The sequence below is a fragment of the Mesoplodon densirostris genome, chromosome 3 (genome assembly GCF_025265405.1).
Source record: "Mesoplodon densirostris isolate mMesDen1 chromosome 3, mMesDen1 primary haplotype, whole genome shotgun sequence".
In the NCBI taxonomy this organism is placed as follows: domain Eukaryota; kingdom Metazoa; phylum Chordata; class Mammalia; order Artiodactyla; family Ziphiidae; genus Mesoplodon; species Mesoplodon densirostris.
The window spans coordinates 127,228,188-127,372,366 of record NC_082663.1 but is presented as its reverse complement, the minus strand read 5'-3'; the positions used below and the strand labels follow the sequence as shown (position 1 = coordinate 127,372,366).

General features: G+C 36.6%; 1 protein-coding gene across 1 annotated transcript; it reads right to left on the bottom strand.

Annotated features, from left to right (window-relative positions):
- Window positions 1-61,714: 61,714 nt before the first annotated feature.
- Window positions 61,715-124,753, bottom strand: LOC132486861 (serine protease inhibitor Kazal-type 5-like). Its single transcript, XM_060094433.1, has 24 exons — window positions 124,683-124,753; window positions 123,348-123,373; window positions 119,105-119,232; window positions 117,404-117,473; window positions 108,098-108,225; window positions 106,239-106,302; window positions 104,526-104,653; window positions 103,022-103,088; window positions 99,416-99,543; window positions 97,722-97,803; window positions 95,324-95,451; window positions 93,766-93,877; window positions 92,538-92,701; window positions 90,085-90,133; window positions 82,493-82,620; window positions 81,784-81,844; window positions 79,330-79,457; window positions 77,656-77,752; window positions 76,060-76,187; window positions 72,614-72,686; window positions 71,578-71,705; window positions 71,346-71,424; window positions 64,557-64,687; window positions 61,715-61,874 (listed from the first exon to the last, which is right to left on the bottom strand). The coding sequence occupies exons 1-24, from the start codon at window positions 124,735-124,737 to the stop codon at window positions 61,715-61,717; spliced, it is 2,442 nt and encodes an 813-aa protein (XP_059950416.1). The 5' UTR covers window positions 124,738-124,753.
- Window positions 124,754-144,179: the final 19,426 nt, after the last annotated feature.

Here is a 144,179-nt window from a genome sequence, read left to right as displayed (position 1 = left end):
GTCTCTACAGGTTCTAGGTAAATATTTTCACTATAAACTTCTTTTCTGTAAGCATCTTTGCCACAAGCATTTTTGCCACAAACACTTTCACTGATAGCTAGTTGACCGTAAGGCAATTTTGCTGTAAAAGATAAAATTACTAAAAATAAAAGAGGGACATTAATGAGGATATAATGAAATTTATTTTTCATAGCAAAATTAAAAAGACTTTATTGCAAAATACAGCATGTTTGAATTCATTTAAAATGTGTGCAAATTCAGGGCCATATTGCACAAATACCTAATTTAATTTTGTGGGTTGTACCTAAGCATTTGCCATCAACGTCTTTAGTTCATAGTATTATATCTTTCTTTGGTTGATTCGTCTCCTCGTTTGGCATCGCACTGTTTCTTTTTTGCTAAAATTTCTGCCTTTATTAACAGAGGTATTGTTTTCCAAATACTAGGATGCACATTTGTAACTAAGCTTTGAATTGCCTTGTAAAAGCTTCTACACTGTTGTTTGTTCCTGGTATATTGTCAAGTAAGTATTATCACCATGTTTTCTATCGAGCCCATATGTGTAGTTTTTATCATCCACTATTTTAAGACTGCCAGTGTGCCCCTCACCGTCTAGACTATTATGAGGGCTAAGATTTATGTAATATAAAAATTGGAGTACTGAATCAATGGATAAATGAAACCAAACTGTCTACCAGTGGAAACCGAATCCGATCAACCTGTTAGTTTATCTTTTACGGCAGAATTGCCTTACAGCTAATTAGTTACCCATGGCTAAAACACCCGGGGCAAAGATGTTTAAGGCAAAGACGCTTATGGGGAAGATACCGGAGGTGGCCTCTCAGGGCAGGTAAGGAAAAGAAAAAAAGAAAGTCTCTTACATGAAAGAGACGCCTCCTTAAGCCACCCTTCCCTGGCAGCCGGCCCTCTCATCTTGTGATGCAGCGCCTTTTGTCCTTTAGAAAGCAGATATGGAAGTGGCACTTGGGGAGGGTCTTCGCTTTGAGAATTTCTAGAACCCAGCTGCCTCCCCAAACCCACTTGCCACTTCCACTGCCCCGTGGGAATGAGACTAGGAAAAGCAAAGGATTTCAGTGAAAAACCTAACCAACCAAACGGTATATGAACAAACCTCCTTAACATAGATACAAACCTACATACCTGTAAATTGCAGTGGCCTTTCATGATCCCTGAAGTAAGCTCAGGAGTCATATTATAGACCTTGTTCTGCCATTTGCCATTGGCCAGTTGTGTTATCTTGGACAAAGTACTCAATATCTGCACCTCAATTTTCCTTTTTTTTTTTTTTTTTTTTTTTTTTTTTTGCGGTACGCGGGCCTCTCACTGTTGTGGCCTCTCCCGTTGCGGAGCACAGGCTCCGGACGCGCAGGCTCAGCGGCCATGGCCCACGGGCCCAGCCGCTCCACGGCATGTGGGATCTTCCCGGACTGGGGCACGAACCCGTGTCCCCTGCATCGGCAGGCGGACTCTCAACCACTGCGCCACCAGGGAAGCCCTGCGCCTCAATTTTCTTAACCAAAAAATTATAGAAAACCCCAAAACCAGAAAACACAGCTGCCATGTCTCATTCCCAGGGTTTTTATAAGGATCAAATGTGGTCACCTGAGAGCTGTAGAAAGTCAGTGTGGAATATTTGAAATAGTCCTGGAGGAGGAATGTAGAAAATAAGCTGCTCATTGTAGGCCTGCCCTAACTGTGTCTCTCATCACATTCTGAAAGGCTCTGTAACTCATAGCACATGCTAAGTACCGTCAGACTAGATAAACTCTAATGATGCTCCAGCTTTGATAACCCAAGATTTAGCTGTGACTTCTTCCGGTGGAGTAGCTTAAATAAAGCTGGGTCCTTAGTTCTGCAGTTGGGTGGGAGAACAGCAACTATTACCCAAATGCTTCCTCCTTTATGTCTAAAGGATCCACTTCACTCACTGTGTGAAAATTTTTAGCTTGGTGACTGGGGGCAGAAAAGGACCACTCTCTGAGAGCCCCAGAGGTTGGGGGAGGTTAAGAATGCCTTTGTAGAGCCAGCCAGAAATCCCTTTTGTGAGACAAAGAGTGAGGCAGAGGAATATCAGAGTTGAGACTAGAAAGAGCCCACATCTCTCAGAACCAAAAAGAAGTAGGCTGATTTTGGAGTGTTGTGTCATTCCTCTGCTTAAATTTTCTCTCTTCTTTTGTATTTTTATTTTAGACTCCTTTAAACGGAATCCAAGCAATTGGCTTCTCAGTCCAAATTGAAGCAGGTCTAGACAAAGGGTGACAATAGGGTTATCTTTTCTCCTTTAAAGTGTCCTCCATGAGGCATTTGGGAGACCTAGGAGAGCTGAAAGACAACCCCTACCCCCCCTACTTAAAATGTCCTAATACTCTGTAATTCTAGGGGATTATCCTGAAGATGGGATTAGACTAACCTATGTCTGAATTCTGTTTCTCCCACTTATTAGCTGCATTATTTTGTGCACTCAGTGTTCTGAGTTTAAATTTCTTCATCTTTAACAAGGGGCTGGTAATGCCTGTTTTCTAGGGTTGTTGTAATGATAAATCCTATGAAAACACTTTGTAAAGTGTCAAGTGTCATGTGTAAGATTACTGTTATAAGCACTAATAATGTAAATTGTATCACGTTCTAGAAATTTTGAGCCCAATATTTCTTACCCTACTTTACTTAGCTTAAAACAGTTTTTTGTTTGTTTGTTTTGGTTTTTTTTTTGCGGTACACGGGCCTCTCACTGTTGTGGCCTCTCCCGTTGCGGAGCACAGGCTCCGGACGTGCAGGCTCAGCGGCCATGGCCCACGGGCCCAGCCACTCCACGGCATGTGGGATCTTCCCGGACCGGGGCACAAACCCGCGCCCCCTGCATCGGCAGGCGGACTCTCAACCACTGCGCCACCAGGGAAGCCCTTAAAACAGTTTTTAAAAAATTTTAGATTGGTGTTGAATTTAACAAGTGCCTCCATTTATTTCCTTAGATGTCCAGCTTTCAGATACTACTTCCAGGCATTGGGTGCCAGTGTTTAGTATCAGCCTGACCTCTTATGGTTCTTCAAAGAACTGTGCCTTCTAAAATATTTTGGAATGCAGTGACATTTTTGTTACCCAAATTAGTCATCTTTGCTAACAGTGACTACAAAATCATTTAACTTGGGTGTGAAGTGAGTTTATATGGTCACTAAATCAACTAAAGAATCAGCATCATTGATATTTTAGTTTAATATTTTAATTCTACAAATAAAGCCAAAGAAAATTTGCAGACACACACACTTCCCTAGGATGTAGGACTTCATTTCTTCTTCCTTTTACTACCTATGTGGTTAAATCAATCCCTTTCTTTATTGTACCAGTTTTCCTAACCCCTCCCTGACTTGGCTTCTACTTTCCCAGTTTTCACGCTCCTTCCACACTACCAAAACTGGTCTAAAAAAATGACATCTTTCAGGGTACATCCATTGGCTATTTATAAAACGTTCATGATTTCTTTATATGTGCTACTCTTGACCACTCCCATCTTTTCAAAACTCTTTCCTGATTTCTGTATATGTCAGTACTCCAGTTCTTCAGCTATTTCTTCTCTATCCTTTTTATTGTCTTTTCTAGTTTCCTCCTGAGTATTCATGTTCATTTTCAAGAAAATTTTATACACTTGATTTTCTCTGAGAACATATGTTTTCCCAGATGATGCTAATGAGTCCTAGACTTTTTTTTCTTGAGTCTTCATCAAAATCTCTAACTCCAATTTCTGTTTGTCAGAAAGGTACAAGACACCTTTAGTCAACAATCTGATTCATACTTAATATTCATTTATGACCAAAATATAACTCTTTATTTTTCCCTCCAAACTAGTTTTACATTCTAATTTTTCCATTTTTCATAACAGCACCATTCTTCAGATTCCTCAGCCTACCCTCAGTTTAAAACATCACCATTTCTATCCCCTTGCAAGTGTTGTCTTTCATGTATTTCTTTATCTTAAGCATCTTCACTAATTCCAAATTTACTACCTATACCCATCCTCAACATTTCTGACCTGAGCCAATGCAGTCAATTCTGCTCTCTTTTCCTCCACTTCCTTCAAGTTTCAGAATTCCTTCAACATGTGGAGACAGGTTATCTTACTTGAAACTATTGGTTTAATTACTTTTTTGTTTAAGACATGAGGCTAGTGAACACTGTTGTGTATTTGTTAGACAATTATACTGCTCAAAGCACTTTCCTATGAACTGCACAATGGCTTTCTGTTGCTGGTTATAGGTAGCATGGAGCTGTGGAAGCTCACTCAGTATGGAGTCAGGGGTCCTGAGTTGTTGACTGCATAGCTTTACTGCTGTTGGTAAACTTGACTTAGCAAGGTCCTCTTTCTGAGGCTTCAGTTTTCCTCTGTAGTTAAGTTGTAGAGGCTGGTTAACATCTCCAAATTGTATTTAGGTATTCTGTCAGTATATTAATTATAAGTGAATTCAAGCTAATTAGGAAAAATGAACAGCCCCAAACATATTCTAGTCATGGAGCATTGTTTTACTATTAAAATTGACCATATATTTATCTTAAAATACAAATAAAACTGAACTTAGATATCCCCAAAATTATTGTAAAAGAAAATGGTTGCCAATTATTGTTTTTGAGAGGTTTGTTAATTCCAATCAAAAATATTCATTTAAACATCTCTTTAAGTATATGGTTCCCAAATACACAGCCTGATAGGGGAACTAAGAAAAATAAACATAGTGTAGTAAGTGATTCTAAAAACAAAATTTATCCAGGTTAAAGGACTATCCTTATTCTGAGATTATGACTTTCAAGCATTTGTTATTATACTACAATTTCTGTAATGAAGGGTGGTGATGGTAAATTGTAGTTTTTAAGTTATTTTTATTTTATTATTATTTTATGTTATTTAATGTTCCTACTTGGAGTTGTTAGCATATTAGTCATTTACATTTACAGGGAAATGACCATGAATTTGTAGGACCATGAATTTCAAAAGTCTCAGAACGTGCTTTTTGTTTAGCTCAAATAATATTTTTGAAAGAATGAGAAACTTTTACAAATCTCTAATTTAGACTGCTAGCTGTAATCTCCCATCAGATGCTTCGTAATGAAGAGACTTCTTGGCATGAAAAGATTGACTTGAGTGTTGGAAAAAATCATTCTTCCTTTTGTCTTGGCTGGATCAAACTTGTACAGGCATGCTTCTAAGTTTAGTTTCAACTTTTTCTGCCTGGCTTTGGGACTGTCACCCTCTTTCCAGGCACGCAGAAGAGAAGGGGTAGCCTTGATGTCATCCTAAAGGTGGTACCCTCTTTGCCCTTTATATTTGTGTATTTATTTATTTATTTTTGGCTGCGTTGGGTCTTCGTTGCTGCGCGCGGGCTTTCTCTAGTTGCGGCGAGCAGGGCTACTCTTTGTTGCGGTACGCGGGCTTATTATTGTGGTGGCTTCTCTTGTTGCAGAGCACGGGCTCTAGGCATGTGGGCTTCAGTAGTTGTGGCTTGTGGGCTATAGAGCGCATGCTCAGTAGTTGTGGCACACGGGCTTAGTTGCTCTGTGGCATGTGGGATCTTCCCGGACCAGGGCTCGAACCCATGTCCCCTACATTGGCAAGTGGATTCTTAACCACTGCGCCACCAGGCCTGCCCTTTATATTTGAATGGAAAAGAGAGCATTCTTTGCAAGGCATGCAGACTGATTCAGATACCTAAGCCAGAAGGGGCTTTAAAGATCATTAAATCCAACTCTTCATTTTAGAGATGTGGAAACAAAGGCAATGAGAAGGGAAAGAGACATCCTTCAAACTACACAGGCAGGAAGTTTTCAAATTGGAGCTCATCTATATAGTCTCCAACATACTTGAGCACTCCAAAGTCAGTGCATCCCAGCACTAGATTCTTAGAACGCAGATTCAAAACCTCCCACCTGGGATTATTATTCAGTAAGTCTGGCATGGTCCCTGAGGATCTACATATTAATATTTAGTAAGCATCCCCAGAGATCCTAAAGCAAGCAGATAGATTATTTTAAATGAACTTTAAGAACCACTTAAAATCTGGGAAACATTAACAATCTGGGAAATGAGAGCCCAAAGAAGGGAAGTGACTTGTGTGTTAATGAGAAAATCAGGATTAAATTCCATATTTTAAAAACCTATGTGTAATGGTCTTAATCATATTTTACTACCTAATGGGATATAAAATGTATTGGCTGGATCTCATGTCCTTTTCATGTTTCTTTGTTTGGATATTTAGCACAGGCTGTGCTACCATATGTATTTAAACATAAGAAATCAATTTAAAAATATACAATTATGTATACTAGTACAAACACACGTGTGCATGCATTAGACACACACAGGTGCATGCACACACACACTCACAGAGGCAATTAATTGTAAGATGTCTTTCATTGTAAGATACATTCCAATTTCTGAGATGCTAAAATTTGAAAAAAAAAGTCTTACGCAATGTAGTAGGTATATTAGGGTTGGAAAATATTTTTCAACTTCTTTGCCAACTCCAATTAGTTGGCAGTAGTGTCTGGAAACTTCTGATGCCAAGGTTTCTTGGGCACAGCAAGGCAAACAACAACCAGTGCCAAGTCAAATATTAATGTTCAGTATGGACATGGGATGCTATTGGCAGAGCAAATACCTCGTTTCTGTTGCCTTTTTGATAGAACAAGAAAACTGGAAAAATGTTGGTGGATTAATTTGGAAAAAATCAGCCAAACAATAAAGATAATTTGTGCCCATTCCAATTTTTAACCCAAGTTGTATTTAAGTTTGATTGATCAGTTTGTGTATACTCAGTACAAAGCACTAAAGAAGTTTTCTGTCAACTCTTGGTTGCCTTACTTCTAAAAAGAATATAATAACCTCTGTCCTAACTCTTTCAGAAGCTGTTAATTATTGATCAATAACTAATCCTTTCATAGTTTTTGTAACTATGCATAATTTATCAAATGCTCCCACATAGTTTATGTAATTTAAGTCCAATTCTATGAGGTAAATAATATCCCTTTTCTATAGCTATGGAAATTGTAGCTCAGAAAAGCTGAGTAACTTGCCTAGGATCACACAGTGAAATCAGTGAAAGAGCATGAATGTTACCACAAGTTCATTCTATTTTTATTTATATTCATTTTACTTTAACAAAATCTGGGAGTGGGTGTTTAGTTTCTTTTAAACTGAAAACAGTATTCGCATAAAGATATTGTAGTTAGAAAACTAAGTACTTCTGCTGTTTTTTTCATCTGGCCTGCTTGTCCATTTCTTTGCTCTTTTACCCATAGACAACCTCTTTGGTCAGGGAGTACCAGCCAAGAATCACTCAGGTCTGAAGGATAAATAAAATTATGTACTGACCTGAACTCCTTGACTGAAGACACCTGAAAAACATAAAATCCAAACACTGTAATTTCTGAATATGCAAAAAGTGGGATTTGCAAAATTAGGAAATCCCCAAGCCTAGGATGATACTTGTTCTTGGTTCTTGGACATCTCAACAAGTCATGGCTTGGTTATTTTCTTTTATACATGCTCTCCTCTTAGGGAACAGTAGAAACTTGGAAAGTGATATGTGGATGTGGACTGTGATGAGGTAATATTTCTTGGAGGTTGGGGTGGGGTGAGAGAAATAGTCTAAGGATCTGGAGATTCATGTTACCATCTTGGCCCAGTCACTAATTTACTGTGGGAATGATTTTATCATTTCTGGCATCACTTTGGAGAAGTTGGGTTGGAAAGTTTCCTCTAACTCTGCCATTCCAAATTTCAGTGCTTTTGGTCCCTCCCCAAAGACTTTGTCGCAGGCAGTTGAGGGAAGGGATTGGGTTTGATGTTTGTTCTTTGAGCCCTAAATTGTTCTTCTGCTTTCTATACTCAGCTTTAAAGACTTGGCCCAAATTTAGACTGGCAAGGACAAACTCATTTTCTTTGCTGTGACTCATTTTTCCTGCTACATCTCTCTAAATTCTCGAAACAGAAAAAGTCCATAAATACAGTCTTGCATATTTATAATTGTATGTGTGATTTTAGGTTGTGGCTAATTAGCACGGTAGTTTAAAATCCTGAAATAATAAAAGTCTTAGCTTCAATCCTGGTACCAGCTGCTGAATTTTGATAAGGATAAGGAGAGAACAAAGCTTTTAAATTTGAAAAAAACTTAATGCTCATCTACTGTAGTGATTACCAACCTTATTGCAATGGTGTGACTGATTATTAAAAATACAGATTCCGGGCTTCCCTGGTGGTGCAGTGGTTGAGAGTCCACCTGCCGATGCAGGGGACACGACGCGGGTTCATGCCCCGGTCTGGGAAGATCCCACATGCCGCAGAGCGGCTGGGCCTGTGAGCCATGGCCGCTGAGCCTGCGCGTCCGGAGCCTGTGCTCCGCAACGGGAGAGGCCACAACAGTGAGAGGCCCGCGTACCGTGCAAAAAAAAATACAGATTCCCAGGACAACCACTTGAAAAATTCCATTATGTAAGACCAAACACGGTCTGGAAGTCTATAGTTCTGTAACCACTCCAAGTGATTTTTATAACCAGGGAAGACTCATTGTTACAATATTCAGTCATTTCTCAGCTGTGCGGATCTTTGATCAGAAGAGGAGAGATTTTGCCCAACGTCTTATATGTATGAAATGTCAAAGTGGAAGCAAGCTTAAATAACAATGCCTGAGTCCAACTAGTACTCTTGTTATTAAAACTTAGTAATAGTAATATTAATAGACATTTTTTGAACACTTAATATGTTCCATCCACTATGTTAAGCACTTTACATGCATTTTCTCATTTACTTCCCTATTTAGGGCTAGTCCTTTTATATTCCCATTTTACAGATGAGGAAAATGAGACTCAGAAAGGTCACACAGCTATAAAATGGAAATGCCAGGACTGAAATTCATTTCTCTTGGTCTCAACATTAAGGCTCTTGGGCACTATGCATTCCCAAATGCCAACATGTCTATCAAGGGCCCTGTTTTAGTATTATTGATAGTATTTGTTTGTATTAGTCAAGCAGGTCCAATTAAATAGATCAATTAGCCTTTCTAAAGAGAAGCAATAAGAGGATTATCAGTTGATTTGTGAGTCAGTCTTTGCAAGTAGATTTTAATGTAGTCAAATCTGTTTTTATGTCATCTCAGCAGTTGACTGAGCCACTTACTCGAGTTACTTGGCTTTAGTAGTCAAACTTACTACATAATATCACAGAAATCGTTTATCCATTTTTTTCATATTTCTGAATGGATTTGTTTATGAAAATATGACCAGTTTCCCATGAACAATGACTTCTTCACCTGCTCAATCTCATTGAAAAATTGTTGTTTTTACGTGTTTGGGCATTTAAATTTCTGATAGCAGCAAAATTCAACTACTTTTGTCACAGAAAATGATACACCAGATCTGGAAGGTCCCAGGACTCAGTCTCATGTCTAGGATTCTAAAAATGAGAGAATCTCTCAGAGAGTTGAGCTGTTTCTCTAGTTGACACAGGATATTGGTAGATGAGATGGGCCTAGGTTTTGGGTCCAGAGACTCTAGTCTATATTTTGCCCACTACAATAGCATAGAGTAAATAATAAAGAAGGAAAGAAATAGATGCAATGGCCCTGTTCATTCACACAGATGATGATGTGATGAAAAACTTCAAACTGAAGTACAATTGTCCTTTGAACAATCTGAATTCATAGAATATATGACTGTTGCTCATTTAGCTGGCCAAAGATACTCCCCTACTTGAAGAATTGTTTAGTTCACCAATAGCATATATGTTTCTGAATTCTAAGGTTCAATAACTTTTTTCTGAAGGATTCTCCAATTGAGTTACCTGTTTTCTGCTTGTTTCAATTTCAGTTGAGTCCTAGTTAGAAGAATAATGAGAACTGGAAAGCTTTCCCTTGTCTTGGAAAGCCAAGCTAATATTTAAAATAAGTATCCATTCTCCATACTATTTCTATGGAACAGACATCATCTGTGATGTCTAAAGACCCGGATTCAAATTCCAAATTCTGCTTACTAGTTACGAGTCCTTGCAATTTTCTTAACTGTTTGTGCCACAATTTTCTTATATATGGAATTTGGATATGAATACCTTGCTATGTGTATTGGAGATAATGCATAAAAGCCCTGAGTACATGCCTAGAATATAGTATATGCTCAACAAATGAAAGTTATTTCTGTAATTATTACAATCACCATTTTCATTATCACAGTCATTATGATGATCTCTCAGAATTGGTCTTTTATATAAAAATTGTTAGGATTTTGAAATATGGTGGACAAATTCATTTGTCATTTCCAGTTTAGTATAAGTATTGGATTTTAATTTTAAGGAAAAAAAAAAACACACAACTCACCTGAATAAAAGCAGAAAAGAGCCAGAGAGAGGAGCAGAAGGACACCTGATATTTTCATGGTGCTGGTTAGCTCACTCAGATTAAGGCTGCTTTGTCCAGCTCAGGTTCTCTGTCAGGACACTCCCCAGAGCTCTAAAACACACACTCAGACATATATATAGACATGATGAAGGGAGCTGGGATCTCCACCTTCTTTATAAACTCACATTCTAAAACCATATGCAATACTACATAGGCATTTATTGGAACCTGTCACCAACTTAAAGAAATGCTTTATGCTTCCCATCAATCTTAAAAAATTAGGACAATTGTATGAGTCATACTTTAGATCTTATTATTTGAGGATGTCATTTTCTGCCACTAATCTGCGCTTTCCTAATAGCCAATACATCCTCCTTGCTCTTCCCTCTCAGGTTTTGCTGCATGAAATGAATGACTGACTCACTGGTGGAGTCCCACTTGGTGCTATGTCTCTTTCATACAGGTCCTACATGTCTGTGATCCAGATGAGTAGCCACAGGGGAATGGAATCTTGGGTGTAACTTGGATTTTCAGAGTCCACGTCATCTAAGGTGTACCTGGAAGAGGTAGGTAGTCTACACTGTCACCAGAACTGTATCAGCAAAATCATTTTCTGGGCAGAAATCTGATTGTTATGTTTTAAAATATTCAATTTTGAGTCAAAATGAACAAGGGAGTCAATGTATCTTTTTTTAATTTGTAAAAAATATTTTTAACAGTTACTGAACTGAGGAATATTTGAAATGCGGAATATTTAATATTTCCTCGTTTTCTGAAAAGTAAAAAAAATAGTCATAATAAAGCTCTTTATGTTTTGACTACTTGAAAATATACTTTTCATACAAAGTTGGATGAATCCTACTGTCATGGCCAATTTAATTGCTAGACAGGTCAAAGAGTGGGATGCCAAACCTTTCTTTAAGGGAACAACAACAAAAACCCCCACAATGGTTATAGTGATAAACTATGAGAAAGTCTGTCTCAAATCACAAACTGCTACTAAAAATATCATGAAGAAAAATATAACAATTTTGAGTATGGGAAGACTATGAAAAATGTGCCCAATTTAAACACAAGTGATTAATGCATTGTATAAATAACTAACTTAGAAGTTATATATCTAAATATTTGGTTTCCTTTTAAAACAGTCACTTTAAGAAAATATATAGAAAGTTCAGCTATTATTCCCTTTATTTCAGGATATTTGTTTTCCATTTGGAGGTTACATATTTTTAGGAATTTTACTTTGATTTATCTCAATATTTAGGATGAATTTTCTGTCTTTGAAAATGGTGACTATATTTCACTGAATTGATAATCAAATAAGATATTACTGTTTATTCAGAACTGAAGCATGACTGTGATAAAAATGAGAATTATTTTCTTTTCATTGCCTCCCTGACAATTTTTAAAGACTTGAACTTAAATGATAGAGGAGAGAGGAGTATAGATAGGATTGGGAAGGAAAAGTATGTGCCTGGCAAGTGTTAACCAAACCAGGTTTGGTTCACCCAATGCACAGCAAGCCAAATGCTGAGATGCTGAGGTTTGCAGCAGAGAAGGGGTTTATTCATGAGGCAGCCAAGCAAGAAGATGGGAGAACAGATCTCAGATCCACCTCCCTGAAGGCAGTGCTTGGAAACTTTGAAACATTGCAAAGGCTTGGTTTTAGGTATGGTGCTCCCTTCCTCTTCCCCATTCCACTCCCAACACTTGCGCTTTTGCCTTCTCCGTTTCTTTCTTCTTCTCTGTGATCAGAATATTTAGGGCCAGTCTAAGCATAACCTTGTGTTTCAAAATGAAAACAGTTCAAAAGAGTTAACAAAGAATGAAAAACAGTGGTAGTCAGTGATATTCCATCATAAAAATCTATGGTGTCCTTCCTAAGATATCTGCTTAAACTTCTCTCCCCCAAATTTCATTTATGGTAGTTGCTTCTGTACCTTGCTTTAAACTCTCAGAATCTCTGTTTACCTAAATGTTACTGTCTCTTCACCTTCCACTGTGTCCTTCCCTACCTCCCCCATCCTTCAAGAGCTTTCATTCAATAGGTGCTTTGGTAGAATGATTCTTAGGAAGAATGAATCTACCCTCTTTTTCTGAATGTTTTCAGTTCTGTTTCTTCATCATTTACCCTGTTCACCACAACAAAGCTTGGGAGCATGAAAGCACAAATTAAATTTTGACTCTGGGCAGGTGTTGGGGAGGGAATATTGTATCAGTGGTATATATAAATATTTTAAGATATGTCCAGTATCTTGAACAATAATTTTTGTTAGGTTTTTGAGCCCATGTGAAAGATTTATTTTCTTTTCATACAACTTAAAGGGAAAGGTAAGAAACATACTATGGGAATCACTAAATTAGCTCCTTTACTAAGAAGCTGAGATAATAGAAGTTTATAGAGAAATTAAAGAAGCTAAATGCTAAAGAAGCTGTGTATTTCTAGTCTTTTAGCTACAAGTAAATAGATGGGAGAAGTTTGTATTTTGTTTTCTGTAATACTCTGAAAGGAATACAGGAAATTATTTAAGGGTAAGTTTCAATGAGTTGAATCATGTACACACACACACAAAATAAATAAAAGGAGGTATGGGAGAAGGCAGTAAAAGTCATGGCTTTTATATAGACGTAGTAGAATGCAGTCCCAACATACATTCAGTTGACTTCCAAAAATTAGCTATGCACATTTTCTTTTATGTAATTAAGAGGAAAATCACTGTAAAATCACATTTTCTGTTACATAAGATGATACATTTACCCACAGGTATTACCATTCAGAGTAATATACACAAAATCATCTGTACACATTTAAAGAATTTTAAGGGTGATTTTGATTCTATAACTTTTGCTGCTTATTCTATAATATCACTTCATCTATTGAGGTGCAGCTTCATTGTTTTGAAAACGCTTAGGTCTGTGTCCAGGGACATACACATATTTGTGTTTGTATTTTTTGACATTTTATTTGTTAATATAAATTTTTCTTTCCCCAAGAGTCCTTAATATCAGATAGATAAAAAAGGAGTTGGAGGGGGTAGAGAAATAAGCAGGGAACACAGGGACCATGGGAGCCATGTGACATTTTGCAGCAGTTCATGGGGGGATTGAAGTCAATATCTAGGAACCAACTGGTAAGAAACACCTCACCAGAGGCCAGTGCAGATGAGACACTGTTCTGCAAGTGTCATGAAGCTTTTTTCCGGGTTTAGATGCTATCTTTGGGGAAAAGAAGAAGTGAGGAGAGCCAATGAGAAAGGGAACCAGAGACATGCCCATTTGGTAAAATGTGGGTCCTTAATGGGAGAAATGTTGTGGTATCCGCAGGACTTTTAAATATTCTTAGCAATTAATAGGCACTCAGAAAATATTTGTTAAATGACTGAGATTGAAATATCTTTGTTGAGACAAGTATTTTCTGCTGCTACTATGAAATGAAGAAAAGAACAATTAAAATAAGTTATAAACATTAGCTTATATAAAAATTGACCTACTCTACTCCGCATATTAGGTCCAAACTTCATTAATATTTTATCAGAAAATAATAAAACATAGACTTTTAAGTTTATTGTGACCTTAAAGAACACTTACTTCAATCTTCCACTCAATACAAAATACAATCTAAAGTTCTAAGAAATAGACATAGTACTTTTATATAGTTGGTGGTTCTGTGATGACTAAGAAAGACCATAGACTCTGATTCTAGATAGACCTGGAATGTGCATTCCACTACTGCCACAAATTCTGTGATTTAAGGGATGTTAATTAAACTTTCTGAGTCTTACCATTCTTAATAATAAAGATGGTTTTCTGGGTTATTTTCATGCATCTTATTTCTTTGACTTTCTTGGCTCAAAAACACCTTGACTGTTTTGTTGGAATTTTGCATTTAGTCTCTCAAAATTGTTTAGACTTGAGTATGTCATCACATTAGTGATCGCTCCCAACTTTGTATCAGCTATAAATCTAGTAAACGTCTTCTTGATCATGATCAATATCATTGAAAAATGTTGAACAAAAAAGGCTCGAAGATGTTTTACGGACTTATCTCCAAAGTTACTCTACTGAAATCAATGTTCATATTTTTTCTGGCATGCTACCAAGCTCTCACCCTTATGAAATACAGTAAAGTATATTTGGCATGACTGCTTTTAAAGAATCTCTGTAGAATGCTGATCATCCTCACCTTTTCCCCTAGGTGCTCATATTATCATATTTCCTGTTCCACATCATCATAGACTACACCTCTTCCAAAATAAGCTCTCCATAGTTTCTCGTTTACTTCCATCACATTCCTATTTCCCGGCCTTAACTCGTGGTGTTGTCTTTGCTTGGGATCTTCCTTTTTTTAATCACTACACATCTAAATTCTATATATAATACAATGGGAAGTCCAAATTACTGAGTTCTTCACAGAACATTTCTTAATCCTCTAAGGAATTTATCCTAAACTAGTACCATGAAGATCAGTTCTGGCTTGTTGATATATTTTATTTGACCCACGCAATGTTTTTTTAATTTTTAAAAAATAGTTCACGACTTTTACAGTTTGAATATTTAACAGGAAAAAAAAAAACACAAGTTTTTTTGGGGGGGGGTCCTTCATTGCCGTGGCAAATGTCAGCTAAAGTTTAGTGGTAACTGCCACATTCAAATGTATTCTTTACTTGCTAACCCCAGAAGGCATTTGAGTTTGAGAATCTTGCCGTTTGACACTAGTAATACTTACTTTTCATAGTTCTCATGACATGTATCTTTGCTTTTCTTGTGAAACTATTCTACTTTGTAAAATTATGCCCATCAGACATATCCTCTATTTGTCTAGATGTTTCTTGTGAACAGAATCTATATCTTATTAATCTTTTATCCAAATTTTTGTCTTGTATTTAGCAATTCCACACTTATTCAAAAGAACAAATATGATTTTTAAAAAATAACTTGCACTATGTGTTCACCACAGGTCATTAGTTATTATTCTAGCTAACATTTTCCAAAATCTGTCTTCTTCCTTGTTTTAAATATGTAGATATTTGCTTATGTCTAGTTTTCTACCATTCCTTTAATTTCTTTGATTTCCTGTAGCCACATTTCAACAGGACTGTAATCTCACTTATAAACCCCTCTATCCTTCCCTGCTTCCTAATGAGATAGAAGGAATAGGTTCTAATACTCACTGACTCTCATTCAGGAGCACATAGTTAATCACATCATTGGGAGTCAGATTTTGCAATTTGCACGTTGTTGAGTGGCAGCTCGCTCTCCCTCTCTTTTAATTCATGTAACCTGCACCATTGATCACCTGTGCCCCATCATCCACACTCCCTTCGTATCCTATTTCACTATGATCAAAGCTATCTACACTTATGTGTATTACTTTAGCCACAGTGGAAATCAATCTAAGTCATAAAGTATAGTTTTCTATATAAAACTTTTGGAAGTTAACTGATGTTATAACTCTTTTTTTGAATTTTATTATATTTTTAATACAGCAGGTTCTTATTAGTTATCTGTTTTATACATATTAGTGTATACATGTCAATCCCAATATCCCAATTTATCCCACCACCACCCACCCACCCACCCCCCTGCCGCTTTCCCCCCTTGGTGTCCATACGTTTGTTCTCTACATCTGTGCCTCTATTTCTGCCTTGCAAACCGGTTCATCTGTACCATTTTTCTAGATTCCACATATATGTGTTAATATACAATATGCTTTTCTCTTTCTGACTTCACTCTGTATGACAGTCTGTAGGTCCATCCATGTCTCTACAAATGACCCAATTTCGTTCCTTTTTATGGCTGAGTAATATTCCATTGTATATATGTACCACATCTTCTTTATCCATTCATCTGTTCATGGGCATTTATGTTGGCTTCCATGACCTGTCCATTGTAAATAGTGCTGCGGTGAACACTAGGGTGCCTGTGTCTTTTTGAATTATGGTTTTCTCTGGGTATATGCCCAGTAGTGGGATTGCTGGGTCATATGATAATTCTATATTTAGTTTTTAAAGGAACCTCCATACTGTTCTCTATAGTGGCTGTATCAATTTATGATGTTATCACTCTTAATATTGTCTTAAGAAAATTCATTCAGAGATTTCTCTCTTCTTGATTTTCTTTCTTTATTGTTTTTGTATACTTCTACTTGAATTCATTTTTAAGGTTGCATTTTGTATATGTGTTTTTGTATTAAGCTTCCTCAAATCTCTTATTTTTAAATTTAAGTGTTACAGCTTGGCATTAATTTGGGTGAGAGAGAAAAAGAGATTATTATAGTATAGGTTTAGGGACACTGTGGAAGGATGCCATTATCCTTAGGTGTCAAGAAAAATAGGTCAGAGTAATTTTGTTGTCTTCTTTGACATGGTAACTAGACTGGTATATCTAAGGTATATAGTAGACACATATATATTCAGTACCAGTTCAGGTTGGTACTGAATTGCTATGTTACATTATTTACTGATTGATTCTTGTTTGGTAGCTTTATCTACAATGTGAGATTATGAGATTATAATGATCCTGAGGGCAAGACAGGGTTTTATCTTACTTTTCTTCTAAATTTTCCTACTGATATTTTTGAATGAAAAAAATGCAAACTGTTTTCATATTTATTTACATTTTTTTACTCACTAATATTTTGGTTACCTTAGCTTAACTGCCTCCTAATTTTCTATACCATTCTTTGAGTGTTGAAGCTTTTGAATGGTTTCTGTAGGTTTATTTGGCTTTGCTTCTTCTAGCTTCTCATAGCAATTTGCACATCTTGAATTTAACACTTATAACATTGTGTTATTCTTGTACTCAAGGAGCTCACAATTTAGCAAGTCAGATATAGACAATACAATTCAAATATAATGTAATAACATTCTAGAAAATATATTTTTCAAGGTGCTGTGAGCGCATAAAGATCCAATTAATTTTTCTAAGATAGTATCATCTTATACATCTTTTCTAATGATAGTATCATCATAGAAGTTCTCATTAAAAAAATATACTTGCACAACTGTGAATCTTGAAAGAAAATAATAGTTCTGTAGCAAAAAAGACCAGATGATGAAGTAGAGGAAGAGGGCACACAGGTATAGATAAAATCAAGCTGAAATCTACGAGAATAGATATGAATGTGTGAAGACTACTGACTATATGAATACAAAATAGCTCAGTAAGCTGAAGCATAGGATACCTGGTAAAGATAGTTGAAAAGGAGATTGAAAATAGTCCAGCACCCAAAAGTTCGGAGTGTCGTGCTGTTTACAGAGTGTACAGTGGCCCAAGGTGATTCAGCTAGCTCTGAATCATATAGCATTAAAAATTTTTGCTGGCATACTGATTTTCTCTACCACCAAAATCGGAACCTTTATTCACCCTCTGGAAAATGTAATGGAAAGCAAGCTAGGGTAGATTGCATATTGGTAACAATAGGAAAACGGAAATAGTTTCAGCCCAACTTAATGTCTGACTTTGCCTGTTCCCTTTGAAGCTTAATTATAACCATCAGAGGAAGCCTCTTAAATGTTTGCTAATACATTCTACCATATGGGGGGAAGGTTTGCCAAAGTCTTTTAAAATCACAAGGAAGCAGTATTTCATAGGTCAAGTGATTTAGTTCGAACAAGGCATTATTAGGTTTGCCCTAAACTAGAGAAAAGCTTCTGCAAGAATTTTTATTTCTAAGTTCAACAATACCATTATTTCTGCTACACAGATTCTCTCCCATGTCTATCAGCTCTGGTCCAGACAAGTTACTCCAGGTAAACAGTAACTGGGAGTGCCTCCCCCATTGCTTACAAAGCTTAGCCAATAAAGTTAAAGAGATTTAGCTTGGGATTCAACGTTCTTCTGTGATCTTGCCTACCTTCTGTCTCAACTTCATCTCCTGGTTTCCTTTCCAAGCATCAGAGGCTCGTACCACTAGACTCCTGAGTAATCTGTATTTTCTCTTCTTGCACTTCTGTTCATTAATATTTTCTCTAAAACAATTGTTGCTACCCCTGCCTATCAGAATCTGATTCAACTTGCCTGAACAAGCTAAAATAAAGACTGTTCTGAAATGTTTTCCACAGTTGCCCAAGAAGGAATCAATCTCTCTCTTCTGACTTATAATAAAACATAACATTTTACCTTTCATGGCATATAGCATGTGTTATATTATGAATATATACCTAACTTATAGATGTTACTCGTTATTACTCTGTAGCCTTTGAGGGTAAAGAGTTATTTGTCATATGCCAGTATCCTTCCTAAACACTAGAAAAAATAGTAGAAGCTACCTATGTTGGGTGGGAGGATCAATGCTTATATGACTCAATTTACAAAAGCTAGATTTTATTCAGTTATGTTACATATAGAAGTCAATATGTATGACTTGGTCTTGTTGCCTGAGTATACGAAAAACTGAATCCATCCTGTATCTGTCAGATAGTACAACCCAATACCTCCCTTATCTCCATACTCTTGATGCAGGTAAATTTCACATCATACCTTTTATTACAAATTGTGGCCGTGCTTTGCGGCATGTGGGATCTTAGTTCCCTGACCAGGGATCAAACCCATACCCCCTGCAGTAGAGGCTCAGAGTCCAACCACTGGACCACCAGGGAATTCCCTAAAAATTGTTTTATGTAGGATAATCTCAGTTAATATAACAAATTACCCCAATGCATAATAACTTACACAGGAGGAGGTCTGTTTTTTCAATTGTTATCAAGTCCAGATGACTATCCCTGATTTACAGGCAGCTTTTCTCCAAGCTGTGATGAAGAGACCTAGTCCTCTTTCATTTCTGACTTCAACACATGGCTCGAATTTGCCATGCTCATTTGCATCAAGGTGATGGGAAGAATGTTATTGTGAAGGAGTCACACATGATTTTTTACCAACCTGGCTTAAAGTAAAACACAACACACTCATCATTGCTGAGAACTAGTCACATGATCACAGTTATATGCAATTTGGGGTAGAAAAATCAATTCCCTTGTTGGGCTTCCACTTCCCAGCAATAATTGTATATTCTAACAGTGGAGTATGAATTTTGTAGACAATTATCCCCTGTGACTACTAGATAACTTTGCACACCCTTTCCCCCACACTTAGGACATACTCACTCACTCCACTCCTCAAAGGAGACAGTATAAAGTGTTACCCAGTCACTGCAACCAGCAAAAAGTTTAGGATTACTGAAAGCAGCTCTTTATGGAGACCTATATATTATAAGGCATGTTGTCAGCCCCCATCATGTCCTCATACTCAGTATGTAATGGGGGAGCTTGAACAGGATCACCTTCTTGCTGTGTACCTTTTTAGAATGCAGCCATCATGCTGTAAGAAGCCCAAGTTACATGAGAGTGTCCCACATAAATGTTCCCGTCAAAAGTCCCAGCTGAACTCAGCCTGGTCAGATGTCAGAACCTCCAGATGATTTTACTTCCCAGTCATTCAGGTCATCTCAACCATTTGAATCTTCTGGAACTGAAGTTCCATGTCATGGACCAGAGAGAAATTATATTGCCTGTTGTCTGTTCCCTGCCCTGATAGAATCCATGAATACTATCAAATGGTTGTTATTCTATACCACTGATTTAAAGTTGGTTTATAATGTAGCACTAATAAGTATAACCAAATTTGGTATCTGGAAGTTGTGTGTGGAAATAACAAATACATATAACAAACATCTAAACGTGGCACTGGCTTTGGGACTGAGTGGTAGGCAGAAGCTAGAAGGGCCTAGAAGAAACTATTAGCAGAAGGCTGATGAGCCTCAAGGAGGCCATTGGAGAGGGCTTAAATAAAAATGACAAAAATGTTACAAGAAGCTGGAGGAAAGGAGGCTTTTTAAAAAATTCAGTGATGAAAAGTTTAGCAAACATGGAAAATAGGAAAAATGTCATCTAATAAACTGATAAATCTGGCTAAGGAGATTTCTAGGTTAAATGTTGAAAATATCAACTGATTTCATCAAGAGGCACAGAAAAAAGAGAGCTGAGCTGAAGAAGGAATTGCTCAGTTTTCAAGCAGAATCTAGAGGGGATATAAAAACCTAGGGCTTTCTGGATTTTAAACAATAATTGTCTCTCATCCCTAGTCTCTTTCAGAAAGAGACTCGGGACAAAAATAAAAGCCTGGTTGCTTCCAGTAAAACGTCTCAAGGTGTATACAAGTGTGAGACTATCAAACCCTCTTAAACCTCAGATAGTTTTCAGATAATCCTTCATAAGCCCCTTGTACTAGTTAGTCAGGACCTTCTAAGGACCTTAAGGATATATCTCATCAACTGTCTGTGAAACAATAGAACACCTACTTGGCCTTGTCTGACAGTAACCATACAGGGACCAAAGGTTGAGAAGGACTTCTCTCGAATAGATTTGAAATGTGCCTTTTGTCCAGTAAAGTGTAATGCAAAATGGTATCTGCAGAACCCAAAACATTTCTGAAGAAACTAAGCAAGCCTAGGCTGAAAGGGGCAGACAGTAAAAAATGAAGAAGCCATGTTTTTTGAAATGTGATACAAAATATTTTTGGGCAGAAAGTAGGTTAAGAAAATTACTTAGCTGTAAACATAAGCCATTTTTTATGGGGGAGGGGGTTCTCCAGGGGAGGGGAGGTGATTCAGAGGGAATAACCAAGGGACCAGAGGACAAAATAAAAAACAACAGAGAATAGCTCCCAGGTAGGAGTATGGGGCCTTCATCAAAGAACTAACCTGGTTATTAGAGATTTATGATGAAGGAAGTGGCATGATAAAAATTCTATTTAGACAGAATTATTCTGGCTGAATGTGTTATGTTGATGTACAATGTTGAATGCATACTGAAAGAGAGGAAGCAAGGATGGTATTTCGAAGATTATTGTAATAGTTCAAGTGAAACAAGACAGTGGCTGCACTGAGGCTTAGCAATGGAGGTGATGAAGAGTGGTTAGCTTTAGGGCATATTTTGAAGATAGAGCCAAAAGAATTTGCTGATGGGTCACATGTTGGGTGTGAGAAAAAGAGTGTAGTCAAGGATTTGGCTTAGCAACTGGAAAAACTGGAGTTGCCGTTTCATGAGTTGGGGAGCAGTAAGAAAGAAACAATTGTAGGGGGAAAAATGTTAGGAGCTCAGTTTGGGACAGAATAAGTTAGAGATTCTCATCAGACATTCAAAATAAAAATGAGAGTTGGGCTGCTGTGTACAAGAATCTAGATTTTGGAAAAGAAGTATGGATTGGAGAAAGAAATCTAGATAGAGACTAGAGATCACTAAGAGAATAACTATAAGTAAAATCCAGAATCAGTCCAAAGGCTGAAACACTGCAGCATTCCGGTGTTTTGTGATCAGCTGATGAATAGGAACTTGCAGAGACAGAGATGGAGTGTCCAAGAGGAAGTTATCTGGGAAGCCTAATAGGGGAGAAAACATGTTTTACAGAGGAAGAAGTATTTTCTTGTGTGAAATGCTGTTGATATGTAAAATGAAATGAGGGTTAAGACCATTGGCTTTTGCAACATGGATGCATCTCTGGTCTTGATGATAACAGTTTTGCTGTTGTCATGGATAGAACTTGATTAGAGTAGACTTTAGGGAAAATAGAAGGGAATAAACTGGAGTCAGTGTATGTAGCCTGCCCGTTAGAGGTATTTTGGTCTAATAGGAAGAAGTTAATAAAGGAAAATCAAAGAAGATGTGGAATCCGGAATTATTTATTTTCTTTTATACATGGGCTATATATATATATATAATTTTTTTTAATGGGAGAAATAGCAGGAAGTATATAAGCTACTGGGAGCAGTCCAGAAGAAAGAGTACATTGAAAATCCAGCACATTGATATAATTGCTGAAACAACGTCTTTGAGAAAACAACAGTAGAGGAGACAGTGTGCATAGATGAAGGGGTTGGTGTTTTACTTTTTAACAAAAATTGTATTTAATGTATACAACATTATGATTTGATATACATATATAGAGAGCAAAATGAATTACTATAGTCAAGCTAATTAACACAATTAATTAGCACATAGTTAACATTTTTTTTAAATGAGAACACCTGAAATCTATTCTCTTAGCAAATTTCCAGTATTCAGTATGGTATTATTAACTATAGACATCATGCTGTACTTAGATCTCTGGACTTACTCATCCTATGTAATTGCAATGTTGTACACTTTGACCAGCATCTTTCCATTTTCCTCACCTCCCTACCCCTGGTAAGTACCTTTTTACTCTCAGCTTCTTTGTATTTGACTTCTTTAGATTTCACATATAAGTGGGATCATACAGTATCTGTCTTTCTGTGTTGGGTTATTTCACTTAACATAAGGTCCTCCAGGTTCATTCATGTGGTTGCAAATGACAGGATTTTCTTCTTTTTTTTTAAGGCTGAATGATATTCCATTGTATATATATATTCCACAATTTCTTTATCCACTCATCTGTCAGTGGACACATAGATGGTTTCCGTATATTGACCACTCTGAATAATGCTGCAGTGAATATGGTAGGTGCCGATATCTCTGAGGTACTGATTTCATTTCCTTTGGGTATACATTCAGAAGAGGGACTGATGGGTCATATGGTAGTTCTATTTTTGGTTTTTGAGGAACTTCAGTACATTTTTCAACAATGGCTGTACCAATTTACATTCCCACCAACAGTGTACAAGGGTTCCCATGTCTCCATATCTTCACCAACACTTGTTATCATTTTTTATAATAGCCATCATAACATGATGAATAGGTATAAGTTTATATCTCATTGTGTTTTTGATTTGCATGATGAGAATAGGTGGTCTTTTAATTATTTTCTTTAATGTTTTATTGAGGTAAAATTGACCAGTAATAAACCACACACATTTAAAGTGTGCAATTTGATATTTTGACATTTGTATACACTCATAAAATCAAGCATCAAGATAATAAACATGGGGGCTTCCCTGGTGGTGCAGTGGTTAAGAATCTGCCTGCCAATGCAGGGGACATGGGTTCAAGCCCTGGTCCAGGAAGATCCCACATCCCGCAGAACAACTAAGCCCGTGTGCCACAACTACTGAGCCTGTGCTCTAGAGCCCGCGAACCACAACTACTGAAGCCCACAGGCCACAACTACTGAAGCCCATGCGCCTAGAGCCTGTGCTCCACAACAAGCCCCCGCAATGAGAAGCCCACACACCACAATGAAGAGTAGCCCCCGCTTGCCACAACTAGAGAAAGCCTGCACGCAGCAACGAAAACCCAATGTGGCAAAAAAAAAAAAGATAATAAACATATTCAACATCATCCCCAAAGTTTCTTCATGTCTCACCAACCCCAGATAACCACTGATATTCTTTCTGTGGCTATAGGTTAGTTTGCAATTTAAAAATTTATTTTATTTAATTTATTTTTTTAAGATTTGTTTTTTTGATGTGGACCATTTCTAAAGTCTTTATTGAATTTGTTACAATATTGCTTCTGTTTTATGTTTTGGATTTTTGGCCGCGAGGCATGTGAGATCTTAGCTCCCTGACCAGGGATTGAACCTGCACCCCCTGCGTTGGAAAGTAAAGTCTTAACCACTGGACCACCAGGGAATTCCCCTGCAATTTTTTAAAAGAATTGATATAAATGGAATCATACAGGATGTACTCTTTTTTTGTCTGGCTTCTTTCACATATCATAATGTTTTAGATCCATCCCTTTGATTTCCAAATATATGTTTTTGGTTGGCTTATTTACCATCCATATATATGCTTTAATATGTCCATTCAGATCTTCTGCACATTTATATTTCATTGTTAGTTTTCTTTTTATTAAGTTTTGATAGTTTTATATGAGCTAAATTCCATTCTTTCATCAGATTTGTGCTTTGTAAAGACTGATACTTTCTCTAGTTTGTCTCATCTTTCTTCCTTAAGTGTTTTTAAAAAGAAGATTTTAATTTTGATGAAGTCTATGTTACAAATAGTTATTTTATAGATAATGCTTTTGGTGTCGTATCTTAGACTTTTGGCCAACCTAAGGTCACAAAATATTTTCTTCTAAACTTTTTATAGTTTTATATTTTACTTCTAGGATCCATTTTGAATTAGCGTTTGTATGTGATGTAAGCTGTGGATTGAAGTTCATTGTTTCTGCTTAAATACATCCAATCATTCTAGCACCATTGTTGAAGATTAACATTTTCCACTGAACTGTCTTTGCATCTTTGTAAAAATTAGTTATCTATAACTGTATGGCTCTATTTCTGGATTCTCTATTCTTTTCCTTTTATCTATTTGTCTATTCTGACTCTAATACCACACTGTCTTGATAATTATAACTTTATAATAATTCTTAAAACCAGTTAGCTTTCAAACTTTGCTCTTTACAATGTTGTTTTGACTTTTCTGGGACTTTTATATTTATCTCAGCAAATTATTTTTTCAATGTACAGGACATGCACAACTTTCATCACATATTTCCTAATAGTTTGTATTTTTGATGCTGTTAGAAGTAGTATTATTTTTCATTTAAGTTGATGATTATACCCTCTTAGTAACTAGGAATAGAATTTATTTTGTATTTTGTTCTTACACCCTCCACCCTTGCTAAACTTACTAGTTCTAATAGGTTGTTTTGTAGATTCCATCATACTTCCTATATAGATGATCACGTAGTCTGCAAATAAAGCCAATTTTATTAATTACTTTCCTATCTGGATGCTTTTTCTCTTCTTTCCCTTTTTTGGGCTGTTTCTTGCCTTATTGTACTGACTAGAACCTCCAATACAATATTGAGTAGAAGTGTTGAGAGCCGAAACCCCTGTTTTCTTTCTGTTTTTAGGGGGAAAACATTAGGTGTCTCATAATTAAGTATAATGGTGGATCCAGATTTTTCACAGATGCCCTCTATCTGGTTAAGGAAATTCCATTCCATATCTAGTTGGCAGAGGGTTTTTGTTTTGATTTTGTTTTATCCAGAAATACATATTGCTAAATTTGATTTGCTAATATTTTATGGAAAATTTCTATATATTGATTTTTTTCTTATCTTTGACTTTGATGTCTGGGTAATGCTGGCCTCATAAAATGAGCTAGAAAGTGGTCCGTCCTCTTCTGTTTTGTGGAAGAGAGTGTGTAGATTTGGATTAAATCTTCATTAAATTGTAGTAGAATTTACCTTTGATCCATTTGGCCCTGGAAGTGTCTTTATTGAAAAAATTTTTAACTCAATAGAACTGTTCACATTATTTATTTCTCCTTGAGTGAGTTTAATAATTTGTGACTTTTAATACATTGTCTATTTCATCTAAGCACTTCAATTCATGTGCATGGAGTGCATTCATCATATTTTCTTATTATCCAACTAGTATCTGTGAGTTTCCTCCACTATTTCTGATACTGGTTATTTTTACTCCCTTCCTGCCCCAGCCCCCCTTTTTGGCAACCATTTTAAAATAAATGGCTTTTTGTTTCACTGATTTTTATCTGTGTTTTTCCTTCTTTCAATTTCACTGATTTCTGCCCTTATCTTTGTTATTTCCTTCCTTCTACTTGCTTTAGATTGTATTTACTTTTCTGTTTCCTGTTTCTTTAAATGGAAAACTTAGATTACCGATTAATACATTTCTTTACTTACACCATTAAATGCTATGCATTTCCCTCTAAGGACTACTTTAGATGCAACCCACAAATTTTGATAGATTGTGTTCATATTTCATTCTGTTAAAAACTGCTTGAATGTTTCTCTATAACTCATGGGTTATTTAGAAACCATGTGTTAACTTTCAAATAATTGGGGATTTTTGAGATATTTTTCAGTTGTAGACTTCTAATTTAATTTCTTCTAGAGAACATACATTGTGTGATTTCTATTCTGTGAAGTTTTTAAGATTAGTTTTATATCATGATATGGTCTATCTTGGTGAATGTTTATGTGCAATTGAAAAAAATTATGTAATCTGCTGTTGTTTGGTGAAGTGCTCTATGCATATCAATTACAACAATTTGTCTGGTTGTGTTGTTCAGGTCTTCTATACTCTTAATGATTTTCCATCCACTTGTTCTATCAATGACAGAGAAGTGTTGACATCTCCAATTATACTTGTTAATTTTTAAAATTCTTTCTTAGAATCTTATTGATTTTTGCTTAATATATTTTGATAATCTGATTTTAGATGAACACACATCTAGGATTGTTATTAGGTGAACACACATCTATAATTGCCCCCTTTATCATTATGTAATGTTCCTGTTTCTCCCTGGTAATATTTCTTATTCTGAAGTCTGCTTTGTCTGCCATGTGGTTCTTCTACCTGTCACTAAGATTAAGGAAGGGAAAAGTAAACTAAAAGAATTGCCCATTTTTCAAGAAGAGTGTAGATGAAAAGCTCAGGGTTCAGGAAAGTCTCTCCAGCCAGAAAAAAATATGTTAAAATTGAATTAATATTATTTATGGCAGAGAAGCTGAATAGAACAGATGCTCCCAGGTGATGGTTATGGCTGAGCTCCATGATATCAGGCGGTACCAACTGCAGCTTTGTGAATGAGGTTATTTTGAAGCTTCCAGCCACACCAGTACTCCAGCTGACCCCACGTGAAGCAGGATTAATTGGTCAGTCCGCCAAATTGTGAAAATAACAAAATGTTGTTATTGTTTTAAGTCACTCAGTTTGGGAGTATTTGCTATCCAGCAATTGATAACCAAAGCACAGTGGCAGAGTGAAATCAGGTCATAGAATTGACTTCTTCTAGATTTAAACAAATGAACCACAAAAATGAAAAGTGTGTCAAAATTTTCCATCAGCATCCAAAAAAAATACATGGAGACCAGGTTGTAAAGTACATTGCAAAATTTGAAAATAAGGAAAGAAAAAGATGTCTGGTGTGTCAAAGCTTAACTCCTAACCTGAAATTTAACCTCAGATGCAGAAATAATGAGATTACAAAATTCTGCAAATTTTTCACAGATAAGACTTTTTGAAGATTTGGAAAAGGGCAGTTTTATTGTTTTCCTCTTCTGATAGGTTGGATAGGTGAGGGAAAGAATGAAGAGAGACACCATGAAATAAAGGTTGAAAGAAATGAATTTAAAAATTAGATTTAGTCATCTCTGATGGAAAGTTAAACTCCAAAATTCCGCACCAAAATGAGGGAATAAATGAATCACTAAGCTTCCTGTGTGCTTAAGATATATTACTGCTCATGTGAATTTAAAAAAAGGAAAGAAAGCAGAGGGAGCCTAATTCTTCCAGCAGTGAGTGTATTCTTTCTAGCTGACCTCTCTATTTAATCTTAAAACTTAGACACCACATAGTTCTAATATGAGCCACTTGTTGGATATATGTATTGGAAACATTTTCTCCTGGTTGGTGGTTTACCTTTTACTCTACTAATGGTGTATTTTGATGAATTGACATTCTTAATTTTAATACTGCATGGTTCACCATATTTTTAGTTAGACTTAGTGCTTTTTTTTGCCAGTTTAAATAATATTTGCCTACACTAAGTTCATGAAGACATATTTCCCTTCAAAAGATTTTTCGAATTGGTTTTTTAAGTATCAATTCAAATTAAGATGAGTCAGTATTCATTTTCTCCAACGTGTATATCCCATGGGTATATGAAAGGGTGTTCTCTTTCATAATTTTGCAGTGTCTTTTGTCGTTAATCAAATGATCATATATGTATGAGTCTGTTTCTGGACTCTAAATTCCATCCCAATGGTCTCTTTGTCTATCTTTGCACCAATATATTTTCTTTGTTATTACTGCTTGAGAATAAGTCTTGTTGTCTGGTATTGTAAGACCTTCATCTTTGTTTTTCTTCAAGATTATATTGTCTGCTCTTTATTCCTATTACATTTTCATATAAATTTGAAAATCAAATTGTTATTCTCAAAAAAAAACCTGCTACCTATTTGAGTAAGATTGTATTGAATCTACAAAACAATTTAGAGTGAATGTACCTGTTTATAATATTGAATTGTTTAATTGGTGAATGGGTATATACTTCCATTTATTTAGAGTTTAAAACAAAATATTTCATGAAAGTTTTGTAATATTCGGAGTAGATATGATACACGCTTTTTATTAGAGTTTTTCCTTATACATTTGTTATTTTTTATTTTCTGGGAAATATCTTTTAAATGTTTCATCTTCTATTTATTACACACATTTAAATTATAATTTCTTCTTTTTATAAATTTATTTATTTATTTATTTTTGGCTGCATTGGGTCTTTGTTGCTGTGCACGGGCTTTCTCTAGTTGCGGCGAGCGGGGGCTACTCCTCGTTGCGGTGTGTGGGCTTCTCATTGAGGTGGCTTCTCTTGTTGCGGAGCACAGGCTCTAGGTGTACAGGCTTCAGTAGTTGTGGCTCACGGGCTCAGCAGTTGTGGCTCGTGGGCGCTAGAGCGCACACTCAGTAGTTGTGGCACATGGGCTTAGTTGCTCCATGGCATGTGGGTTCTTCTTGGATCAGGGATCGAACTGTGTTCCCTGCATTGGCAGGCAGATTCTTAACAACTGCACTACTAGGGAAGTCCCTGATTTCTTTTTCTTTTTGCATATGGACCTTGTATTCAGCAAATTCTCATTTCAAAAGTAGCATGTTCCTGTTTTTATGATATCACTTCCATTGCACTGAATCTATATACTTAGTCATTAAGAGAGAAAGAAAAAAAGGAAGAGTTCAGGAAAGATTTTCATCTAATATTAATGACAGTGTGTCTTAGTTTTAATGTTTTGCTTTATTTTATTTTATTTTTTTCATGTTATAAGCCTTTTCATTATGCCAAGTTACAAATGTTAGAGCTTGGTTAATTTTATTTTTTAATTAAAATTTAATTTTCTGTATTTTTAAATTCTTCTTGAAGAATATATATTATTATTTCAAAGCAAAATTACAGTAAAATACAGATTTAAAATTTAAATTGAAGAAAACTAACTGCAGTGTAGGTTGTCTTATTTTTTGCATGCTGTCTCAATAACAATGAACCTCTTTGGCTGCCTACACAGACCCACACTCCAACTAACTCCTAATTTTTGTTTGGAAAATATATGGTTAACAGTTTACTCAATTCTGACTCTTCGAATTGATTTTCTTCGGGTAAAAAGGATCTAGTCAGTAGGGAAAAAAAATAAGCCCATAGAATTGTAAGAAAAATGTTTTGTTCATTAGTTAGAAACATTTCTCAACTCTCATCTAATGTGAAACCCGAATAAGAGCTCAGCATGGACTATTTTAGGAGCTCTCACCATCCTGGGAAGAAGAAAAAAGAAAAGTAACATCATAAATTGCTGACATCTCTCTCCATCTCAAGCTTTCTCCCTTAACTGGGTTCAGAAATGGGCATTAATAAGTAGGCAATGAAAGAGGGGCCCTCTTGCTTCTACCTAAGATTTTGCCCCCATTTGTTACTCACCTGGACATCTATTTAAACTATTTAACCTTTTAAAGTTTAAACCTATTTAAACTTTTTGGACCTTCATTTCTCCTCAAAATCCAGTATGTGCTATTATTATCACCATTTTATTTTATTTTTAATTTTATTGAATTATAGTTGATTTACAGTGTTGTGTTAATTTCTGCTGTACAGCAAAATGATTCAGTTATACATATATATTTCTTTTTCATATTCTTTACCATTATGGATTATCCCAAGATATTGAATATAGTTGCCTGTGCAGTACAGTCGGGCCTTGTTGTTTATCCATCCTATAGATAGTAATTTGCATCTGCTAATCCCCAAATCCCAATCCATCCTCCCACCATTGCCCCCCTTCCTCCTTGGCAACCACAGGTCTGTTCTCTGTGTCTGAGTCTGTTTTTGTATCATAGATATGTTCATTTGTATTGTATTTTAGATTCCACATATAAGTAATATCATATGGTACTTGTTTTTCTCTTTCTGACTTCTCTTAGTATGATAATGTCTAGGTCCATCCATGTTGCTGCAAATGGCCTTATTTCATTCTTTTTTTATGGCTAATATTCCAGTGTGTGTGTGTGTATGTGTGTGTGTGCACACACAGACATATATATACACCACATCTTTATCCATTCATCTGTTGATGGACATTTAGGTTGTTTGCATGTCTTGGCTATTGCTATTGTAAACAGTGCTGCTGTGAACATAGGGGTTCATGTATCTTTTTGAATTATAGTTTTGTCTGGGTATATGCCCAGGAGTAGGATTGCTGGATCATACGATAACTCTAGTTTTTTGAGGAACCTCCATACTGTTTTCCATAGTGGCTGCACCAGTGTACATTCCCACCAACAGTGTAGGAGGGTGCCCTTTTCTCCATACCCTCTCCAACATTTATTATTTGTAGACTTTTTAATGATGGCCATTCTGACCTGTGTGAGGTGGTACCTTATTGTAGTTTGGATTTGCATTTCTCTAAGAATTAGCAATGTTGAGCATCTTTTCAAGTGCCTATTGCCATCTGTGTGTCTTCTTTGGAGAAATGTCTATTTAGGTCTTCTGCCCATTTTTTGACTGGGTTGTTTGTTTTTTGTTATTGAGTTGTATGAGCTGTTTGTATATTTTGGAAATTAATCCCTTGTCAGTTGCATCATTTGCAAGTATTTTCCCCCTGTCCATAGGTTGTGTTTTCGTTTTGTTTATGGTTTCCTTTGCTGTGCAAAATCTTATAAGTTTGATTACATCCCATTTGTTTATTTTTGTTTTCTATTGCCTTGGGAGACTGGCCTAAGAACAGATTGCTATGATTTATGTCAGAGAATGTTTTGCATATGTTCTCTTCTAGGAGTTTTATGGTGTCATGTCTTACATTTAGGTCTTTAAACTATTTTGAGGTTATTTTTGTGTGGGGGGTGAGGGAGTGTTCTAATTTCATTGATTTACATGTGGCTGTACAACTTTCCCAACACCACTTGCTGAAGAGACTGTCTTTTTCCCACTGTATATTCTTGCTTCCTTTGTTGAAGATTGTTCATAGGTGTGTGGGTTTATTTCTGGACTTTCTATTCTGTTCCATTGATCCATATGTCTGTTTTTCTGCCATTACCATGCTGTTTTGATTACTGGAGCTTTGTATTATTGTCTGAAGTCTGGGAAGGTTATTCCTCCTACTTTGTTTTTTTTCTAAAAATTGCTTTGGAAATTCTGGGTCTTTTATGGTTCTGTATAAACTTTAGGATTATTTGTTCTAGTTCTGTGAAAAATGCCATGGATAATTTGATAGGGATCACATTAAACCTGTTGATTGTTTTGGGTAGCATGGGCATTTTATAATTTAATTCTTTCAATCCAAGAGCATGGCATATCTTTCCATTTCTTTGAGTCATCTTCAGTGTACTTTATTAATGTTTTGTAGTTCTCAGCATATAAATCTTTTACCTCCTTGGTGAAGTTTATTCCTAAATATTTTATTTTTTTGGATGCGATTTTAAAAGGGATTGTTTACATTTATTTTCTGATATTTCACTGTTAGTGTAAAGAAATGCAACCAATTTCTGTATATTAATCTTGTATCCTGCTTCTTTGCTGAATTTGTTTATCAGTTCTAATCGTTTTTGTGTAGAGTATTTAGGGTTTTCTATATATAGTATCATGTCATCTGCATATAGTGACAGTTTTACCTCTTCCCTACCAATTTGAATACCTTTTATTTCTTTTTCTTGTCTGGTTGCTGTGGCTAGGACTTCCAGTACAGTGCTGAAGAGAAGTGGCGAGAGTGGACATTCTTGTCTTTTTTCAGAGTTTAGCAGGAAGGCTTTCAGCTTTTCACTGTTGAGTATTATATTGACTGTGGGTTTGTCATAGCTTTTATTATGTGGAGATATGTTCCCTCGGTACCCACTTTGTTAAGAGTTTTTATCATGAATGGATGTTGAATTTTATCAAATGATTTTTCTGCATCTATTGAGATGAGCATGTGGTTTTTGTCTTTTCTTTTGTTGATGTGGTTTATCACATTGATTGATTTGTGTATGTTGAACCAGCCTTATGACCCTGGGATGAATCCTACTTGGTTGTGGTGTATGATCTTTTTAATTTGTTGTTGGATTCAATCTGCTAATATTTTGTTGAGAACTTTTGCATCTATATTCATCAAAGATATTGGTCTATAATTTTCTTTTTTGGCAGTGTCTTTGTCTGGTTTTGGTATCAGGGTGATGGGGGCTTCATAGAATGTCTTTGGGAGTGTTCCTTCCTCTTCAGTCTTTTGGAAGAGTTTAAGAAGGATTGGTATAAGTTATTCTTTATATGTTTGGTAGAATTTGCCTGTGAAGCCATCTGGCCCTGGACTTTTGTTTGTAGGGATTCTTATTTTTGTTTTTTATTACAGATTCTTTTTTGCTTCTAGTGATTGGTCTGTTCTAGTTATCTGTTTCTTCTTGATTCAGTTTGGTGGACTGTGTGTTTCTAGAAAGTTGTCCATTTCTTCCAGGTTGTTGGCACATAATTGTTTATAGTATTTTTTTTTTGGTATTTCTGCAGTATCTGTTGTGATTTCTCTTCTTTCATTTCTTATTTTGTTTATTTGGGTCTTCTGTTTTCTTCCTGGTGAGCCTGGCTAGAGGTTTGTCAATTTTGTTTACCCTTTAAAAGAACCAGCTATTGGTTTTATTGATTTTTTTTCTATTTTTTTAAATCTTTATTTATTTTCTTTCTGACCTTTATTATCTCCTTCCTTTTGCTGACTTTAGGTTTTGTTTGTTGTTCTTTTTCTAATTCTTTTAGGTGGTAGGTTAGGTTGTTTATTTGAAGTTTTTCTTGTTTCTTAAAGAAGGCCTGTATCGCTGTGAACTTCCCTCTAAGAACTGCTTTTTCCTACATCCTGTATGGCTTGTGGGATCTTAGTTCCCTGACCAGGGATTGAACCTGGGCCATGGCAGTGAAAGTGCTGAGTCCTAACCACTAGACCACCGAGGAATTCCCCAGAGATTTTGTGTGGTTGTGTTTTCATTGTCATTTGCCTCAAGGTATTTTTTAATTTCTTCTTTGATTTCCTCATTGACCCATTGGTTTTTTTAGAAGCATATCATTTATTCTCCATGTAATTGTTTATGATTTCTTTTTCTGTGGCTGATTTCTAGTTTCATGCCATTTTGGTTGGAAAAGATGCTTGAAATAATTTCTATACTCTTAAATTTGTTGAGGTTTGTTTTGTGCCCTAGTATGTGGTCAGTCCTAGAGAATGTTCCATGTGCACTTGAAAAGAATGTGTGTTTTGCTTTTTTGGGGTGTAATGTCCTGAAAATATCAATTAAGTCTAACTCTTCTATTGTATCATTTAGAATCTCTGTTGCCTTATTGATTTTCTGTCTCCAAGATCTGTCCATTGATGTGAGTGGGAGGGTTAAAGTCTCCTACTATTATTGTATTCCCATCAGTTTCTCCCTTTATGTCTGTTAGTATTTGTTTTATGTATTTGGGTGCATAAGTGGTGATGAGTGTTATATCCTCTCCTTGTATTGATCCTTTTATCATTATATAGTGTCCTTCTTTATCTTTCTTTGTTTTAAAGTTTGTTTTAAAGCCTTTGTTTTAAAGTCTATTTTGTCTGATATGAGTATTGTGACCCTGCTTTCCTCTCATTTCTGTTTGTACGAAATATCTTTTTCCATGCCCTTACTTTCAGTCTATGTGTTTCCTTTGCCCTAAAGTGAGTCTCTTGTAGGCAGCATATTGTAAGATCTTGGTTTTGTTTTGTTTTTTAATCCAGTATGCTAGTCTGTGTCTTTTGATTGGAGCATTTAATCCATTGACATTTAAGGTAATTATTAATAGACATGTATTTATTGCCATTTTTAAACCTTATTTTCCCATTGATTTTATATTTTTTTCTTTGTCCCTTTTTCTTTTTGTTTTTTCTTTTGTGGTTTGATGATTTTCTTTTGTATTATGCTTGTGTTCTTTTCGGTTTTTGTGAATCTATTGTATGTTTTTGATTTGTGATTACCCTGTCTTTCAAATATATCAATCTCTTCCTATGTCTGCTTGCTTTAGACTGGTAGTTATATAGCCTCAAACATATTCTGGGGGGAAAAAATCTACATTTTCTTACTCTCTTCCCCACATTTTATGATTTTGCTGTCCTCTTTTATATCTTGATGTTCATCCTTTTGCTGTTCATTGTGGTTATCATCACTTCCATAGAAATTTTTTTATTTAAAAAAAATCTGTGTTCTAGATTATTTGAGTGATATACCTTCCAATTATGATTTTGTCTGTCCTATAGATTCTTACTTCTTTTCTATTTTGAGAAGACCTTTCAATATTTCCTTTAGGATAGGTTTAGTATTGCTGTATTCTTTTAGGTTTTGCTTGTTTGGGAAATTCTTTATCTCTCTTTCTCTTCTAAATAATAATCTTCCTGGGGAGAGTATCCTAGGTTGTGGATTTTTCCCTTTCAGGACCCTGAATATTCCTTGCCACTCCCTTCTGGCCTGCAACGTTTCTGTAGAGAAATCAGCTGATAGTCCTCTGGGGGTTTCCTTTAATTAGCTCTTTGTTTTTCTCCTGTTGCCTTCAGAATCCTCTCTTTGTTAGCTTTTGCCATTGTTATTATAGTATTTCTTGGTGTAGTGCTGTTTGGGTTTATCTTGTTTGAGACTCTCTGTGCTTCCTGTACCTGGATATCTGTTTCCTTCTTTAGGTTTGGGAAGTTTTCAGCCATAATTTCCTCAAATACATTTTCAATCCCCTTTTCTCTTCTCCTTCTGGGATCCCTAGTATGTGTAGATTGGCATGCTTTATATTATCCCATAGGTCTCTTCTATTGCTTTCATTTTTTTTCATTTGGCTTTCTGTCTGCTATTCTGATTGGGTGATTTCCATTGTTCTATCTTGCAGGTCATTTATTTGTTCTTCAGCATTATTCAGTCTGGTATTCATTGCCTTTAGCTCAGCTTTCATCTCTGCAAATGAGTTCTCTAATTTTTCTTGGTTCCTTTTTATAGTTTCTAGTTCCTTTTTATAGTAATCTGCATTTCTATCAATAGTCCTTCTTAATTCCTTCAGTATTTTCATTATGTCCTGTTTGACTTCGGTGTCTGTTAGACTAAAGTGGTCTGTTTCATTGATTGTTCTTTCAGGGGAATTCTCTTGATTCTTTAATTGGGAGTGGTTCCTCTGCTTCTTCATTTTACTTATATTTCTCTGGCTGTATGAGCTTGGGAGAAACCATTATCTACTGTGATCTTGGAGGGCTATTTTTATGTGGGAACATTCCTGTTTAGCCTGTGTGGATTTAATATATTTTGTTGCGAGGGCTATTTTTAGTGTGGATGCCTGTTGCCTCTTTTCTCAGTATATGCTGGATGTTATTTCCCTGGATGGGAGGTGTGACTGGTGTTGTGGTGACCAGAGCCTGCACTGGATATTTTTTTTTTTTTTTTTTTTAGATTTATTTTTTTTATTTTTTATTTTTTAGCATTTTTAAATTTTATTTTACAAATTTAATCAGTTATACATATACATATGTTCCCATATCCCCTCCCTTTTGCGTCTCCCTCCCACCCTCCCTATCCCACCCCTCCAGGGGGTCACAAAGAACCGAGCTGATCTCCCTGCCTGCACTGGATATTGATCAGGACCTCCTCTTTGCACTGTGGTTGTCACTGCCCTGTCAGGGGCTGGGTCTGTTCCCTTGTTGTTGTAGTAGAGGGCCCCAGATCCATTTCTGAGCTGCATTTTTGAGCTGTGTTGGGAGGTAAGTGGGATTGGGGTGCTCCCACTGGGAAAGGAGCTACTGAGTATTCCTCTGCCAGAGCTGTTCACCAGTGAGTGTGTTCTGTGTTTTCACCTGTCACCCAATGTGCAAGCTCACAAAATACACTGTTGTTGGCACTGCCCTTGGCCCTGCCTCAACCGTGGGAATGTCGGCATTCAGCCCTGGTGTCCCCCAGGCATTGTTTTCACAAGGCCACCAGCACAGATCCATTGAAGTCAGGTCCCAAGACTGCTATAGTCATGCACCTGGACCCGCTGTGGCCGACAGCTGCTAAGGCCAGGTCCATCTTGGCCACAGGAGCACCCATTGTCCACTCGGATGTCTTGCAGGTGCTGAATTTAGAAAGCCAGTGGTGGAGGTGTAACTCTGAGGCTTGCGCAGCAGCGGGGAGACATTTTAGTCTTGCTTCCTAAGTTGTGCAGCCCCTGGGGCTTAGTTCTGCTTTCAGCCCTGCCTCTGCATGTGGGCAACCCATTGGCAATTGTTCCTGGAGCCCACCAAGGTGGCAGTTGGGGTGCAAGAGCCCGCTGAGGTGGCAGCTGGGGAGCGGAGTCTGCTGAGGGGGGAAACCCTAAGACAGTGGCTGGGGCATGCTCTCCTGGAGCCTTTGGAGGTTGGGGCTGGCGTGTGGATAAAGAGGCTGCTAAGGTGACCCCACCCCCTCCTTTTGCATGCCACTTTGCAATGGCACTTTGCTTCTATGGCAGGCCTGGGCTTCCGCAAAGACTCCCAGATGAGACCATATCACACTCCAGCCCCTTCAGGCTGTCTTTGTGCAGCCAACCGCAGTCCTCTCACTGGGTCTGTCCTCTAAACCCCAAGTTTCAGCACCCAGTCCCAACCCATACCAGCAGACACATGTCTCAGGCTGGGGCACACAGGGTGGTGGCATGACCATCTGTATAGGTCTCTCTCTGTTCTGCCTGCCACAGACTGTTTATTGTGTTCTTCTCTGAGCCTCTGAAGCTCTCTTTCTGTCCCAGCTGATCTCCCCACAGGTGAGGGAGTTTCCCAGGGTGTGGGAACCTTTCCTCTTTTTCAGCTCCCTCCCAGGGGTGCAGGTCTTGTCCTGCTTCCTCTTTTTTTCCATTCATCCTACTTGGTTACATGGAGATCTTTCTTGTCCTTTCAGGTGTTTGAGGTCTGCTAGTATTCAGTAGGTGTTTTGTGAGAATTGTTCCATTTGTAGAAGTATTTTTTGATGTGTTTGTGGGAGGAAGTGAGTTCCACGTCCTTCTACTCCGCCATCTTGATTGGAGCCGTGTATTATCACCATTTTAAGTGGTGAGAAATATGTAGCTCATTGAGCATTAGCAACTTGCCTCAAAATCATATTATTGGTATGTTATGAGTTGCTCATAGGTCTAGTCAAAGTTACTGATTTAAATGGCAGTGCTTTACTGCCACCTTATGGGTAAATGGGGTTTGTTAAAGGTCTTTCAAGAGTTATTATGGTTAAAGTTGGGCATAGAGTGCCTGTAGCAGATGAAAAACGTATCTTATGAGTCATACTAAGATGTTTGTATTATAACACAAAAAATAGTGCCCTAAGCTCTGTATGGTAGAGACTGCATATTGTGCCAGTTCAGATGGCATCCTTCCCTTGGCGCCTCTGTAACAGATACCCAAAGTGCCAGTGGGAGAAGTCTATTGGCTTCTTTCTAATAAGATGCTGAGATAATTTTAAGATGACCCTGGAGCCATGTGTCACCCCATGTAATCAGCATGGTAGTTAAGGTCAAAGAGCCAACAGAACATATAAACAATCTGACAACAGTCTTATAGGATATTCAGAGTCAAAAGAGATATTCTTTCCCAGGCCAGTAGGGAGCAAGCTGCTGAGGAAAAGAGAACATGTTAGTTTTATGTTAGTCTTCTTTCCATATAAAGTATGTGTGTGTGTATATGTGTGTGTGTGTGTGTGTGTGTGTACATATATATATATATATATATATATATATGAAAGAGAGAGAGAGAGAGAATATAACCCAAAGAGGAACATGTCCCTATATGTTTTCAAAGGTTAAAATGTGTCAAGAGTGTCAAGAGAACTTAAGAAAAAAAACAATGATCAGGGGCTTCCCTGGTGGCACAGTGGTTGAGAGTCTGCCTGCCAATGCAGGGGACATGGGTTCGTGCCCCGGTCCGGGAAGATCCCACATGCCGTGGAGCGGCTGAGCCTGTGAGCCATGGCCGCTGAGCCTGTGCGTCCGGAGCCTGTGCTCCGCAACAGGAGAGACCAAAACAGTGAGAGGCCCGTGTACCGCAAAAAACAAACAAAAACACAAAAAAACCAATAATCAATGGGACATTCATGAATACCCTTAATGTAGACCTCTTCTACGGAGAAAATGAGGGCTGGTGAAAATGTAGGGCCCTGCTGATCCAAGCCAGACATGCATAAATGCCTCTGCTTAAAGGCTGAGTCTGAAAGTGAGATTGTTTAATGTGGAAAGTGGGAAACGGGAATGGCCAGGAAGAGCACAACACTCCACATTTCCTATTTATTTTTTTATTTTTTTTTATACAGCAGGTTCTTATTAGTCATCAGTTTTATACACATCAGTGTATACATGTCAATCCCAGTTGCCCAATTCATCACGCCACCCCCACCCCCCAGCCACTTCCCCAACTTGGTGTCCATACGTTTGTTCTCTACTTCTGTGTCTCAGTTTCTGCCGTACAAACCGGTTCATCTGTACCATTTTTCTAGGTTCCACATATATGCATTAATATACGATATTTGTTTTTCTCTTTCTGACTTACTTTACTCTGTATGACTGTCTCTAGATCCATCCACGTCTCCACAAATGACCCAATTTTGTTCCTTTTTATGGCTGAGTAATATTCCATTGTATATATGTACCACATCTTCTTTATCCATTCATCTGTTGATGGGCATTTAGGTTGCTTCCATGACCTGGCTATTGTAAATAGTGCTGCAATGAACATTGGGGTGCATGTGTCTTTTTGAATTATGGTTTTCTCTGGGTATATGGCCAGTAGTGGGATTGCTGGATCACATGGTAATTCTATTTTTAGTTCTTTAAGTAACCTCCATACTGTTCTCCATAGTAGCTGTGTCTATTTGCATTCCCACCAACAGTGCAAGAGGGTTCCCTTTTCTCCACACCCTCTCCAGCATTTGTTGTTTGTAGATTTTCTGATGATGCCCATTCTAACTGGTGTGAGGTGATGCCTCATTGTAGTTTTGATTTGCATTTCTCTAATAATTAGTGATGTTGAGCAGCTTTTCATGTGCTTCTTGGCCATCTGTATGTCTTCTTCGGAGAAATGTCTATATAGGTCTTCTGCCCATTTTTGGATTGGGTTGTTTGTTTTTTTAATATTGAGCTGCGTGAGGTGTTTATATATTTTGGAGATTAATCCTTTGTCCGTTGATTCGTTTGCAAATAGTTTCACCCATTCTGAGGGTTGTCTTTTCGTCTTGTTTATGGTTTCCTTTGCTGTGCAAAAGCTTTGAAGTTTCATTAGGTCCATTTGTTTATTTTTGTTTTTACTTCCATTACTCTAGGAGGTGGATCAAAAAAGATCTTGCTGTGATTTATGTCAAAGAGTGTTCTTCCTATGTTTTCCTCTAAGAGTTTTATAGTGTCTGGTCTTACATTTAGGTCTCGAATCCATTTTGAGTTTATTTTTGTGTATGGTGTTAGGGAGTGTTCTAATTTCATTCATTGTAATTTCATTTTACATGTAGCTGTCCAGTTCTCCTAGCACCACTTATTGAAGAGACTGTCTTTTCTCCATTGTATATCCTTGCCTCCTTTGTCATAGATTAGTTGACCATAGGTGCGTGGGTTTATCTCTGGGCTTTCTATCTTGTTCCATTGATCTATGTTTCTGCTTTTGTGCCAATACCATATTGTCTTGATTACTGCAACTATGTAGTATAGTCTGAAGTCAGGGAGTCTGATTCCTCCAGCTCTGTTTTTTTCCCTCAAGACTGCTTTGGCTATTCGGGGTCTTTTGTGTCTCTATACAAATTTTAAGATTTTTTGTTCTAGTTCTGTAAAAAATGCCATTGGTAATTTGATAGGGATTGCATTGAATCTGTAGATTGCTTTGGGTAGTATAGTCATTTTCACAATATTGATTCTTCCAATCCAGGAACATGGTATATCTCTCTATCTGTTGGTATCATCTTTAATTTCTTTCATCAGTGTCTTATAGTTTTCTGCATACAGGTCTTTTGTCTTCCTAGGTAGGTTTATTCCTAGGTATTTTATTCTTTTTGTTGCAATGGTAAATAGGAGTGTTTCCTTAATTTCTCTTTCATATTTTTCATCATTAGTGTATAGAAATGCAAGAGATTTCTGTGCATTAGTTTTGTATCCTGCAACTTTACCAAATTCATTGACTAGCTCTAGTAGTTTTCTGGTGGCACCTTTAGGATTCTCTATGTATAGTATCATGTCATCCGCAAACAGTCACAGTTCTACTTTTTCCTTTCCAATTTGGATTCCTTTTATTTCTTTTTCTTCTCTGATTGCTGTGGCTAGGACTTCCAAAACTATATTGAATAATAGTGGTGAGAGTGGACATCCTTGCCTTGTTCCTGATCTTAGTGGAAATGCTTTCAGTTTTTCACCATTGAGAATGATTTTTGCTGTGGATTTGTTGTATATGGCCTTTATTATGTTGAGGAAAATTCCCTCTATGCCCACTTTCTGGAGAGTTTTTATCATAAATGGGTGTTGAATTTTGTCAAAAGCTTTTTCTGCACCTATTGAGATGATCATATGGTTTTTCTTCTTCAATTTGTTAATATGGTGTATCACATTGATTGATTTGTGTATATTGAAGAATCCTTGCATCCCTGGGATAAATCCCACTTGATCATGGTGTATGATCCTTTTAATGTGTTGTTGGATTCTGTTTGCTAGTATTTTGTTGAGGATTTTTGCATCTATATTCATCAGTGATATTGGTCTGTAATTTTCTCTTTTTGTAGAATCTTTGGTTTTGGTATCAGGGTGATGTTGGCCTCATAGAATGAGTTTGGGAGTGTTCCTTCCTCTGCAATTTTTGGAAGAGTTTGAGAAGGATGGGTGTTAGCTCTTCTCTAAATGTTTGATAGAATTCACCTGTGAAGCCATCTGGTCCTGGACTTTTGTTTGTTGGAAGATTTTTAATCACAGTTTCAATTTCAGTGCTTGTGATTGGTCTGTTCATATTTTCTATTTCTTCCTGGTTCAGTCCTGGAAGGTTATACCTTTCTACGAATTTGTCCATTTCTTCCAGGTTGTCCATTTTATTGGGATAGAGTTGCTTGTAGTAGTCTCTTAGCATGCTTTGTATTTCTGCGGTGTCTGTTGTAACTTCTCCTTTTTCATTTCTAATTTTATTGATTTGAGTCCTCTCCCTCTTTTTCTTGATGAGTCTGGCTAGTGGTTTATCAATTTTGTTTATCTTCTCAACGGACCAGCTTTTAGGGCTTCCCTGGTAGCGCAGTGGTTGAGAGTCTGCCTGCCGATGCAGGGGACACGGGTTCGTGCCCTGGTCTGGGAAGATCCCACATGCTGCAGAGCGGCTGGGCCCGTGAGCCATGGCCACTGAGCCTGCACGTCCGGAGCCTGTGCTCCGCAACGGGAGAGGCCACAACAGTGAGGGGCCTGTGTACCGCAAAAAAAAAAAAAAAAAAGTAACCAGCTTTTAGTTGTATTGATCTTTGCTATTGTTTTCTTTGTTTCTATTTCATTTATTTCTGCTTTGGCCTTTATGATTTCTTTCCTTCTGCTAACTTTAGGTTTTGTTTGTTCTTCTTTCTCTAGTCCTTTAGGTGTAAAGTTAGATTGTTTACTTGAGATTTTTCTTGTTTCTTGAGGTAGGCTTATATAGCTATAAACTTCCCTCTTAGAACTGCTTTTGCTGCATCCCATAGGTTTTGGATCATCGTGTTTTTTTTTTTTTTTTTTTTTGCGGTATGCGGGCCCCTCACTGCCGTGGCCTCCCCCGTTGCGGAGCACAGGCTCTGGACGCGCAGGCTCCGGACGCGCAGGCTCAGCGGCCATGGCTCACGGGCCCAGCCGCTCCGCGGCACATGGGATCCTCCCAGACCGGGGCACGAACCCGCATCCCCTGCATCGGCAGGCGGACCCTCAACCACTTGCGCCACCAGGGAGGCCCTGGATCATCGTGTTTTAATTGCCATTTGTCTCTAGGTATTTTTTGATTTCTTCTTTGATTTCTTCAGTGATCTCTTGGTTATTTAGTAACGTATTGTTTAGCCTACATGTGTTTGTGTTTTTTACATTTTTTTCCCTGTAATTCATTTCTAATCTCATAGCGTTGTGGTCAGAAAAGAAGCTTGATATGATTTCAATTTTCTTAAATTTACTGAGGCTTGATTTGTGACCCAAGATGTGATGTATCTTGGAGAATGTTCCATGTGCACTTGAGAAGAAAGTGTAATCTGTTTTTGGATGAAGTGTCCTATAAATATCAATTAAATCTATCTGGTCAATTGTGTCATTTAAAGCTTGTGTTTCCTTATTTATTTTCATTTTGTATTATCTGTCCATTTGTGTAAGTGAGGTGTTAAAGTGCCCCACTATTATTGTGTTACTGTTGATTTCCTCTTTTATAGCTGTTAGCAGTTGCCTTATGTATTGAGGTGCTCCTATGTTGGGTGCATATATGTTTATAATTGTTGTGTATGTTCCTCTTGGATTGATCCCTTGATCATTATGTAGTGTCCTTCATTGTCTCTAATAACATCCTTTATTTTAAAGTCTATTTTATCTGCTATGAGTATTGCTACTCCAGCTTTCTTTTGATTTCCATTTGCATGGAATATCTTTTTCCATCCCCTCACTTTCAGTCTGTATGTGTCCCTAGGTCTGACGTGGGTCCCTTATAGACAGCATATATATGGGTCTTGTTTTTGTATCCATTCAGGAAGCCTGTGTCTTTTGGTTGGAGCATTTAATCCATTCATGTTTAAGGTAATTATCGATATGTATGTTCCTGTGACCAGTTTCTTAATTGTTTTGGGTTTGTTTTTGTAGGTCCTTTTCTTCTCTTGTGTTTCCCACTTAGAGAAGTTCCTTTAGCATTTGTTGTAGAGCTGGTTTTGTGGTGCTGAATTCTCTTAGCTTTTGCTTGTCTGTAAAGCTTTTGATTTCTCCATCAAATCTGACTGAGATTCTTGCCGGGTAGAGTAATCTTGGTTGTAGGTTCTTCCCCTTCATCACTTTAAGTATATCATGCCACTCCCTTCTGGCTTGTAGAGTTTCTGCTGAGAAATCAGCTGTTAACCTTATGGGAGTTCCCTTGTGTTATTTTTCGTTTTTCCCTTGCTGCTTTCAGTAATTTTTCTTTGTCTTTGATTTTTTCCAATTTGATTACTGTGTGTCTCAGCGTATCTCTCCTTGGGTTTATCCTGTATGGGACCCGCTGTGCTTCCTGGACTTGGGTGGCTATTTCCTTTCCTATGTTAGGGAAGTTTTGGACTATAATGTCTTCAAATATTTTGTCGGGTTCTTTCTTCTCCTTCTGGGACCCCTGTAATGCGAATGTTGTTGCATTTAATGTTGTCCCAGAGGTCTCTTAGGCTGTCTTCATTTCTTTTCATTCTTTTTTCTTTAGTCTGTTCCGCAGCAGTGAATTCTACCATTCTGTCTTCCAGGTCACTTCTGTTCTTCTGCCTCAGCTATTCTGCTGTTGATTCCTTCTAGTGTAGTTTTCATTTCATTTATTGTATTGTTCATCTCTGTTTGTTTGTTGTTGAATTCTTTTAAGTCTTTGTTAAACATTTCTTGCATCTTCTCGATCTTTGCCTCCATTCTTTTTTCCAAGGTCCTGGATCATCTTCACTATCATTATTCTGAATTCTCTTTCTGGAAGGTTGCCTATCTCTACTTCATTTAGTTGTTTTTCTAAGGTTTTATCTTGTTCCTTCATCTGGTACATAGCCCTCTGCTTTTTCATCTTGTCTGTCTTTCTGTGGATGTGGTTTTTGTTCCATGGACTGCAAGACTGTAGTTCTTCTTGCTTCTGCTGTCTTCCCTCTGGCGGATGAGGCTATCTAAGAGGCTTGATGGGAGGGACTGGTGGTGGGTAGAGCTGACTGTTGCTCTGGTGGGCAAAGCTCAGTAAAACTTTAATCGGTTTGACTGCTGATGGGTGGGGCTGGGTACCCTCACTGTTGGTTGTTTGCCCTGAGGCAACCCAACACTGGAGCCTACCTGGGCTCTTTGGTGGGGCTAATGGCAGACTCTGGGAGGGCTCACATGAAGGAGTACTTCCCAGAATTTCTACTGCCAGTTTCCTTGTCCCCACGGTGAGCCACAGCCACCCCTGCCTCTGCAGGAGACCCACCAACACTAGCAGGTAGGTCTGGTTCAGTCTTCTGTGAGGTCACTGCTCCTTCCCCTGGGTCCTGATGTGTGCACTACTTTGTGTGTGCCCTCAAAGAGTGGAGTCTCTGTTTCCCCCAGTCCTGTCGAAGTCCTGCAATGAAATCCCACTACCCTTCAAAGTGTGATTCTCTAGGAACTCCTCCTCCCGTTGCTGGACCCCCAGGTTGGGAAGGCTGATGTGGGACTCAGAACCTTCACTCCAGTGGGTGGACTTCTGTGGTATAAGTGTTTTCCAGTCCGTGAGTCACCCACCCAGCAGTTATGGGATTTGATTTTACTGTGATTGCACCCCTCCTACCGTCTCATTGTGGCTTCTCCTTTGTCTTTGGATGTGGGGTATCTTTTTTGGTGAGTTCCAGTGTCTTCCTGTCGATGATTGTCCAGCAGCTAGTTGTGATTCTGGTGTTCTCACAAGAGGGAGTGAGAGCACATCCTTCTACTCCGCCATCTTGGTTCAGGCAAGACTGGTAGTTTTGAGAATGCTCTTATACCTTCATTTAATTTCTAGATAGCAGTTTCCTCTCAGACAAGAGCTGTGAAAGCTTAGAGCACTCTCCCAGGGTGTACTTTTTCTATACCAAGTCTGTTTTAGACAAACTAGAGCTGGTGGATGGATGACTACTCTGGTTACAGCTGCGAGGGGAAGCTCAGCTGGTTATTTTAGGCACGTTTCCTATTAATTGGGTTTTTTTTTTAATTCTAAAGGATTATGGAAGAAATTTCTGTTGTGTTCCTTGGGAGACAACCAGGAGCCTTTACATATTGATAGATTATTCCACAGTTTACAGTATCAGAGACCTGATTAAGCCCCGTGTTTGTCTCTGACGTTTGGCTCAAATGTTCATTTTGCTTTACTTCTGAGGCTTGAGGCACAGATCTGAGACCCATGTTAAATGAGACTTTCAGAAAAGTTTATTTATTAGGGAGAATATGGAAGGCAGCAAATCAGTGAGGGGAGAGGTCTACAAGCTCACTAGGGGTAGCTCTCTGTCACTAAGAACACATCCAAGGAGGGGTGAGTTGCAAGAGAAGGATTTTCTCAATGGAAAGATAAAAAAAGGTACTTCTTTCATGTCTGAGTCCACTCAGCATTTTCCATCACGCAGAAATCTAATTTTTCCCTGAGATTTCCTGAAGGAAGAATCAGAATAAATATTTCATTAATAGAATGTCAGAGCTACAAAAATACTTGTAAAATTATCTATCACCCTTATTTTATATTTGAGGAAACTAAGAGCATAAAGGACATTGATTACAGACAAAAGCCAGGTTACTGGATTTCCTACCCTGTTATCCTTCCATGATTCTAAGATGCCACTGAAGATACTATGACCTATATTATAAGCTCTTTGAAAATAAGTTACTTAATCAGCTTATGATATATGAGGCATATCAGTCCTCATCTTACTCTGTCAGTACTCTTACACTTTGGCTGAATTCCTCATTCGTGGGGGTGGCCTGAGGTTTACGCATTCCTGTCTCATTGCTCTTTGTGAAAATTACAAAATGATCATTGGGTAGAGGGCTCCAGTCTGGTGCCATGGGGAGAGTTTTTCTCCCTGTGAACTTCACTGTCTTATACAGAGATCAACCCTGAAGCCACAGTTTTGTGAGACTTAGTGTCTAATCACTGATAATTATGTCACATAAATCCAAAAACTAAACTAGCCAGAGGACCCAAACTTTATAGTCACCTATCCTAGCTCAGAGTTTCAGACACATATGAAGTTGAAGATATCTGAGAGAAGGCAAAAGTACAGTTTGTTTTAAAATCAAAGAATTTTAAGGACTCAAAGGGATATTTAAAGCTTCAAGTGAAAAAAAATCTATCAATTGGCATATGGGAATGCAAGGGCTGAGAGAAGAAAGGGCCTAGCAAACACTACTGAGTACAGAGAGTCTGCTTTCTACTCCAGTGGGCTTTGTATTGCCACATGTCCTCCTGAGCAGGGACTGATTATTATCTGAGCAAACTGGAGCAAATTCCTGGCTTCAAGCCTGTTGTACTTGGTAGAAGAGGTAATCACCTTGCACTAAGGTTTTTCATTGTTCTCTTCTTTTCTCCTAGTATTACTCACATGCTCTCAACACACAAGATGCAGGGGTTTTCATAGGTTATCAAATTGTTGCCACAGATGGGTTGATATAGACCAGGGCAGTGCTTCACTATTCCATTGAACTAACTCACTCTACTTTCTTGTATGGACATTTCACCTGAACTTGAGTTGAAAAGAATGATACACTTAGAATTACACTCACAGACACCCCTGGACTTTACTAGGGAAATCTAAACGTAGAACCATATCCTAGCCTGACAAAAGCTCTCTAGCTTCCCCCTCCACAAAGCAAGGGAACCAGAACCCAGGTATGTGCGCCAGCTACCAACATACGTGATGCCGTTGTTGTCAGGACCTCCTGACAGGAAGAGGCAACGGAGGCCTGCTGTGCTGTAGTGGGAAAAGGAAGAGTGCGTTAACAGCACAGATTTGGGAAATGTAGCTTCTCTCTCAATCTCCTTTATTCTCAGACTATTTGACCTGGAATCAGTCTTAGAGATTTTCCGTGGCAACTCAGCTAAGGAAACTGAAGCCCCATAATTGGAAAAGATGTTTCACTGAAATCTATATGCCTTGACTTAAAATATTGATCACATCTTATCTACTAAAAAAATCTCCAAGCTAACTCTTATCTTGAAGTTGTAAAACATGAGATCATTTAGAGTAACTCCCTGATTTTGTAGGGAAAACTGAAAACAAAGGAAGGGGCATGTCTCACTGGGACCAGAACCCATGTCTGCTTGCAATGTTGGTATCAGTGTTGGCTTGAGAGCAGTGACTCTGGGATGATTGAGCTTGACGATGATAGTCTCAGGGGCTCTATGATTACCATAAGACAGGTAGATAAAGTACCTCTAATACAAGGTGGGAAGGAGTTTGGGCCATTGAGAGAAAGAGGGATCATATTTGAGCTCTTCTCCCTTCTTCCCTTATCCAACACCACCACCATGGCCAGGCCACCATCATCTGTCTGTCACCCAACTAATCCCTCCACTTTCTCCTTTCCTCTGTAGCCTCTAATTTCTGTAATTTAAATGTCCATTGAATCATTTTATTCCTGTACTTATGCTCTTTTAATTGCATTTCGCTGCACATAAAAAAAATTCTTCTTAGTATAAGCTAAAAGACCCTATGTGATCTGTACCCTTCTGATTTTCCAACCTTGCCTTATACCACCTGGCTCTTTGCCATTTTCCATGTTTGTTTGTTTTTTTTGTCTTTTTTAAAATTTTGTTTTGTTTTTGCTTCAAATGCTCCATAGTCCCTCCATCTCAGTCTTGTGGTTTGTCCTGACCACGCCATCAAATGTGTTGTCTTTTTCTTGAACCTAAACTCATTCTACCTTCAGAGCTCAGGTTATGACCTACTTTCTCAGAGAGTTCCCAAAATACAATCCCAACTTTCCATTCCTTTTTAAGTACCTCTAATCAGTATGTAATGAAGCAGATACAATTATTTGACTAATTCCACACTCCAAAGAATTATAAGCCCATAAGGGTAAGGTCTGTTTCTGATTAGACTAACCTTTGTGTGTCCAGCACATATATTGGCACTTAGTCTTGCTCTATAAATATGTGCAAAATGAATAAGATTTAAAATAGTTCAAACTGAATGAATATAGTCAAATAATCTTCTCCTTCTGGAAATACTTATACGAAAAATTAATCTGGTCAACAAACTAACAAGACTGCATTTTCCTTTCACCATCTACTCAGTAACTAAGGATTTAAAACAGTACATAGAATTACCTGAAACTCAACATCATCACAATACATTGCCCAAATCAAAAAACCCTTCAACAAATCCACACCCATCTCTATTACCAGTTCCTTAACAGGCTCAAGGTTTTTTTTTTCAAAACTAATTGATTAGCTGTGATTCTGGGGCAGCCAGCCTTTAATGTGGACGTGCACTACACAGGAATTCCTAGCAATCCTCAACATGGATCCCACACAGAGTAGATGTCAGTTTTGATCAATAAGTGTAAATGTACAACATTATCTGTTTCTTTTTCTCTAAATAAAGTTATGTCTGACTCTGAGGTCTTCATTCTGCCTAGTTTTGGGGAGATTTGGTCTCATTCATGATTGGAGTTTATGAGGATCTGAGATGCTTAAGCAGTGCACAGAAAATGAGAACAGGCCCTATTATCTCTGAACAGTCATGGTTGCTGCCTGCATCTCAGCAGTGCAAGCCAGCCTTAAGTGGGTCCCCTCACTGAGGCTGCTCCATGATTCTGTGCCACCCATGAGACAGGGTGATTTTTGACTGAGATTGAGAACCCCATGAATCTAGGGTTCAGCAGATACTTTGTATAGTCATACACTCAGCAGTCTCTTCATCTTCAGGAAGCTGCCAGGCAGCAGTCTTGGTCAGTGTTAGTACTCCGTCCCTTTGATTTCTTTTGAAAATTTAATTCCTTCTGCTTTGGTTACTTTCTAAAGTATTCAAGCCATTAAGAGTAACTTTTTGCCCCTTCTTATGTTTTTGTCCAGTTTATTTCAAATATCCTGTAAAGTAAAAATACATACCTTTTTCTTCAAGCTTTGTGATAGAGAGTCAAGGAAAGATAAAAAGAAAACTAGTTAATAGCTTTTAACTACTGCATTAGTAGTTGATGCTGTGTTAATTACTTCTTGTTTGACATATTGACATTAAAATGACTATGTCAAAATTCCATTCATCTTTAGAAACCTACCTTGTGCTTCCAGATAAGTGCTAACCTGGGGGTAAACAGCTCCACCAGAAATTCTTCAGTGGGTACTTACAACTGGAGGTTCTCCAGCTACCTACACCTCTCCTGGGTGCCTGGGAACAGCCTCTGGGTGGAGACGGATGGGGCATTTCCTTCGTGAATCATCCATGTCTGTCTTGTGACCAGAGGCCAGGACCTAAACAAATATCCTTTGTGAACACAACTTGTCAAAGCTCATTTTTAGAGACCTTGGCAGTAGGAGTTCTGGCAGCTTTCTAACTTAAAATTTAAGGAGCAAAGTGGATCCAGAGATGAGAATATAATAGCTGGCAACTTTCCATTTTATTACTGCTCCCAGGACTTCTTTCGTGTTAAGTCAAGCCATTAGAATTCACTTTTCATTGCTGATCCCATTACTCTATGCTAAAAAATCTGCATGTGTACACTCTCCTGCCACATGATCCATAGATTTGGAAGTGAAGTATTCCACAAATTAACAGACGTGACTGTTTCTGTAGATAATGAACAGTTTTCTGGGATCATTTGATACAAAATCCACCCTTTTGTCTGAAAACATAATCAGATAGATAATTTTATTTACATGAAAAGCATGGAACTGTGGTTCATGAGGCCAGAGGGAGTGGTGTAAGGGACATGAGATTAAAAACCATTTACTTGAATTTGTATTTCTCCTTTGCACTCATCTGGGTAAGCTTAGAAAAATCACTTCCCCTCTTTTGGCTTCAGGATTCCCATATACTAAACATGCTGGATAAATCATCTCTAATTTTCCTCTAGCTCTGTCAACCTGGGAGTTTATCAATCTGAAATAAAATAACCTTTCCCTGATCGAGATTTTCTTTATCACTACATATCATATATGTAGCTGATAAAGAGCAAATTAATTAGTTGAAAGTTACAATAAGGCTAATTATAACAATACACTTCACAGCATATTTTTTTCTGGGCTCATACTGCTTTTGCATTCTTCTTTAGCTGCAGCTTTTTCTAATATTTCTGAGAAACATCTCATGAATCTAGCCTTCATCTGGGGAGGAGATACATTTTATAAGTTCATATTTTCAGGTAATTAGCTCGTTTCCAACCATCAGTGCCAGCAATTTTTAATTTGTACCAGGAAGGGAATGCAGAATCTCTAAGTTCTTTGAAAACAGAAGTCCTTGTAGGCTTTATGTCATTGACCATAACTGAGAGTGCCTGTTTTAAATTTTCTTTTAAGTCTCTTAAGGGTCTAGCTTTAGTCAACAACTTTTAATAAGCAACACTCCATGCTAGGTATTTTGCTAGGCACTGGAAATAAAAACAAGGACATTAAACCATCTCTTCTCTTAAAGAATTCACAGTCTAGTGAGAGAAATGCACTTGTAAATAAGCAACTAGGAAACAGTGACAGCTGGTAATATAGGTGTAAGGACAGGATGTTATGGGAGCATAAGAAAGGAATAACTAATTCACAGAAGGGAAAGAAGTCACGGAAGGCTTCTAGAAAAGCTACACCTTTAATGAGGTGAGAAAAAATTATTCCAGAGTTTGAAGGAATGAACCTTGTGAGATGGAAGGAAAAAGTGGGAGAATGGCCAGGGGTGGATAAAGAGGGTATGTTAAGAGGAGAGGACATAAAGGAACAAGTTTAAGGAAATTATTCTAGGGTAGAAGGGAAAGAGGACAGTGTAAGAGCTGAGCCTGAAGAGGTGGACAGAGGCCTTGCATGTCAGGAGGAGTTTGGTGTTCATCTTGGGAGCTAGAGAAGCCACTTAAAAGTTTCATGCATAATACTATCAAATTTGGATTTCAGATCATCACTCTGCAGTGGAGAATGCAATGGAAGGGAGAAGGCTGAAGCAGGGAGATCATGTATAAGGCTGTTTCGATCAATCATGAAAGATTGATGATGGCTTAAACCAAAGATTTAATAGATTTAGTGATTAACTGTACAGAGGATAAAAGGTATCTGGAAAGATAATGCCTGGGTTTCAGGTTTTTCTCATTTTACTGTGTTTTAGTGCAGTGTGGCTGCTTAGGAGTTTTCAAAAAAAATTAAAATGGGGAATTAAACAGATCTGTGTTTTGAAGAGGTCATTTGGAGATTAAAAAACAAGAAAGCTGTAAAGGATGAAGAGGTCATTTGGAGATTTAAAAAAAAGAAAGCTGTAAAGGATGGAGACAAGCAAGTCTGTTAGGCCATTGAAAAGTCCACTGAAATGAAAAGAGGATATAAAATTCATTAAAGAAAAAAATAAGGTAAAAAGTAAATGTCTTTAGGCTAGAAAGATATTTACAAGGACTGTAACAGATAAGGATAGAGTGCATAGAATAGCCTGGAGGAAGACAGCTCATCATCCCTCAAAGTAATCCGGAAGGGACTACTGTCAAGTGAAAAGTCCATCAAGGATGATGAATGTTTTATTAGATTTTTTTTCTTGGGACTGATTTTCAAATGACCAAGTCTTTCTTTCTGTTCTCCCTTCATGCTTGAAGAATGATTTATAGTCACATATTATTTATATTGAACTTTAATTTCAATACTGGAAAGAAAAAAGGGATTTGTGTGCCAGGATGGTATCAGGGAAAGAACAAGATGTCTTGTTATGCTTTTTACTATGAGGGAAACAAGTATTATCCATCATTGGTAAAGGCCACAGGGAGTGCTATTTGAGGGCACATTCCCTTCATTTACCGTAATCTAACTGTGCTATATATGAGACTGGCCTTGGTCGAGGTCAACCAGCAAGGCCACAAAGAGTATTGGATTGGAGTACAAATGTGCATTTTGAATGTGCTTTTCTCATTTTTAAGCACATATTAAATGTTTAGAAATGTCAACATTTATTATCTTCTGTTATTATAGAATAAGAAGTGTGGTTGGTGTTTAAGTGTACAGAAGGGAGCAAAGAGAAGACAATTAAGTTGCAAAGAAGGACAAGGGAGATTCTTTTTGTAAAATTGAAATATAGTTAATTTACACTATTGTGTTAGTTTCAGGTGTAAAGCAAAGTGATTCAGTCATCTATCTATCTACATCTATCTATATAGAGATATATATTTTCAGGTTATTTTCCATTATAGGTTATTGTAAGATATTGAATATAGTTCCCTGTGCTATACAGTAAATCCCTGTTGCTTATCTATTTTATGTATAGTGGTTTGTATCTGTTAATCCCATACTCCTCATTTATCCCTCCACCCCTCCCATTCCTCCTTGGTAATCATAAGTTTGTTTTCTATGTCTGTGAGTCTGTTTATGTTTTGTATGTAGATTCATTTATATTCTTTTTTAGATCCCACATGTAAGTGATATCATATAATATTTCTTTGTCTGACTTCACTTAGTGTGATATTCCGTAGGTCCATCCATGTTGCTGAAAATGGCAATATTTCATTCTTTGTGTGGCTGAGTAATATTCCACTGCATATATATACCACATCTTAGACCAGTCGTCTGTTGATGAACACTTAGTTTGCTTCTATGTCTTGGCAATTGTAAATAGTGCTGCTATGAACATTGGGATGCATATATCTTTTTGAATTAGGGTTTTCATCTTTTCTGGATATATGTCCAGGAGTGGATTTACTGGATCATATGGTAGTTCTATTTTTAGTTTATAAGGAACCTGCATACTATTGTCTGTAGCGACTGTACCAGTTTACATTCCCACCAACAGTGTACAAGGGTTCTCTTTTCTTCACATCCTTGCCAACATTTATTTATTTGTGTTCTTTTTGATAATAGCCATCCTGGCTGGTGTGAGGTAATAATTCATCGTGGTTTTGATTTGCATTTCCCTAATAATTAGTGATGTGTTGAGCATCTTTTCATGTGCCTGTTGGCCATCTGTGTCTTCTTTGGAAAAATGTGTGCTTAGATCTTTTGCCCTTTTTTTGATTGAGTTTTTTTTTGATATTGAGTTGTATGAGGTGTTTGTATGTTTTGGAAGTTAATCCCTTGTCAGTTGCATCGTTTGCAAATATTTTCTCCTAGTCCGTAGGTTGTCTTTTTGTTTTGTCGATGATTTCCTTTGCTGTGCAAAAGCTTTTAAGTTCGATTAGGTCTCATTTGGTTTTTTAAAATTTTATTTCTTTTCCTTGGAAGCCTAATCTAAGAAAATATTTCTACGATTTATGTCAGAAAATGTTTTGCCTATGTTCTCCTCTAGGAGTTTTATGGTGCCATGTCTTTGTGAGCTTAGTTTTGTGTATGGTGTGAGGGAGTGTTCTAATTTCATTGATTCACATGTAGCTAAAGAGACAGATTCTTAACTATAACTGAGTTACAGCCTACAGGTCAAACTTGACCCACCACCTATTTTTATAAATACAGTTTTATTGGAACATAGTTATGCATATGAATTTACATAATGTAAATTCCTTATATTAACACAACAGCAGCATTGAGTGGTTGTGACAGAGGTTGTGTATCCCACAAAGTCTATCTGGCTCTTTAGTGAAAAAGTTTTCTGACCTGTAATCTATACAAGTCCTCTCTGTACTTATTTCTGAAGCCTTGAGAGAGAGAGGGAGACTTCAGGTGAGTTCCTTACATGAAAAAATATGGAGTTTGACAGTGGTACTTCTATGAAAACCCACATTCTGAAAATGGAATCTGAAGTATAGTTATAGAGAAATGCATAAGTCTGTGGTAGTGACCAGGAAGAGGTGATAGAAATAGTCTGGCCTTCTTTAGGTCCATCTCAGGATCATTTGTCACTTCTCAGTTTAGAATTTTAGGGCTGGTTTGTGAAACATCAGTAAGATGGGTCTGGTTTTCATTTACCTTCCATTTGGATGTCAAGATATAACTCAGGAAGCAACTCAAAAATCAGTTTACTTGATAGTTAACACAGCTATTTTGTTGTGACCATTTTGACACAGATGACATTTTATATTTGCCTCTAGACTGTGTCTCCAAAATAAACAACTTTCAGTTGTTTTTTTTAATCCCAAGTAATGTGTTCAACACATTCACACTCTTAACCCCAATCCCAGAGCCTCAGTCCATTCCCTGCTTTATTTTACTTGGTTCTCATTTCATCCCTGACCTCTGTACCCCCACTTCACCCTTGACTTTGACTGGGTCCCTGGAATTTTCTCCACTCCTGTGTCTCACCCCATTCTAGACCACCCTATCCTTCACCTCACCATATCCCTGAGCCACACTTTCTCCCTGGTGCTCAGAATTATTATCAAGGGTTGCTCAAGTCTTGAGTGTGAGAGAACATAGTCTTTTGTGCATATTAGCTGATAATCATAATCAAAATAATAATGATGAAGGCAGTACAGGGGGTTTGTTGTTGTTATCTCAATAAAATATTCAAAATGACATAAAGTGACTACTTCTCAAAAATCATATGTCTTAGCCAGGAAAATGGTGTTTCTGGATTTCCTAGAAATAACCAGGAAGGAGATACAATCTCAGATGTAATAGTATCTGTAAACCCATTCTATATGTCCTGGAATTACCAAGGAAAATAGCAACATTGTTTTCTCACCTTTTTTTTTTTTTTCTTTTTCTGAAATGGCTCTGTGTTTTCCTGCTTGAAAAATGATTAACAAGTCTTCTTTCTTTTTTCTTAATGATAACATAAAAAGAAAAAAAAAAACACCATAGGGAATGATGTATCTTCACTCAGTTAAAGAGGACAAAGATCATAAAATCCTACTATAATGGGCCTAGTGGCAACTTATCTAAAAGAAAAAGGGCAGAGGAATAAATACAAAATTAACTTCCCAAATCCAAGTAGGCCTGCCATTCCTGGCACAGTTCTAGAGCTGCGAACAACTAGAAGCATGGTGGATTCCCCACAGCTTTCTCCATCTACAGTGTGTTCAGCATTAGCCTGGAATCTGCAAGTGAACAATGTAACTAGATACTGTCACAGGACACCGGTAGCAAGGTCCTGAGCATGAGAGTGTTTCAGCATTGAGGCAGGAGCTTACACGTGTTCCATCCCACCACTATCTAGTGCTTATATTCTCTGGTGGATTTCTCATATGTATTAGGTCGTTGTCTAGTTTAGTAGCCTCTAGCTATAATACATGTAGCTCTTGAGCACTTGACATGGGGCTGGTCCAAATTGCGATGTGCTGTAAGTATAAAATACATACCAATATCAATGACTTAGTAAAAAAAAAAAAAGAAAGAAAAAGTTTATATTAATTATTATAATGTTATATATCTTTTATATTTGAAATGATAATAGTTTTGATATATTGGGCTAAATAAATTACTAAAGTTAATTTTACCCATTTCTTTTGTGGCTACTAGAAAATTTGAAATTACATATGTAACTAGTATTATATTTCTATCAGACAGTGCTGCTCAGACTTGCACACCTTGGTAACTCTTGTTGCCTTGGTCTTCCCCCAGACTATGTATGGGTCCAAGGCCCTGATATAGGAAATTATGAATTATTGATTCATAGCTGGTTTGGTTTTATATAGCTGTTGGCTGCCTGGGAACCCCTACATCCCCACTTCTCTTCTAGACATTCCTTCCCAACCGTGACAGCAACTTGAATTTGAAGAAAGCATTCTCTGTCCACCTATAGGCTTAGAAAAACAAAAAGGTAGAGTTCATTCAGCTTCTGCAAAAACAAGTTCCCATTATCCAGGCAGTGACAAAGAAATCCGAGAAATGGCGGTCTGCGGGGTTTACTTTTATTGAATAAGCAGTTGGACAGACAGCATTGTGATCAGGAGGCTTCCACAGCACAGACTGGGTGAAGATGTCTCTGTGCCCTCAGATCACAGAATGTAGGAGGAAAGAGATGGAAAAGACTGAAAGTCAGTGAGTCCATTCCCCCAACAGTTCTGTATTGTTTTCTATAGTAAATAAGATGAGCTCTGAAGAATTCTTCGTGTATACAGATGGTGAAGGTAGGCAATTCAGAAATTGGAATACACATTTTCCCTCATGGCTTTCACCAACTCTTTCATCATTTGACCTACAAGAGAAGATGGGTAGGTTAGATGTTAGAAACTCAAAGACGTTGTAGAAATGCAGGCTATACATTTATGATGGTAATAACATAGTCAAAGAAATCCATAGATTCCTGCATTCTGCTAAGAATGCACAATTTCAAATCACTTTCACATTTTATTCAGGTTGATTCACTGAGTATTTATTATCTAGTATATACTACCTGTTGAGGTGGATACAAAAATGAACTCTGCTCTTGATTACATGAGACCATCATAGTAATGAAAAAAGGAAGGTGTCATTCACATCTTTTCACAAAGGAATAAATTAAGCTTCAGAGAAGTTCACTGACTTGCCAAGATGTCACATTTGGTCAGGACTTAAGTCTAATTCCTCTAACAATTAATGCTTTACTATTATAGTTTGTTTTAGGCCATGAGATTTTAATCAGCTGTCTTCCTGCCTGACTCATCCGTGTAGTTGTATATTCTTGAAATCAACATTTAAAACATTAAATCAACGTTTAAATTTTTTAAAAAGGTAGCTGCATCTTGTCTGCTGGTACTACCTGGAACACTAACAGCATTATTATTCCAAACTCAAACCTCCATTTTAGTTCTCACATTAACCCCATCAGGCTTCTTTTTTTTTTTTTTTTTTTTGGCGGTATGTGGGCCTCTCACTGTTGTGGCCTCTCCTGTTGCAGAGCACAGGCTCTGGACGCACAGGCTCAGCGGACGTGGCTCACGGGCCCAGCCGCTCCGCGGCATGTGTGATCTTCCCGGACCGGGGCACGAACCTGTGTCCTCTGCATCGGCAGGTGGACTCTCAACCACGACGCCACCAGGGAAACTCCCATCAGGCTTCCTTTGATTTGAGTTGGCAAGCTATGGTCTTGTTGAATCCTTGAAAATCTTTGTCATGGAATTGAGAATAGTCATTTATTCATCTCAGAAAATAGTACTGGTATTTTTCTTAACATAGGAATTTCCTTCCAGTGTAGCTAATCTTTATTTAATTGACATAATGCCTTTTCTAGAGCCCTTGGTTTTCAGAATCTCCTGACAACTAAAGGATGGTGGCAGAGCACAAGAAATGAAGTCAGGGCTACAGTGGACCCCGAACAAGTACTGATGAACTTTGGTAAATTGCAGGATTTCTCCCAGGCTGATTTTCTGTAAAGTGGGAAAGATAACCATCCCTGCCCTAAATACAGATTTACTGTGAGGATGCAGAAGGAAAGAGCAGATAAAACTCTAAAGAGTTGCATAAATCTTAGTAGTTACTGTATAATGAAAAGTACCTCTTAGAATAGGAAGTAAAAGTAGGATTTTCAGTCTATTTTTCCAGGAAAGTTGTAACTGCCAGGCCTTTTATTCATTCTTGGGATTCCAGACTCTCTTAGAGAATCTTCTACAGAGGAACAAGGTTTAGGCAATAGTTTCCAGCCTCCAGGATTTACACCCATAATGGTTATCAGAGCAGTGCTGGGCCATGACCCACCCATATCACCTTGGGGTATCCAATATCACATAATTGAATCATACAGCAGGAACTGAACCCATCCCCAGGACACCTCTTGCTCTAATGATTTGTTCCATCAGATAAAACCATAAATAATTCCTGTCATTAATAATGCCTGTTATATAACTCTAGTGGGGGAAAAGAACACCCCAAAATGAAAGGAAGGAAATTGCAAAACCTTTTGTTCTTAGCTCTGGCAAGATGCTTCATTATTTGAATAAATACATCTTATTAGTATTATTCTATGGCAAATTCCTCATAAAGTAGTTTTCATCATGTTGTCTACATGAGATTACAGCAAGGCATAGTCTAAGGTGTGGTCTATAAGACTTGCATAAAGATTATTTTTACCTCCCTGTTCGAGATGTATGTGACCAGGTGTGTTTGTAAGATGGGGAGACAGTATATTCTGGCAATAAAATGAGAAGCACACCACTAATAGTTTATATCTAATAAGATAAGAAGATAGCCAACACAACAGAGGGACTAGAGCAAAAGTTTTAAACCTCTCTTTATATATGTGTAATGCCCAGAGTAGATAAATGACCTTTTTAACCCACATGAGAAAACAGTGAAGGTCTCCTGACTTCATTCCAGTACCCTGCCTCCTACCCTGCGTTCCAGCTACCAGTGTGAAACCAGAAACACCTAGCTTATAGCTCTTGTTTTTCTACTTTCGCATATCAAGGCTCGCTGAGTTCTTTTGAATATGGTCTCATCTAGTATTGCTTAAGATCCTCAAGTCTGGCAGAATTGTTTTTAATTCCATTATTGCCAAAGCTTTCTGTGGCAGTGGAACAGAGTAGAAACAGTTGTGAATAATAATAACTAGCTATCAAATCTTAACTTATTAAAATATATTTTTATTAAAGATAAGTATATTTTAATACCAAATATAAATTTATTAAAATATAATTTATTAAAATTATTTAAAAGAAATAAGCATTGTGCCAGAAAACATTGTACTGTTTCTCTACATTCATACTTTAGACTCCTAGGCCTGATAATAATAATAAATGCCATTGCTTTTTAAACACTGGGCCAAATGCTTAAAAGTATTTATTAAATATTTTCAAAAACTCAGTGAGAGCTTTGGTTTACATATTTATGTGATTTGCCAATGGTCTCGCATGTGAAAAAACATCAAAAAGTCTGAACCCATATTTATCTGGTAACAAAAAATTTTCTCTTATTTGAAAATTCCTAGTTTTTTCCCCAGGTCACATATCATCTTGCCTGAGGAAGAGATTCCTCAAATGCCATCACCAGGGAGAATGTTAAACTCAATACACTAGTCCTGCTTACCCTCGGGATATATGTTCCAAGATCCCCAGTGGATGCCTGAAACCACAGACAGCACTCAACCCCATATATACTATGTTTTTTTTCCTATACATACATACCTCTGATAAAGTTTAATTTATAAATTAGGCACAGTAAGAGATTAACAACAATAATAATAAAATAGAACAATTATAAAGTTATGTGAATGTGGTCCTTCTCCCTCTCTCTCTCAAAATATCTTATTGCACTGTACTCACCCCTTCTTCTTGTGGTGATATGAGATAATACAGTGCCTATGTGATGAGATTGAGGTGAATGATATAGGTATTGTGACATAGCATTAGGCTACCATTGACCTTCTGAATAGGTCAGAAGGAGGATCATCTGCTTCAGTTAATCCATCAAACTATTATGATGTTGATGGCTGGATGACAGGAGCAGATAATGTCAATGGTTGGGAATCTTTGATAGTTTAAGGGGTTTTTTGCCAAAAACTTTAGGAAGGACATTGTAATCGGAAGGTGTCACTCTTTTTTCTAACTCATCAAAGTGTTGCTGCAAAGGTTGTAATCCTTTGGTGATCATACAGGTGACTTTAATGCTGTGTTCCGTCCAAGGATCATATTCCATAATTTTTTCCTTTAATATCTGTGCAACTTGAAACACTTTGGCAAATTTTGGTAATGTTCACATTGCTGGTTCTGTTTCAATTTCTTCATCTTCCTCTCCCTCTGTAGATGACTCAATAAGTTCTTCCAATTCCTCGGTCTTTAACACTTCTCAGTGGCCTTCAATATGTTCTTCCACTTCATCAAGCATGTCAGAATATCCTTCTCCATCAACTTGTCTTGCCCTGTGAATGATTTTCCTAACTTCTCCATTGATCCCCAGGAAGCCTTTAAAATCATTCATGACTTCATAAATTTTTCCAGCAGGCATTTACAGTTTCTAGGTCTAGTTTATCCATTGCAGCTTTGAGGAATGTTATTGTGTCAGCAATAGTGAATGATTTCCATCAGTGCATTTTGTCCAGATTAGGGTCTACATCAATTGCTGATCAAATGTAATCAAATACCAGGCAGGTGTATGTGACCCTGACAAATTGAATGATGCCCTGGTCAAGGGGCTGAAGTCATGAGGTTATATATAGAAGCAAAAATACAACCTTGAAATTTTCATTTTCATAGCACATAGATTCAGGATGGCCAGGTGCATTGTTTATTATTAGTAGGACTTTAAATTCCAAGCCTTCATCTTCCAAGTATATTTTCACTTCTGGGTTGAAGCATTGGTTGATATCATTCCATAAACAAGATGGCTATCACCCATGCTTTCTGATTATGGTATCAGAACACAGGCAGATAATTTTTGTTTTTGAGAGCAAGTGGGTTCTTCACTCTGTACACTATGCCTGGCTTAATCATATGCCCTGTGGTATGTACCAGAGTTAATCTGTCTTTCCATGTTTTATGCCTTGGTGCCTCCTTTGCACTTTTATGAATGTAGGTTCTATTGGGTATCTTCTTTCAGAGGAGCCTCATTGTAATTGAAGACTTGTTTTGTATGACATCCTTTCTCTTTAATCAACCTTTTCAACTCTGTCAGAAATGTGGCAGCAGCTTCTTCACTGGCAGACGCAGCCACTCCAGTAATTTTTGTATTTTTCAGTCCAAATCTATTCCTGAATCTGTGTAACCATACTTTACTTGCAGTAAATGGCTTGGTGTCACTAATTTCAGGGGATCCCTTGCTGAAGTCTTGGTAGAGGCTTGATGCTTTCTGGCCCAGCACCTTGCCGCCAGTCAGAACACATTTTCTATTCGTGTCTTCCACCCACAAATCTAATGCCTTTTCCATCTTAACTAAGCACTTATCACACTTATCTGTAACTTGTGCAGTTTGAGGTGGAGCAGCAAAACTAACATAAATTTCTTTTTCCTTCTTCACAATTTCGTGGATAGAAGATTCATTCTTACCAAAGATCTGAGCACCTCAGCACACAATATTTTTTCCCCCTTATTAAGGTGAGAACTTTCACTTTGCACATAGAAGAAGAACTTTTTGACTTTTCTTTGGCATATACGAATTGCCGGTGTCACTACTCTTGCACGCTGGGGGCATTATTCACTCAAATAAGGGTTATTTGAACAAAAGACTGTGATGTCATGACAGTTGATCTGATAACCTAGATGGCTAGTAAGTGACTAAGAGGTGGGATATGCTGGAAAAAGGGAAGATTTACCTCCTGGGTGAGATGGAGCAGGACGGTGCAGGATCTCATCATGCTACTCAGAACAGCACACAATTTAAAACTTGTGAGTTGTTTATTTTTGGAATTTTCCATTTAGTATTTTTGGACCTTGGGTAACTAGAGCCATGGAAAACAAAACCTCAGATAAGGTGAAATTACTGTGATGTGTGTCATAACATCCTTGTAGGGAATTTAAATGAAAAAGGCAACTTTTCATGTTGGTAAACAGTTTAATGCAAAGTATTGATATGAGGATATAAGGTTTAAGTCCACTTCTTTCAGTATCTGACCTCGCTTGGTCTCTGTCTCATCTTTGTATTGCAGATCACAGAAAATAAAATCAACTCTGCAGAAGTGTTACATTATGTACATTGCTCATAAACAGTCTGTCAATGATCCCAGTAAACTGTAAACATTTAAAAATGTTAACTACTATATTTTTATTCCCACATATTTCAGTAATTACTTAATTATCTTCACAATGAAGATGTGACCAATTCTGGGGTTATCTGACCTAGTATCATTTCCCTGGCCATAGAAATGTCAATCACTCAGTTCAAGAGAACAGAAGCAGAACCACCTGGTTCTGACACTGTAATCATGAACGCCGGTGTACTTACAGATGCTGGCACGCTGAGAGGTGTTGTTTCTGGGTTGCTATTCTCCTCACATCTTCCTTCCCTGAGTATGTGTGTATTAGTTTGGTGTATTCTAAAACAGAAGAGGAAGTTTCAAAGATGGGAAAACTCAAAGTTATAATGAAAAAAAAAGACAAAACACAACCAAGGATCAATATGAGTGACATTTGGGCATCAAACCAGAACTGAAATTAGGGATAGGGGCCAGGATCTGCATTCAACTATTTTCCAGTAGGCATCATTCAGGTTTATTCTCTCTCTTCTGATTTAGCCCCAGATTTGTGCTCCAGGCCTGGTTCTATTTCATCACATTTCATTCTCCTGTACACTACACAGTCATGGAATTGTTGAATGTCAGAAATAAACTTGGAGATCATCTGGAGCAAAAGCCATTATTTTATAGATGGGAAAACTGGATCCCAGAGAGAAGTTTGACTTTATTGGATACCTATAATGTGACTTGGGGATTATAAAATAGAATATATTTTGTAAAATGTATTTTATATAAATATATATAAATTCTATATGTATGTTATAAAATATAACAATATATGATCATAAAGTGTGAATTTTATATCAGTAGTTGGAAAGAATCTTAAAAGATGAATTTTTTTTTTTTTTTTTTTTTTTTTTGCTGTACGCGGGCCTCTCACTGTTGTGGCCTCCCCCATTGCGGAGCACAGGCTCCGGACGCACAGGCCCAGCGGCCATGGCTCACAGGCCCAGCCTCTCCGCGGCATGTGGGATCTTCCCAGACCGGGGCACGAACCCGTATCCCCTGCATCGGCAGGCGGACTCTCAACCACTGCGCCACCAGGGAAGCCCTTAAAAGATGAATTTTAATGCCTTTCTCATGAGAAATATTATATAGCAAACATCTACTTGTTTGCTCTGGTGATAGGAAACTCACTGTCTATCAGGACAGTTCATTTTATCTTTGAACATTGTGCAAGTTGAAACTGCTTCCCTATAACTTCCTCTAAGACCATGGAAACCAATAATGTTCCATCTTCCCTGGGATAGCCTGAATCTTCTCTTCCTAATGTATACTCACAGTTCTTTACTTAAACAATCCTTTATCAATATTTTTATTATGGGCATTTCTGTAATTTCTGAAGCTCCCTTGAGTAAACTTGCTGTGGGTTTATACAGTTAATAGAATGCTTGTAGAGCACTGGATGGATAATTTAGGGCCTGGCATTTACAATAAAGAGAAGTTGAAGGATTTCTGGGGTGAAAATAAGACATATATAGCAACAGATTCATGAATGGTTGTACTCATTCCTTAAACATTTAATACATTTAAGAATTAAGATTCCTTAATTATTAAAACTCTGTAAGATCCATGGAGAGACCTCAAGAGATTTATGTGCCCACAGATATTGTGCAGACAAATTTTTAATGTTTCATCATTTTCTTTTCCTTTGTGGAAAGAGGTAACTTTCTCTATATTATCAAAGGAATCTTTGATCCCCAAATGTTTAAGGAACTACTGCCTTGGATATAACAGTAGTGTAGTGGAGAGAAAAGAAAACTGTGTTTAGACCCAAATCAACAAGATTAAAATCCAATCTGATCTACTTCCTAGCTTTGTCATTTTAAACAAATTACCTGGACTCTCTGAGCCTCAGATTAACTTTATGTGCAATGAAGATGATACCACTCTGTAGTGAGCAGTGAGAATTCAGTGAAACTGTGAATATGAAAGTGACTTACTTACAGATATAACATATAAAGCCCTCATATCCAGATTTTAGTCTATGTATATGAACTGCAGAATGGCTCTTGCTTTTGTGAATTAGTTGATTTAAAAGGAAATAAATGTAAATTCAGAAATTTTCCTGGGATTGAAAAGCAGGATATCAGTCCCATCCTCACATTCTGGGCCTTGCTTATAGTGTTCTAAGAAGGAGAGAATGAACATATATGGACTGCAATGTAAGTCTGAGGTGGGGTGGGGTAGAAAAGTCAAGATTTGCCACCATGCCCTTATTTAAAGCTGGTCAAATGAAGGCTGGGAACAGGTGAAGAATGTGAATGGATGTGAGAGTAAATAGCATTCGAGCAGAAAAGCAACAACAAATCTACAACCAATAATTAAAGTAATAAAACAAATTCCTTGTATTTAACTAAAATAAAAATCGCAATTCTTCTCAATAATCCTGTGAAGTCAGCTGGCCCAGAGAACTATCTCAAGTTTTCCAGGGAAGAAAGTGAATCTCAGAATGATAAGATAACATACCTGCAGATAGATTATAATAAATTGAGAATAGGTCTGCCGTTTGCTCCAGTGTGCTTTCTTCTGCATGATAGCACTTCCTGCTCCAAGAAGACTTGGAGAGGATGGGAAATCTGTGACTATCAGGTAGTCATAAGGCCATTAGAGATTAGAGGCTGGGCTGACTCTGTATCGCAATGATTTTCAACTTTTTTCTCTTTACACGAAGGGTAGATGATGTTCATGCTCCCATGAGTGCACATGGGCTTAGATTTTCTCTAATTATTGTAACCCCACCACTTTTTCCTTTCTCTTCCACTCAGTAAACTATATGAACAGTTTTATTAAAGGGATAACCTTAAATCCTCTCTATTTTATGCATGAATAAGATCATTCACAACATTTGAATTTTAACTGTTATGATTAGTAAATTGTTTGCCACACACCTCACATTCATATCAGTACACTGCTCTGGGTCAACACTGTCATCAAGAGCCTCTACACTGGAAGATGGACTCATTGGACTTGTATACTTACAGATTTTCATGACAGAGCTTGCAAGGATTGCTGTATGTCTGGCCATCATCACCACAGACAGGCTGTAAAACCTTTGGACAAAGGTAACCCATCCTGGGTAATACTCGGTAGTGTTTGCACATCTCAGAGTTCTGAACAAGCAAAACATAAAGCACATTTGCTCAATGGCACTCAAGAGATATGAGCTTGGGGAAAACCTCTTGATTTCCTCAATCATGTATGAATAAATGATTAGTAAAGGAACTGTAACATAGGTTATACAAACTCACATATTCGTTTCACACCACTGTTAGGTAGATTTAACCTCCTAGATTTGGCTTTTTACTAGGGAAGTTAAGTAGCTAAACCAAGATACAAGGAAAAACAAAGCAATAAGAAAACAGAAATCCTACATGATACTGGGCACAGATAAACTGAGGTATGCCCATAGGAAAAAAACTACCATGCAAGAAATAATATCCCCCTTTTTTTTTCTTAAATGAAGACACTGGTTATATACAATCTAGAAAGGAGAGACTCAGAGGTAAATGCTAGGTAACCATATGGGTTTTTGAGTCCCAGCTCTGCCACTAGTTAGAGGAGTGATTTATCTGACTTCTCTGAGCCTTAGTTTCTCATCTGAAAAACATGAATAATAATAGCTCTTGCCTCATTTGTTTTAGGGAATCAAATCAGATAATGCATTTATATGCATACATAATACAGTGTTTGGCACACACTAAGTGCTCAGTATATGTCAGTTGTCAGTATGTTTCCTAAGGTAAAAAATACATAGATTTTTCATGTAGAAGAAGGAACATTATTTGTTGTTGGTAGTCTTTTGGAAGTGTGAGTTTAATAATGATGATGATAATAATAATAACTTTATCTTAAAGTAGGACCAAAGGGAAAAAAACAGAGAAATTTTAAAAATAAGATTATGAAAGACTTAAATTCAGTGGTGTCAATAATTACATTAAATATTAATAGGACCAAGTACTTCAGTTAAAGAACAGACATTATCAGACTGGAGAATCAAAATGACTCAACTTATAATATTTAGAAGAAGTATACTTGAACTCTTTTTTTTATAATAACTTTTTTTAACATCTTTATCGGAGTATAATTGCTTTATAATGGTGTGTTAGTTTCTGCTGTATAACAAAGTGAATCAGCTACACATATACATATATCCCCATATCTCCTCCCTCTGCATCTCCCTCCCACCCTCCGTATCCCACCCCTCTAGGTGGACACAAAGCATGGAGCTGATCTCCCTGTGCTATGAGGCTGCTTCCCACTAGCTATCTATTTTACATTTGGTAGTGTATATATGTCCATGCCACTCTCTCACTTCGTCCCAGCTTCTCATTCCCCCTCCCCGTGTCCTCAAGTCCATTCTCTACATCTGCGTCTTTATTCCTGTTCTGCCCCTAGGTTCTTCAGAACCTTTTTTTTTTTTTTTAAGATTCCATATATATGTGTTAGCATACGATACTTGTTTTTCTCTTTCTGACTTACTTCACTCTGTATGACAGTCTAGGTCCATCCACCTCACTACAAATAACTCAATTTCATTTCTTTTTATGGCTGAGTAATATTCCATTGTATATATGTGCTACATCTTCTTTATCCATTCATCTGGCAGTGGATACTTAGGTTGCTTCCATGTCCTGGCTGTTGTAAATAGTGCTGCAATGAATGTTGTGGTACATGACTCTTTTTGAATTATGGTTTTCTTGGGGTATATGCCCAGTAGTGGAATTGCTGGGTCATATGGTAGTTCTATTTTTAGTTTTTTAAGGAACCTCCATACTGTTCTCCATGGTGGCCTTATCAATTTACATTCCCACCAACAGTGCAAGAGGGTTCCCTTTTCTCCACACCCTCTCCAGCATTTATTATTTGTAGATTTTTTTGATGATGGCCATTCTGATCGGTGTGAGGTGATACCTCATTGTAGTTTTGATTTGCATTTCTCTAATGATTCTTTAACTATATCTTTATAATTCAACCAGTAGGTTAAAAGTAAAAGGATGGAAAATATATACATGCAAACACTCATCATATAAAAGGTGGTATATCTATATTAATATCCCACAAAGTAGAATTTAGGACAAGAAGTAATAGCAGAGATAAAGAAGAGAATTTCTAATTATAAAATAATAAATTCAGTAATTAACCATCCCAAACATTTATGTACCTAAAGTATAGTTTCAAAATATCTGAGGCAAAAATTGACTGACTGAAGGGAGAAATAGGCAAATTTGCAAACAAATGGAAATATTAACATACTTCTTTTTATAATTGATACCCCAGACAAAAAATATCAACATATAATATTTGAAAAACAAAATTAACCAGCTTGACCTAAGTGATATTTATAGGCCTCTGTATCCGACAGCTGCAGACTATACATTCCTTTCAAGTGGACATGAAATTGTTGCCAAAATCGACCATATTCTGGGTCATTAAGCCAGTGTTGATAAATTTCAAAATTGAAGTCATAAAATGTGAGTTTTAGGATCACAGTGGAATAATTATAGCTATAAATATGATAGCTATAAAATTCCTCAGTATTTAGAAATTAAGCAACACACTTCTAAAGAACTCATGACTCTAAAGTAATCATAATGGAATGTAGAAGTGTTTTGAACTGAATGATAATGAAAATACAAAATATCAAAACTCAGTAGCTAATGCAGTGATTTGAAGGAAAGTTTTAAGTAAATACATAAATAGAAAAAGTTTTAAAATCAATAAACCTCCATTTCAAGAAACTAGCAAATAATAAGCAAATTAAGCTCAAAGGAAATAGAAGAAAACAAATAATAAAAGAAATTTATGAAATAGAAAACAGAACAAAGCCAAACATTGGTTGTGTGAAAAGATTAGTAAATTGATAAACTATTTACAAAATTGACAAAATGCAAGAAACACACATTAGCAATATTAAAAATAAAAAGTGGTATACTATATAAATATAGATATTAAAAGGATAATGTGGAAATGTTATTAATAACTGTTTGCCAATAAATTTGACCACTTAGACGGAATTAACAAATTCCTTGAAAACCACTTTCTGAGAAGAAATAGAAAATTTAATAGTAGTCTGTCTGTTGATAATTATTTCAGAGGTATAAAGAAGTATTTTCTAATTCGTTTTTTTAAATAATTCAAACATCTAAAGCGACTATTTTAGACTGTGGTGAGTTCCATATCAATATAGATAATTCAGGGAGAGTTTAGACAAGCACCTTCTAAGAATCCCTGGTAAAGGTAGGACTGAACCAGGTATATCCTTAGTATTTTTCAGGTATCTGCTGCCCCAAGGTTGAACTACTAAAATAAAGGATTATAAAGAAGCAACAAAGACAGAATTATGCTTCTCTTTTCTTACATAGCACATCAACTCTGAACAAATTCTCCACCTCCAAAATAGACCTAGGATTCATCCACCTCTCATGACCTCCACCGCTACCACCATGGTATAAACCAGCCTCTGTGGATTATTGCTGTGGCTAACTAGCTATCTAGCTTTTGCTCTTGTCCTTCTGCACCATGGTATAAACCAGCCTCTGTGGATTATTGCTGTGGCTAACTAGCTATCTAGCTTTTGCTCTTGTCCTTCTGCAGTGTATTTTCAATTCAGCAGGCAGAGTCATTCTTTTAAAACATAAATCACATCACGTCACTGCTCTTTTCAAAACCTTCATTCAGAATAATAGCTAACGCCTTTAAAATGGTCTACAAAATCCTACATAAGATGGCCTCCTGTTACTTTAATGACTGCCTCCTTCATAACTGTCTCTGTGGTCACTCTGTGTCAACTGTACTGGGCTCCTTGCTGTACTGTGATCCCTGCCTCAAGGCTTTGCTGTTCCTCTTCTTGCAATGTTCTCCCCTCACTTACATGTATGGAATTGATCCCTTTAGGAGGTGCAAATGTCACCTTCTCAGAGAGCTCTTTCCTGTACAAGCTACTTAAAATTGTATCCCAGCATTTACTAGAGCATTTTTCTACTTTATTTCCCCCTTGCTATTACATTTTATTTATTCACATCATCTATGATCTGTGTTCTTCCACTATAAACTCTGTAAGTGTAGAGAGTTCTATCTGTTTTGTTTATGGCTATTGTTCTCATATGCACAGTAATGCTTGGAAAATAGTAGGTACTTAATAATTACTTGTAGAATGCATAAATGATAGCTAAATAAATGACAAAATGAATAATGAATGTTGTTCTCTTCCCCAAGAGAAAGCTCAGCTCAAAACTAGGTTATTCAGGAGGAAGCATGATCGGGTTTCTGGTCTGCTGGTGATATCTTATTTCTTGATCTGGTGTTAATATCACAGATATGATCACTTAATAATAGCTGTACACTTATGATATATACACTTTTTCTATATGACTATTATACTTCAGTAAAATGGTTTTTTTAAAATAACACATTTTCGGAGGGATAAATTGGGAGATTGGGATTGACATATACACACTACTATATATAAAATAGATAACTAATAAGAACCTGCTGTATAGCACAGGGAACTCTACTCACTACTCTGTAATGGCCTATATGGGAAAAGAATCTAAAAAAAAGAGTGGATATATGTATAACTCATTCACTTTGCCGCATACCTGAAACTAATACAACATTGTAAGTCAACTATGCTCGAAAAAAACCAGATTTTATTATTCACAATAGCCAAGATACACACACACACACACACACACACACACACACACACACACACAGACAATGGAATATTATTCAGTCATGAGAAAAGGAAATGCTTCCATTCGTGACAACTTGGATGAATCCTGAGGGCAGTGTGCTAAGTTAAATAAGTCAGACAAAGTCAAATACTGTATGACATCACTTATATGTGGAATCTAAAAAAGTTGAACTCATAGAAACAGAGAATAGAAGGGTTGTTAACCAGGGGATGGTATTGGAGAAAATGGGAGACATTGGTCAAAGTGTACAAGCTTTTAGTTAAAAGATCAGTTATGGGGCTCTAATATACGGTATGGTGATTATAGCTAATAATACTGTTATATACTCAAAGTTGGTGAGTAGATCTTAAATATTCTCACCACAAAAAAGGAATGGTAATTATGTGACGTGATGGAGGTGTTAGCTAACACTATAATGGTAATCATTTTACAATCTGTAAGTCTATCAAATCAATGTGTTGTACACAAATTTACATAATGTTATATGTCAACTGTAGCTCAATAAAGCTGGGGGGGAAATAGCAGATTTTGTGCATAGCTCTTCTCCATGCTTAGGGATCCCTAGTATAGTGCCTAATTTACTAGAAATATGTAATTAGTATGTATTTCACTAGTGTAACTCATCTATTATTCTACTTGATTTGGGAAAATAATTAGATAAAATTCATGTTTGACACCTTTCTTTCTTCTTTTTTTGGGTCATCAGATTAGGTGCTAAAGTCTCCCTTCTAGGACCCAATTCAAGACTGCACTTTGTGAATGAATATACTTCATGCTCTCATATCTTCTTCACTTCTTTCTACTCCTGACCTTGGCAAAGCTCTAAAAAAGCAGTCCCATTAGGCTCAATGTAAATATAATAAGTATAAAATTACATATTTATATTTACATAAGTATATAATAAGTATAAATAAGTTCAGCATAGCATTCCAGGCTGTTGGAAGAAGGACTTGGTTGGGAGTGGGAGGAAGTTGGGTGAAGAGCCTTTCTGGTCTGCTGAAAGAGTATTTCTTCTTGTTTGAAATTCCTAAAATAGATATTTTAAAACTTGAAAAAAAAATGATCAATATTAGAAATAGGTGTCCAGTAGAGATCATTTTAAGTTGTACAATAAAGTCTTTTCGCAAAGCCATTCATCTACCAAAATGCATAATTCCCAACATGTTTTTCAAAAATGAACATTACTATTAATGTTTCATTTTGTGTAGTCAGTATAGAACTAATGAAAAGTTGCCTCATTAATGGGAAAACTTTCCTGGGGAAATTTCACAATTTCACTTTTCTAATTGAAGTCCATAGATGGATTAGAAGAGATTGTGCTGTTGTCATATTCTATGTGCTGCTGTTGTAAAGCACTGAACCTTATTTTTAAAAACCCCAACTGAATACAAGATGGCACCAGAATGCCAAGTCAAGAATTTATCATCTGGGGCTTCCCTGGTTGCACAGTGGTTGAGAATCTGCCTGCCAATGCAGGGGACATGGGTTTGAGCCCTGGTCTGGGAAGATCCCACATGCCACGGAGCAACTAGGCCCCTGAGCCACAACTACTGAGCCTGCGTGTCTGGAGCCTGTGCTCTGATAAGAGAGCCCGCAATAGTGAGAGGCCCGCGCACCACGATGAAGAGTGGCCCCCGCTTGCCACAACTAGAGAAAGCCCTCGCACAGAAACGAAGACCCAACACAGCCAAAAATAAAATAAAATAAAATAGAAAAAAAAAGAATTTATTATCTGGAGCTCCAAGCTTTTGATACTTTTTTTTCTTGCTTGTAATTTTGGCATCTATTTGCTTAATTGTTTTAAAACTTCAGAAAAAAAATCCACTTGATAATAACAATAATTTTACAATTACCACTGTTCCTGCAAATGTGTGGTAATTGCATCAGAGTTGCTCTTAGGGTATTGAATTCCATGCTGTTTCTTTGAAGTTCTGGCCATGTCTTTCTTGTTTATCATTATATCCACAACGACTGGGACAGAGTAGGCATTCCATAAGTATTTGTTGAATGAATCAATCTTGCAACCAATCATCATCCAAATTTAAGCATAAGCACATCTAACATATATTACCTCTTTTTCATTGTTCTCTTCAGCTGCGTTTCTCATGTAGTCCTGTGCTTTCGGTTTTCTTGCGGCTGCTTCCTTTGCCCTTGAAGAAAAAAATGAGAAGAAATGTTTCAACTAAAGTGAACAAACACCTCAGGTGTGCTTTAAAAATAATTGTCATTTTCTCAAGCTGATAAGAAATGATTATTTCCTTTAAGACTCACAATTAAAGGCCCATTTTTGAAAAATAACTCACAGTTTTTCCTTACACATAGCACACGTGTTGCTATATGTCTTGCCATCTAGACCCTTGACAGGGTCACTTTCTCGGGTGCAAGTAAGTTGTCCATTATTCATTTGACTTCTAAACTCATCACATACATCCTGAAAAGAAGGAAGGATTAAATTGGAAATGGCTATTTTCACATAGTATTTGACTGAGCTTGAAAATTGGAAGATTTTGACTCAGGAGTTGGGCAGCCACTTAACCTTGCTGTGGGAGGCTCCATAACGGACCACAAAGGTGTCCAAGTTATAATTCCTGGAACCTGAAAATATGTAGCCTCACATGGCAAGCAGGAATTAAAGTTGAAGATGGAATTCAGGTTGCTAACCAGGTGACCTTAGAATGGAGAGATTATCCCGGATTATCTGGGTGGGCCCAGTGTAATCACAAAGATTCCTATGAGTGAAATAGGAAGGCAGGAAAATCAGTGTCAGAATGATGCAGCTTAAAAAAAAAAATCAACTGGCTTCTGCTGATTTTAAAGATGGCCACAAGCCAAGGAATGCAGGCACTTCTAGAAATTAAAAAAAAAAAAAAAGGCAAAGAAATAGATCTTCCCCAGAACCTCCAAAAGGGAAAGCAGCCCTACTGACACCTCGGCTGTAACACAGTGAGACCCATTTAGGACTTCTGAACTCCAGAAATGTATGATGATGAATTTGGGTTGCTTTACCACTGTTGGTAGTAATTTGTTACAGCAGCCGAACCTCATTTTCCCCATCTACAAAATGAGGTTGAAAAAAACTTAGTTGACTAGGCTATTGAGATACTTAAATAAACTACTATTTATAAAACTGTTTTATAAAGTGTTCGACTGAAAGATTTCCATTTGGTGTTAAATTTCTACACTGAAAAAGTTATCAGGGATATTCCCATTAATGATGATTTCTGATGTTCTAAGGGCAATATCTTGACTGGCAACATTGACAACCTCTTTCCACATTTTTGATAGTTAAGTAGTGACTTACAGAAGACCATTCTTGCCAAAACCTAGTTAATGATTCACCTTTCTTAATGCTGATACATTCCCATTTGATCTGTAGCCAGGATTCTTCTTTTTTGCCTCTGCTTCTCCTTGCCTGGAAAAGAAAAGAGTCAGTAGTCATCTTGCAGACACATACTCAGATTTGGAAGGGGCTTAGAGTTTATGTACACTAAACCACCTCCTTCCTAGAGAACCTCTCACAGATGGACAGTGACTTTGGTTATTAAGAAGCTCCCTCATTACAAGGTAGATATTCTCGGCAGATCAAGTCAAGTTAATCTCAGAGTCTCCTTTATTTGTATCCAAATTCATCTCCCTATAGCTTTCATCCTTTAGTCTTACTTCACATTCTCAGGAAAACACAGAACAAGCCTGCTGAATCCATTACCTCTTCCTGATATTAACCCTTTAGATATCTAAAGGCAAGTTTCAGGTCTCCAAGTCCGCCTTCCTCAGTTCTTTCACCTTTTTATCATAAGTTGTGGTTTTAATGCCTCACCAATTCACCATTCTTATTCCTCAATTTGTAGGTCAATCTATTATAGTACCATTTCAATTCATTATAATATCATTGGAGCCCAAGATAGAAAGAAGACAAGTGATATAGGAAGTACCTTAGGATCATGTTTTTTGGGTTTTTTTTTTAACCTTTCACCTTTCTGATAAAATATTTATGCCAGTGGTTCCTAAGTTTTCATGTACATTAAGAATCAGTTATGAGATTTTTAAAATCAGATTCACCATCAGTCCCAACAATTTTACTGACAAGATCTACATCGGGATTCAGTAACCCGATTTTTAACAAGCAAGCCGGGTGATTCTGATGCAGTTGGCCCAAGATCCAAATACTGCAGAACTCTAGTACACGTATTTCTCCTTCAAAGTTTCATTTGGTAGTGTATATATGTCCATGCCACTCTCTCACTTTGTCACAGCTTACCCTTCCCCCTCCCCATATCCTCAAGTCCATTCTTTAGTAGGTCTGTGTACCAAATGTAAAATAGATAGCTAGTGGGAAGCAGCTGCATAGCACAGGGAGATCAGCTCGGTGCTTTGTGACCACCTAGAGGAGTGGGATAGGGAGGGTGGGAGGGAGGGAGATGCAGGAGGGAAGAGATATGGGGACATATGTATATGTATAACTGATTCACTTTGTTATAAAGCAGAAACTAACACACCATTGTAAAGTAATTATACTCCAATAAAGATGTAAAAAAATAAAATTTTCATTTGGCTTTATGCTTAAAAGAAACGTGTATGAATATATATAACATGAATATGTGTGTGTGTGTGTTTTAGGGAGCTCCCTTTTCATATATAAGAAATAGGGAAGTGGTAGTAAATGTATCCTGAAGATTCAAACAAATATAAAGTCATTAAATCTTAAATACTAGGAAAAAGAGACCACCTATAATGATTCAGTCTGGTGGAATTCAATTTACAATCACAGCTCTGCTCAGAAATCTCCAGTGGCTTCTGATCACACATAGAATAAAATCCAATGTCCTTCTCTTGGCCCAAAAAAGCCTTACATGATCTTTCCAAATTAATTTCTGCAATTTTCCACGCAGTAATCTTGAGACATAATGACCTCCTCTCTCTTTCCTGAGCTTGAGAATTTCATATATATCTACAGAAACTTGCACTGGCTCCTGCTCTGCCTGAAACTTTCTTCCTTCAGATGGCCAGCTGGCTCATTTCACTCCCTTTTTCAGGTCTCCCTTACTGTCAGGCTTTCCCCAAACACCATAAAGTAGCACCTCCAATCCCTTTCTTTTGCCTTACTCTGCTTTACTTATCTTATCAACACCTGGTCTTGTTATGTAGCTTTTTACTTCTTTGTTTATAATCTGTCTTTCCTATATTATAGTTCCATATGGCAGGAATTTTGTCTTGTTCACTTGAAGAGCACCTGTCCGTGAAGAGTGCCTATTATATAGTAGGCAGTCAAAAACCATTGTCAGATGAATGGGTTCCAAAGATTGTAAAATTATTTGATTTATGTTGTTAAATACTTTGTTATGTTGTTAAATATTTTGTTACCTGGAATAAGTATCTTATAACATAGGTAAGTATCTTATAACATAGATGACATGGATTGTATCAGCAAAGTTTTATCTTAATAATTGTTTGCATCTGAGAATCATCATTTGTTCCTTCACAAAATTACCCACTATTAATATGTGATGCAGAAAGAAATAGTCATATGTGAAGAGCTATCCCAATTACGTACATCATACCTACAAAGTATGAGGTGTGCAAAGGGGCAACATAGAGTAGCATAAGAGATCATAATAGTCATTCTTTTATTGCTATTAATGGTGACACCTGTTATTTGCTGAACATTAATTACAGTGCTAATAGTGACCATTCACATTTTTTGTGCACCTCCTTTGTGCTAGGCACTGTGGTAAGAGTTTTACATAGGTTTTCTCATTTAACTTTCAAAAGAAACATCATGTGGCTACTATGATTATGGCTGCCCCACCCCCACTATAAATATGAGCAGATTAAAGCCTAGGGACGTGAAATAACCCGTCCAAGAACATGGAGCCGAAATAACCATATGATGCTAATACCCTAGCACTGCCCCATTCTGCCACCCTGCTTCTATTAAAGAATTTTATGACATGGAATAAATACTAGGCTGGTATTCAGAAGAACTGGATTCTAGTTTTAGCTCTGAAGTCACTCCCCCATGAGACCTTGTACTTAAAAAAAAAAATTCAGTTTTTCTCATCTGTAAAATGCAACATTTGGAATAACTAGATTTTATCACGTGGCCTGTAGTACCACAATCACAAGATTGTGATTTTTTTTCAAGGAGGAAAAAAATGTGTGTGGAGAAGCATTAAGTGCTCATTAAATGCATATCAATTAAATACCATAATTAATAGCACTGTGATATATGCATCAAATTTTAGAACTATAAGTACCCATCAAGGTTACCTAGAAAACTACCTCAGTATACAGATAGGACCAATAGTGGTTATGTTACTTGCTGCAATAACACAAATCAAGAGTGGCTGAGTTGGATCATTAAGCACTCCAATCAGTACCATTCACCAAAAGAAAATAAATAGAAGGAACAAACCCTGGATTGGGCAATAAATGTGTCCCATACATATGACATGAAGCAACCCTCTTAAACTATGTTGGTTATTCCAAATGACCATTGCAAACCCTCCTTAGGATTTAGGCATGATGTATTCTAAAGAGCCATTAACTACCATGATGACACAGTTCACAGAATTATGATAGAAAATAGAGTAGGAATCAGCCACTGATTAGCTGCCCTTACTAGGGCTCATTGTTCCTTAGGGGATGCAAGAGAAAGAGATAATATTTGAGAATTAACAAAAAGGGTAGTGTTCACGAAAGGAGCTATAGGCAAATGAGAAATAACCATTAATTCAGGAGGAATATGTGGCAATCTTTTAGACATGCAGGTTGAGAAAATTACTTACAGTTTCTCTTCACACATGGTACACTTATTGTTGTACAATTTGCCATTTGCATTGCGTATAGGATCAACCTCCCGAGTACAGCCGAGTGTTCCATTTTTCATTTGTCCCTGATACTCAGCACATGGGTCCTGAAAGGGAAGAAGAGAGCAGGCCTCTTGGATGACTTGGTCTGTTGTATTGTTATTAAGTTTGTTAAATAATTTGAGTAAGAAGTTCTTGTCTATGTCCTCTTATAAGGCACGTAACATCTAGGATTGCTGTCTACAGAAGAGGAGGGGCTGGAATCATCCATATTCTAAGACATCTGTTGTCATGGGTAATGTTGCTTTTAAGGTTCTACAAAGGGAAATTATAAAGCTGGTTGGGATTTAATCGCACAAATCAAGGGTAAGCAAACTATAGCCTACAGGACTAATCTGTCCTGCTGTCTGTTCTTACATATGAAGGTTTATATATAAAACTTGAAACACACCCTCACTCATTCATTTAAATATTATTTATGGCTGCTTTCCCACAACAGTGGCTATTCAACAGAGTTGAATAGTTGCAACAGAGACCGTGTGACCCGCAATGCCTAAAATATTTGACATCTGTCCTTTTACAGAAAAAAAAAAATTTGCTGACCTCTAATGTACATAGAAGGGAGAAAGAAGTGCTGGGAGAACGCACAGAATCATTCAAAATGCCAAGGAAGACAGGCCTGAGCAAATTATGAAGATAGAAAAAGGGTCTTAACAAGTCTATCATTTGAGAGTGAGAACTCAGCTTCCTACAGGCGAAAATATGGAAAAACAGAAAAGCCAAAATTTATCAAAGGCAGATATTGGGCCTGTATCAGATCTGGAGGCAAAGAGATGGTCTTGATATCCCCAGGTCATAAGAATAGAAATAAGGTGGCGGTGATCTCAGGCAGTTGTGTTCACATGCCTGAGGAGTGGGCTCACATGCAACACTGTCATGCTGACACTTAAAAAAAAAAAGTCTCAGGAAATGTGCTAAACACTTGCCTAAATTATTTTATTGTATCCCTATAAGAGTACTGCTAAGTAAGAGAAACTAGAGTTGAATGAGATGAAGTGATTTATTCAGTGCTTTGCAAGTCCTAGTGGCATGGGTAGGATGATACCTCAAACTACGTGACTCGAAAACCTGTGCTCTTTCACCATATTATCCTGCCTGGGAACAATAGAAAATATACCTCCAAAAAGTGGCTCCATTCAGGGAAAGAGAGAATAATGAAAGGAAATGAAGAGCATGTGATGCTGATGTGGAACGTCTCCACATTTATACCACTCACTCTCCTAGGATCATTTATTGGTCTGAAAGCTAGATGATATGAAGAGGAGTCAAGAGACTGGGGTCTGGTATTCATGTTAATTATTTCCAAGTTTAAAGAAGTCAAAGTGAGCCCTAGAGAAACTAAAAATTGCTCAGATATTACTCTACAGTCTTAAGGGGAAAATCCCCTGTCCTTCCAAGGATGCTTTCCAACACAGCACTACATACATTCGTAGCCTTTGACCATAGGGTCTGCCGGGGTCCCAGTGCCATTGAGTTGAGCCCACTCTGGTTATGGAAATCAGAGGCTGCTCTCACCTGAGCTTTCCCTCTTCCGCCACGTTTGGAACCACGCCCTGCAGGTTTTCTCTGATCTTCCTTTTCTTTTCTCTTTCTTTCTTCATCTTCTTTCTGGCTGGAAATTGGAAAGTGGGAGGTAGGGAATAATAGATTACAGAGAATGGAATGCATTTCTATGAGTTTCTCATCATATGACCAAATTAGATTTGTATGGAATTCACCAGCATTTATTGAACACCTATTACATTGCAGGCCCTCTTCTTTGAAAATATCAATAGAAAGATGAATTATGTCGCATCCTTTTGCCTGGAAGAGCTCTCACTGCAGTAGAAGAAAACCAGTGTTTACATAACCTCAAGCAAGACTAGGTGAGCAATTAATTACCATTTTGTAAATGCTCATGTGAACCTCCAGCTGGATTTCTCTCAAATACCTCATGTTCAAAAGGTCCCAAAATAATTATCTTCTCTGCCAAATGTGTTCTTCCTCCTGGATTCTCTTGCACAAAGAACAAAACATTGGAGCCATCCCTAACTGCTCCCTCTCCTTCAGCTCGCATAGCTGTTGCCACAGGACATTGGTTTCACTTTCACAGTGTCTCCTATGTTGACCCACTCACCTTCTATTCTAGCCCCCTTGCTCTAGTTACCTCTCACTGGATTACTCTAATCCCCTACTACTGCCAGCGGTATTCTAAATTTTAGTCCCTTCTTCTTTTCTCCTTTTTACTGCTGACATGTTAATCTTCTAAAAGGAACCATATTTATGCTGCTTACTCTCTTAGCTGAAAAATTTTAGCAGCTTGCCACTGTATATAGAATTGACTTCAAAATCCATGATCTGGCATTCAAAGTTGGTGAAGTGGGTAAGCTCTAACTAAACTAAAATGACTTGCTCTCTTTATGTACATACTACAGTTTCTTTAATTTTAGATTTTACCTATGCTGTTCCTTCTTCCTCTCATTCCTTCCCATACTGTTCACATATGATCCAAATTACCAGATCTAGTTCTATTCTTCCATAAAACTTTCTATTAACGCTCCCTTTCCTAAACTACCATAACACATTGTATATATCATTTTTAATTTAGCAATTCCTCCTTTGTGTTATATTAATTTATGCCCATGTCTAAACCTTACTGAACTACATGATTTTTGGTAATACTGTTTCATTCAACTTTGTATAACCAACCGTTATACACATTATACATTGTACATGTTCAGCAAATGACTGTTAATGACAAATATTTTAGGTGTACTTCCAAACTTTGTGTAAATCTATTTTTAGTTTCCTAAAAGTGTGATTTTTTTTTCCAAAAATGCAGGTAGAGGCATTAGATTGATAGTAAAATCTGTGTATGTTCTCCCCAATGGGGATTACAAAATAATCCAGAAAAGGGATCCACCTGACAGCAAAGGACTTAGGATTTTATCAAGAAAGATGGTGTGATCATTGTGAGGTGCTACCCCAGAACTAATGGAGAATGTAGTGTAATAACTTAGTCATCTATTGCCTATTTCTAGAATTGTGAACCTTAACCTCTGTAAAGAGAGATTCACCCCAAAATGCTTTAGAGATCATCATTTGTCACTTTTACATGTAAGAAAAGGACAAACACAATCTATATTATATTCCCAGCTCTTTGCCTCCCGGCTCTGCCACCCACAGCATGGGCTTCATCTGTGCACTCACAGGACTGCTTTGCACATGGCGCACTTGTTGCCATGGGTCTTGCCATCTGGGCCACGCACAGGATCATTTTCTCGAGTGCAGAAAAGACTTCCATTTTTCTGAAGGCTCCGAAATTCACTGCATGTATCCTAAAAGGAGGAGAAAAGGCAAGAGCTTGGGTATCTTCTTGGAAATTACTTTGTTGGATCCCTACTAAGTGTTTCCTGGGAAAAAAAAAGAAAATGACCTATGAATGTTTCTTTCTGGCAGTTGTTTTGTTCAATTCCTAGTAAGCACACGGGACTTAAAAAGAGGTTTCTGTTTCTTTTTTCTTGAGATATAGCCTCCAAATCCAGACTGAACCTGCAGTCACACACAAGCAAGAACCTCTTAATAAACTGGGTTCTCTGCAGACTGGTCACAGTCCTTAGTCAAGATTTTATTGTCCCTCTCTATTATATTATAATGCAATAAAAACACTGCACATGGCATAGAATTTTAAAGAATTAAGGTTTAGGTAGAACTTTGAAGTTCACCTGGTGCAATCATCTGTACTATGTCTCAATCCCCTTTATGTCATGCTTGCCAAGAAGTGGTCTAATTTGCACTGGAACACCTGCAGTGATGAGTTCGTTATCCTCCAGATAGTTCATTCCAAAATTTCTTAGATCATTCCCACAGATTAACCATAGTACTACTTTGGGAGGATCTTGGAAAATATCTCTAATCAATCCTATAGGATCCTTATTCTTAGAGTTTTATTTTTCTAAGATGTCACTGCATAGGATGAATACGTTCTTTCGAACCCGTAAGCAAAGTCAACATATTCTACTTCCCTCAGAAAAATTGAGGATATTTTTCTCTCTGCACACAGAGAGTCCTTCAAATATTTGGAGAAAGCTTTCTTGTCCTTCTCCATAGTTCCCTATGTTCTTTTCCAAGATCAAAGCATCCCCAGATACTTCAGCCATTCTCTTCCAATCTGTTTCAGTCATTTGCACCATTTTGCATTCTTAATTCTTCCCCTTTCCTAAAGAATTTCACATAGTATTCCAGGTATGTCCAGATAAGCCCAATATGTTGACAGCTATATAATATCATTAGTTAGAATTCCAGTCTGTCACCAAGAGACCTTGGATGAGGGGGTCTTGCCTCTCTGTGCCTCAGTTACCTCTTCTATAAAATGGAAATAATGATAGTATCTATTCCACACAGTTAAAATAATAATGGCCAATATCTATTAAGTATTCAGTATATGTGCTGAATTGTTATGAGAATAATGTGAAATAATGTATATCTACAATGACTGACATCTAGGAAGTACTCAGTAAATTTTAGCTTCAGAGTTATGAGGAATTGAGATAGAATAAGCAAATCACTTAAGATCATATAATTAATTACTGGTGGCAAGTAAGATTGAATTTGTGTTTTTTTCTGTATCTTTTAGTTCAAGTCAAAACTCAGTGAGGACAAGAGTGAGTTTTTTCCTAGCTTTCCTTCAAGGTTCACTGCCTGATTCCCTAACTGGTCATATTTAGCAAAAGAAATATGATATGAGAGGACAGTTTATGGGTAGTAGCTAATGTGAAATCAGAAATCGTCTGATACGGAAGAATATTTTCTTATTGATGTTGAAAAGGGAAGCATGTGAGCTACTCATTATTTTTAAATTCAGGCTCACAATTGTGGGAAAAATAACTGTAAACAAACCAATCATACAGAATTCCAAGTGATACTTCACTAGAGATTATTTTTAATATCAATAGTTGTTGATGGGGGCAAGGAAATATCCACAAACCTGGAAAAATCTACCTGGAGTCAGTCATTTCAAAACCAAGAAAATATTATTGGGGAAAGTTGCTCTTCTATTTTTCTGCCAACTGCTGACACCAGAGATAATTAAAGTTAAAACAAGGAAGACACCTGGTTTGACCAAATGTGCTCATCCAAGGCTACATAGTGTGTTAGGAATAATGCTAGATTTGGTGTCAGGAAGTCTAAGTTTGAATTGTTCCTGTTTTGCAACTGTGAGAACTTTGAAAAAATATGAAGATTCTGATACCAATAGTCTCACTACCTTTGTAAGCAAGTTCTTCCTCCTTCTGGATTTTAAATCTTCATTTAAAAATAGGGCATGGAGTAAATCAGAGGTTTGCAAACTGTGGCCCGTGAGCAAAATCTGGCCTACCACCTTTTTTGTGTAAGTAAAGTTTCATTGGAACACAGCCATGCCCATTTATCTGCATATCATCCATGGCTGTTTTAGAGCTACAATAGCAGAATTGAGTAGTTGTGACAGAGACTGAATGGTCACAACCTAAAAGATCTACTGTCCGGCCCTTTAAGAAAACTTTATCAACCCCTGGACTAACTAAACCTTGAGTTCTGTCACATAGGCCTTCAGTGATTCCATGAGTTATTTTTAAAGAGAAACTGCAAAACCGCATTGTGGTATGAAGCTTCCAAGATAACTACCTTTTCAGCTACTCTCTTAGCTCTTCTGGATTCCGCTTCTTTTTCTTTTGCTTCTTGCCGGCTGTAAGAGAAAGGCAGGGGGAACAATCATTCCTAGTACCCAATACATATTATCCTAAAGGGGAATCTCTCTTGATAGATATATTCCATTACTTCTACACCTATAGCAACTTAGCTTGGGAGTGGAAAGGTAAATGTACACCTCTCCATATTCTTCTTGTTTTTAGTGTTGCTTAAAGAATAAGACACATATGCCATGGCCAACCAGTAAATAAATTTTCACTACTCTGTTTCTTTTGGAAAACAAAGATATCAGCCTTCTCCTCAGAAAGCAAGTAGGATACTTAAAAGAATGACTAAATATTAGCAAATTTTTAATTTGCTGGCACCCAGTGATTACATCTTTGGATTATTCATGACAGTATGTATGCAGAGAACAAAAATTCCAATCCTTATATGCCATTAACTCTGGAGGAGTTTCCTCTTAGCACATGGTCCTCCCTTAATGGCAATTCAAGTACCTTTCAGAACACTGAGAACACTACAAAGAAATGCACCAAGTATATGGCTTTGTAAGAGTAAATCCCCAAACTCAGTGCAAAGATAGCCATCTGCCTCCTAGAAAAAACCTTCAATATCATCTCTCTCGCCCACCACAGGCCTGTCTTCTCCGACACTCAGCAGGAGTAGTGACTGCAGCTCTACTCACAAGAAGGCCTCACACATGGAGCAGGTGTTGCCATGGATTTTCCCATCTGGGCCCTTGATGGGGTCATTCTCTCTGGTGCAGGGAAGACGTCCGTTCCTCACATAGTTACGGTATTCACTGCACAGCTCCTGCCAAGTGAGGGAGGGTTTAAGAATCAGGTAACTAAATATTGAAAGCTTCCTCCACATTACCCCTTTGAAAACTATGATATAATGTCCCCAATACAATGGATGCATCAAGAAGATGATGCAGAAGGTTAGTATTAGCCAAGATGCTTTTCAGAGGCCTAGGTCACACACTGTTTGGAATATAAGATTGCTGTCACTTATCTAATTATAAAACCTTCAATTTACTCGAATATTATTCTGGGCTAGGCACTGTGAGAGATACAAAAAATCCAGGACCTGTGAATATATTGTAGGGCAGAGGGGACTTTGCAGATGTGATTAAGTTAAGGACCTAGAGATAGGGATATTATCCTGGATTATCCTAGTATGCCCAATGAAATCAAAAGGGTCAGTCCTTAAAACTGGAAGAGTAAGACGGGAGAGAGTGAGAGGGAGATATGACTACAGAAGAACAATTAAGAGATGCAATGTTGTTGGCCTTGAAGACGATGGAAACAGTCCAGGAGCCAAGGAACATGAACGGCCTCTAGAAGCTAGAAAAAGCAGAGACATTCAATCCAGAGTTCCTGGAAAATGAAGAAAATATGTTCTCAGAGTGGTTTCCTACCCTCCCTACACTTTTGTCTATTATGAAGAATAAGTAATGCAGAGTAAGAAGTAAAAAGAAAAGTGATTACACGTAGCAGTAAGTCAGTAAGCATTTAAAAGTCTTCTATCAGGGCTTCCCTGGTGGTGCAGTGGTTAAGAATCCACCTGCCAATGCAGGGGACACAGGTTCGAGCCCTGGACTGGGAAGATGCCACATACCACGGAGCAACTAAGCTCGTGCACCACAACTACTGAGCCCGCGTGCCATGACTACTGAAGCCTGCACACCTAGAGCTTGCGCTCTGCAACAAGAGAAGCCACTGCAATGAGAAGCCCACGCACCACGACGAAGAGTAGCCCCCCACTCGCTGCAACTAGAGAAAGCCCCTGTGCAGCAACGAAGACACAGTGCAGCCCAAAATAAATTAATTAATTTAAAAAAATAAAAGGCTTCTATCATAGACTCAGAATTGTGATGTCACTATAGTGGATCTGTAAATGTTTACCATCAGCATTCTTTTGAGGGTGCTTAAATATTGGTGCAGAAGAAGGCTAATAAAATTGGTGGAGACCAATATAAAATATATATGTTTATGATATGTTGCACATCACAGTCTATAAAAGCTAGGAAAGATCAAGGTGAGGAGATTCAACAGGTCTGGAAGGGGAAGCTTCCTGGAAAAACAGAGTATACATACAGGATAAACCCTAAGAAAAACACACCAAGGCACATATTAATCAAACTAACAAAAATTAAATTCAAAGAAAAAATATTAAAAACAGCAAGGGAAAAACAAAAAATAACATACAAAGGAATCCCCAGAAGGTTATCAGCTGATTTTGCAGATAAACTCTGCAGGCCAGAAGGGAGTGGCTGGATATACTTAAAGTGATGAAAGAGAAAAACCTACAACCAAGATTACTCTACCCACAAGGATCTCATTCAGATTTGATGGAGAAATCAAAAGCTTTTCAGACAAGCAAAAGCTAAGAGAATTCAGCACCACCAACCCAGCTTTACAACAAATGCTACAGAAACATCTCTAGGTGGGAAACACAAGAAAAGAAAAAGACCCACAAAAACAAACCCAAAACAATTAAGAATATGGTAATAGGAACATACATATTGATAATAACCTTGAATGTAAATGGCTTAAATGCCCCAACCAAAAGACACAGACTAGGTGAATGGATACAAAAACAAGACCCATATAAATGCTACCTACAAGACACCACTTCAGACCTAGGGACACATACAGACTTAAACTGAAGGGATGGAAAAAGATATTCCATGCAAATGGAAATCAAAAGAAAGCTGGAGTAGCAATACTTGTATCAGATAAAATAGACTTTAAAATGAAGACTGTTCCAAGAGATAAGGAGGGACACTACATAACGATCAAAGGATCAATCCAAGAAGAAATTACAAATGTTTATGCACCCAATATAGGAGCACCTCAATACATAAGGCAATTCTAACAACCATGAAAAGAGAAATAGACAGTGACACAATAATAGTAGGGGACTTTAACACCCCACTTACACCAATGGACAGATCATCCAAACAGAAAATAAATAAGGAAGCACAAACTTTAAATGACACAATAGACCAGATAGATTTAATTGATATTTATAGAACATTCCACCCGAAAGTGGCAGAATACACTTTCTTTTCAAGTGCACACACAACATTCTCCAGGATAGATCACATCTTAGGTCACAAATCAAGCCTCAGAAAATTTAAGAAAATTGAAATCGTATCAAGCATCTTTTCTTACTACAACGCTATGAGATTGGAAATCAATTAAAGGAAAAAAACTGTAAAAACCACAAATACATGGAGGCTAAACAGTGTGCTACTAAATAACCAAGAGATCACTGAAGAAATCAAAAAATACGTAGAAACAAATGACAAGGAAAACACGACAACCCAAAACCTATGGGATGCAGCAAAAGCAGTTCTAAGAGGGAAGTTTATAGCAGTCAATCTCACCTCAAGAAACAAGAAAAATCTTAAGTAAGCAATCTAAACCTACACTTACAACAACTAGAGAGGGCTTCCCTGGTGGTGCAGTGGTTGAGGGTCCACCTGTTGATGCAGGGGACACGGGTTCGTGCCCCGGTCCAGGAAGATCCCACATGCCATGGAGCGGCTGGGCCCATGAGCCACGGCCGCTGAGCCTGCGCGTCCGGAGCCTGTGCTCCGCAATGGGAGAGGCCACAACAGTGAGAGAGGCCCACGTACCGCAAAAAAAAAAAAAAAAAAAAAAAAAAAAACTAGAGAAAGAAGAACAAAGAAAACCCAAAGTCAGTAGAAGAAAAGAAATCATAAAGATCAGAGCAGAAATAAATAAAAATAAAGAAAACAATAGGAAAGATCAATAAAACTAAAAGCTGGTTCTTTGAGAAGATAACAAAATTAACAAACTAAGCCAGACTCATCAAGAAAAAAAGGGAGAGGATGCAAATAAGTAAAATTAGAAATGAAAAAGGAGAAATCAGAAACGACACTGCAGAAATACAAAGGAGTATAAGAGACTACTACAAACAACTATATGCCAATAAAATGGACAACCACAAAGAAATGGACAAATTCTTGGAAAGGTACAATTTTCCAAGACTGAACCAGGAAGAATTAGAAAATATAAACAGACCTATCAATATAAATAGTAATGAAATTGAAACCGTAATTAAAAATCTTCCAACAAACAAAAGTCCAGGACCAGATGGCTTCACAGGTGTATTCTATCAAACATTTAGAGAAGAGCTAACATCCATCCTTCTCAAACTCTTCCAAAAAATTGCAGGGGGAGAAACACTCCCAAATTCATTCTACAAAGCCACCATCACCCTGATACCAAAACCAGAAAAAGATATCACAAAAAAAGAAAACTATAGACCAATATCACTGAGGAACATAGATGCAAAAATCCTCAACAAAATACTAGCAAACAGAATCCAACAACACATTAAAAGTATCATCACCATGATCCAGTGGGATTTATCCCAGGGATGCAAGGATTCTTCAGTATACGCAAATCAATCAGTGTGGTACAGCACATTAACAAATTAAGGAATAAAAACCATATGATCAATTCAACACCCATTTATGATAAAAACTCTCCAGAAAATGGGCATAGAGGGAACCTATCTCAACATAATAAAGGCCATATGTGACAAACCCACAGCAAGCATCATACTCAATGGTGAAAAACGGAAAACATTTCCAGTATGATCAGGAACAAGACAAGGATGTCCACTCTCACCACTCTTATTCAACATAGTTTTGGAAGTCCTAGCCATGGCAATCAGAAAAAAAAGAACTAAAAGGAATACAAATAAAACTGTCACTGTTTGCAGGTGACATGATACTATACATAGAGAATCCTAAAAATGCCACCAGAAAACTATTAGAACTAAGCAATGAATTTGGTAAGGTTGCAGGATACAAAATTAATGCACAGAAATCTCTTGCATTTCTATACACCAACAATGAAAAATCAGAAAGAGAAATTAAGGAAACGCTCCCATTTACCATTGCAACAAAAAGAATAAACTTATCTAGTAATAAACCTGACTAAGGAGGCAAAAGACTTGTACTCAGAAAACTATAAAACACTAATGAAAAATATCAAAGATGACAAAAACAGATGGAGAAATATACCATGTTCTTGGATTGGAAGAATCAATATTGTGAAAATGACTATACTACCCAAAGCAATCTACAGATTCAGTGCAATCCCTATCAAACTACCAGTGGCATTCTTCACAGAATTAGAACAAAAAATTTTACAATTTGTATGGAAACACAAAAGACCCCGAATAGCCAAAGCAATCTTGAGAGAGAAAAACAAAGTTGGAGGAATCGGGCTCCCTGACTTCAAACTATACCACAAAGCTACAGTCATCAAGACAGTATAGTACTGGCACAAAAATAGAAATATAGGTCAGTGGTACAGGATAAAATGCCCAGAGATAAACCCACACACATATGGGCGCCTAATTTACAACAAAGGAGGCAAGAACATACAATGGAGGAAAGACAGCCGCTTCAATTAAGTGGTGCTGGGAAAACTGGACAGCTACATGTAAAAGAATGAAATTAGAACACTACCTAACACTACTCAAAAATAAACTCCAAATGGATTAAAGACTTAAATGTAAGACCAGACACTATAAAACTGTTAGAGGAAAACATAGGAAAAACAGTCTATAACATAAACCATAGCAAGATCTTTTTTGACCAACCTCCTAGAGTACTGGAAATAAAAACAAAAATAAACAAATGGGACTTAATTAAACTTAAAAGCATTTGCACAGCAAAAGGAAACCATAAACAAGACAAAAAGACAACCCTCAGAATGGGAGAAAGTATTTGCAAATGAAACAACAGACAAAGTGTTTGTATTTAATCTCCAAAATATACAAAGAGCTCATGGAGCTCAATATCAAAAAAACAAAAAATCCAGTTAAAAAATGGGCAGAAGACATAGACATTTCACCAAGGAAGACATGCAGATGGCCAAGAGGCACCTGAAAAGATGCTCAACATCAGTAATTATTAGAGAAATGCAAATCAAAACTAAAATGAGGTATCGCCTCAGGCCAGTCAGAATGGCCATTATCAAAAAATCTACAAACAATAAATGCTGGAAAGGGTGTGGTGAAAAGGGAACCCTTGTGCACTGCTGGTGGGAATGTAAATTAATACAACCACTATGGAGAACAGTATGGAGGTTCCTTCAAAAACTAAAAATAGAACTATCATACGACCCAGCAATCCCACTATTGAGCATATACCCCGAGAAAACCACAATTCAAAGAGATATTTACCACAATGTTCTTTGCAGCACTATTTACAATAGCCAGGACACGGACGCAACCTAAGTGTCCATCAACAGATGAATGGATAAAGAAGATGTGGCATATATATATACAATGGAATATTACTCAGCCATAAAAATAAACGAAATTGAGTTATTTGTAGTGAGGTGGATGGACCTAGAGTCTGTCATACAGAGTGAAGTAAGTCAGAAAGAGAAAAACAAATACTGATGCTAACACATATATATATGGAATCTAAAAAAAAAAATGGTACTGATGAACTTCGTTGCAGGGCAGGAATAAAGATGTAGACATCGAGAATGGACTTGAGGACACAGGGTAGAAGGGGGAAGCTGGGGCAAAGTTAAAGTAGCACTGACATATATACACTACCAAATGTAAAATAGCTAGTGTGAAGCAGCTGCATAACACAGGGAGATCAGCTCTGTGCTTTGTGATAACCTAGACGGTGGGATAGGGAGGATGGGAGGGAGGTTCAAGAGGGAGGGGATATGGGGATATATGTATTCATATGACTGATTCACTTTGTTGTACAACAGAAACTAACACAGTATTGTGAAGCAATTATACTCCAATAAGGATCTATTTTTAAAAAAAGAGACATATCTGAAACAAAGATATGGGGGAGAGAACAAATATGAAAGTATGATGCCTGGAGAAACTGACACCTTTCTGGGATTTACTTGATAAAGTCCAGGGATGGGGGATGCATATTTGAAACAGAAGAGTAACAATGGGAGTGGAGAGGAGGAGGAATGTGTTAAGACCATTTGAAAAATCTAATAGGATTTAGAAACTGATAAAACATTATGGATAAAACAAATTTTCAATTCTGAATTACTAATAAAAAGATGGTTCCAGGTAACAGAAAGTTACTGAGAAAATGAATCAGTTTAAAGGCAACCTTTTAAACTGTGTCAACTTTTCTCCCCAAATTATTAGGCTTATACTTTTGAAGCTGTTGTTAGGAAATAGAATAAATAAAGGTAAACCTTGTGTAAGGCTATCTGAGAGTAATCCTACATCTATGTAAAGACAGAGTTTGCTCTGCTACTTATAAAATTGTAAAATTATATATAGAAACGTAAAATTGTATATAGAAATGTGAAGTAGACTAAAAATAATTAGAAATTCAAAGGATTTAATTAATAGTCATAATTGAAAGTGAAAATACTAGTATTCCTCCATAGCTGGGTGCTGACAAAGATCAAATATGATAATATATGTGCACTTTGTTTTGTAAATTGAACTAATGTGAATGATAGGGATGTTGTACTCTCTCTTTAAAATAGCTAAGAGGTAGGAATTATGTAACCTGAAATTAGTAAATTGTAAAAATTGATAGTAATAACCTGTGCCTGATATGATAACAGAAATCTTAAGAAAAGCCAAATATGGGAAATATTCCTTACAAAGTAAGTTAAACTCCACTTTTTATGAAATAAACCTTAAATTTTGAATTATCTTGAAATAAAATTGATACTCAGGAAACTTGTACTTAAGACTTTTTTTTCCAGGTTAAAGGTTATATTTATTCATTTTTAAATTAATTTTTATTGGAGTATAGTTGATTTACAATGTTTGTTAGTTTCTGCTATACAGCAAAGTGAATCAGTTATACATATACCTATAGCCACTCTTTTTTAGATTCTATTCCCATATAGGTCATTGAGAGTATTGAGTAGAGTTCCCTGTGCTATATAGTAGGTTCTTATTAGTTATCTGTTTTACATATAGTACTATGTATATGTCAATTCCAGTCTCCCAGTTTATCCACCCCCATTTCCCCTTTGGTAACCATAAGATTGTTTTCTACATCTGTGACTCTATTTCTGTTTCATTTCATCTGTTTCTGTTTCATAGGTTCATTTGTACCATTTTTTAAGATTCCACATGTAAGCGATATCATATGATATTTGTCTTTCTCTGTCCCATAAAAAACAGGAAAACATTTATGCTAATGAGATATCTAGAATGTTATTGCAGAGAAAAAATGTCAGGGTATAATATAAGAATTTGTGAGAAAATTACCTTTGCAGTTTCTCTTTTAGCCTTTGTTCTTGCTCTTTCTTCTTGTTGACTATAAGAAACAGGAAAAATGAGAGACAGAAGAATCTTAATACAGTAGTATAGATTCTTAACATTCACAGGTTGATCATTCATTGCATCGATTATTCTCAAGCAACTCCAAAGACCCACTCATAGTAGGTGTAATTTTATTGGGTAATAATTAGAATGATTTACCACACCTCAAGAGAATGGTGTTCAAGGGAAAACCCCTTAATTAATGAGTAGACCTATATAGCTTCCCAGCAGATATCCTGGAATAGGACTTTCTTATTTGCTGATTCTTTTACATCTGAAAAAGGTGCAGAACTCTTTATAAAGTGGTGATATTTAGCTTCTGGAAGGCAGTATAGCATGGTGATTAAGAAGAAAGTTAAGAAGAAAGACTCTGCAGCCAAATAGAATAAGGAACACAAGAAGTGCCTTAACCTCTCTGTGTTTTCCTCATCTTTAAATGGGGAAATGGAGTAGAGGGATAGAAGAGGTAATAAGAATACTTCTCTCATAGGACTGTTGTGAGCATTAAATAAGTTGATACATGTAAAGCAATTAGAATTAGTATCCAGTACATAATAAAGTGATTGATAAAAGTGATTGTTATCATCAGCATTGTAAGCATTATTGAAAGTGAACACTCCCAAAACAGGCATATTGGGCTTCCCTGGTGGCGCAGTGGTTAGGAATCCACCTGCCAATGCAGGGGACACTGGTTCGAGCCCTGGCCCGGAAAGATCCCACATACTGCAGAGCAACTAAGTCCATGTGCCACAACTACTGAGCCTGCACTCTAGAGCCCACAAGCCACAACTACTGAGCCCACGTGCCCAACTACTGAAGCCCGTGCACCTAGAGCCTGTGCTCTGTAACAAGAGAAACCACTGCAATGAGAAGCCCATGCACCGCAAGGAAGAGTGGCCCCCTGCTCACCACAACTAGAGAAAGCCCGTGTGCAGCAGTGAAGACCCAACACAGCCAAAAATGAATAAATAAAATAAATTTTAAAAAAACAAACAAAAAAAACAGGCATATGATGAAAATGAAATGAGAGTAATAGCTCTTAACCATTTTGGATGAGTAACAGTGTTGCAAATTGAGTTTAATATACTCAGTCTGCAGCATAATTAGATCTGTAATGCAGATAATTCAATCATGTTGTAGAGACAAAAATAATTTGCTAAAACGTTTTCATACATTACAGTCAACGTAAAAACTGCTCATTGATCAACTTAAAACTTTTTTAAAAGTTGAAAACAGTATTTGTATGTGCTATTAAAGTGTTTAAGAAATGACTATGGAGGGAAATATGGTTCTTAAGAAAGGCAATAGCCTTTGCTAACACATCCATAAAGTATGAGGCAATAAAATTTTAATTGGATAAGGAATTTTTATATTGATGGAAGAAACTAACTAAAATAGCTCCAAAATTGTGGGGTTTCTTATACTTCTTTATATAGATACTGATCCAAACTTTACTGTGAGTCTAAGTTGACTATAAAATTTAAGAAGCAATTTTCTTTTCATAATGGAAACTTGTCAGAGGAAACAGCAGAGATGACCACTAGGTGGCAGACTTACTTCCTCATCTCTGAAAGATTAAGGTAAAGAAAAACAGACTGAAATGAGCGTAACAGGCAGATGTTACTACCAGAAGTTGATAATGGTTTTGCTAAATAATTATACCCTGTCTACACCCTACAATGAGAAATCTTATCATTTTCTTCATTTTTCCTGGGCCGAAATTTCCATCATTCTCATCTTCTCTGGGCCTTAATTTTTTTCCGTCTATAACCTGGGATAATACAGAACCCATTTCATACGGTTGTTGTGAAGATTAAATGAGATTGGGTAGCAAAACCCAAGTATATGCCGATTATATGCCAATAAATGTTGGTTATGATGATTGTATGGTCATAGTCATGACTTCCATCTAACAGATTTTTTAATGCTTCCATGGCTCACTTACGCTATGGGACATATCTGCTGGGTTGTATTGCTCTCCACTAGGCAAGATGGAATGACTGAATCCTTTCAGAGATTCTGGGCATATAGAAAATAGAGTATCCCTTGGGACAAAGACTTAAGGAATACAGTAGACTCTGGTTTGAGAGGATGTACCATGTTGTCTATTCTAAAAGGGATGATCTGTCATGTGTTTTCAGATGATTTCATATCCCACTCTGCAAGGGTATGATCCTTGTTTCATGTCATTTACACTTCCACGGGAACTCAACCAGTGATTGATATGCAGGAATCATTCTTTGACAATTAGGACATTGTGCAAAAATGTGTCATAAAAAATGCCATTGATAAGAAACAAACACAATTTAAGAAACAAAATAGAATAAAGCTCCAAAAAAGAGAAATGAAGCAGAAAGGACAAAACCCTCCCTCATTTTCCCAGCAGCAGCTCTACTCACAAGAAAGCCTCACACATGGAGCAGGCGTTGTCATGCATTTTCCCATCTGGGCCCTCGACGGGGTCATTCTCTCTGGTGCAAATGAGTTTTCCATTTCTCACAAACTTGCGGTATTCACTGCACAGCTTCTGCCAAGATAGAGAAGGTAATTTGGACACACGTTTTATTCCCATTCAGAGCAGAAGTTTGAAGCATCTACATTGGTAGAAACTAATCTTTGAGCCCAGGATTTTAGTTGTGTTTCTCTCAAATATAAAATTCAATTGAACAAAAAAAACCTCGTGATTTGCTAAGAGATGGAAACAAATAAGACATAATAGGATGTATAATAAAAGAGGTAGATAAGTAAACTCCACTATAATCTAAAAAGAATAAGTGCAAACGTACAGGTACAAGAAAATCTGAGAACTCAGAGGTTGGGACCATGAAATCTGATTGTGGAAATCAGGGAAGATGTCAGGGAACTAGGATACTTTGAGTGAGACTTTGAAGAGTAAATAGGATTTTCCTGGTTAAGAAATGGATTGAGAAATACACATTTTAGATTGCTAAAATAAGCTGAGAAGCACATGTCAGAAACTACATGGCCTATAGCAGAACATGAATTTCTGAATGACGGTAAGGAGCCAAATAAGAGAGTTAAGGAGATCGAAATGCATCCTTTAGTTGATAATGAGTTATTTGTGCATTTTAAGAAGAGCAGTATTATGATCTAGTTAATATTTTGAAACTTTACTCCAGCTGTGTTAGGGAGGATGGTTGGATAAGAAAAAGAATAGAATTTAGAGGGAAGATTAGGAGACTTTCATCATCTAAAGAAGAAGTTAACAGTAACTTATATAAAGCCATGAAAGTGAATATTGTAATATTTCAAAGGTAAAAACCATGTTTTCTGTGTGTGTGCAATGTATTTTGAACCCAACTCAGATGTGAAATTTCAAAAATTCACACGTAGAAAATATACACTAAGTGTCTCAGGAAAGTGGTAAGCAAAAGCTAGCATAGTCTGTAAGTGATGAAACTAGAACTAGAAATCATTTTTTTTCAGACTGCAAATAAGTTCTTTTTACTGTACAGAGTCTCTGAAGCAGCAAGAATTGATCAACTCCCATATCATTCATCTTAATGTCATCTCCAGATTGAAAGGTTAAGATTTTCTGGGGATTTTTGCAGGGCAATATTCCAGCTTTAGGCTCTTTGAAGTATGTTCAAATTAAAGTCTACTCACTGCATATAAGCATGCTTTTCCAGGTTCTCTTTTACTTCTTGCTTTTGCTTCATCTTTTTTCTTTTCTTCAGCTTTTGCTTCATCTTTTTTCTTTTCTTCAGCTTTTGCTTGGCTGAATGAGAAAAAACAAAACAAAACAAAACAAAAACAGGACAGATCCATAGGACCAAACACAGTCAATGGTTTCTCCACATTTCTGCATTGCTAACCTGTCCTCCCTCCTCAAGAAGGAGCAACTTTGCCCCTTTATCACTACATACTAATGAGAAGCAACAAAACAGCCTCCAGTATGATAAGGTACCATAACTTCTTCATAGTTTCTGCATAACACTGAAATAAAGATAGCGTTACTTGTGGGTTTGGGAGGCTTGCTTTCTGTAAATTACCTTTTTTTGGCTGTGGTCAGAAAAGGAACATCATCAGTGTTCATCAAGGAGGTATCAAAACTAGTACCGTGGGCTTCCCTGGTGGCGCAGTGGTTGGGGGTCCGCCTGCCGATGCGGGGGACACGGGTTCGTGCCCCAGTCCGGGAAGATCCCACATGCCACAGAGCGGCTGGGCCTGTGAGCCATGGCCGCTGAGCCTGTGTGTCCAGAGACTGTGCTCCGCAACGGGAGAGGCCACAACAGTGAGAGGCCCGCGTACCGCAAAAAAAAAAACCTAGTACTGTGGTGACATTACACCTGGAGCCTGAAAGTGGCCTTAATAAAGCACATTGACTGGTCCCCTTGTTTCACAGAGACAAGGTGAGGTGAGGGCTTTGCTTATAATCTCAGGATATGACCACAACTAACCCAGATTTCTCCTCTCAAGTCTATGTTCTATCTACCACATCGTGTATGCCGTAGCTTTATTAATTCAGTTTACATGTATTGCTTACTCATGGCTGTGTTATCTGTAAGAAAAGGTAGGATGGATGGAAAAATAATAATTTCCATACATTGATAAACCAAATGAGCCTAAATGTGCTTTGTACAATGGAATTGCATGGTATGTACAGTTAACTGATGGTATTTCAACCATACCTGGTTGTCAGTCAAATTACAAAAGACCAAAGATTCTAAATGTAGTCAACTACTTAATCTGAACTCAGTCAGATAAACTGAGTGCAGTCCCAAATTTTGAAACCAAACTCAGTTATAACTTACTGAGAAATGTCACATTATATAAAGTAACATTTACTAGAGTTCATGGTTGTTTCATGGGCAACTTCAATAATCAATTTCTGCAGTAAGTGTTAACTTTGGGTCTTCGCCCCTCTGGAAGATGAGGTGCCTATAAACTTGTACAACAGGTTCACAATATGAAGCTTCAGCAGTAGGGAGAATTTGATATTTGCATAAGTAAGTCAGGATGTTCCAGTGCTAAGAGAATGAGTGTCGGGGGTAACAGACATCTTGGCATAAATGCTCTAGGTACTTATTCCCAGCTCTATTACTTACATTCTCCATGTAACTTCTTCAACTCCCTTCCCAGTTTGCCCATCTATGAAACAAGCTAGTTCTATTAGATTACTGAACGATCCCTTTTCTCTTTGACATTCTGAAACTGTACTCACTAGAAGACTTGACACATGGAACACAAGTTGACATGCATTTTCCCATCTGGGCCACAAATAGGTTTATATTCTCTGGTACAGAAAGGTATTCCATTCTTTACATGATCCTGATATTCACTGCAGAGTTTCTGAATAAAGAAAATGAGACAGTTTAGATATGGTTCTCTATAAACTTTAGATACTCTTTATCAAAGATATTGGAAAAGAGGAATTAAGGATAAAAAATAAAACATTTAGGATTTATAATTGTCCAAAAATTTTGTGATATTTCTCTTCTTATAAGATTCATCCATTTGGGGCTTCCCTGGTGGCGCAGTGGTTAAGAATCTGCCTGCCAATGCAGGGGACACAGGTTCAAGCCCTGGTCCGGGAAGATCCCACATGCCGTGGAGCAACTAAGCCCATGCGCCACAACTACTGAGCCCACGTGCCGCAACTACTGAAGCCCGCACGCCTAGAGCCCGTGCTCCACAACATGAGAAGCCACCACAATGAGAAGCCCGTGCACTGCAATGAAAGCCTGTGCACAGCAACGAAGACCCAGTGCAGCCAAAAATAATAAATTAAGGGCTTCCCTGGTGGCGCAGTGGTTGAGAGTCTGCCTGCCGATGCAGGGGATACGGGTTCGTGCCCCGGTCTGGGAAGATCCCACATACCGCGGAGAGGCTGGGCCCGTGAGCCATGGCCGCTGGGCCTGTGCGTCCGGAGCCTGTGCTCTGCAATGGGGGAGGCCACAACAGTGAGAGGCCCGCGTACAGCAAAAAAAAAAAAAAAAATTTAAGATTCATCCATTTAAGTGTTCAACAAATATATTAAGTTAAAGGGATTAAATATGAATGTGATTTAGCGCTTTTATGTCAAGTGAAAAGGATAAGGAATTGCAATATAAAAAGCTAAGGGATATGACACATGTCTAAATTAAGTATGCACTAGCATATAGGAAAGAATGATCCAAGGAAGTTCAGAGAAGAGCTTATATTTGAGTTGTATCTTTAGAATGTGCCTAGGAGAACAATGTGGCAAAAAAGTCCTCCAGGAGGAATTATGATATGCAAAGACACAGAGGCGTAAAAGAATATGTTATTTTGAGATAATCTATTACAGTCAGGAGTATAGTGGCTAAAGAATTAGCAGGACACAAAGAGGAAGGTTTGGGAACTGGTTAAAAGGAGACCTTGAAGATAAGTCAAAATCAGACTACTAAACTTTGAAAGGACTTGGGACTTTATTCTTAGGAAATGGAAAACAATATTTATAGCAGAGAAGGACCTAATCAAATCTTTGTTTTAGAAAGATTATCCAGTCGGATGTGTGGAGGGTTTAAGTGACTAAAGACTGAAGCTAGGGAAACTATAGAAGAGAAGGAAGGAAGGGAGGGAGGGAGAGAGGGAAAGAGGGAGGAGGGGAGGAAGGAAGGAAGGAGGGAAGAAGGAAGGAAGGGAGAAAGGGGGGAGGGAGGGAGGAAGGAAGGGAGAAAAAGAAAAGGAAGAGAGAAAGGAAGGAAGAAATTGAAAGTGAAAGATAGGATAGTTGAGGGACATTTAACAGCTAAAATTAAAAGGACTGTGTAACCTAGGATTGAAGGAAAGAAAGCAGTTGAAACTGAGGCCTTAGCAATTAGGATATAGTTACATGAAGGCAGAAGGTGTACTAAGGGAATGAGCTATTTTATGAAACTGAACTACACTTCATAGAAGGTGGGATAACTCTAAGAAATAAGTTAAATAGGGTCTCTTTAATGGAGTGAAATGGTCCAAATACACTCTAGAATACCTTTAAACATTAGATTTTCATAATGCCATTAGTTCATGGAAATATTTCCTACTCTGTGAAAACAACATGGAAGAATAATTGAATCTTGAAGATAGAGGAAGATGTTGGCTAGAACATCTTTAATGTATGCTAACATACATTAGCAGGATGCTAATGTATCAATGCAAAAGAAAGCTATTAGGTATCTGAGCTAAGATGGTAGCAGTGGGGAAAAGGCAGATGACTAGTTAAGAGGTGTTATAAAAGTAGAATGTTGTATGATTTTAAAAGGATCATATTAAAATTTTACATTGCTATTGCTTTCAAAATGAAAACCCCCAAAACAACTGTCACACATTTGAAGAATGTATAGCAACTTTGAATTCAGATAAGGCTTGATATATCACCTTCATTCAGGAGTGTGGAACTGTTTTTACTAATGTGCCTTAATTTCCTCCAAATAGAGCTAAAAATTATAATGTCATAAGTATTCTAAATCTTATAAAATAGTAACTAAAAAATAGTTTCCAGAAACCCATTAGTAGTGGAGGAAAAATAAATAAATATTGAAAATGTATTCTAGAGTAAAGTACACACACACACACCCTACAAAAGTCGTAACTGAATTGATCAAACTAATCCTCACCTCAGTTTCTCTTCTAACTTTTTCTTTAGCCTTTCCCAGGGGTTCATCTGCTTTATTTTTTTCTTCTGAAAGACGTTGTCTGCTGGAGAAAGAAACAAAAATAAGGAAGTGAATATAGATTTTTTGAATCTTCAAGCTACAAAATAGTCATTTAGACGCAAGTGGAAAAAAACAGCTAAGTGTTCCTGAGTTTTAGAACAAACATTTTCAAATCACCCTAAAGCCCCTTATCAAATTGAAATCTTCACCATTTCCCCAAAGAACCCCTTTCATTTTGCCTTTAAGTTTGCCATTTCCTTCCACTGTAACAATCTTTTCTTTTTTCTTTTGTCATCTTCCCTTCTTTTAAACCTCCCCAGCTTAAATTCTGCCTTCTTTTTTTTTTTTTTTTTTTTTTGCGGTATGCGGGCCTCTCACTGTTGTGGCCTCTCCCGTTGCGGGGCACAGGCCCCGGATGCGCAGGCCCAGCGGCCACGGCTCACGGGCCCAGCCGCTCCGCAGCATATGGGATCCTCCCAGACCGGGGCACGAACCCGTATCCCCTGCATCGGCAGGCGGACTCTCAACCACTGCGCCACCAGGGAGGCCCAAATTCTGCCTTCTTAAGAAGACATCCCATACCTCAAAGTGGAAATGAGTTCTACATCTTTCAGTGTGCTTTCATACTTGGATATTCTTCTCTTATAGGATAGTTTTCATTCTGTCTTGCAATGTGTGTGTGTGTGTGTGTGTGTGTGTACATCCAAGGATTATTTTTGCTATTACCCTTAAGCTTCTTGAGAGCAGGGATCTTTGTCCATACATTCATTCATTCACTTATTTACTCAACATTTGGTTAGTAATTATTTTTTGGCAAGCATTGGACAGCACCCTGGGCATATAGTTCAGTAGTTTACAGTATAAACACATACCCTATCTTCTTAGAACTTACAGACCAGTAGAGAAGAGTGACAGTCAACAAATAGTACTAGAAATAATTATACAAATACCAACTATGATGATTATTATAAAATAAAATTACAAGTGTTATAAAGTTTGAATTTAGTGATTTTAGGAGATTCATCCAAGGAAGGATAATCTTGAAATGCAAACCATAGAAGAGACATTAGCTGGCCAAAACAAGAACTGGCAGTCAGAAAGTGTAGGAAAGAGCTCATAGAGTTCAAGGATCTGAAAGAAAATGTGATGAGACCTTTCCTGAGCCATCTTTATAAATGCCATAATTTATATGTTGTGGGATTTGCTCTTCCCCCAGGGTCAGATGTCCAAGATGAAAAGATAGAGTTAATCCAGTTCACATATGAATATGGATTTTTTTGTGGGCATCCCATCTATTCTGCCACAATGGGGTAATTACTGAAGGAAAAGAATCAAAGTCCTAGTGCCTGCTTTTAACCCTCATTCTGTACTATGACTAGCTCATAAAAAGGCTTACAAAGGTCATGGGGGAAAATATTAACAAGTATTTTGTAATCCAGTCATCCTACTGGATATCAGAATCCATTTGTATTAAAAAAGAAATATATAGCATTAGAGCCTACTTATTAGGTGGTATTATGATTTGTAGAGGACATAAAACTGGTAAAAAAATTCTCAACAACAAATCTTCCCATGAACATTGTTCTTATTCATCATTTTATTCAATCTCCACTTCACCTTTTGAGTAACTCCAAAGAAACCACATCTATACTTACAAAATTTCAGCACACAGGGCACACTTGCTGCTATGCATCCTGCCATCAGGGCCACAGACTGGCTCCCACTCGAATGTACAAAGAAGTCTTCCATTCCTCACTTGGTTTTCATATTCCTTGCAGACATTCTTTTAAAAGACAAGTAATTACATTTAGCACTTTTCTACTCTTTAATCTAGAAAATGTGCATCATGGATTTATAGTCAAAGAATGTCATATCTAGAAAGTGTTGGTGAACACACACAATGTATTAATGAGAAATAGTCATTACATTGTCAAATTACTCAGTACCTGTGTATACTATGTCGTGTATTTATTAAAAGGTGAAAGAGCCTAGGAAAGAATAAGGCTGAGCAAATACTTTCTGAAATCAGATAGTTTTTGTTAACTTTCAAATCTATGGAAAAAGATAATAAATAAAAGATCTGTCATGAGGTTCCAACAAAGACATAACAAAACACAGCAGCCAAGACAAAACAAAAGTGTTGCCAATGAGCAGAATATAGAATCTGTAAGATGAGATACTTAAGAGCTACTTAATATGGAACAAGTCAAGAACAATTTACTTAGTTTGCAAGGAAAGAGGAATAACATGGTATCCAACAGCATTATGCTTACTCTATTTGTTTTCTCTGTGGATCATTTTTATATATACTCTGCCACCTTTATCAATGTTCATTTCTAACACTGCAGGTGGAAACCTCAGAAGGAGTGAACCTTATTTTCCTTCATTACCCACTAAGAAATGCAGACCATCAAGACTAATCTTTATTTAGAAAACCTAAAAATGTTGTTACTTCCTCCCAAAATTCAGAAGAGGTTTATACACACAAATTTCCTGATTGATGCTTGAATTCAGTATTTTCATGTTTCTCTCTGTGTTTTGAAAATTCTATTTGATTAGGGCCATATATGTGTGTGTGTGGGTATTTGTGTATACAAAATAGTTATATTTAATTATATATGATAAATATATATATAAACTTTAAAACGCTATACCAAAACACTACTTGATAGCATATATTACTATAATATAATCTATAAAAATGCTTCTCTGTAGCCTTTGTCAACTGTATGACCCTCATCTTCCCATTTCAGCTACAAAAACGTGAGCATAAAGAGTATGGTTTATTCACTGCAGTATTATTTACAATAGCCAAAACGTGGAACAACCTAAGTGTTCATCAGTAGGTGAATGGATAAAGAAGATGTGATATATACATATATACAATGTATATGGATGGATGGATGGAATATTATTCAGTCATGAAAAATAATGAAATCTTTCCATTCGTGACAGTATGGATGGGTTGTAGAGGGTATTATGCTAAGTGAAATAAGTCAGACAGAGAATGGTAATTACTGTATGACTTTCCTTATATGTGGAATCTAAAAAAACAAAACAAAGGAACAAATAAAATAGACTCATAGATACAGAGAACAAACTGGTGGTTGCCAGTGGGGAGGGGAGTGGGGCAGGGTGGGGGAAATAGGTGAAGGGGATTAAGAGGTACAGACTTCCCGTTATAAAATAAATAAGTCATGGAGATGTAATGTACAGCAAAGGGAATACAGTCAATAATATTATAAGAACTTTGTGTGGTGACAAATGGTATCTAGACTTATCATGGTGACCGTTTTGAAATGTATATATATATATATATATATATATCAAATCACTATGATGTACACCTGAAACTAATGTGATATTGCATATCAATTATACTTCAATTAAAAATTTTATTTTAAAAAAGTGTGGTTTGGAGTCAGAAGGGAAATTAAACTGTGGCTCTAACTCACTGGGAGACCATAGCAAAGTCACATCACCTTTGAGACTTCAGTTTCACTACCAACACAAAGGAGGTTTTCAGAATAGCTGCTCTTTAGGACCTTTTCTAGATCTAGTATTCTCTGATTTTAAAAAATATATAACTCACACTTCATTAGGACACTTTAAAAGAGAATCTAATGAGGAGATATTTGTCTTTAGAGGAGTAATGGGTGTGTTCCGAACTTCCTGGTTGTAACAATCTAGGAATACAGACGCAGAAGACAGTCACCTGATAATCACAGTGTGGTAATAAAATTGATGCTCAATGGTTCCCATAAAAGAAACAATGATAATTTCAGTTTATAAGTTGTGATTCATCCAAGGAGATTCTAAAGAAATGCTGTGTGATCAACCCACTGACAGGTTAATTATGGGGCAAATATTGAGCCATCACAATAATGCAGTCCTGTTCAACATAATCATGTCCAATGACCCCACCAAAACAATTGACCCCAGCCACAGACAAAAAGAAGGAAAAGTAGCTGAGACATGATGAAAGACAAGGGAAAAGAAACTCCCTGTTTATGAAGTAATAAAATGTTGAATATCACAAGATGACCCAAAGTGTTCTACTGAAATTTAACAACCACCACAACAAAATTGCTTTTCAAATCTCAGTGAGTGTTGAACACACTATGGATAATTATGAATGCTCTGTGTTTCTTAATTTAAATTTTGAATGCCCTATTTAGGGTGGGACATTTGTTTCATTGAATGGCATTATGAAGTGGAAGTTCAGCTCTTAACTACCAAAAATTGTACCTGTGTCTCCCCTTAGGAAAACATATGCCCTACAATCCACAAAAATAGTATCTTTTTATTAGCACAAAAGGGTGCAGGACACAGAATCAGAATCCAACAGGAGGGTAAAATTGAGATCATTTACCCAGCCTCCTTATTTTACTAATAATGAAAATTGAGACCTGGACAGAAGAGATGAGTTGCTCAGTTTCACACACCCAGAGAAGGACTAAAACTCAGGTGTTCTGACCTTTCAACAAAAGACTACTCATTACCAAAGTAGCTGCTATCACTTTCATTGAAAGTAGGGTTTAATAACCTTGGTGATTTAAGAAATCCAGGCTGTGTTATCTACAATGCGTATTCAGTTAACAAAAGGAATAATTTTTTAGACTAGATTGAAAAACTAAATCATCGAATAATTTGAAAAACCTTAATTTTAAGGTTATTTTAAAAACAACAATATCAATAATTGTTTGAGGTTTTTGTTTAATCAGAAGCATGACCTTTATAAATGCACGCCTCTCTGAACATAATAACCATAATGGAAAAATGAATAACTAATTTGCATCAGTGGGAATATACATAAAATACACCAGTGGATATACCGTTTAAAAGATTCTGGAATTATTTTCAAGTTATTCCTGTCAAATTTATATTAAGTTGCTTTTTTAGCTAATTTATTCAAAGCAAAAGTAATTTACACTAAGTCAAAGAGAAGTCTGGTGGAAACTAAGCAGAATTTAATTTGCATAAACTTTGTCATATTCTCTTGTTTTTTTAAAGCAAGCAGAGTATATTGAGCTTTAGGTGGGAAATGCTATTTTAACTTTGAATCTAGTGATTAATATACTGAGGAATATTATACTAGGAATATTGTACTAGGAATTCAACTTGGGAAACTTTAAAATCAAGGAGAAAAGTTCAATGTAATAATGAAGAACAATGACATTACTGAATTACCTTAAAGGTTCAAGTATAAATTGTTAATATTTATGTCCACAAGAACCAAATTGTGTTGATGAGAAATTTACCTTTTCAGCACTTCGTTGAATTCTGGTTTCACCTTCTCGCTTGGCATTTTCTTCAGCTTCTTTTAAGCTGTTAAGAAAATAGTTGGTCAGTTTATGACTTTATCATGTCTTCAGTGTCCAGCTCTGTGCTAAGCACTTCCATATCCTTTGCTCAACTTGCTCAACCCATCCACTTACATGAGACAAGCTTTGCCCTGTCTTGAATGTTTGAGCCAGAAAATTGCCAAAGATAAGGATGGGTGTGAAACTGACTCACTGACGATCAATTAGAAGCCTTGTTCTGTAAAACTGGATGGGTGTGACTCCTGGATTGACACACAGAAGACTGTCAGGAAAACTTGCTTTAACAGGCAGAACCAAGAGCTTTAAAACAATGCTGTGACAAGGATGAAACCAAACTAAGCATTTGAAGTACATGTTGTCATCCACACCCTTACGTATAGCTTTTTATACCTTGTGAAGTACTTGTTTGCCTTCATGTAAAAGCACCCTTGTCAATAAAAGCTACATTGAACTGAGCTTCTAAGTCCTTTCAGATCTATTATCTAACTGCAGTTCAACTTGGAGATAGACAAGACTATCTTAGTTCTACAGAGGAAGAAACCAACCAGGAGTCAGGGAGGTCAGATTCTCTTTTTTAGCTAGCACATGAAAAGAAACACAGAATCATAGAATTAGGGCAGGTTTGAGCACTAAAAGTGCATGATGCCTCCTAGATAAGAAAGTGGAAATGAGGATGATTTCCTGTCTGGAAACCAGTTATAATAACTATTTTTAAACCTGAGAGGACATGCCCTTGAATTCCACACAGCATACTATAATTTTCAAAGACAGATGTGAAGTCCTTTAATCTGTTAAATCTTTCTCTCTCCTGTTTTTAAAAATCCAGTGATATAAATACAGCACTTTAAGGCTTGCTGACAAACGGGTTAGAGAATCTATGCTTTAACAGCCAGAATATTAAAGACTCTTTGGATCTTTCTCATATTTGTGTCTCAGTGCTCAGAGCAGTGTCAGGCACTGAGAGAAAGATTAACCCAACAGTTCTTCCCTTTCATAAAGTCCCACCTTTTATACAACTAATAAATTCAGCCACATGACATTATTTTAAATTAGACTGTCATCTTCAGTAAGAGTATCTATACATGCCTGAATGAAGCAATGCATGTCAAATGACTGACCTAGATTATTCCACAAGAGAGCACCTTTTAAATTCTGAAACATTATGCCTTATAAAACTGTGCATTTTCAAGTCATTATAATTAAATAAATTAAACTAGCATAACCGCTTTATCCACTCTTTTTAAGAAACTTTATCAGATAATATGAATTAAAAAGAGAAGAAGCCACTCTGGGAGCAAGGCCCATTTCACCTTATAAAGACAAAGGATAACATGCTTGAGGAAAAGGACTTTATCTCTCTGTGGAGTGGTTCTCAGGACAGCAACCAAATGCATTCTCATCAGGTCCACCTGCTGGCCAGCTTGGGGGTGAGGATACTTACAATAGCTCAGCACACATCAGACACTTATTGTCATGTGTCCTTCCATCAGGACCAAGAACTGGTTCAAGTTCCTTTGTGCATCCAAGTCTTGCATCCTTCACATAAGGCCGAAACTCACTACATATATCCTGAAGAACAGGGAAAGAAACTTGACATTTACCATCCGGATGGTAATGCTTACAACACTATTTTCAGAAATTTTATAGAGCCCAGTGCCCCTCTGCCTAGTGCACACTAGCTACCTAGAGCAATGCCAGTCATGTAAAAGTAGGTTAGTAAGTACTGTATAATTCAAAAGGTTAACTATAGAACTCGTTTACTTGTTTATTCATTTATTAGTAAACGTGGATAACCTATGATGTGTTAGAACGAAGGTAGAACACAGTCCTTGCCCTCAACTTGCTCACAATCTACTGGGTGATACAAAGAGATATTTAAAATACAACGTGCTACAGAGAACTGTATTCAATATCCTATGATAAACCATAATGGAAAAGAATATTTAAAAAAAGAATGTATATCTATAACTGAATCACTTTGCTGTACAGCAGTAATTAGCACATTATAAATCAACTATACTTCAATAAAAGAGAGAGTTACAAAAGGTAAAACGATGTTACCTTCTCACTTTTTTTTAATTATGGAAAATGTGGCTTTTTTATATAAATAGGTTATCTATGTTAACATGTAATGGGTTTACTGTAATTTTAAATGAAAAACATATTTTTAAAATTCTCAGTTTTTACTCCTGATACAATAAATATCTATAGATATAACTCAAATAAACAAAGCTCCTTGGGGTCCTCAATAATTTTTAAGGGTTTAAATGAGTCCTAAGACAAAAAACATTGAAAACCACTATCCTAGAGTAATCCTGCTTTCCAGCGATAAATGTATTTGTGATATTTTAGGTATCTCCCTTTTTTCCCTAAGCATATAAAAGCAAAAGCATATTTATACACATATACATATATTTATCTTTTTCTCACAAAAATAATGCTATACAGCTAAAAAAATTACAATGTGCTAATATCCTATGATAAACCATAATGGAAAAGAATATAAAAATGAATGTGTGTGTATATATATATATATATATATAACTGAATTACTTTGCTGTACAGCAGAAATTAACACAACATTGTAAATCAACTATACTTCAATTAAAAAAGACAAAAAATAAAGTATAGTTTTTAAAAATCTAAAGAAAAAATACAATGTGCTAAATGTCTTGATGGGGGTAACCTCACTCACTTCCCCTATTATCACAGGCTCACAGAATTTTAGCATAGAAAGAAGGTGTTAGTCCAATTGTCATTTTTAGATATGGAAACACTGGTAAAGTGTGGTTAAGTAATCTGCCTAAAATCTCCTGACTGCAAGTGACAGTGCTGGGGTTTCTACTCAGGTTAAGTAACTGAAGTAGTTCTGTTTCTACAACACATGTAGTTTCCTTTCCCTCCCTCCCTCCCTTCCTTCCTTTGTTTTCATACAAAGCAGAAATAGAGATGAAAGGTCTAAATACCAAAGTAACCTGCTCCCCTTTCGGGAACTATCAGTTGCTTTTCATCTAAATGAGCAGTATTCCATTTCAGGTGCAGCAAGAATGAATTCTTTCCAAACACCCCCATCAAAGAAGGAAGAGGAGACCATCTTCTTTCTTTTCAAAGTCAGCCCCCCAGTGTTCCCCCCAACTCTGACATTCGTCCTCACCTGCTCTGGATTACTGTTCTTACATGCTCCTTCACCTTTTATGCGAACTTGAGATCTGGTTTTACTGGAATTAAAAGTTAGTAGACACAGCAGTTTAATATCATGGAACTTCTCACCAAATGCAGTTTTTCTTCATGTATTGTGATTCTCCTTTGCTTTTGAAAATAGGTGTCACATTGCATTCTTTACTTTTTCTAACGAAAGTCTGTGTTTATAAATTACAGTCAAAGAAATTTGGAGAGCATGTTGGAGAGCTGATAAGATTCAGACCTGTAAACGTTATTTCCAGATTTTTTTTTCCTGTTTCCAGAGAGGACCCATATCAGAAGAATGGGAAAAAGTAAATCTTGTAACTAGATATTAGATGCCACCCAAGGAACTTTTTTTTTTTTCACCCAAGGAACTTTGTTGTTGTTGATGATCATGCTGTTTTAAATAATTGAATTCAAGTTTATAGTATCCAGCATACTATTATACCATTCTTCATTTGGGTTATGATAACTAATATTTTGTTTTTCATGGAAAGTATGTAAGGCCCTAATTAATATTGTTCAGTCTATAGAACTTTAAAAGCATATCTGAAAACATAGTAGCATAAATATGATACACTTCTTACTCTCTAAAAAGATCTATAACATCTGTATAACAATAAAAATATAATAAAAACAATAGAAAGAAAAAAACTAAGTAGTTAAAAGTGATAAGAAAAAAGTTATACCAAAAGAGATCAGCTGAGGAAAAATATAAAAATTGGAATTCCAGTGTTATTGCAGAGTTTCCTAGCAGACAGAACTAAGAAAGAAACACAATGAGCAGGATGATTCTCATTGTATAATAATAAGTCATATACCATAAATTAGAGGCTTAAATAAGCTATCACAGGATTCCCCACATAAAACATGGTAAGAACTAGTGTACAGTGTGTTCCTAGTAGTGTTACTAATACATTTGTAATAAAAAATTGTTCTTTCTTTACCTATTTTTTGTTTTCTGTTTCTTTATATTGACCCTTGGTGAAAGTGGAAGACACAGTTTTAGAGTGTATTTCTGAAAGTGCAGTCATGTGAGGGATCAGAGTGATCTAATTCAGTTGTGGTTTGGTAAAGATACTTATTATAAGGAAGGATAAAGCTTGTAGAACCTTAAGACTGAATATTTATCATTATCTCTTACTAGCCTTCTCAAACATTGGTTGTTATATTTGCAAAAACTGAAGAGCAGCCAATTCAAGACTGAGGTCATAAGCCAGAACCTGCAAAGGAAGTACGCCATCTTGTTGGTTGAAGACAGTCAATAACCAAACCTAGCACTGAGGGTAAAGAAAGAACCAAATGAGGACAAAATATAGGGCAATGAGATGCTTTAGCTACATTTGGTGAATGTTGAATAGATGGGAAGAAGTTCAATATTAAGTCCCAGTTACCCTAATATTATAAATTACTGAGCATTTAATAAATAAATATCATTTGATAATTAAATAATTCTCTATGAAAAAGGATATACTCCTAAATAGGTAGAAAGGAGATAAATACATAACAGATAAATGTGTATGTATATGTATGTATGAATAGATATATGTGTATGTGTTTGTATACAGATATAGATATATCAGATGTCTTACTTCACAGAAAGTGATAACCATCTGATAAATTGCACACAAGTGTGCTTGTAAAATATAAAGTGTTATACTACATACGTATTTTTTCTCTTAAGAATAGTAAAAGAAGTGATCCTAATAATTTATAGATGGCTAACTCCCACAAAATGGATTGTTATCTTAAAGATGTAAGAAAAAATGTGTTATATAATTATACAGAGAACATGCTTTAGGGAGAAAGCCTGCTTCAGAGAATACTCACGCGTTCTCAGCACATAGTGTACATCTGTTACTGTACGTTTTCCCATCTGTGCCACAAACAGCTGCATTATCATAGGTACAGATAAAATCCTCATCCCTTTCTCCTTTCTTGAAATCACTGCAATTCAACTGCAAGAGACATGATCAAGGAACATCAAACTATAAAGATAAAATATTCCTTAGATGCATAAATAGATTAATATTTTAAGCCCACAACAATATAACTCAGTGGAGAAGGAAAATATAATAAGGAGACTGCAGTGAACTAATAAAATTGTGGGTAATAAAGCATGGTCCAAGAACAGAAACATATAATCAGATTTCAGAAAAAATGATTTCAGTAAGATTTCAGACACCTGCTATCTGGATTAGGTGGGCCAAGTCACCTCTTTGAAACTTAGCAAACTGTATGTCAATCAAAACCTGCCTGCCTTCTCTATAGGGTAGTCATGAGGTCCAGTAGACAATGGATATGAAAGCTCTCTGCAAACTATAAGCTACAATAACGTTTATAGTATTATAGATTAGAGTAATGATCAAGAGCCAGATTACTGGGTTCATAATTCTAAATCTGCCACTTATTAGCTGTGTGATTTGGGTTACTTAACCACTCTGTGCTATAGTGTCCTCATTTGCAAAATGCATATAATATTACCAACTTCTCAGGATTATAAAGAGATTTAAATGTATTAATACATGTATAGTTCTTAGAACAGTGCCTAGCATATCCTGACCATTTATTGTTGTTTTTTAAATGTTTTCTTTGCTGATAATCAAGCCAATAAAGCTAAACACCTTTTAGGGATGATGAGAGAAATCCGAAAATCTCTGCTCTAATAATATGACATATACATAGGGACAAACCTGTTTGGTGAGAAGAACAATTGCACTAGGTAATAACTGATGACTAGTGTTGGAATCTCAGATCTGCCACCCACTCACTTCACCTCTTTGATTCTCACTTTCCTTATCTGAAAAATGGGAATTCACACCCTATCCACATTACAGGCTTGTGGTGAAGAAGAAATAAATAGTTATGAAACATTATTTGGCAACTCATTATTGTGACATAAGCTAGATATTCTGATTCAGAGTTAACTTGAACTTAATTTCTATCTAAAACCAAAGAATATGATATCACATTGCAAAACATTTTTTGATATCATTATTGTCATAACAAAAATGTCTTTATTATAGATTTGGAAAACTTAGGATATGGACCTGTGACTTAGTATGGCACACAATATCAAGAATAAAGTAGGATAGACACAAATGTAAAATAAATTTTTGAACCAGAAGATTACACTGAGGAACTCTCCTAGAAGCCAATTAAAAAGGAAAAAGAATTTAAACTAGAAAAGAAAATCTATGAAACATACCCCACTCTTCATGTCATATATTTAGGAAGAAGTTAAAAGTAGAGTGAAAACAGGTTAAGTCATGGCCATATGTGCTACCCCATTCACTTGTTGTTCATTTCTTCCTCAAAACCCATTACACACTTACTAGGCTCTAGGCATTCCACTAGACTGTGACCCTGACACAGCAAAAAAAGAGAAAAGGAATACGTACTCTAATGGATTTACATTCGTTAAGTAGACAAGGGAAGAGATAGACAGTAAATAAAAAACTTTAAATTATAACAAGTGCTATGAAAAATAAACTGCACAATATGATAGCACCCAGAATAGGGGCTATTTTAAATATAATGTCAAGAAAGATCTTTCTGCAAAGGTAACATTTGAGGTGAGATGGCATTAATGAGGAGGAGCCAGACATTAAAGACTTGCAGAAAGAACATTCCAGGCATGGAGAACTGCAATTGCAAAAGATTTGTGATAGGAACTAGATTCTCCTGTTTAAGGGGCAGAAAGAAGAGAAATATGGCTGGAGCATAAGGAAAAATCAGGAGCATAAGGAAAAGCTGCTGATTTTCTCTCAAAAATCATTTCTGGAGAAATTGCAGAAGCATGGGGATAGGGATCCAAGCAATCAACTTGGGGCCATCACTCCTCTCCCGCTTCACCAGTGAAATCAACAGCAGCCTACTAGGTCACAGATGTTGCCAGGGTGATGGACAGATCAAAAGCCCAGCTGGAAGGTGATGAGAACAGGTGTAAGCATTTACTACTCCACCTCCTCCTCTTCCAAACCCCAAGGGCTGGTGGATCACAGCCTACAGAGAACAATTCTTCCTGATGCTGACAATTTCTGAGAGCTTACAGATGGATTCTTGACATGGTGAAGTGGCAGCAAACTGGAGTTAACACTGGTTCTAGAACCTTCAATTCTGAGCCTTATCCTTTGTCCTCTCCTGAAACTTACCAGGAGAGGCAGAGGCTGAAGCTTGGCTTCAATATTTTCTAACTCACTTTAGCAGAAAAAAATTTACTACAGAAAGATTAAAATTAAAATGCACACAAATATTATAATAGGATAAGAAAAGATACAAGGCAAAAGTGAATAAGAAGAGAGCAGAAGCAAAAATATTAATACTTAATATATAGAATTCAGTCCCAAATGCATCATAAGTAACAAAGAAGGACATTACATGAAGTAAAAGGAAGAAAAGAACAAGAAGGTATAATAATCATGAGCATACATTCAATAATACCAGCTCTAAATATGTCAAATGATAACCAATAGAATTAAATAAATCAATAACTGGTGTTAGAGTTTTTAGCACAAACTTCTCAGAAGCTGATATATCAAAGGAAAAAATTAAGGTGCTTAAGTCATTAGATTTTAATAGAAAACTACATCCAAGAAACAGAAAATAAACATTTTTTCAGAAGATATAAAACATTTATAAAAGTAGAATATTTATCAGGCCACAAAGAAAGTCTTAGGAAATTCCAAAGGATCAGTGTCATATGGCCCATGTTCTTTGACCACAATTCAATAAAATTAAGTTAATTTAAAATGGAAAAAAAGTACCACATATTTGTAAATCAAATAATGTATTACTAAATAAATTTGGGAGGGAGGAAAATTAAGAAATATTTGGCAAAGAATGACAAATGAAAACACTTCAAGTACAAATCTGAGATAGATGATCACTGATACCTTCAAATACACTTGTCATGAAATTTAGAAAGTTAAAATTTAAAGACTAAGTATTGCTCAATTCACTGTAAAATGAGCAGCAGAGCAAATAGGAATGAATGACATAACAGAAACTACAGAGAAAATTAATAAAAAGGCTAATGTTATAGTTTTCTAGTACAACTGATAAAAAAAGAAAGAGAGAAGATGACAATTTAAATATATATATAATGATATTGGAAATAATTGAACATTGAGAAATAATACAATGAAAGCATATTGTGAGTATCCATACATTAATGCATTTGAAAACCAAAATGGAGACATGGCTACAAAAAAAGTAGAAAATACCTCCGCTGGTGTACTAAGCAGGAGGAAAGTTGAACCTATCAATAAGTATATTAACTAATTGATATATTGGTCTGAAATAGTCTCTCCCCAAAATGCCCCATTTCTAATAGACTTAAAATACATTTTTCTAAAACTTTGAATTTAAGGAGTATGTACTGGAGACATAGTTGGGGTTTTTTTTTAGCATATAATAGTCTCAGCCTTTTGATTGGGATGTTAAAACCATTTACATTTAATATAATTATCGATAGGATTGTATTTACATATGCTATGTTTCTATTTGTTTTTAATATACTCTTGTTCTTTTTACTTCTCTATTCTTCCACTACTGCCTTCTTTTTGGGTTAACTATTACTAGTGTGTCTTTTTCATTCTCCTGTTGATTTTATGCATTTATTATACATGTCATTTTCTGATCGGTTACTCTAGTGATTACAATAAGCATCCTAATTTATCACCATACACTACCAATTAATACTTAATTCTAGTAAAATATAGAAACTTGGCCCCAATTGTAGCTCTATTTTCTCTGTCTTCTTTCATACTGTAACTATCATACATGTTATATTTGTACACCCAATAAAACAGCGTTATAATCATTGCTATATACAATATTATATCTTTAAAAGAAGCTAGGTGAAAATAAGGGACATATGTTTATAGAGTACTTCATATTAACCCCTATATTTACCATTTCTGGTGCTTTTTATTTCTTTCTCTAATTCCAAGTTACCATCTGGTGGTCATTCCTTTAAACTAAAGAACTTTATTATTACTTATAAGACAGATCTGTTAGCAACAAATTCTCTCAGATTTCATTGATATGGGAATATCTTCATTTTGCCTTAATTTTATAGGGTAATTTTTGTGGATATAGAATATTGGTTAACATTTTTTCTTTCAGCCCTTTGAGCATCTCTTTCCATTGCCTTCTGACCTTCATTATTTTAAATGAGAAGCCAGTCATATATAATGTGTCATTTTTCTTTTGCTACTTTTAAAACTTTCTCTTGATCTCAACATTTTGATCATGATGAGCCCAAGTGTAGATCTCTTTGATTTGTCCCATTTAGAGTTTGTTGAAATTCTTGAATATAAAGATTCATAGAATCCCATTGCTCTTACCCAGAGTTCAACAATTTTTCAAGCATAACTGATTGTCAGATTAACATAGGCTGCTGGTCGATTTCCAGAATGCTAAAATGGTTGTTTTACTCAATTTTGTGTAGCCTTATAGTTGTTCTTTGGGGAGGGAATTAGCTGACCTCCTTATTCAGCAATAGTCTGAAGTGTCACCCCTCAGGGTAATTTTATATTGATTCCCAAACCAGATAAGAATAACTAGCAAGGGGAAAGTATAGACTCATTTTACTTACAAAAATAGTTTCAAATTTTCTAAATAATAACTATGCAAATTCAATAGTGTATTAAAAAATGCATTATGATTAAGTATGATTTACCCTAAGAAAATAATAATGATTTAACATTTAGCATGGTTATCAAAAAATGTATTATGTTAACAGACTGAAAGAGAAAAATTGTAAAATTATTTCAATAGTTGCAGAGAAGGCATGTGATAATGATCAAAACATATTCAGAAGAATAAAAACAGAAAGGAACTTCCTAAACTTACTAAAGTTTATAGAAAAACACCTATGGTAAACAATATACTTAATGGAGAAACTTTAGCTATATTGCATTTAATATAGGCAGAGAAAGGGCAGATTGAAGTTCATTATCATTGCTACTGTTGAACTACTGTATTGAACTCTAGATCCTCACCAATGATAAAAGGAAAGAAAAAGAAATAAAGAAGTGACAAGATTGAAAAGGAAGTTATAAAGCTTCTATTATTTGCAGATGATGTGATCAACTTCCAAGAAAAAGACAACAGAATTAACAGATAAATTATAAGAATTAACAAGGTATCATAAAGGTTTTTAACAGAAGATAAACCTATAGAAATCAATAGAATTTGTCTATGCCAACAATAATCAGATATAAATACCATAAACAACAAAATACCACTCAAAAGAGCAATAAAATTACACATTTTCTAGGTATTGGCAAAAAATACCTGTGGAGAATATTTTACAGATTTCATAAGATACAGAAAAATTATATGAATTAATAAGATATTCTATGCCTTTGACTTGGGCAAGTTACTATTGTAAAAAGTCAATTTTACCCATATTAATTTATAAATTCTCTGTAGCCTTAACCACATTGAGTTCTCAAACTCAAGTTGAATTTTTTATAAACTTAGTAAATTTTTTATTTCAAATATATATGTGGAAAAATATATATCTGTGCATAGGTAAGTCAACTTTGAAAAAGTGAGCTAACAAAGGGGACTTGTCATATTAGTTATTAAAGAAATGAATATGAACAAAAAAGGGAACTTAGAAAGACATACATGCACACCTAGGAATTTAATATCCTACAAAGTTGGCAACTTAAATCAATGAGAAACACTGAATGAATGAATTGATCAATTAAAAAACAAAAGTTTCTCCATAGGCCAAAGATGTTAGTGATTAGAAATTATGGAGGATTTCAGAAAACTTGGGTGGTAGGAATGGAAATCATGAAAAGGAGTCAAATTGGAATATACGTTGGATGCAAAACCAAGACTTGTTGATGGATTGGATATCAGAGTCATAAGGTTAAAGAATGACATACATAGTAATGAAGAATAAATTGATGATGCAAGAGAGAGAGGATGTCTATAGGAGGAAACTTCTTGAACAAAGCATCTTATTCTGAGAGTAAGAAGCAGGGTTAATTTTCTTTTTTTTAACATCTTTATTAGAGTATAATTGCTTTACAATGCTGTGTTAGTTTCTGCTTTACAACAAAGTGAATCAGCTATACATATACATATATCCCCATATCTCCTTCCTCTTGAGTCTCCCTCCCACTTTCCCTATCCCACCCCTCTAGGTGGTCACAAAGCACTGAGCTGATCTCCCTGTGCTATGCAGCTGCTTCCCACTAGCTAGCTATTTTACATTTGGTAGTATATATAAGTCCATGCCACTCTCTCACTTCGTCCCAGCTTACACTTCCCCCTCCCTGTGTCCTCAAGTCCATTCTCTACATCTGCATCTTTATTCCTGTCCTGCCCCTAGGTTCATCAGAACCATTTTTTTCTTAGGTTCCATATATATGTGTTAGCATACAGTATTTGTTTTTCTCTTTCTGACTTACTTCACTCTGTATGACAGACTCTAGGTCCATCCACCTCACTACAAATAACTCAGTTTCGTTTCTTTTGATGGCTGAGTAATATTCCATTGTGTATATATGCCACATCTTCTTTATCCATTCAGCTGTCGATGGACACTTAGGTTGCTTCCATGTCCTGGCTTTTGTAAAGAGAGCTGCAATGAACACTGTGGTACATGACTCTTTTTGAATTATGGTTTTCTCAGGGTATATGCCCACTAGTGGGATTGCTGGGTCATATGGTAGTTCTATTTTTAGTTTTTTAAGGAACCGCCATACTGTTCTCCATAGTGGCTGTATCAATTTACATTCCTACCAACAGTGCAAGAGGATACAAGAAGAAAAGACAACCCTCAGAATGGGAGAAAATATTTGCAAGTGAAGCAACTGACAAAGGATTAATCTCCAAAATTTACAAGCAGTTCATGCAGTTCAATATCAAAAAAAACAAACAACCCAATCCAAAAATGGGCAGAAGACCAAATAGACATTTCTCCAAAGAAGGTATACAGATTGCCAACAAACACATGAAAGAATGCTCAGCATCACTAATCATTAGAGAAATGCAAATCAAAACTACAATGAGGTATCAGCTCACACCAGTCAGAATGGCCATAATCAAAAAATCTACAAACAATAAATGCTGGAGAGGGTGTGGAGAAAAGGGTTAATTTTTGATGGGAAAAATCTAAGCAGAGAAAGTAGATTGTTTCCTTTTACAGTTAAGAGGAAAATAACAACAATAAAAATATACTATAATTGCATTAATCTATTCACACACAGACAAGTAAACATCTAGACAGAAATTACTTGAAGGCAAACAGCCAAATAATAACTGCCTTAATTTATAAGTAAATTATTTCCTAGGTAGCAAAACATGTAACCATAAGAACTTTATCTAGAGGTCAAAATTATAATTCAGGCATAAAATGGTAACAGAGAAGTATAATGTCTTAATATTCTATAATTTTATTTCTTAAAAATCCTATTTCATTAAAATTCAGTAAATGTGTGTCTACATATGAAAACGTACCACTAGTAATGTTTTAAAATAGTAGGTTTAAGAATAATGTGTGTGTGTGTGTATTTGGGGGATTTTTGTTTATCACTTTCTTATATTTTATATTTTTAAACACCAATGATATATCAGTTTTTCATGAAGAAAAAAGAGGAGGAGAAAGAGAATGGATTTTATAGAGTAAGCATCTCTCTAAATGTCACAAAGAAAGGCAGATTTGAAAAGTACCAGTAAAGTTTTCTGACCCTCACAGATTTGGGGGAACATAGAAGCAGCTCCCTTTTGCTCAAAGAGTTTGTAGTTATTGACCAATTGTGTGGTGACTATGTTATTGTTTTAAAAGTGAGACTGGTTGAGCCCGGGCAGAGACTTTGGTTGACTCGGTCTACTGCGGAGGCTGAGGTGCTCAGACAGTCCTGAGTAACACTAACAAGGAGGATGGTAGCTTGGTTAGACCAGGGATATTAATGTAATTTGGGTGTGCCTTCCCTGACTGATCATTTTAGTTATGTGTCAGAGGCAGGAGAGGAGGAAGAGAAAGAAGATATTGGAGAAGAAGCTACATAGGAGACCTGGAATAATATGAGTAGTTGTCAGAATACATGGCAATAGCCCCAGCTTTGTCAATAACTTATTGTAAGACGTTGTAGACAGAGATTTCACCAAGTCTGGGCCTAGAACTTTTATTTTTTTGTATAAATAAGAATTTTTGTATAATAAAAAATTATTTATAAAGGGAAATGGTTATGTGTTGGGTTGCATCTGTATAGTTTCTTTCATTTTATTTAATTAAAAAAAGTTTTTACCACAGAACAGTTTTCTCCAACAAATATTAGCCTGAATCCCAATTTGCAAAATAGATATAAATAAGCAAGTCTACTTGAATTAGGGGAAATCTCCAAGTATCAGAAAATATGTTCAGTCGGAAGAGAAAGAGGAAAAGAGAAAGGAAATAAAATGAGTCAAATGTCTGCTAACACATGTTAAACATTGTAGCTGGCTTTTAAAACTTAGTTTCTCGGGCCTCCCTGGTGGCGCAGTGGTTGAGAGTCCGCCTGCCGATGCAGGGGACATGGGTTCGTGCCCCGATCTGGGAGGATCCCATATGCCGCGGAGCGGCTGGGCCCGTGAGCCATGGCCGCTGGGCCTGCGCGTCCAGAGCCTGTGCTCCGCAACGGGAGAGGCCACAACAGTGAGAGGCCCGCATACCGCAAAAAGAAAAAAAAAACAAAAACAAAAACTTAGTTTCTCATTTGATCCACATTCCATTTCAGAGGTGAAAAAATTGAGACCCGGATATACATAAATTGTCCAAATTCTGAGACTTGAACTTAGTTCTACAGTCCCATGAAGTCTCTTGTTGGAGCTAAGACAGGACAGTAGAAATGAGAAATGGCCATGGAAAGCAGACATCACACTGGCTTATACCACCTCTTAGCATCTGTCAGTGCCCCAAATGTTTTCAGAGAGTTAGGTCATGGGTTGGGCCTATGGACAAGCTGTACCAGATATTTAGCCTACCCCTGGACTACGCCATGTTCCCTCCCTTCTAAATAGCTGGCCTCACAACAGGTATGACTTAGTAATTAAGAAATAAAGAGATCTGAATAGAGTTGAACATAATCTCCAAAGCAAATATGACAAGTTGACTCCAAATAGTCTCACCTTTGCTGGGGCAGTAGCCCTGGCTCTTGCTAAATGCCTGGCCCTTCTCTGGGATTTTGCTTCTTTTTCTCTGGAAGACAGCAAAGAATAGAATAGCTCAGATATGCTTGACCAATTTTAGGTCTAACATCATACACGGTAAACTTAATTTTGGCTATTCTTCTCAGCTTAATCTAGCTTGTCAGAACTGGAGGTATGTCTGGAAATGACCACAGGTACTGTAAATTTCTCCTCAGTGCTGAAATATATCTCAAATGTGGTTCTATTAAAAGTAAGAATCTTTACTGTTAACCGTATAACAGACTAACAACCTTAAACACTTCCATCACCCAGGTGGTCACCAACTCTAAAAGCCATTTATATCATTTTTGGAATGCTCCCTTTGAAAGACCATATTCAGATTGATCCAAAATCTACCCACCTGTCTTGGTCTGAGGTTCCAATCTCTAAGGACCCACAGAGCAAATTCAGCAATTTAAAGATAACTTTAATGCCTCATACAGTCTCCTCCTTTCCAGGTTAAGAAGCCAAGTTTATCCCAACATAATTTACATAAGTAATAAAGATAATAATTGTGTGAGTGACTTCAAAGTGATAAATAACCTGCCTTGTATGTCTAAAGGCATTTAATTTTTATTTTTAATTATTTTTCAATAAATTTATTCTATTTATAGTTTCAGTCTCCTAACAAAACATCTTATGTAACAAGGAGGAAACTCTTTAGTAAATATTACACCTGCTGGTTTACATTCAGCTTTCAAGAGACTAAGAAAGGATTGTTAAACTTGCCCTGGGAGTCCTCCCTCCCTAAATTTTGCCCTGCCTTCCTTCATCTTCCTGCAATGTCTTCATTAGTAGCAGCACATGTGATCAGAGCTTCATTATCCCAATATTAATGACTATGTCAGATTAAATCCCTTGACACATTACCAACTTGGCATTTTAAAAGCTGATTATAACATAATTATCTTCAGTGGGTAAGTTTTGTATTGGCTTGGTACCAGAGTTAAAGTTTTGATGGTGGTCAGAAACTGAGAATGAATTCCCTGTTCAAAAACAAATTCGGTCCCTTTGATTTGAGGACTTGCAACTGATAACTCAAGCCTTTACCACCTATGGAGTGTCACTGGAGAGAAGAAAATAGTTAAGAAGCATTGCAAACATGTCAGTAAACCTCCGGGATATTAATTCTTTCTGAGTTGCGGGGAGTTGGAAGCTACAGTCAATCCTAGAGTCCATCTCATGCTGGCATAATCCTAGATGTCTGAAGACACTGGTAGCTCACAGAGTTAGGGTATATCCTGATTCTCCTGGTTGGCTCTCACAAGAAGAGTCTGGCATCATTCTCAGGGGTACAACAGAGTCTGGTCTTAACAGACTCAAGAATTCTTTTCTCCCAGGGTTAGAAAACTCAACTTGGAAGTACATCCTCAAAAAACTATTAAGTGCTGCATGAGGTATTGATACCAGGCCCTCTGGGATATTTTGGAATACCATGAGTGATTATTAAAATCTTTCCAAGTGGGTGGCATTTATCCAACTTTACTTGATGGTAGGTATCACAGTGATCTGTAAGCATTTTTATTTACCCACTTAGATTTAGAAAAATATATTTGACAGAAAATAAAAATAATACATTTAGTAGTTCAGAGAATAACTGGTAACTCAAAACACTTGAAAGAAAGATTAAACTTTACTCACAATATCATTTTGCATGTGGCACATTTGTTGATGAACACTGTTCCATCAGGGCTTTGAAAAATGTTTTTATCTTGGGAACAAAACAGTTTTCCATTTTTCATCAGTGCCCTATATTCATTGCATGTTTCCTTAGGAAAATATGAAAAAAAGTGTTTACAGAAATCTCATCAAAGCAAGACTTTACCTTCTAAGAACAATATTATTTCATGACCACCACCCCCTTTGTATGGAAGACATTCACTCAGTTGATACAGATAATACAAATAAAAGTAATGAATCTGGATTGTCTGTTGGAGATTGAAAATTCACCTAAAAGCATTCATCTAAAATCATTAGTGAAATGGAAAGAACAAGGGACTTGGAGTCAAAAGATCTAAGCTTATCTTCCAGGGTTCTCATTTACAAGCCCAATAGCCATAGCAAATGAACTTCTCAAAGGCTCATTTACCCTATCTGTAAAAACATAGGATATAAGTATATGTGCTTCATAAGTTTTGTGTGGATTAAATATCATAAGCATGTAAATGCCTCAAAGAGTGCCTGATATATAGCAGATATTCAATAATTAGATTCTCTACCTCTCCTCTTCCTCCTGCTTTATTATTATAGTTGTTGTTGCTATTGCCATTATTGTTATTGGAATCTGCTAAGATGATGCATATAAAATACCTAGCACACAGTAGTTCAAAAATATTTGCCATTAAAAGATATATGCAGGCTTCCCTGATGGCGCAGTGGTTGAGAGTCCGCCTGCCGATGCAGGGGACACGGGTTCGTGCCCCGGTCCGGGAAGATCCCACATGCCACGGAGCGGCTGGGCCCGTGAGCCATGGCCGCTGAGCCTGCGCATCCGGAGCCTGTGCTCTGCAATGGGAGAGGCCAAGCAGTGAGAGGCCCGCGTACAGCAAAAAAAAAAAAGATATATGAAAATGTTGCAGTGTATTTGATGAAGGCCTGCTATATGTCACTCACTTTTTTTCTAGGAGCTTAATATTAATGGTGCATTTGCACTACCTAGTAAAGTACTGATTTAAAATGTTATACTACCTATTAGTTTAGGAAATCCACTGGTCCTTTAAAGCCTTTGTAATCTGTTTTCTTTTTTTTTTTCTTTTGGTTTTTTGTTTTGTTTTGACTTTGAAAAAACAAAGCATAAAGATCCTTGTACCAGAAAAAACAAGTAAATCAGTCAAGCCTTTGCTCTAACTCTGACATATGCAACCTCTTCCAAAGGACAGATTATAGAATTCTATTCAGCCTCCTATATCTTTATAATAATCATTCAGTTAATCAACAAACACTTATTATGAGGATACTATACTTTTCTGTGTGTCATGGATACAGCAATAAATAAGGCAGGAAGGCTCCTTGCCTAAAGGGTGCGTACCATCTAATGGATAATGATGTAACTAACCTAGCATCCTATAGACAGGAGGCAGTTGGTAGCACTTGCAGAATGAATGATTAATGGTGAAGAAGAATAAATAATTTCAGAGACCAGCCCTAGGAAATTTCGTTAAGGGTGACCTACTAAAACATCTCTAAGATTATTATCACCATCCAGTGATCTTATCTGAGTAGCAGAGCAATAATTTCTGGCAACAGACTGACAACTGGGCCTCTTGAGATCCATGTCTGGTCTCTGATTCTATAGTATCTTATGCCAGTATTGCAAGTTACTGCTTAGCTGGCTGGATATAACTGATTCTATAAAGCCTAGATAAAAACATTGTCATAGAATCAGAGAACAGCCTGGTGTCTCTGTAATAGAAATATATCCCTTGTGAGGTAGGTCTTAAAGAAAGTGCTGAAAACAAAGATTCATGATAACACTAGAATGAAGCTTTAAATAGTTTTTAGTGGTCAACTGAAAAAGAACATTATCAATCAAGATAATTCCTGAATTGGATTTCTCCTATGTCATAATTAGAAAAATAGCTAAATCCTAGAAAGACACACTTTTATTTTTATATGAATGGACAACTGAGTCCTAGAGAACAGGTTAAGAAATTTGTTCACAGTTTGTAATTAGTAAAGATGGAACTTGATGCTATTTTTCTGAGTTATGAGGTTATCCAGTGTATTCTCTTGGGAAATAGGAAAAGGCCATAAAAATTGAAATCAGCAGTCGTGTTTTTCTCTAGGAAAAATGAAATAGCCTCCCAATGACCATAATAGAGAGGGCTGAAACAGGAACAGGTCTGGGCCATAAAGGAATCCTGAGTTGGTGAGATGACTTCTCAGCAACCGATTACTTGCAATCTAACTTCCAGTCTTTGGCTCATTTTTGTTTTGTTTGTTATAGTTGCTCTTTGTGTTTTCTCCACTTGTCTCAGAGAAACTGGAGCCCCGTAGGGCCAAGTTCTTTCTGTTTTCCTTCACTGGCTGTGATATTGCCCAGTGTTTTCCATTTTTCCTCCCCAGGCATCATCATAAACTCCTCAGGAGCTGGCATCACCCCTGCTCTGTGTTAAGGCATTAACAGGGTTGCCATGGCTTTGTAATAACCCTTCTGGGATGACAAATTTAAGCATATGGTAAAGATCCTTGCAGATTACTCCAGTGCTTTTCTGTGCTATTCTGGCTCATGTTTGTAACATTCAACATGTTCTTATGGTACTAGAAAGAACTTGAGCTACTGAACTTGGAAAATAAAATTTCCAGCACTATAAGAAAGACTAAATTAATAGTTTTCATTTCTGACAAAATATCCAAAGACTATGATCAGAAATATTTCCAGATAAATAATTACATTTTATATTCTTTTTGCTTATGCCAACATGAGAGGTGGCTAAATTTGTTTTTTAAATGTTTTTCAGTGAAATAGAGTTCAACAGTATGAGAAATACCAGTGCAAAATTTGAAATATCCACCAAAACTACTACCCATTATCATAGACGCTGAAAAAAGAAAATTATGGCTTCATGCTCAGTAAGGTTTACACAATACCCTTCTTTTTCCAGTATGAAATATTCAAATGAGCATGCTCTTCGATTCTCAAAAATCCAGGCTTTCTTTCTACCCTACCATCCCACTCTACTTATGCAATAGAAGTTTCTGAACCTCTCTTTAATCAGAAAACTTAAATGAAATAATAGAGACTATAATGGAATTCTCTAGAATATACCTGTAAGTTTCTCTTTTAAAAAAAATGTAACAATAAAATACAGCAAGAGTATTTTAACCACATTTATAAGAGTTTTGGTGTAGAAAAGAATCTTTTTACTATTTTATTCTTTCAATGTTCATGGTCTTTGAGAAACACAGCAAATATCTGCTACATAAGTAGAAATATTTTCAATCTGAAATAATGGCACAGTTGTGTGTGTGTGTGTGTGTGTGTGTGTGTGTGTGTATATAATTGGCTCTTTCAATGTGCCTTTCAAATAGATTTTAAAATGTTTTATTTCTATAGCAAATGATTCCTTCATTTCTCAATCAAAAGATCCCTTAGAGTTGGTACAGACCCTTCCAGAGTCAGGGCCTCTGCCATCACAGGTGCTTCTGCCTGGTCTGCTGTGAGTTACAAGTAACTTCATGATTCACTCCCACCTCACCTTTAGATTCATGTTCTAATGCTGTCTTCTCAGAGAGAACTTACCTATCTCAAGAAAAACTGATACCATCTCCATCCCCAGAAATTTCTGTCTTCCATCCTGCTTTATTCTTCTTCCAGCACTAATCATTATTTAATGTAGTATATATTTTACTAATTTACTTATTAACTTGTTTGTTTTCTTCCACTAAAATGTAAGCTCCATGACGGCAGGGTTCTTTTTTGTTTTTATATCCCTGGCATCTCAAACAGGATCTGACATACAATAGATGCTCAGTAAATATGTATTGAATGAAATATATACACTGACTATACACAAGATACAGACAGCTCCTTTCTGCATAATGATCACAAGAAAACTTATTTCAGCTTCCTATGTGTATCATGACTTCCAGCTGTTAAACTGAACAATAGTAATTCACTAGTGTGTTGTTTATGGAATTTTAAAGCACTCCTTTAGTGTGGTAGATTGCCTCTTGCAGATATCCATTATCATTAAGACATTGACTGGTGTGTGTGTGTGATTCATGTCTTGATTCATAAAGACCTGTTTCTGTGTTTTTAACAAAAGCTATTAGTACACATGAGTATAATATGTCTGTATTATAATATGAAGGTGTTGGCCACAGAACATTTTTCTTTAGGGATCTTGGAATGAATTCAATGAAGAGCAAAAGCAGGACTAACCTGATTTTCACCTTCACTTGCAGCATCTGGGACAAAAATACAGAAACCAAAGTTAAGGGAATGTAAAACATTTAATAAGTAAAACAATTTACTGAGTGTAGTATCTTGCTTATTTTAATGGCAGTATATTTTAAAACCACAAATTGATTTGAACACATTAAAATTTACCATGGCAAATGAAGTGAGGGCACTGCACCAGGCAGTATATACAGTCACAAAGATCTCTCACTCATAAAGTTCCAATTACTTCAAAAAATAATACTTACTCATATGCTTTCTGACCCCCTCAAAATATCTAATTTCTAAAAGATTCTTTCAGAACAAAGTATTGCAGGCCTCTTTTAAAATTATAACATAGTACACCTATCAAATATATCAATTATAGTTTTAAGGTATAGTGTAGCATAAAGTTTATATCATATATATACATAAAATTAAATTTTCTGAATTCTGGTAGCTCTGTCTCATAATTATAGCCACAAAAATTAGAGATCTGGTAAATATTAAGATTAATTAAAATCACAGACTAATATACTCTCTCATTAACAGACTTTTTTTGTACCTATACACTTTTTTAGGAAAGTGGGCATCACTTGTGTATAATGGTCTCCTCACTCTCCATCTCTGAGGTTTCCTTTTAAAATATGTAAATGCTTCATAGCAGGTTAAGTCTAGGCAATCTTGTGTTCCCTTCAAATTCAAATAGCAAAAGCAAAAACCTACTTGCTAGCTCCCGTAGAAGTCCCTTACCAATTAGATGAAATATTTTCAATCCATTTAGGATTTGAAAACACAAAAATAAAATTTGCTAGAAAGCACTACTGCTTTAAAATAAAAACAGATGACTGAATTTGATTTTTAATGTTTTATTTACAAATATAGTATTAAAATATACATATTAAGTACATCTAAGTTTTAAATATCTGTTATACACATAATTCATATCAGCATCAATTCATAGGCTTAATATCCTATATATGTATAATATATATAATTCATATTGTTATGAACTTTTATGTTTGGTGAGGGGAATATGGAGAAGAATCTATTAGCTTTTCAGAATTAATGTTGAATTAATGGAAGGATTTCTGATGGATAAAAATTCAGATTATCTCAAACTACTTGTCATTTCTAAAGATAACATAGTTATAAAACCACATATGTAATTCTTCAAAACTCTACATCTGGCAAGGTATTTCAGGGATATATATATATGTATATATGTATATATATACATATATATATATACACTGAAGAGGGAGGGAGAGAGACAAGTCCCTGCCCAGAGCTTTGGGATGTGTGGCAAGAGGCTTAGACTACAGGTAAATTGCTCACCTTGTATGAGGCAAAGAGCCAGGGTCAGAAGCATTGGCACTGCAGCTATCTTCATGTTGAAGATGATGTAAGTTGGTTACACGTCTGCTCCTTGCATTGCTCACCAGCTGGTGCTCTAAGACTGAACCCATGGAGATGCAGCTCACTTTTATAGTATACTGTGGGTGACACCCACAACAACAGCCAAACTGTAAAACCAGTTGTTCAAGGTCATGCTAAACTTAATATACCACATCAATTTAGTTTCCATCTTTTAGGATCCTGTCAAGGTGGCAGATTTCAACAGATACTATTTCTAAAGTAGTTCTAATGTGTCTTCATGATACCTCCCCTAGAATGCAACAGATTATGTCCAAGGACTCTACTCAAAGTTTAATAGTCCATAATCCTATATCAGAACTGAATTCCTCACCAACACCAGACACATTTCCTCGTAGACAAACATGTTTCTAACTCAGCTCCCTTCATAAGTGGGAGGGGAGGGAAAAAGAAGACAGATGGGTTGTCCTACAAGCCAAGTAAAGATTTAAAGATTTCTACATCTGAAGAAAGCTGCTTATAGCAAGAGCACCTAGGATTCCTTTTGCTTCCATCTGCATCTGTTCTAAAGTGTCTCAATTCAGTGTCACAGACACATATATAAGTTAGAATTGATGGGATCAAAGCCCTTTTAAATATTGTTCCAGAAAACTGATCTAAGGCTATCCAACGCTGAGATCATGTCAATATTCTGAATCCCATCAAAGCTAGAATATTTCCCTTTCTTTTTATCATGAATTAATTTCTTTCCTATAAAATATAATTATTTGTCTCAAGGTCTGTGCTATAAGCTTTATTTCTTTCCAGTGGTTTAGTGAAATTAGTGACCATGGAAAACAAGTTCAAATTGCATTACTATCACAGGTTTGAAAATTGACTGTCTTAGCTTAATGGAAAAAGAATGGGACAGGGAGTCAGAAAATTTGTTTCTATTCCTGTCTTTGCAACTACACAGTGTGATGGAAATGAACCTGGCTTTGGTGCATAATAGATCTGGGTTCAAATCTTGACTCACAAGTTATTAGCTATGTTGTCTTGGGCAAGTCTCTTATTTGCTTTCAACCTCAGTTTCCTAATATGTAAAATAGAGATAGTAAAACTATACTGTACAATTGTTGTAAGAGTTAGAGGTAAATCATGTGTGTAATGTTTAGAACAATTCCAATCATATGTGATAAGTTTTATAGTTAATGATAGCTGGCCTTGCATTTTTATCTCATTATAATGATGTGATTTACTAGGTAATTTCTAAGACTCCAAGAAAAGTCAACATCTCTTAAACGTGGTCCACAATGACAGATTTAAGTTTCCTCGGCATAGAAATAACAATCCCCAAACATTCTGAAGTAAAATTAAAAAGTCAGGATATAGGTTCTCTTTTTCATCCTATCATTGTGTTCTAAACCATGACACCTGAAATAGATCAAAGTATTAACCATCTAAACTTTGCCAAAGCCATTGCTAGGTTTCGGTCATCACTGATGTCTATAAAAATCCTTCTTGCATAATGACATACCAATACTAATTTTTTAATCTTCCATTTGCTCTGTTAGACCATATGAAATGTATCCCAACCATACACTCTGTTATTGACAGTAGATTGCCTTACAATAGAATTGGTGACTGTGTACTATGCTCTGATGAACACCAAATCTAGCCCAAATGAACAGTATTCGCAGGAGTGGAAGTAGTGATAGGGTGTAACAAAAGAACCAAAAGATGATTGCATCTCTAAAGTATCCCTGCTATGAGGGAAGGTTGAAGGAGTTGGTTTCTTTCTTACTGGAGAAGAGTTCCTTACTAACACCCAGAACCTTCTGAAATGATGAATAAGAGGATTCAGACTGATAACCTCTTCCAGGAGAATAAGATGGCCAAGAGAAGATTCAGTGAGCACCCCCAATACTGGAAGTACATGTCAGCTGGCTCTTGTCATCAGACCTACTTCTGCATTTCATTTAAGAAATGTAAATCCAGAGGTGATTAATCATACACTCTGTTAATCACTCCTTATTTTTGAAAACCATGGACTTTAAATTCAAATAAATGGGACTGAGGTTTTAGAGAACTGAGTTTTGGGTTACTAGAGTACTTTTATATTAGGTTATCAGAGTACTTTCCTGAAATTCTAAATTCTATTTTTTTTTTTTTTTGGTTTGTTTTTTTGGCCAGCTCTTTCAATTATTCACCAAACGTGTAAAACCCTTTTTTTTCTCATTAAAAAGGAATGGGGGCTTCCCTGGTGGCGCAGTGGTTGGGGGTCCGCCTGCCGATGCGGGGAACGCGGGTTCCTGCCCCGGTCCGGGAGGATCCCACGTGCCGCGGAGTGGCTGGGCCCGCAGCGGGAGAGGCCGCAGCAGTGAGAGGCCCGCGTGCTGGAAAAAAAAAAAAAAAAAGGAATGGAGTTAGGTTGTAAAAAGTATAAACTTTACAATTCAAAACATGTATCAAGTGGCCCAGAATCTGAATTCACATCAAGGATATTGACACAGAGGGAAGAGATAAGAAAAATATAAAGTAAACAAGATTTTATAGATCAGTAATGTTACTAAGGACAAAGGTTATTTCCAAAATCCAAAGTTAGCAGATCATTGTTCAGATCTTCTCTTTTTCTATGCTGAGATATCCTTGATGATCACAATAGTTTAATAAATAATTATAGTCCCTTACAATTAAATCACCTTCCGCATCTTTCCAAACAATCTGTCATCCATTAGCTCTCATGACTTGTTTATGCAATGCAGTGACGCAGCAGAGTAGGTGTTATTGTCCTTTCCTTACCTGCCAAAAATGGTGCCATTAATAAACCTCAGAGTAGGAACTAGCTTGGATGGTAATACCAGCCTTGCCACTTTCTCACCTTTTACACCCTATGTGGCCATCGCATAGCATTTCAGACAGTTCAAAGAGAATCCGGACGTTAACAGTGCTTTAAACTGGGTTCAACATTCTACTGCTAACGTAGTCCTTTATGTTTATCCCCTGCTCTCACATTCATACACACACACACAACCATAAACCCATAATGACAAAAAGAATTACGTTGTGACCATGACTGAAAAAGTATATGTCCTAACAGTTCTTAGAAGATGAATTAATTTCCTTTTTATTTTCTTAATTTTTGATTTCCTTTCCTAAAATTCTCATGTTTCCCCCATTAATTTAACATGTCCGTATTCTCCTTTTCTGAAAGACACTAACTGGAAAATAGCTTTTACCCCCCTTCTTATCTTCAAATGTCCCATTAACAGGTACCTTTACTCCTTCTCTGGGAGTTCCTTTCTGTTTGTCTAGAAAGGCTGAGAAACTATAAAGATAAGCATATTGTTTTATCTAAGAACAGGATGAGATGGGCATTCTTTGATCACTAAGCATACAGACCCTACTATTTATAGACATAATTGTTGCTTATGTTAGATTAGGATTAAGAAAACAGGAATGTTTTAATACCTAATTTTTAACTGTATTAAATTTTACGTATCAGGTTATATTTTGTTCTTAAATACAATATCCAGCTTCTCCCTACAGTTGATGCTACTGGAACTCCTATTCCATGACCCTACACTATCCATCACTTGAAAATTCTCAAGTCTCCTAGGATTCATTCTGACTGTAGAAAACAAGTTTGTGGAGCTACAGTCCTTTGGAAAAAAATCACAATGAATTAATTCTGAAGTAGCTAGTATAATGAGTTTTGGCAAAAAAGTAACGCATATTTTACAGTGAAATATTTTTATGTGTGTGTATATACAATAAGAAGAAAACTGTTAGATTTATAAGCAAAATTAGGAAAAGGTGGTATATATATCTATTAAATTATTTGCAAAGAAATATAAAATTTGCTAACATTTATGGTGCACTTACTAAGTGACAGGTACAACAATAAAGAGTATAATTTTTTTCTTTTTTTACATGTGAAAAAATGGAGGTTTGGTGAGATTCTATAACTTTTCTAAGATCATACAGCCTGTAAGCAGTGGTCTTTGCAAATGATAACAGTCAATGAAAATAAAGGCAGTGAAATCCAGAGTCCAAGCTCTAAAATAACACACACTGTAGTGACCATATTATTTACACCTATAACTAGTTTATCTCAGACACTTCCTGTTATAGACTGAACCGTGTCCCTCCAAAATTCATATTTTTAAGTCTTAAATCCCAGTATTGCAGAATGTGATTGTGTTTGAGGAGAGGGCCTTTACAAAGGTGATTAAGTTAAAATGAGGCCGTTAGGGTTGAGCCCTAACCCAAACTGACTGGTGCCCTTATAGGAGGAAATTTGGATGTAGAGAGAGACACCAGGGATGCCTGTGCACAGGCACTTACACCAGGCCACATGGTTTGTAAGCAGTCAAGCTGTGGCTCACATCTAGGTTTTAAGACTTAAAAATTTCATTCAAACAAGTAGCAAGTTAAATAGCACCAACCACGTGTCATACAACAATCTTGATTCACTAGACAGAAAAAAGCAGTAAGAATGAATAATAAATCAGAGAATCCTCAGGTATGGGACCAAATTACCAAAATGTGATTTAACAAGTCAAAAATATAAGTCCAAAGTTAGATGCTATGGTATTCCAATAGATTCTATAATACCCCCCACATGAATACAACAAATATTTACTGAATGCATACAATTATCTGTTATCATGTGAGAGCGCAGCATTAAGCTTGTGAATAAAATAGATGTGCTCTCTAATCTCTAAGAAATTATACTCTAGTGGAAGAAGTAGAAAATAATCATACAAATCATTGTTCACCTGAATCTGTGAAAATCTTTTAAAAACGATGTCCATAGAGTAAAACTAGCATATAATACAGATATTTGGCCTCTAGAAGGGAATTCCCTGATGATACTCTCAATTCTTAAAAAAATAACCTGGGGTTAAAAAGGTGTATAGCCTTCAATCATCTGAAAAATTCAGTTAATCAAAATGAATCATTCCTTGTAGAAAATAAACTTATAGTTACCAGGGGGTAAAGGAGGGGAAGGGATAAATTGGAAGATTAGCATTGACACATATACACTACTGTATATAAAACAGATAACTCATAAGGACCTACTGTATAGCACAGGGAACTCTACTCAGTACTCTGTAATGGCCTATATGGGAAAAGAATCTAGAAAAGAATGGATATATGTATATGTATAACAGATTCACTTTGATCTACACCTGAAACTAACACAACATTGTAAATCAAGTATACTCCAATAAAAATTTTACAATATATATTTTAAATGAATCAGAGAATGAAATTTTGCTGTAGTAATTTCTTTTATCTGAATTTTAGTTTCCACTATATTACTAGTTAGTTAACTAACACTATTGGGGGGGGCAGGAGTTATTTAAAAGTGAATTTAAAAGTGAATATAGAAATTTAAAAGTGAATATAGAAATTATTTTGCATTAAGTGGATTTTTTGTTTATTTTGAGTGACACCTCCCACATGATATTAATGCATTTCATCACCACATCCTTACTATAAAACACCTCTATTTAAGAAGGTATTTTTCCAGAAAGTAATTTTAATATTTCTGAGCAAGAAGCTGTAAGTAGTGGACATTTATTTGTTATCTACATACACAACCTTGGAAAATGCAATAACCAGCTTTAGTCTACAGTGTAAGATAGGGGTTATTTTTTCTGTCACTTCTAGATAGAAAATACTACTTATGCTTCTGAGAAGTATTGTAAAACTGTATAGGAAATTATTTAAGAACTCTATGCAGTTACTTGCATTAATAAAGGCTATTAATATTATTATTGTACTTACAGAGCAATTGCATATAAACTTTATTTTTATAATAGGATATTTATATAATAATAGAGTATAATACTAATTTGTACACAATATGTATATATAAAAATATTTATATACTGTCTATATTTTATATATTTGATCCTCACATTAACTCTTTGAGGTAAGCAGATAATATCTTATTTCCATTTCATGGTCAGTAAAACTGAAAATCAGCATGGTTGAATGATTTTCCTCAAGTCTGTTAGCCATAAGTGGAAGAGCTGTGACAGGAATTCAAGTTTCCTGATATATCTATATCTATATCTATATATCTATATCTATTTATATATCTATCTATATATATATATATGTATTTGTTCTGATATATTTTTTTCACACTCTCCCATATTTAACAGGTCTAAACACAAATTCAGTGAGATTAGGAAAGAAGAAAACATGGAAAGAGAGGCATGTATTCAGAAAGAAAATAAAGGAACAGAAGGACACCAAATATACTGAAAGAGAGAAAAAATCAAGTTTGAACCAATCTTGGTGATGAAGGGCAATATTAACATGTAAAATGCTTTACAAATTACAATTTTTAATACATATTCTCATTTGGGCCTCATGAACAACCTTTTGAGTAGGTTGGACATACATTATTGCTAGCATCCCTATTTTACTAAAATTTAGAGAGATCTTTCCCAAAGATACAAACAGTAAGTGGTGAAAGCTGGAATCAGACAGAAGTCTACTCAATCAAGATTCCATTGTCTTCTCCCTATGCCCTTTGGCTGGTTTTTTTTTTTTTTTTTTTTTTTGGAAATCAAAGTTTATTTACTACCTGCATACAAAAACATATTGCACATCAAACAACCAAAATAAAAAAAAGGGAAAAATATAAAGAAAAAAGGGGGGAAAAAGAAAAGGAAAAGATACTCTACTGAAGACTAACATGTAGTTTATACAGAATAAAACTTCTGGAACACTGTGAAAGATGCTTGAAGCTTTCATAATTTCAGTAGGAAGAAAATGATTAGAAGGCAAATAAGAAAACTAAAATACCTGAGTTATTTTCTGAAAAGAGAAACAAAAAATATGTATGCTAAGGGATACACCAGGTTTTGTTTTGTTTTGTTTTTAATGATAAGATTTCCACTTCTGGCCAAGATGCAATAACAAGGAAAGAATATTTCCTCCCACCTGAAACAATAAAAGAAAAAAAGTAGTTAAAAAAAAAAGCTTCATGAAACAAGAGTTTTCTGACACTGGACATTAGATAATGCAGGTCATGATCCTTGGGAGTGGGAACAGAACCCAAGTTAGCTCTATACTGCCACAGCTTACTGTCTATAGTGTCCAGTCTGTTGAATAGAGAGAGAAAACACAGGTAGAGCACAGCAGTCTCCCTGAGATAAGGATACAAAGTCGAGAGTTGAGGAGACCAAGGGAGGTAAAATTTACATGGCATGATACCAAGAAGAGAGAACTTCAAAGAGAGATTTGCAGCAAATTGTCCACCTAGAGTCTTCAACTGAGTGATAGTCAGTAACTGTGTGTGAGAAAACTACTCAAGGCTGTGGAGAAAAGCATGCTAAGAAGTAGAGGGAATAATATCCAGAGTAAAACAGGAGAGGAGATGGCTTGTGTTCCCACCAATCAAAGGGAAAAACCTGTCATTCAGTTAAAGATCTGAGAATGGTATTTCCCTGGTAGTGAGAAAAAATTAACCACAAAAGGTTGCTCTGGTTCCACCTAACAAAGCTTAAAATCAAGGCTAGAAAGGATCAAAGTATTTTCAAGTAACTTTACTGTGTCCCAGCACAAACCTCAAGGACCTTTAGAGGAAAGAAAAATATTCATCACTGAACAAAGTAAACATAAAATGACTAGCATACAATCCAAAATTACCAGACAAACCAAGAAACAGGAAATAGAATTTATGTTAAGAAGAAAAATCAATCAAAAGAATTGACTGGACTCATGATTCTAGCCAAAAGAAAGTAATAGGAACTGGAGTTATACTGCTGCCTGCAATAAGTAAAGAAACAAATAAAAACAAACAGATAAAATATATGAAACAATGGTTTTCAAGATACTGGACAACAGTCTCTTGAAATGCAGATAAGTGATGCATGAGAGATAGTAAACAAACAAGCTGAGACTTAAAATTGCCCCAGCTTACTGTCTTAAGAAAATTTCTAAGTCATAGAGAATGAAGGAGAAACTCAGGCACAGCCATGCAGACTCTGTTAAGGAGACAGCTGAGATTCCAGAGAGATGAAGGCAGCTGGAATTTACCAAAACAGAATACTGGAGATGAGAGAGCTGAACAGAGTGGGTACCCTAGAAATATGAATAACACTTAAGGATTCAGCACAGTATTGATCACCAAACGCACATGACATAACTATTCAAGACCAAAGAAAGATCCACCTGAAATAATTAGAGAGAATAGTACCCTATGTTCATACAGGGTCAGGACTAGTACCTGTTCCTATCAACCACACTGGAAAAATCTCAAAATTCATAAGGCATTGGATAGAGTACTCAAAAGGGCTATGTCTCAGTAGTAGGGGATAATTAGTTCTAGCCTGAATATTTCTCTGGTCCTACCTAACAAATGGTAATAGCAAGATCCAAAGGGATACACACACTTTTCCTAAAAGAACTGTGTCCCAAGACAAAATTAAAAATTATTTATAGAAATACAAAATCATTCTACTCAATAATATAAAACTAACAATGTCTGGTATTCAATAAAAAAATTACCAAGCATGCTAAAGAAGCAAGAAAATATGAAGAGCAAGAAAATAGTGAGGAGAAAAATCAACCAATTAAAACTAACTCAAAACTGTTATGGATGTTAGAATGCAAGGACATTAAAACAGTTATAAATGTGTGCTTTATATTCAAAAATATAAAGTAGAGATATGGAAGACATAAAAACAAAATATAGGGCTTCCCTGGTGGCACAGTGGTTGAGAGTCCTCCTGCCGATGCAGGGGACACGGGTTCGTGCCCCGGTCCAGGAAGATCCCACATGCCACGGAGCGGCTGGGCCCGTGAGCCATGGCTGCTGAGCCTGCGCGTCCAGAGCCTGTGTTCTGCAACAGGAGAGGCCACAACAGTGAGAGGCCTGCGTACCGCAAAAAAACAAAACAAAACAAAACAAATTGGACTTTAGAGTATGAAATGAAAAATATACTAAATATGATTAATGATAAATTGGATGTCATAGAAAAAAAGATGAATGAATATGAAGACATATGATATAAATGATACAAAATAAAACACAGAGGAAAAAAATTTAAAGACAAGAGCATCAGTGAGCTGTGGGACAACTAATATAAGAAGACTGATATAAGTGTAATTGGAGCCCCCAAAGGTAGGCCTGGGAAGGCAGAAAAAAATATTTGAAGTAGTAATGGCCCCAAATTTTCCACACTATAAACCAACAGGTCAAGAATCTCAATGAACTCCAAGCACAAGAAATGTGAGGAACCTATACCAAGGCACATCATTATCAAGTTGCTCAGAAACAGTGAAAAAGAGAAAATCTTCAGAGCAGTTGCAGGGGGTGGGTGAGTGGGGCAGGGAGAGAAGGCTCTGTTATATACAAAATAATAAAGATTAGGAAAGCGGCAGATTTTCTCTTTGGAAATAACACAAGTAAAAACACAGTGAAGCAACATCTTTAAAGTACTGAAAGAAAATTCTGTCAATCTAGAACTCTATGCCCAATAAAAACATCTTTTAAAAGTGAAGGTGAAATAAAGACTTTTTTATGTATAAAAGTTAAAAGAATTCATCCCTTACTCCACACATTTACTGGAAGAAATATTAAAGGAAGATTTTCAGGCAAGAGAAAAAAACATACCACATGAAAATATGGATCTACACAAAGGAAAGAAAATCATTAGAAAGGATAACTACATGGGTAAATATATAAGAATTTTTCTTATTATTTAAATCTCTTTTAAAAATAATTGCTTTAATAGTAAGAACTAAAGATTTATAGGTAGTAAATTAACAAAGGAGATGTAATGAAATCATAAAATACTTGATTTATCCAAAAGCAGAAAAAAGGAAAAAGGTAACAAGAAAACAGAAAGGACAAATAGAAAACAAAAAGATGGCAGACTCAACTCTGATCATATCAATAATCTATATTATATTTAAACCTATATATTTTATGTAAAATATATATTAAATGTAAATATATTCTATATAAATGTATTAGACATAAACATGTGTGTTATATGTCAATATGTAAATTAAAAGACAGATTGTCAAATTAGATAAAAAAAGGAAAATCCAATTATTTGCTGCTTTCAAGAAACACACCTTAATGTAAAGATAGAAATAGGTTAAAAGGATGGGAAAAGATATATGATACTAACATTAATCAAAAGAAAGCTTGATTGGCTATATGAATATCAGACAATCTAGATTTCAGAGCAAAGAATATTACCAGAGATAAGGAGAATCATTTCATGATGACAAAGATATCAATTCACCAAGAGGACATTTTTACCACTCAAAGTGTTTGTACCTAACAAAGGAGAGGTAGTCAAGAGTTATAGAAATTACATGAGAGAATATTTCTTCTTGTTTCATTAGATGAAAACCAAGCATTCATATGTTTATAAATCATAGTATCTGTTTATAACTCACCTTAAGCCAGAATTGTTACTCATTGGCATTTTGAATACTTAGGAAGGTCTTGAAATTCTTTATGATCAAGCAGAAAAAAAAAGTTTTACTCCATGTAACCCAAGAAAGTAAAGCTAGAACCTGACTGAAGTTAGTAAGAGGCTGTTATGACTCCACTGAAAGGGAAAGCTCTCTAACAAGGAAATCTGTCCAGATATAAAGCACATGGTTGCCTTGCAGAGATTGTCTTTTATGCCTCTGGAGATGGCAGAAAAACCATAAGTAACACTTAATAGATCACATGCATGGGCTGCTACTATCTGGGCCTAGGGTAGAATAAATGGATTTTAAACTATAAAATTTGAATGCTATGTAGAAATTAACTAGATGCAATGAAGATAAAGATGGTATAGGATTAAGAAAATGTTCAGCATAGAGATTTGAAATTAAGCATTTTTTTCTTGTATACTTATCTATAAGGATATTAATGCCAATCAAAAATTTAGATCAATATCAATTTGTAGGAGTCATGTTGAATTTCAGTAATTGAAAGCTTGAAAACCATAGGTGCTGAAAGTAAGGAGAAAAAAATAAAAATAAAAAATTTTTCTATGCTAAGGAATCTAGCAACCTGGTAAGGAAGACAATACTTGCCTCAGAAATAATTCAATAGAATATAAAATATTTTTTAAATTATTTAATTTATTTTTTTGGCTGCATTTGGTCTTCATTGCTGCGCATGGGCTTTCTCTAGTTGCAGCAAGTGGGGGCTACTCTTCGTTGCAGTGTGCAAGCTTCTCATTGCAGTGGCTTCTCTTGTTGTGGAGCACGGGCTCTAGGCAGGCGGGCTTCAGTAGTTGTGGCACGTGGGCTCAGTAGTTGTGGCTCCAGGCTCTAGAGCACAGGCTCAGTAGTTGTGGCACACAGGCTTAGGTGCTCCACAGTATGTGGGATCTTCCCAGAGCAGGGATCAAACCCGTGTCCCCTGCACTGGCAGGCGGATTCTTAAACACTGTGCCACCAGGGAAGTCCCAAACAAAATATTAAAGTGTCATAAACTAAGTACAAATGAAGTGTCCAGGGAAGATACAGTATTTCTATCTGGAAGATAGTAATGATTTTTTTTGAAAGATGTGGACTTTGTATTGGGTGGGCCTTGAGGCTTGAGAATATTTGAACATGTGATAATGGGAATGTAACTGATTTTTTAGCACAATGACATACGCAAAGTTCCAGGAGCAAAATAATGTGGGGTCTCCATGAAAGACTATGTAATACCTTTTGACTGCATCAGTATATGAGAAAGTAAAGAGTAGAAAGTAATTTTAGAAGAGTGGGATGTCAGAATGTAGTTAAAATAAACGATGGTGACCATCAAATGCTGGCAAGTATTTGGAGAAACCAGATCTCTCATATGTTGCTGGGAAGAATGTAAAATTGTGCAACCACTCTGGAAAATAAGTTGGCAGCTGCTTAAAAAAACTAAACATGTACTAATTATACTACCCAGCAGTTGCATATCTGGGCATTTATCCCAGAAAAATGAAAACTTATATCCACACAAAAACCTGCACACAAGCATTCACAGTAGCTTTATTTGTAATAGCCCCAAATTGGAAACAACTAAAATGTCCCTCAGTAGATGAATGGTTAAACAAACTTTAGTACACTGTACCATGGAATCCTATTCAGCAATAAAAAGGAATGAATTATGTATACATGTAACCACTTGGAAGGATCTCAAGGGCATTATGCTAAGTGAAGGAATGCTATCTCCAAAACACACATACTGTAAATCAATTTATATAACATTCAAAATTACAGACATGGAAAACAAATTAATATTGGCCGGGGGTTAATAATGGCTGTTGGGTGGGGAGTGGGGGGTGTAGATGTGACTATACTGAGGTAGCATGAGGGAGGTCTTCGTGGTGATGGAAAATTTTATATCCTGATTGATGTGTTAATTATGCAAAACTACACATTCGATAAAATAATATCGAACCACAAACACACATTTCATCAAAATCAAATTCCTTGATTTGATTTTGTAGTATAATTATGTAAGACTTAATTATTGGGAGAAATTAGGTAAAGGGTACACAGGACTTCTTTGTGCTATCTTTGCAAAATTCCAAACAAAGTTTTTAAAAATGTTGGGCTTCCCTGGTGGTGCAGTGGTTGAGAATCTGCCTGCCAATGCAGGGGACACGGGTTCGAGCCCTGGTCTGGGAGGATCCCACATGCCGCAGAGCAACTAGGCCCGTGAGCCACAACTACTGAGCCTGCGCATCTGGAGCCTGTGCTCCGCAACAAGAGAGGCCGTAAGAGTGAGAGGCCCGTGCACCGCGATGAAGAGTGGCCCCCCCTTGCCACAACTAGAGAAAGCCCTTGCACAGAAACGAAGACCCAACACAGCAAAAAATAAATAAATAAATAAATCACAAGTGCCACATGCTATAAGTTAAATTCAAAGTCCAAGTTAATAAAACACTGTTTAAAAAAATAATAAAAAATAAAAAATAAAAATGTAGATTACAAAATCCTATGTTCTTTCTATAAAGTTTACCATGTACTTACCATAGGACCCAGAAATCTCACTCTTAAGTATTTACTCAAAAGAAGATTAAAACATATGTTCACACAAAACTTATAAAAGAATATTTATAGCAACTTTGTTCATAATCACTGAGAAACAGACATGATCCAAATGTACATCAATTGGTGAATGGATTAAAAAAAAAACTACTGTACATCCTTACAGTGGATTTCTAATCAAGAATAAAAAGAAATGAACCTTCTCCAACATGGGTGAACATCAAGAACATTATTCTAAATGAAAGAAGCCAGATATAAAATTCCATTCATATGAAATGATAAATATTTATTATGAAATAAATATTTATTAATATTCATAATAAATAAATACATATTTATTTATTTGGCTGCACCAAGTCTTAGTTGCTGCACGCAGGATCTTTAGTTACAGTTGTGGCATGCGGGATCAAGCTCCCCGACCAGGAATCGAACCCGGGCCCCCTGCACTGGGAGCACAGAGTCTTACGCACTGGACCACCAGGGAAGTCCCCATATGACATTTTTAAAGTGACAAAATTACAAGGGCAGAAATCAGATCAGAGGGTGCAAGGGGCTATGAATCAAAGGAGAGGATACAGGATTGACCACAAAGGTGCACATGAAAATATTCTGAGGTGATGGTAGTTACATAAGTGATTGTCAAAACTTATGTAACTGTACACCCAAAAGTTTAAATTTTGCCTTTATAAATTTCACTTCAATAAACTTGACTTTGGAAAAAAATTGACATTCAATATCATACTATTTTTAAAACATTTATACATTTAAGTATTAAGGAAGATAGAAATGGATTTACAAGAAAATCCTATCATTTATTATCTCTGGTGGAATTACTTATGATTTTTTAATGTTCTCCTCTTTCATTTTCCTTGTCTGATAAGTTTTCTGGACCAAGTAGGTATTATTTTTAAGAATAAAAATGCTATTTCTAGAAATTCGTTAGGTACTTTTAGGGCTAGATAGAACACTGAAAGTCATCCAACTCCCCCCTTTAGTTTACAGATGAAGATATGAGGGCTAAGACAAATAGAACGATTTTTCCTAATTATTTCAATTAAAACCACACATCCTCAGTACCTTCATCCCCTAAGCGATATGATCTAACTGCAAATGTCATGGTTTACTTTGATGGGGTGGGGGAGATTTTCATCCTTCCAAACTCCTACTTCATAATGCTAAAGAAAAGTGTCTTGGAATTTTCCTGGACCATCTCCTGGAGGTGGATCCCAATAGTATCTGGACAGAGAAGATTACTTCTCCAATCTGCACCACAGGAGACAAGCGGTTTTTGGAAATGTGTGACTTGCTAGCATTTTGATCTCAGACAAATCATGATAAGAGTATCATTCACTTGACAGAATTGTTGAGCAGATTGACATGATTGTGTGAAAAGGATAAAGCAACTATTATTATTGGTAGCTGTTCAAGTTATACATGGTGAAGTCCTTCTTGAGAGCCAAAGGAGATGTAACTTAGAAGTGTTGGGCTTTGGAGCAATGCTACCTGGATTTAAAAACTGGCTTTTTTGCTGTGTAACCAGGGACAATTTACCTAAACTCTGTCTCAATTTCTTCACCACTAACCTGAGAAGGGTAACATGATTGCCATGAGGATTACATGAGGAAATTTATGTAAAGCCTTTAGATAGTACCTGGCGTATGGAGAGTGCACAGTGTTATCTGTTGTTAGAAAGGTCTTGTTAGCCTGCTGGCTACATTGAATTAGAGATCACAATAGGGAAATCCACTTCCGGGTCTTTTAAAGTATTGAATATTTTATGGGAAGTGCTAAAAACCAGTGCTAATTTCAGGGGTACAACTAATAGCCTCCAGGGTGAAGGAGTCATTTCCTCATTAGTGCCCCTTCCTTTGGACAACATATTGTACTTCAGGTGGTGCAGCTTTTGTAAGGAATTGGGTCACCCTCAGTGAACAATAGCCACACATGGCTGGATGGACTGACAGGTCATCTGAGCCATCAAGAAGTGACACCTTTTCAAATAGTTCAGAAAATCAAATAGCTCATTCTAAGCTCTTAAATTTTCAAACATTTTCCCTCCTTAAAAGAGAGGAAATGTCTTATTATCTAGCAGGGGATGAGACTGGAGGGAATGCCTTTTCTTACCGTTACCAGTCCCTCTTATGCCTTTAGCTCATTTGCAAGTTCATGAATGAAGTCAAAATAGTGTTGGATGTGGAATTAGGAAGTCTGTGCTTTAATTCCAGTCTTCACTTTTAGCTGAAGTGAGACATTGCATTCCTAAACTGCTAATGATGTGAGGCACACTGGAAAATGAACAAAGGGGATAAAAAGAAGGTAGGCCAGTTACACTGTACTGATTAAGTGTATCAACCAATATAATAAAGATATCTTCACCGAGGATTTTTAAGATAGTGAAACTACTCTGTATAATACTATAATGGTGGAAACATGTCATTATACATTTACACATTTGTCCAAACCCATAGAATGTACAATATCAAGATCGAACCCTAATAAAGATATAATTAAACAGTACTAGTGGAAGGACTCATGAGCTATAAGGTGCTAAGCAGAAGCTAGATGCTGTTCTTGGGTATTACGTGCCTCAGCTGCCCCAACTCCTATTTTATCAGGAATATTCACTTAAAAGGCTAGTTCATTACATCTCAGAATTTCAAACAATTATGTGGGGTTTGGGGAAGAGCTAACACATTTTTTTTGCCCCTAGATTAATGACTATATGCAACTTTTAAATTAAAGTTAGTCCTTAAAAAATACAATTTGTCATCATCTGGGTGTGGTTGCATTATAAGATGCCACTGCTATGGAGGTGGCTGGCAGTGGCACCAGGCCAAATCCATTGTGGGTGTGGAGACATCCAGAGTAATAAAGTAGCACTCCACCCTGTTGTCTTGTTGCCTAATTAACTGGTGTGCTCTGAAAACAACTCTAGGGAGTCAGAATAATCTCTCATCTTAGAGTTGTGATGCAATGGGAAAATGGCAGCCTACTTAGGGCAGAAATGCAGAACATCCTCTGATGTTGGTTTTCTGGGAAGAGAGGCAAGTGGACAGAAATGGGCTCTGCAATTCCCGTGGAAGTTCACTCTTGATTCCTTGCCCACTTGGCTTATGCTTCTGAGCTCAGCAAAAGGTGCTTGCATAACCTAAACAGCCTAGCCCCAGGCCTCTTCTCCAGAGGTGGAAAAAGTGAATATCATCTTATAAAGGCCAAATAAATGCCTTTGCCAGAGCACACTTTTTTCCTTCCATTTCTCGTGGAAGTAAACAGTGAGAGTAGACATGGGGTGAATCCTGTTGCAAAAGGAAAAAAAAAAGACCAAAAACCTTTCAGGTCTGGCCCTGGCAAGAAAACACACTTAGCTCTCTTGAGTGTCCAGTCTTTGAGAGAGTTCAATACCCAAAGAACCAGGTGTATGTACATTTATGAATAGTCACAAACTTATCATAGTCTTTGAACAGGAATGGGCTGTGGTATATTCTAGTATATTCAAATATCTTCATTTTATCAGTAAGTCCTGACAAGGGGAAGCCATAGATTCAAGGACAAAAAATTAGAGACTGGCCCAGCTGGAACTCATTTCACTTCTCCTGACTCCTAGCCCCATGTGTTTTTCCCAAACCACAACTTTTTCAATCACTCACTCATGCCTGATTTGGGGATTGACTCTTTTTTTTTTATCACCCTGTATTCCAGGGAACAAACTCAGACTCATATAAAGTATTTTATGTAATGGGGTTTGACCGCTAGTTTACATTTTTATTAGTTTTAATCTATTTTAAATAAAGGTAATTTTGCCCCCCAGGGGGCACTCAGCAATGTCTGGAGACATTTTTGGTTGTCACATTTAGGGAGGTTCTACGGCCCTTAGTGGATAGTGGCCAGGGATGCTGTTAAACATCCTGCGATGCACAGGACAACACTCCCCACCCCAACAAGGAATTAGCCAGTCTAAAATGCCAACAGAGACGTTCAGAGACTCTACTCTAGAATTATTAACCAGAATTAGCTTCAAAGCTTCATTAATTATCTTGGTGATTACACAGCTGATTCTGGAACAAGGGATTCTGCTATGCCCCCAGAGGGTATAATGTACTGATAGAAAAGCCAAGTGATACTTATTTTTTAATGTCTTACAGGATTGGAAAATTTCTTATTTCTGATTTTAAAAATCAAATCCTCGCCTGAGTATAGAGTACATGAACAAATGCTGAATCCATCAATAACCCGTTTTTGCCAGAGAAAGAACCACTTTCAAAAAATGATGTAGAATACTGGACATTTTACTTTGGCCTTCTTTCTGTTTCCTCCATGTTTTCCAATCATTATTTTGTCATTAGCATCTCCAGAACTGAACTTCTCTTAGATCTAACTTCAAGACCCTTTCCTTCCAAGGATCTTTTTTCAGTGACCTTTCACCTTTGATGAAACTTCACCAAGCTACCTAGGAGTTCACAGCTGGTCACATACTAAAGGTTTATTTCTATTTCTGATTCGCTTCACTGTTAAAACCATGGTCTACCTTAAATTTGCATTCCAGAGAATGCTTTCCTATCTTCCATTCTTCTTGCTTCTTTAGAACTTTCCTAAGTGTCTTCTGTTCTTTCTTTGGAGATTGAAACATTTCTGTCTTTGCAACATGTAATTCAATTTTTAAGAAATAAAATTTGCTAACATAAGATCTTGAATATAACCATAACATACATAATACATAAAAGTGTTTTGTTTTCAACCAGAGATGGGAGGACTAATATGCCTCACCCAGCCTCCCCTTTTATTACAAATGCAGAAACCATAAGTTTTAAAATCTTGGAGAGGGGTACCTGCAAAGAAGTATGTACTTATTTTATTGATCAAAATGAAAGAACAAAAAAGTATACACAGTTTGAAAATAACAACGATGCCAAGTGTGGACTTTTCACCCTATTTTCCCCCTGCATCTCAATTGCTTGGAGGTATCCTAAACCTTGTATCTGTTGAAAATTCCTCATGTTGTGAAGAATTGTATTATCCTCATTGAATGCATTATTCAGATTTGCTGCCCCTTTTCTTCATTTTTAAAGACCACTTCTCATTTTCCATTAGCTCTACCAAAACTATTCATTCATTGCGCTTGCTTCGGCAGCACGCATAGTCAAACTCATCGATTCGCTGAGTCATTACTGAGCATCAATTTCAAAGTCAGTGGAAGTTACTGAAGATGAATCAGATAAAAGTCTTGCCTTCAAGGGTCTTGTAATATAATAGAGTAGACAAGGCATATGCCCAATATAGCTTTACTTTGAAATAAAAAGTGATAACTGCCAAAAGTGGCATGGGAATTTAGAATGAAAAAATTTACTATCAGCTGAAATATTAACAAAAGGATTATAGGAGACATGAAATTTGAAAAAAAAAGCCTTGAGAGATGAATGGTCTGAACACATAGATATATGGGTGAGGCTCAGGAGAACTATATTTGGAGGAAAAGTAATATTGCAGAGCTTAATTCAACTGTAACAAAAGGTGACTGAAAATACTGATAGATACAATTATAAAAGGATATTGGGACCAAAATGTAAAGGGCACAATACTTGGATCTTGGGTCTCATTCTGCTTTATCTCTCATGGCTCTTTCTACATGATTTTTTAAAACATCAAATATTTTATAGGAAGTCTGTATACTGGATTAATGTTCTATTAAAGAAAATCTTGGTTACCTATATTCTGCTTTAAATATTTGCTGATATGGACAAATTTTGGCATGCCAAATTGAAGAGTAATCTGATATACCTTCATAAGTTAGAGAATATAATAAGTGGAAACTTATCACCTACATATAATCAATAAGGAAATATTATTTAAAAACTTGGTCAAAGGTAACACAAATGACATTTTAAAATGAAATTGAATAGGCAATTTTACTGGAAATGAGCCAAGCTTTATGTGTAATATTTTGAAAAAAGTAAAATGAAAAATTATCAAATTTGTTTAAAAAGGATACTGCAAGCTTGTGGTTTTAAAATATACTTGTATATCTATATATCTGTATCTATCTTTACCCCTCTCTCTCTCTCTCTGTCTATCTGAACATTCAGTCATGATAACAGTTACTATGACAAATGCAACAACAGATCAGTGCTGCTAAGAAAAATTTTGCCACATGATGATTTTCCTTAACAATACTGATTACCACACTGAAAATACGTGGCATAGGAGAGACATTGGAACTGGAAATCCAGAGACACAGACTACAAACTTGGTTCCTAATTACAAGTCATCTGGCCTTGGACAAGCTACATTGTTCTCCTAGAACAAAGATTACTCATTTATGTCGTATAGAGAATAGACCAAATGTCTTCTAATTTCAAATAGAAATAATAATAGTAATTTTGTCTTCCTAGATGCATGACATGTCTATGAGGAAATTTCCCTACCCAATTTATTTGAGGAAAAATAAGCTCTAGACTATTCTTTGAG

Excerpts from the sequence above, each read along its gene's own strand:
- LOC132486861 (XM_060094433.1), bottom strand. The coding sequence starts at position 124,737 with ATGAAGATAGCTGCAGTGCCAATGCTTCTGACCCTGGCTCTTTGCCTC. Across the intron at positions 108,226-117,403 it reads GGGCTACTGCCCCAGCAAAG|TTGAATTGCAGTGATTTCAA; the intron begins GTGAGACTATTT and ends TGTCTCTTGCAG. Across the intron at positions 106,303-108,097 it reads ACACTATGTGCTGAGAACGC|TAAAACCAGATCTCAAGTTC; the intron begins GTGAGTATTCTC and ends TTTTAATTCCAG.